This window comes from Gymnoscopelus braueri (genome assembly GCF_963280865.1).
Source record: "Gymnoscopelus braueri genome assembly, chromosome: 4".
In the NCBI taxonomy this organism is placed as follows: Eukaryota; Metazoa; Chordata; class Actinopteri; order Myctophiformes; family Myctophidae; genus Gymnoscopelus; species Gymnoscopelus braueri.
This window is the reverse complement of record NC_137605.1, coordinates 29,106,842-29,208,545: the sequence shown is the minus strand read 5'-3', so window position 1 is coordinate 29,208,545 and position 101,704 is coordinate 29,106,842. Positions and strand designations below refer to the sequence as shown.

Sequence of the window (101,704 nt, the reverse complement as noted above, 5' to 3'; positions counted from 1 at the left end):
TATCCTATACATTGCATACTGTGTGTGTGTGTGTGTGTGTGTGTGTGTGTGTGTGTGTGTGTGTGTGTGTGTGTGTGTGTGTGTGTGCTAGTTATCTAATCATTTGGTGCCCCTCTAAGCTTTCCACATCGCACTTTTTGAGCACATTTACAGTAGGCCTGTTTTGAACAAACATGAATTCCTATTATTAGGACTTCTCAATGGCAATCTGGGAACCCATTAAAAATATATACATTGTTTCTAATGTTAGCTGATTCTGTCTTGAGAGATTAGTCTACTCACTATTGGTGTAATGTTTAATTGACCCGTTGATTTGCTCAGGACTCTGGAGTCAGGACAGACCCTACATCCTGTGTTTTGTTTTAGAGCACGGGAGGTGAGGCGTGTGCCTCAACACCTCCACAAACCTTTGATTTCGTGATCAGTGCTGCCAAGCGTGTTGTGGGAAACAGTATAACAATAAAGTGTCGCCAATGATCTTTCTTCGGCTAAAACGGACAAACGGTCCAATTCAATGACATATGGGATCAAGTCCACCAACTCTTTCCCAAGGAAGAAGAGGGAAGTCGTTTGCACTTTATTACCTGTTAGAATTGATACATTGTTGCAAAGTCTGCCTGTCATGTTCCCACGCGCGCACGTGAACATCTGAGAGATGCAAATTAGTTATATGACCGCTGCCACAAAATACCCTATGTCGTTACGTCCGGGCCACCGGGCAGGCGGAAAGCAGCAACATCAGTTGTGTAAAGCTGACATGTCAATATATTTATATCAACATCAAATGAGCAAGATATACGTTTTTTATTAATTAATATACTGCACCAATAAGCTTACAAATTCATTTTTTCAACAATTCATTTTGGCAAATGTGTCAGTTAGCCGATTAACTTCTTCCAGATCAATATTCTCAATTTGCTGCCCTCTCGCTAAAAGGATATAATCCGTAGGGCTGCAGGTCTGCTTAAAGAGTGTTCAGTTATGAAAACGGTTTTGATAACCATTTGTAAATAGCCTGATAGCCTAAGTGATGGACATGGGTCAGGACAAAATTAACAGCAGTAACCTATAATCAAAATGAAACAGGATTGACTAATCATGGGTGCGTGCACCAGTTTTTTAAATGTTATTCATGTTAATTTGTTTTAAAGTGTGCCTTGTTGGATTATTCAGCAGCATAATTGCATATTCACAGGTATTTGTCACACAGCCACTATACTTACAAAATTCACATATTATATAGCCTACAATATGCAAAATGTATGCCTTTATAAGCTTAATACAACCGCGTAATATGCGCAAAGGGCTATTTTAAGCAGCTTCATGGTATATGCCTTGAAACAATGTATTGCTGAATAGTATAGGGCAAACTAATGTATATATTTCTGAACGACTTTGTATTTACACTCATGGAAATATCTATATTTATCATGCATCCACTTAAGAATGACAACAGTGGCACCTTTGCATCACACCTTGAGTGTGAAAGCACGAGCCCATGCGTCAGGCATGTCACTTAAAGGCATGCACGTGCCAGCAAACAGTCGACAAAATAGGGTGCAAATAGTCTATAATAATAATAAAAAAAATGCACACAATATTTATGATGAAGTTTTTATTTTTCAAAGGCAAGAATAAAATAAATTAATGTGCAAAATATATTACATAAATATTACAAGAGTAACACAAGCAGTAGGCTGTGGCAGCACGTGTTCAAATGACAATATTTACAGTATTTACACTTTACAATATTTGTTATTCTTCAGAATTGACAGAATGACGGGGATCAATGTTCACAACATAAAAACATCCTTGAAGGAAGTCTCAAGAATAAAGCATGTTGCATCCTCCACGCATTCACCAGCGGTACTGTCAGTAAATGTCCAGCTGGTTCTGTACTCAGGGCCATGGCCTCCACGGTGACCGGCTGTCTGGGAGGCTCTGAGATTGGCTCTCTTTGCTCGCTGTAATTCTCTGCACCCTGAGGACCTCAGGTTGATTTGGACTCTGAAGCTGTCGGGAGACTTTAGAATACCCACGTTGAAGTTGAACTCGTTTAGCCTGGTAAACCCTCCCTCCGGAAATCTCAATTCCATTTCACTCCTGAAATGAAATGGAATTGAGATTTCCGGAGGGAGGGTTTACCAGGCTAGAACTCGTTGGGAAAGAGCCAATGTTCTCATTTTGAGAGCAATCCGCTGTCCGTGCATGGAGGTCTGTGTGGAGATCTGCGAGTTAAAGGACGATGGCTTCATGTGTGTTAGAGAACTGGCTGCAGCATCCATGCGCACGGAGACAGAAAGGGCCAAACGAGGAGCGAAAGAGGCATCCAGTGCTTCTCCCAGCCTCTCCCCTTCCCCTTGAGGTCCCAGGAACTGGGTTGCTCTCTGCAGGCACTCCGAAAAGCCATCTTGGAAGGAATGTTGCCGTCCTCCTCCACCTTCAGGTTTACTTCTGTCCCAGTCAGTGGCATTTTGTAGGAAGAGGACCGTGTGTTCCAGAATCTCAGCTTTCTCCACTCTGCGCTGAGTCTCACCCTGTAAGAAAGCGGTGACAGCCAGGTTAATACGCAACCCCAACCCAATAACATCTTGGCATTGTGGGGAGCTTCCACTGTGCTGCAGTCATGTGGTGTGAGTGTTTTACCTGTTGTTGTGGATCTTGCAACAAAAGGGTCCGCAGACTTTCAATGCTGCGAGTCATTCTCTCCCTTCGACGTCTCTCTATCTGAGGCTTGAGGAGCTAGAAGAGTCAGGCGAAACGACAGAGTGGAAAGAGGTTAGTCTACATTAAGGTTTGACAAAATTGTACCAAATTAAACTTAGATACTTATAGGCCAACTAGGGAGATTTACGAGTAATAATTTACACTAAATCCTTTGTAGGGCTATATTTCACCACTATTTATATACAGAGTAGGCTAGCGACTAGCGAGATATCTCTATATTTAGAACAATATTGAATCGAATAGCTTACAATACACACCTTCCTATTGATTTTCGCTTCCTCTTCGTATAGTTTCATCGTAGAAATCCAGAAATCAAAAACGAAAAAATACAATGGTAGCTGTCAGATCAGATTTCCTTTTGCGTTCAGTCCTGTGGGTGAATGTTTCCAGTGTGATCACGAAGTAGGAGCACTGACGACTTTTAAGCCTTGGGTGGGCGGGCCAAGGCTCCTCCCACCATGCTGACCAGTAAACATGCTTGTTTACTGGTGGCCATACAGGTAACTTCAACTAAGTGCATGAAATGATTGACTATTACATTATTTGCTTTTTGAATGACAAATTAAAGACAGTGAAGTTATACTTTTTTGGTTAAATTTTTTTTGTTTCAAAGTAAAAGCTCTGATAGCTCTGATTACGATAGTGTTTGGTCGGGGTCTGTGTCCCTGTCTCTCCAGCTCTTCAGTAAAGAGAAAATACATTTTTGGGTGGGTTGCCAATTTCATCCAATCACGAGAGAGTGCCCAGCTTCAACGTTATAGTGTTCCAGTTCCAAATGTGTGTGTGCTCTCACCACAAAATGTGAAAAAGTAAAGAAAAAAAACGCTGTTTTACTTTTTGCCCAAAATGACTGGCTAGTCGGTAGTGGCTATCCACAGGTTTTGTAGCAATTCATAGCAATTGTCGAAATCTTAGGCTTAAATGTTCAAATCATGTATAGCCTTATTTCAGGCAATTTGAACAAACAATAACAAGGATATTTTAACAATAAATACTATGATAATAATAAAATAAAAAGCCACCACATATATATATATATATATATATATATATATATATATATATATATATATATATATATATATATATATATATATATATATATACATACATATTTTTTTTTTCCCTGCATTGCTCTCTGGTATATTCTGGGCTACTGATGTTATTACGATTCTGAAGAAGAAAATAGACTGATCCACCACGGGCACGTGCTGCCAGTGAGGTGTGAACGGCATGCTTAGCTAAACTCTCACACACTTGTAAGCGCGATGCTAATACTTATTTACAAGTGAAAGAGACTGTCTGCCAGAATGTCTAGCTAGCTGCGAAACTTTAATAAAGTTTGGGACAGTTCCCACGCTGTCAAGGCATAATAAATATAGACGACCATTAAACAAAGATCAGAATTTGATCCATGATAAGTGTGGAATTTCTTATATTATTCTAGCTAGAACATCAATGACAAAAAAAAAGAAAATGGTATAGCATATCTGACACAAAAAGTACCGCGCATTGACGTATTTATATGGATCTTTCCTGTTATTCTAATTCAAATAGCTTATCAATATTGTGAGCCTATATTTGTTCATATATTTTTCACATTTTCATCATATTTAGGCTAACTCTATTTCTAAATAACGAAATGTTTCTTTTTAAACTGAGTTTTAGTTTCTAAGTGGGATTATTTAAATTTGAGGTGTCAAAGCATGTCTAATAACACCTCTGCGCTCATTTGTGTGTGAAAGAATTAGCTCAGCAACAGTTCCCATGACTCTGTTCACAATGGCAGCAGGCGCCACATTGTCGGCGCAATTTTAATTAGGCTACTCGGGACAAATGTCCGAAATCTAATACAGGCAATACAGTTCATTTGGTCAGTATTTATTGATTGATTGATTGTTTGATTGATTTGATTGGATGATTCCTTGCTCCTGTCCGTCCGTCCGTCCGTCCCTCCTCCCTTCCTTCCTTCCTTCCTTCCTTCCTTCCTTCCTTCCTTCCTTCCTTCCTTCCTTCCTTCCTTCCTTCCTTCCTTCCTTCCTTCCTTCCTTCCTTCCTTCCTTCCTTCCTTCCTTCCTTCATTCAGTGAAAGCACTTGCCTATACGTTGGGCATGCAACTTGAGCCATTTAAAGACACGCGTGCCAGAAAACATTTGACACAATCTATTAAGCAAAAGTCAATATTTTTCAGCCATAGGCCAGTGTTTCCCTAGTGGGGCTTAAATGTTCAGCAAGGGGGTGCGAGGTGAGCTGAGTTGATTAAAAAAGAAAGAAAGAAAATGAGACAAAATGGAATATGTGGTCAGGAGTCAGGACACAAGCAAAAAATTAAAGTTGTAATTAAAGAACGATAAGGCTTATCAGAATGAACTCAGAATGACTCAGTAGATCTATTCAAACAGGCATACTTTCATTTACAGATATATCAAAGGCAATATGGTTTGTCTTTTGATTTGAGGTATTGGATGCAAGAACATTAAACTGATTTTTTTTTTACTGGACATAATATTCAGGCTGCTAAATAGCTGATATTTCAGTAAAGGCTATATTCGACGCATGATGTTTAATGTGTTGCTAATATTCAGAAAATATAAACATCTTTCATCCTTAGCAGAGCCACAGTTATAGAGCACGAGCCACTGCTCAAGAAGGGCCTCGTGTCAAGTTGACACCTCTGTTTCAAACGCGTGCCAACCAAGACAGTGCATACGCCGGCAACGGCAATATGTCGGCTACATTCGCAATCACAATTCACAGGAGACATGAGTGTTTAGGCTATTATTTATTTATTGACTTAAAAAAAAATCTACTGTATTGCGCGCACTGAAGCATTTACACTTTTTAAATTATGTTATTGAAGATATATTTTAACTCACAAGACATTCATTTAACATCCTGTCCCAATGTTGCAGCCTACGCAACGTTTCTTCTCTGACAAGTAAGTTATTTGAGAAAAAGTTCTAGCTGACAGAAAAGGAGCCCTGGTGGCATTTGATATGGAGGAAATAATAAGGCAAACAATAATTCAACTTACACTCAGGGAAATATCCAATTGTTTGTCCCATTTCTTTATCAGCATCCTTGGAGAAGAATGACAACGGTGGCACCGTTCATGCATCACAGCAGTGTGAAAGCACAAGCCCATGAGCTTGAGCATCTAACTTAAAAGACACGTGCCAGCAAACTGTTGACAAAATAGGCTATTATTATAACAAAAGTCTTCTTCAGCCCAGCCCACTGTTTCCCTAGTGGTGCGCAATGGTACTGCAAGAGGGGCGCGAGGTGAGCAGATCGGCCTTGCTGCAAAGCAGGATGTCGCCTCCTGTAGTTCCAAACATTGGAACTTCCTCTTGGTAGAGACGGGGGAAAAGAAACCGGAAATTAGAAACAAATTGAATATGTGACGTGGGCCTACATTATTCAGGTTGAGACGCTGACGTTTACAGTTAGGTGCGGAGCATAGAGTTATATTATATCAGTATATCGTTTCCCGTGACTCAGTCTATACATTTTTTGCTGCTACTATATTCATGGACTGCTTATGTAGCCTAAGTGTATTGTGATATTTTTTTCCTCTCCTCTTCAATTGTTTTCCTATCATACTATGTTGTTTCTGCATGCTGCAAAGTCCGTTGAGACGAACAAAACTAAAATGTTAGGCTACTCTAACTCTAGTCTATAGCCTATGTAAAAAAAAGAAAAAACTTGAATCTTGAACCCTCATCCTCGGAACTGCCAGAAGTACACACACACAGAGCACGAGCCATTGCTCAACGGGAGCTCGTGTCAAGTTGACACCTCTGAAACGTGTGCCAACCAAGACAGACAAGGTTTGGGTTTGAAGTGCATGGACTCCCACCGTGGGACTCCCACGTTCCTCACACTTACATTTGACATGCAAAATTAGTCCTGTCCTGTGGCTGAATATAGCGCACGGCGTGGTGTCGTTGTAAAATGCAGGTTTTATGTGCTGCCATGACTGGCACGTGTTGGACAGAGGTGTGAGCGTTCCCACACACTTCCCTCTTCCTCACACACTTCCCTTCAGTTATCTTTGTTCCACAGATTGTCAGCGGTATAAAAACCAGTGTCCTAAATCAACCGTGTAAAGTTTAATTTAAAATATAATAATAACTTAGTCACTAAATGAAAATAACTCAGGTAATGATTGTCTGTTGACTCGTTCATTGCAGCTTAATTCAATTGTCTCTGTGTAGATCAGGACAGACGTAGCATTATACCTGCATCATGCCTGTGTTGTTTTGTGTTAGAACACGCGCCGATATTGGTGCACAGGAGGTGAAGCTTGTGCCTTGACAAACCTTTTATTTTGTGATCAATCCGCTTTGGCGAGAGTTATACTAGGCCTATAACAATGAAGTGTAGCCTATAATGGTCTTTTTTCAGCTAAAATGGTCAAACGGTCCAATTTAATGACATGGGATCAAGTCCACCAACTCTTTCCCAAGGGAAAGGAGGGGAAGCCATTTGCACTTTATTACCTGTTAGAATTGATACATTGTTGCAAAGTCTGCCTGTCATGTTCCCACGCGCACACGTTGACATTTGAGAGATGCAAACAAGTTATATGACTGCTGCCAGAAAATATCCTGTCATTACGTCCGGGCCACCGGGCAGGAGGGAAGCAGCAACATCAGTTGTGTGAACTGTAAAGTCGAGATTTCGTCAAATTAATCAATAGCGCAATATAGTTTGACCAATATTTTGGTCAAACTAATTTATACTGCACCAAGCAACACATTGTTCCAACATTTCAGTATGCGTAATTTACAGACCAATAGGCATAGCCTATTTTCAACTCTCACTAAAAAGGAGAGACTGCTCCACGTCTGGGTGTGTGCTCAGCCTACGGTCTCAAAACCATTATATATAGTTAGTGATGGAATAATAATGTGTTATATATTTATAATAAAAGTAAACTCTACACATGATTATCTATAGATTATTCATCATGCGGGCCTGAAGTTACACGGCACTAATTGGAGCTCCACTTAGCCTATGATGCAAATATATTGTTCTGTACAATCATTGACCATGTTGTCAATTCTATTTTAGAATACAAATTCTAAAATATATCGTAAAAAATAACAATCACAAAATCAATGCAATATAAATGCATTTAAAAATGGATGCGTAAATTGCGTAAAGAGAAAACTCTGGGTAAATATTGAATCTCTGAGTGTAAACGACTTTGTCTTTACACTCATGGAAATATCTATATTTATCATGTATCCGCTTAAGAACAACAACAGTGGCACGTTTGCATCACACCTTGAGTGTGAAAGCACGAGCCCATGCGTCGGGCATGTCACTTTAAAGGCATACACTGCCAGCAAACAGTCGACAAAATAGTGTGCACAATTTTGATGAAGTTTTTATTTTTCTAAGGCAAGAATAAAATAAATTAATGTGCAAAATATATTACATAAATATTACAAGAGTAACACAAGCAGTAGGCTGTGGCAGCACGTGTTCAAATGACAATATTTACACTTTACAATATTTGTTATTCTTCAGAATTGACAGAATGACGGGGATCAATGTTCACAACATAAAAACATCCTTGAAGGAAGTCTCAAGAATAAAGCATGTTGCATCCTCCACGCGTTCACCAGCCGTACTGTCAGTAAATGTCCAGCTGGTTCTGTACTCAGGGCCAAGGCCTCCACGGTGACAGGCTGTCTGGGAGGCTCTGAGATTGGCTCTCTTTGCTCGCTGTAATTCTCTGCACCCTGAGGACCTCAGGTTGATTTGGACTCTGAAGCTGTCGGGCAACTTTAGAATACCCACGTTGAAGTTGAACTCGTCGGGAAAGAGCCAATGTTCTCATTTTGAGAGCAATCCGCTGTCCGTGCATGGAGGTCTGTGTGGATATCTGCGAGTTAAAGGACAATGGCTTCATGTGTGTTAGAGAGCTGGCTGCAGCATCCATGTGCACGGAGACAGAACGGGCCAAACGAGGAGCGAAAGAGGCATCCAGTGCTTCTCCCAGCCTCTCCCCTTCCCCTTGAGGTCCCAGGAACTGGGTTGCTCTCTGCAGGCACTCCGAAAAGCCATCTAGGAAGGAATGTTGCCGTCCTCCTCCACCTTCAGGTTTACTTCTGTCCCAGTCAGTGGCATTTTGTAGGAAGAGGACCGTGTGTTCCAGAATCTCAGCTTTCTCCTCTCTGCGCTGAGTCTCACCCTGTAAGAAAGCGGTGACAGCCAGGTTAATACGCAACCCCAACCCAATAACATCTTGGCATTGTGGGGAGCTTCCACTGTGCTGCAGTCATGTGGTGTGAGTGTTTTACCTGTTGTTGTGGATCTTGCAACAAAAGGGTCCGCAGAGTTTCAATGCTGCGAGTCATTCTCTCCCTTCGACGTCTCTCTATCTGAGGCTTGAGGAGCTATAAGAGTCAGGCGAAACGACAGAGTGGAAAGAGGTTAGTCTACAACATTAAGGTTTGACAAAATTGTACCAAATTAAACTTAGATACTTATAGGCCAACTAGGGAGATTTTCGAGTAATAATTTACACTAAATCCTTTGTAGGGCTATATTTCACCACTATTTATATGAGTAGGCTATATCTAGCGACTAGCGAGATATCTCTATATTTAGAACAATATTGAATCGAATAGCTTACAATACACACCTTCCTATTGATTTTCGCTTCCTCTTCGTATAGTTTCATCGTAGAAATCCAGAAATCAAAAACGAAAAAATACAATGGTAGCTGTCAGATCAGATTTCCTTTTGCTTTCAGTCTTGTGGGTGAATGTTTCCAGTGTGATCACGAAGTAGGAGCACTGACGACTTTTAAGCCTTGGGTGGGCGGGCCGGTCAGTGACTCCTCCCACCATGTGTGTTGACCAGTAAACATGCTTGTTTACTGGTGGCCATACAGGTAACTTCAACTAAGTGCATGAAATGATTGACTATTACATTATTTGCTTTTGAATGACAGATTAAAGACAGTGAAGTTATACTTTTTTGGTTAAAACAAAAAGATTTTTGTTTCAAAGTTAAAGCTCTGATAGCTCTGATTCCGATAGTGTTTGGTCGGGGTCTCCCTGTCTCTCCAGCTCTTCAGTAAAGAGAAAATACATTTTCGGGTGGGTTGCCAATTTCATCCAATCACGAGAGAGTGCCCAGCTTCAACTTTATAGTGTTCCAGTTCCAAATGTGTGTGTGCTCTCACCACAAAATGTGAAAAAGTTTTTTAAAAAAAACGCTTTTACAGTTGCCAATTTAACGTTGAGTTGCCCAGAATTCTCAGGTTCCCACTCTTCCAGTTACCGTGGCATCACAACCAATTTCACCTGTTCTCTCTCCTGATTAGACATAGGAATTCCGACCTGTAAACGCAATTTCTATTTACCAAAGAGCTGGGAAACCCCTGTTTTACTGAACAAACACTAACAAGGATATTTTAACAATAAATACTATGATAATAATAAAATAAAAAGCCACCACTGCACCTTTAATAGCTACATTTTGTTAGGCTTTCTCCTGCTAGACAAACGCCAAACGCTTATATATATATATATATATATATATATATATATATATATATATATATATATATATATATATATATATATATATATATATATATATATATATATATATATATATATATATATATATATATATATATATATATATGTACATATATATGTTTTTTTCCCTGCATTAATCTCTGGTATGGGCTACTGACATACTATGTTATTACGATTCTGAAGATTAAAGTAGACTGATCCACCACGGGCACGTGCTGCCAGTGAGGTGTGAACGGCATGCTTAGCTAAACTCTCACACACTTGTAAGGGCTTGTAAGCGCGATGCTAATACTTATTTACAAGTGAAAGAGACTGTCTGCCAGAATGTCTAGCTAGCTGCAAAACTTTAATAAAGTTTGGGACAGTTCCCACGCTGTCAAGGCATAATAAATATAGACGACCATTAAACAAAGATCAGAATTTGATCCATGATAAGTGTGGAATTTCTTATATTATTCTAGCTAGAACATCAATGACAAAAAGAAAAAGAAAATGGTATAGCATATCTGACACAAAGAGTACCGCGCATTGACGTATTTATATGGATCTTTCCTGTTGTTCTAATTCAAATAGCTTATCAATATTGTGAGCCTATATTTGTTCGTATATATTTTTCACATTTTCATCATATTTAGGCTACCTCTATTTCTAAATAATGAAATGTTTCTTTTTAAACTGGGTTTTAGTTTCTAAGTGGGATTATTTAAATTTGAGGTGTCAAAGCATGTCTAATAACACCTCTGCGCTCATTTGTGTGTGAAAGAATTAGCTCAGCAACAGTTCCCGTGACTCAGTTCACAATGGCAGCAGGCGCCACATTGTCGGCGCAATTTTAATTAGGCTACTCGGGACAAATGTTCGAAATCTAATACAGGCAATACAGTTCATTTGGTCAGTATTTATTGATTGTTTGATTGATTTGATTGGTTGATTCCTTCCTCCCGTCCGTCCGTCCGTCCGTCCGTCCGTCCGTCCGTCCGTCCGTCCGTCCGTCCGTCCTTCCTTCCTTCCTTCCTTCCTTCCTTCCTTCCTTCCTTCCTTCCTTCCTTCCTTCCTTCCTTCCTTCCTTCATTCAGTGAAAGCACTTGTCTATACGTTGGGCATGCAACTTGAGCCATTTAAAGACACGTGCCAGAAAACATTTGACACAATCTATTATAAGCAAAAGTCAATATTTTTCAGCCATAGGCCAGTGTTTCCCTAGTGGGGCTTAAATGTACAGCAATTGGGGTGCGAGGTGAGCTGAGTTGATTAAAAAGAAAGAAAGAAAATTTGACAAAATGGAATATGTGGTCAGGACACAAGCAAAACATTAAAGTTGTAATTAAAGAACGATAAGGCTCATCAGAATGAACTTCTTTGGAATGACTCAGTAGATCTATTCAAACAGGCATTACAGATATATCAAAGGAAATATGGTTTGTCTTTTGATTTGAGGTACTATTGGATGCAAGAACATTAAACAGATTATTTTTTTACTGGACATAATATTCAGACTGCTAAATAGCTGATATTTCAGTAAAGGCTATATTCAACGCATGATGTTTAATGTGTTGCTAATATTCAGAAAATATAAACATCTTTCATCCTTAGCAGAGCCACAGTTATAGAGCACGAGCCACTGCTCAAGAAGGGCCTCATGTCAAGTTGACACCTCTGTTGCAAACGCATGCCAACCAAGACAGTGCATACGCCGGCAACGGCAATATGTCGGCTACATTCGCAATCACAATTCACAGGAGACATGAGTGTTTAGGCTATTTATTTATTGACTTTAAAAAAAAAATCTACTGTATTGCGCGCACTGAAGCATTTACACTTTTTAAATTATGTTATTGAAGATATATTTTAACTCACAAGACATTAATTTAACATCCTGTCCCAATGTTGCAGCCTACGCAACGTTTCTTCTCTGACAAGTAAGTAATTTGAGAACGAATTCTAGCTGACAGAAAAGGAGCCCTGGTGGCATTTGATATGGAGGAAATAATAAGGCAAACAATAATTCAACTTACACTCAGGGATATATCCAATTGTTTGTCCCATTTCTTTATCAGCATCCTTGGAGAAGAATGACAACGGTGGCACCGTTCATGCATCACAGCAGTGTGAAAGCACAAGCCCATAGGTTGAGCTTGAGCATCTAACTTAAAAGACACGTGCCAGCAAACTGTTGACAAAATAGGCTATTATTATAACAAAAGTCTTCTTCAGCCCAGCCCACTGTTTCCCTAGTGGTGCGCAATGGTACTGCAAAAGGGGCGCGAGGTGAGCAGAGGCCTTGCTGCAAAGCGGGATGTCGCCTCCTGTAGTTCCAAACATTGGAACTTCCTCTTGGCAGAGACGGGGGAAAATAAACCGGAAATTAGAAACAAATTGAATATGTGACGTAGGCCTACATTATTCAGGTTGAGACGCTGACAATGTTTACAGTTAGGTGCGGAGCATAGAGTTATATAATATTATATCAGTTCAGTATATTGTTTCCCGTGAGTCTATATATTTTTTGCTGCTACTATATTCATGGACTGCTTATGTAGCCTAAGTGTATTGTGATATTTTTTTCCTCTCCTCTTCAATTTGTTTTCCTATCATACTATGTTGTTTCTGCATGCTGCAAAGTCCGTTGAGACGAACAAAAAAAAAAGTTAGGCTACTCTAACTCTAGTTATAGCCTATATGTATAAAAATAAAATAAAAAACTTGAATCTTGAACCCTCATCCTCGGAACTGCCAGAAGTACACACACACAGAGCACGAGCCATTGCTCAACGGGAGCTCGTGTCAAGTTGACACCTCTGAAACGTGTGCCAACCAAGACAAGGTTTGGGTTTGAAGTGCATGGTGGACTCCCACCGTGGGACTCCACGTTCCTCACACTTACATTTGACATGCAAAATGAGTCCTGTCCTGTGGCTGAATACAGTGCACGGCGTGGTGTCGTTGTAAAATGCAGGTTTTATGTGCTGCCATGACTGGCACGTGTTGGATAGAGCGAGGTGTGAGCGTTCCCACGCACTTCCCTCTTCCTCACACACTTCCCTTCAGTTATCTTTGTTCCACAGATTGTCAGCGGTATAAAAACCTGTGTCCTAAATCAACCGTGTAAAGTTTAATTTAAAATATAATAACTTGGTCACTAAAAATGAAATTAACTCAGGTAATGATTGTCTGTTGACTCGTTCATTGCAGCTGAATTCAATTGCCTCTGTGGAGATTAGGACAGACGTAGCATTATACCTGCATGCCTGCGTTGTTTTGTGTTTTAGAACACGCGCCGATATTGGTGCACAGGAGGTGAAGCTTGTGCCTTGACAAACCTTTTATTTTGTGATCAATCCGCTTTGGCGAGAGTTATACTAGGCCTATAACAATAAAGTGTAGCCTATAATGGTCTTTCTTCGGCTAAAATGGTCAAACGGTCCAATTTAATGACATGGGATCAAGTCCACCAACTCTTTCCCAAGGGAAAGGAGGGGATGCCATTTGCACTTTATTACCTGTTAGAATTGATACATTGTTGCAAAGCCTGTCATGTTCCCACGCGCACACGTTGACATTTGAGAGATGCTAACAAGTTATATGACTGCTGCCACAAAATACCCTGTCATTACGTCCGGGCCACCGGGCAGGAGGGAAGCAGCAACATCAGTTGTGTGAACTGTAAAGTCGAGATTGGTCACTAAATATAGTTAGTGATGGAATATATGTGTTATATATGTATAATAAAAGTAAATTCTACACATGATTATCTATTATCTATAGATTATTCATCATGGGGGCCTGAAGTTACACGGCACCAATTGGAGCTCCACTTAGCCTATATGTAAAAATAAATATATTGTTCTGTACAATCATTGACCATGTTGTCAATTCTATTTTAGAATACAAATTCTAAAATATATCATAAAAAATAACAATCACAAAATCAATGCAATATAAATGTATGCATTTAAAAATTGATGCGTAAATTGCGTAAAGAGAGAACTCTGGGTAAATAAATATTGAATCTCTGAGTGTAAACGACTGTTTACACTCATGGAAATATCTATATTTATCATCCGCTTAAGAACAACAACAGTGGCACCTTTGCATCACACCTTGAGTGTGAAAGCACGAGCCCATGCGTCGGGTATGTCATTTTTAAAGGCATGCACGTGCCAGCAAACAGTCGACAAAATAGTGTGCAACATTTTTATGATGAAGTTTTTATTTTTCAAAGGCAAGAATAAAATAAATTAATGTGCAAAATATATTACATAAATATTACAAGAGTAACACAAGCAGTAGGCTGTGGCAGCACGTGTTCAAATGACAATATTTACAGTATTTACACTTTACAATATTTGTTATTCTTCAGAATTGACAGAATGACGGGGATCAATGTTCACAACATAAAAACATCCTTGAAGGTAGTCTCAGGAATAAAGCATGTTGCATCCTCCACGCGTTCACCAGCCGTACTGTCAGTAAATGTCCTGGTTCTGTATTCAGGGCCATGGCCTCCACGGTGACCGGCTGTCTGGGAGGCTCTGAGATTGGCTCTCTTTGCTCGCTGTAATTCTCTGCACCCTGAGGACCTCAGGTTGATTTGGACTCTGAAGCTGTTGGGCGACTTTAGAATACCCACGTTGAAGTTGAACTCGTCGGGAAAGAGCCAATGTTCTCATTTTGAGAGCAATCCGCTGTCCGTGCATGGATGTCTGTGTGGAGATCTGCGAGTTAAAGGACGATGGAGGCTTCATGTGTGTTAGAGAGCTGGCTGCAGCATCCATGCGCACGGAGACAGAACGGGCCAAAACAGGAGCGAAAGAGGCATCCAGGGCTCCCCCCAGCCTCTCCCCTTCCCCTTGAGGTCCCAGGAACTGGATTGCTCTCTGCAGGCACTCCGAAAAGCCATCTTTGAAAGAATGTTGCCGTCCTCCTCCACCTTCAGCTTTATTTCTGTCCCAGTCAGTTGCATTTTGTAGGAAGAGGACCGTGTGTTCCAGAATCTCAGCTTTCTCCACTCTGCGCTGAGTCTCACCCTGTAATAAAGCGGTGACAGCCAGGTTAATATACGTAACGCAACCCCAACCCAACATCATGATCTTGGCATTGTGAGGAGTTTCCACTGTGCAGTCATGTGGTGTGAGTGTTTTACCTGTTGTTGTGGATCTTGCAACAAAAGGGTCCGCAGACTTTCAATGCTGCGAGTCATTCTCTCCCTTCGACGTCTCTCTATCTGAGGCTTGAGGAGCTAGAAGAGTCAGGCAAAACGACATGGAAAGAGGTCAGTATACAGGTTTGACGAAATCGTACCAAATTTACAAACCTATAGCCTATAAGCCAACTAGGGAGACATTTACACATTTCATTAATATTTATTTTAACATTTCAACACTATTTCTCTATATTTAGGCCAATATTGAATTGAATAGCTTACAATACACACCTTCCTATTGATTTTCGCTTCCTCTTCGTAAAGTTTCATCGTGAGATCCAGAAATCAAAAACGGATAATTAAGTATAGAAAAAATCCTACAATGGTAGCTGTCAGATTTCCTATTGAGTTTAGTCCTACTCCTGTGGGTGAATGTTTCCACTGTGACCACGAAGCAGAGCACTGACGACTTTTAAGCCTTGGGTGGGCCGGTGGGCGGGCCGGTCAGTGACTCCTCCCACCACGTGTGTTGACCAGTAAAAATGTTTGTTTCATGGTGGACATACAGGTAAGGTAACTTCAACTAAGTGCATGGAAATGATTGACTATTACATAATTTGCTTTTGAATGACAAATTACTTATTACTTACTTAAAATACATTTTCAGGTGGGTTGCCACTTTCATCCAATCAGGATGAGTGCCCATTTATTAGCTTCAGTTCCAAATGTGTGTCCTCTGCTCATTTCTTTTTGGCATTGGATGTAGGAAGAGTGGGCACCTGAGAAGTCTAGGCAGGCACCTCAATAGGAAATTGGCTATTTTTCCGCAAAATGTGAAAAAGTAAAGAATAAAAGTGCACTTTGTAAAATGGTCTGAAATAATGTAAAGTAGGCCTTTGCATGATTTGAACATGCATGGTACATTCTTATCAGACCTAAATTCACCCTTCAACAATTATGTTTATGCCCAAAATGACTGGCCAATCGGTATAGTGGCTATCCACAGTTTATTTTTTATTTTTTATCAATTCGTAGCAATTGTTGAAATATTTAGGCCTTAAATGTCAAGATGTTCAAGCATGTTCAAATCATGTAGCCTTATTTCAGACCATTTTCCAAAGCATACTTTATTCTTATTTTATTTTACATAATGGGAACAATTGCCAATTTAACATTGAGTTGCCCAGACTTCTCAGATCGGCTGCAGGTTCCCAGTTACCGTGGCATCACATCTAATCGAATTTCACCTGTTCTCTCTCCTGATTGGATAATATAGGAATTCCGACCTGAAAATGCATTTTCGGTTTACCAAAGAGCTGGAGAGACAGGGAAACCCCTGTTACTGAACAAATAACAAAGGCTATTTTAACAATAAATACAACAATAATAAAATAAAAAGCCAAAGCCACCACGATACTGCACCTTTAATAGCTACATTTTAGGTTTTCTCCTGCTATACAACGCCAAACTTAAACATAAAAAGCTATGGCTATTATGTTTTTTAATAAGTGTATTCATATTTTCTGCATTGCACTCTGGATAGTATATTCTGGGCTACTGACATAATTAAGATTCTGAATATCAAAGTATCCACCACGGGCACGTGCTGCGGCTGCGAGTGAGGTGTGAACGGCATGCTTAGCTGAACTCACACACACTTGTAAGCTTCTTATACTTATTTACAAGTGAAAGAGACTGTCTGCCAGAATGTCTAGCTGTAGCTGCGAAACTTGAATAAAGTTTGGGATAAGTTCCCATGCACCGCTGTCAAGGCATAATAAATGAGATATTTGTTATGGACAACCTTAACAAAGATCAGAATTTGATCCCCAAAAAATGCCAGGGACATCACTTATTTTACGCATGGATATGCATTCAGTTTTAATATAATTGGAAAGAAAATGGTATAGCCTATATGACATAAAAATAGCCGTGTGCAGACAGTAGCGCGCATTGAAGCATTTACACATATGGATCTTTGTTGTTCTAATTCAAATAGCTTTTCATATTTGTGTATATATTTTTTATAGCCTAAAGATTTGCATCATATTTAGGCTAACTCTATTTCTAAATAACGAAATGTTTCTTTTTAAACTGGGTTTTAGTTTCTAAGTGGGATTATTTAAATTTGAGGTGTCAATGCATGTCTAATAACACCTCTGTGCTAATTTGTGTGTGAAAGAAAATAGCTCAGCAACAGTTCCCCTGACTCTGTTCACAATGGCAGCAGCCGGCGCCACATTGTCTGCGCAAGTTACCCTACATTTTAATCAGGCTACGTGCCAGAAAGACACGTGCCAGATTGACCAAATAGGCTATTATAAAGAAAAGTCAATCTTTTGATTTGATTAAAAAAAGAGAGAATGAAACAAAGTGGCCGGGCAATTTGTTTGCATTCTCCAGATTGAAAAATCAGGGTCATTGATGACATAAAGGCTGCTAGCCGGCTACATTCATGAAAGAAAGCTTATACCTTTTAAAATGTACCCATATTGGCACGTGCACGCGTAATTACATGTTGGAAGGGTGCAGTGACAATTGTCCCGGACAAGCAGAACATGTATTCGCATGCGTCACAACCTGAATAATGAAGCCTATACGTCACATATTCAATTTGTTTCTCATTTCCGGTTTCTTTTCCCCTCCTCTGCTCACCTCGCGCCCCTCTTGCAGTACCTTTGCGCACCACTAGAGGGCTGAAGAAGACTTTTGCTATAATAACCTATTTTGTCAACAGTTTGCTGGCACGTGTCTTAGTTAGATGTTCAAGCTCGTGCTTTCACACTGCTGTGATGCATGAACGGTGCCACAGTTGTCATTCGATCTTCTCCAAGTCAAAGAGGATGCAGATAAAGAAATGGGACAGACAATTGGATATTTCCCTGAGTGTAAGTAGAATTATTGTTTGCCCTATTATTTCCTCCATGCAATCAAATGTCATCAGGCCTTCTTTTCTGTCAGCTAGAACTTTAAAAAAAATGCTTACTTGCCAGAGAAGAAACGTTGCGTAATCAATCAATCAATAAATAATAGCCTAAACACGCATAGTCTCCTGTGAATTGTGAATGTAGCCGAAATATTTCCGGCGTATGCACTGTCTTGGTTGGCACGCGTTTGAAACAGAGGTGTCAACTTAATTGACACGAGCCCCTTCTTGAGCAGTGGCTCGTGCTCTATAACTGCGGCTCTGCTGAGAATGAAAGATGTCTATATTTTCTGATTAGCAACAAACATCACGCGTCAAATAATAGCCCTAACTGAAATATCATCTAGCAGTCTGAAATAATTCTCTTGTTCAAATTTGCAGTATAATGTTCTTGCCAATCAAAATCAAAGGACAAACCATATTAGTTGCATTTGATATCTAGTATGCAAATGAAAGTATACGGTGCCTGTTTGAATAGATCTACTGAGTCATTCCAAAGAAGTTCATTCTGATGAGCCTTATCGTTCTTTAATTAGGCTACAACTTAAAATATGTTTACAGTTAGGTGCGGAGACACTTATCCCGTGAGTATATATTCTTTTCTGCTGCTAGACTATATTCATTTATTTTTTAACTCTCTTGGACTGCTTAATGTAGCCTAAATCTAATGACCTTTATTTCCTCTCTTCAATTTGTTTTCCTATCATGTTACTATGCTGTTGTTGTTGTTGTTGTTGTTGTTGTTGCTGCTGCTGCATGCTGCAAAGTCCGTTGAGCCAAACAAAAGTAAAATGTTAGGCTACTCTATATGTGTAGGCTACACAAGATGTAAAGAAAAAACATAACCTTCTATCTTGAACCCACATCCTCTGCCGGAACTGTCAGAACCACACACACACACACACACACACACACACACACACACACACACACACACACACACACACACACACACACACACACACACACGCACACGCACACGCACACGCGCGCGCGCGCACACACACACACACACACACACACACACACACACACACACACACACACACACGTGCACACACGCACGCGCAGAGCACAAGCCATTGCTCAACGGGGTTCGTGTCAAGTTGTCACCTCTGTTTCAAACGCATGCCAACCAAGACGGACAACTATTGTAATGCTGTCGACACCCGACCTGTCAAGCTGACCTGTCGGCTTGACAGGTCGGGTGTTGCCAGTGTGTCTCTATGGTGCGTGTCAGTGAAATAAGCGTGCCTTTGATGTGGCAACTCGACAGTTGGGAAAGATACCTTATGCTGTAAACTTTGTTCTTGTCTTATTTAGTTGCAGGATTAATTTATTCTGCTAAATCAAACTTCAACTGATCTAACATCTATCTATGAGAATCCAATGTTCCTTCTAATAGCCTAGGGCCCTGTAGGCCAAACCCACCGAAATACATTTGCGATGTTTGAAAGATATTCTCTGGGGCTTATAATCTTTTAGATTTTCTCAGACTAAAATTATGATTATTTTTTCTTTTTAAGGTCAAGGCCCGGTGGGGTAAAGTTATCAACGTCAGCTATATTATATGATTAGCCTACCTATTGGAATTGATACGAAATTGGAGGGGGGCTTGGGTTTGAAGTGCATGGTCTCCCACGTTACCAACTTACCAACACACTACATTTATGTCACACCTACATTTGACATGCAAAATGAGTCCTGTCCTGTGGCTGAATATAGCGCACGGCGTGGTGTCGTTGTAAAATGCAGGTTTTATGTGCTGCCATGACTGGCACGTGTTGGATAGAGGTGTGAGCGTTCCCACACACTTCCCTCTTCCCTTAAGTTAGCTTTGTTCCACAGATTGTCAGAGGTATTGAACATGTAAGCAACATAAAAAAGAGTGTCCTAAATCAACCGTGTAAAGTTTAATTTAAAATATAATAATAACTTGGTCACTAAATACATTTAGGCTACCTCAGGTAACGATTGCCTGTTGATTGTAGTTTAATTCATTTGTCTCTGAGTAGATTACGACAGATGTACTAGTAGCCTATGTGTTGTTTTGTGTTAGAACACGTATACGGGTCATTATTGGTAGGTGAAGCGTGTGCCTTGACAAACCTTTGTTTTTGTGATCAATCCGCTTTGGCGAGAGTTATAGGCCTGCTAGGCCTATAACACTTTATTGTTATAGGCCTACTTAGGCCTATAACAATAAAGTGTAGCCTAATGGTCTTTCTTCGGCTGAAACGGACAAACGGTCCAATTTAATGACATGGGATCAAGTCCACCAACTCTTTCCCAAGGGGAAAGAGGGAAGTAATTTGCACTTTATTACCTGTTAGAATTGATACATTGTTGCAAAAGTCTGCCTGTCATGTTCCCACGCGCACACGTTGACATCTGAGAGATGCAAATTGTTTATATGACTGCTGCCACAAAATACCCGGCCTGTCATTACGTCCGGGCCACCAGGCAGGCGGAAAGCAGCAATTCGTGTGAAGTTTTTTGCCGACATTTCGTTAAATTAATCAAATCAAAAAAGAAATATCTTTGTATTTTGCTAATTTATACTGCACCAAGCAACACATTGTTCCAACATTTCATTAGTATGCGTAATTTACAGACCAATAGCTTATTTTCAACTACTCTCTCACTAGAAGCATTAGGCTTGACTACGTCTGGTCTGAGTGTTCAGCCCACAGTCTGCACTGTCTCAAAACCATTAAACATATAGCCTAATTAGTGATGGAGTAATAATGTGTTATATATGTATTATAAAAGTAAATTCTACACAGGATTATCTATAGATTGTTCATCATGGATGCCTGAAGTTGCACGGCACCAATTGGAGCTCCACTCCAGCCTATGATACCTGCAAACGTATAGCCTACTGTACAATCAATTGACCATGTTGTCAATTAATTAATTAATTCTAACATCAACATTTTACCCGTTTTATGTTTAGCCTATATATAATCCCCTCATTTGTCATCTTTAATCACAATGTGTCATCTCTTTCATGTGTGCCTTGTTGTTGTATTATTCAGCGGCACAAAATGAATGCAATATGTCAAATGTATGCGTTTAAAAATGTATGCGTAAATTGCGTAATATGCGTAAGGAGATGACTATGGGTACATATTGAAACAATACTGCTGACAAAAAGGAGTGGTCTGGTGGCTTCCTATAGCGAGACATGCGACATATGGATTAAATAGGGCAAACACATGTATAATTCTCTAGGTAGGCCTATAAACAAATTCAATTTGATTTCTGTATTTCAATTCAGGGAAATGTCTAATTGTTTGTTCCATTTCTTTATCATGCCTCCTCTTTGGATGTCATTTTATGTGTTTATTTTGCACTCCAACGCTATGTCATAATGTTTTATGGAAAAGCACTTTGAATTCCCTTGTTGTTTAAATGCTTTATACATAAACGTGCCATGCCTTAATTGGAGAAAATGGCGGTGGACAACAGGACAAGTGTGAAAGCACGAGCTAACTTGAGCCATTGAAAGACACGTGCCTGCAAGCAACAGTCAACGAACAGGGTGCAAATAGCCTATTAAACTAAATAGATTAATAAATAACAAAATTTTGATTATGATTCTTTTATTTTTCATACAAAGGTAAAAATATAATAAATTAATAATGTGCAAACCTGATTACATAAGTGGGCTGTTGTATGTCGTGTTCAAATGGCGTCATCAATATTTACAGTATTTACAATAGAATTGTCAGAATGACGGGGATCAATGTTCACAACATTACATAAAAACATCCTTAAGTTAGTGTCAGGAATAAAGCATGTTGCATCCTCCACGCATTCATCAGCAGTACTGTCAGTAAATGTCCAGCTGGTTCTGTATTCAGGGCCATGGCCTCCACGGTGACAGGCTGTCTGGGAGGCTCTGAGGTTGGCTCTCTTTGCTCGCTGTAATTCTCTGCACCCTGAGGACCTCAGGTTGATTTGGACTCTGAAGCTGTCGGGAGACTTTAGAATACCCACGTTGAAGTTGAACTCGTCGGGAAAGAGCCAATGTTCTCATTTTGAGCGCAATCCGCTGTCCGTGTATGGAGGTCTGTGTGGAGATCTGCAAGTTAAAGGACGATGGCTTCATGTGTGTTAGAGAGCCGGCTGTAGCATCCATGCGCACGGAGACAGAACGGGCCAAACGAGGAGCGAAAGAGGCATCCAGTGCTTCTCCCAGCCTCTCCCCTTCCCCTTGAGGTCCCAGGAACTGGGTTGCTCTCTGCAGGCACTCCGAAAAACCATCTTGGAAGGAATGTTGCCGTCCTCCTCCACCTTCAGCTTCATTTCTGTCCCAGTCAGTGGCATTTTGTAGGAAGAGGACCGTGTGTTCCAGAATCTCAGCTTTCTCCTCTCTGCGCTGAGTCTCACCCTGTAAGAAAAACGGTGACAGCCAGGTTAATACAACATCCAAAGTGCTGCCTAACTCTATATGCCCAATCACTCACTGGGGGTCACAATATGGTCTGAGACTGAGTGAGATATTTACCTGTTGTGGTGGATCCTGCGACAAAAGGGTCCGCAGACTTTCAATGCTGCGGTTCATTCTCTCCCTGCGACGCCTCTCTGTTTGAATCTTGAGGAGCTGGAAGAGTCAAACGAAACGAGATGGTGTTAGGAGGTTAGTCTACAGTCTGTCAAAATACAATTTTAAGCATTGTTTAGCTTAGACCTACTAGGGAGGGAGGCTGGTTTCAAGAAATAATTCCCAATCAGGGTTGCATAGGTTTTCACTGACAGTCTATTTCTATATCTATTTATAATAGGCTATATTAAAATAGATTGCTCCACCTACCTTTCTGTTGATTTTTGGATCATCTTCGTAGAGTTTCATCTTAGAGATCCAGAAATCAAAAATGGAAAAAGATATACAATGGTATGATAGCAGATGTCCGATGTGATGTCCGTTTGCTTAGTTTCAATCCTGTGGGCGATGCTGTTGTGTCGTTGTGTCAGTGTCAGTGTGACCTACGAAGCAAGAGCACTGACGGCTTTTATGCCCTGGGTGGGCCGTGGGCGAGGCGCTCAGTGACTCAGCTGACTCCTCCTACCAGTGGTGTGAAGTAACGAAGTACATTTACTCAAGTAGTTACTGTACTTGTCAAATTTGAGGAATAATTTACTTTGCTGGAGAATTTTCAATACTTTTACTTCTACTCAACTATCTCAGAGGCGAATATTATACTTTTACTCCACTAATTATTTGAAAAACTTTTGTAGTTACTTTGAAAGATTTTGATCACCCACTTCAGCCCTATATATTTAGGCCATTTGAAAATAGCCGATCTACAAGCTCACAACAACACATTGTGAGTTTGTAGATCGGCTATTTTAAAAAGATTTGTATTCATTTTATACATTTGAAAACTTGTGAATTGGACATTCTTTATAATGAGTACTTTAAGTAGCCTATATTTTGATACCAATACGTTTGTACTTTTACTCTACAGGCTACATTTTTAATTCCGGACTTTTACTTGTAACAGAGTATTTCTACTAACAACACGCCTCAACACGCAGCTCGAAGATGAGCTCATTACTTGGATTCAACTTCAACTTTCACCTCACACACACAGGTTTACCGGTGTAAATAAGTGGGTGGAATTATTTTGCCTTCAAGCTCCCATCATTTGTCATTTTCAAGAGAGGGAAGAATCGAGATACAACGAAAGAAGGAAAACATGTTTTATTCCTGATAAGCTATGCGTAGAGTATAGGCCTAGGTGCGTTTCAATTATTTTTTACATTCATAAAAACACGTGTAGGCCTATGCTAGGCTGCCATAGGATTCACTGATTATCGAATCCTGCAACATTAGTGTGCGCAATTGTCGTGCCTAGATTTTCTTTTCGTGCCGAATTTACGCGCAAGAATATTTTCAAAGGCACACTTTGGTGTCATGCGGGATTGAGTTTCATATAGCACAACCCCCCCCCCCTCAGCACTCCCAGCCGCTGAGACTGGTGACACGCATCATGAATATTGCATTGATCCACGCGTGGTGCATGCCGCAGGTGTGAACTGCATGCTTAGCTTAATGTTAAAACCCTCACTTGTAAAGTGCGATCCTTAAGCGAAAGAGATGTCTGTCAGAATGGCCAGATGCGAAACATAGAGATATTTTTGGGACAAAGTTCCCACGCTGTCAAAGCATAAGTGTGACGAGCTTTAAAGGGGGTCTGTAAGTCATATTTTTGGCCATAGCTGAGTGGTTAGTGAGCCCGCCTAGGGAGCCAGAGGCCCTGGTTGCCCCAGGTACGATTCCAGGCCAGACCAGCAAATGTGTCGATGAAATGAAATATGTCCCTGAGCAAGACTCTTAACCCCTAATTGCTCAAAGGCCCTCATTGGAAACAAGACCGCAAGGACGGACCTGTTAAAGGAATTATCCTTATCCTTATCCTTAAACGTGTGTTTGGGTTTTTAAGTGGAAACTATAGGCTAAGTGGCTTCCACTTCATTGTGAAAAATCAATTAGCCTAGTTTTTCAGTTAGCTAGCTTTGAAATGCTATATAGTGACAACAAAATCCAAGGGGCATCTTCTTCAGTCAGCTATTTTACGCAGGGCAGTGTGCTAAATTAGCCTTGACCAAAATGCAAATGAGCCTTGGCAATTTGCATTTTATTGTCCAGTGCGCGTGGGAAGCAGTGTGCTTTTAAACGTATCAATTCTAACAGGTAACAAGTGAGAAAATTACGTCTGCAACACGTTGTTACCGTGAGAACGAGCTGTAAACCTTTCTCCCACACCTATTAGGCTATAACAGGGAGAGGAGACCTTAGGCCTAAATTAACCCAATAAAACAGCGCACATTTAAATTCCTGCATTGTTGTTTATTGAAACTTTTTCAGCAGCGGACAGTAGGCTGTGTTCTGTATCAACTCAATTGCACGCTTTTTCCCGTCGTAAGACAGTGGAACAAGCAAACCATTTGTGCTACGATGTTAAGTTACAGAAACGTTAGATTTGCAAGGCTCATTAATGAGTAAAGGCCCAATAGGCAAAGCTCAAAACACAAATTAGGCTATCTAATGAACTTTGTTCCTTCCTGTTGGAATTGGACTGTGTATCTATTCAAACAGGCTATTTCCGTGGCAAGAACATTAAACAGCTAATTTGAACTCGAAATGTAGTATAAAGCTAAAGATGATATTTCTGTTTGACTGAGTTATTATTCCATGTGTGATATTTATGTCTAATACATTCAGAAAACAGAAGACGACCTATTACAATAGTATAAGAAGTAGGACAATGGCCAAACGTTGAACAGCTAATATATTGCTCAAAACACCTTTCATCCTCTGCCCCATGTTGGCCATGCAGAACTAATGAACACACAGGTGTTAACACCAACACCCATAGGTGTTGGCGCACGAGCCACTGCTCGCCAGTGAAGAGGCTCGTGTCTTGTTGACACCTTTCAAACGCGTGCCAACCAGACAGTGCATATTGCCTTAATGCATTTACTACACATATACTATCCACTCAACCCGATCTCACACAACTTAGACCCACTACAGACCATTCATTTAAGATAAATGTACGATTCATTCATGTACGACTATGCTTATTTATTTATTTGTATTTTAAGAGAAAGCGCACACTGACACATTACACACCGAATTTACTATGCCCTAAAGCAAATAGGCACTGACTGGACTACCCTGTGCATGTATTGAAAATATTTCACACCATTAAGTCATAGTTAACGAAATATTTCTTAAACGTAATTTTTTGGTAGGTTTTCTATAAAGGGACCAGTTATATAACGCATGTCTCACACCTCTGTGCTAATGTATGTGTGAAAGAAAATGACTCAACAACAGAGTGTGAGCGCCACCGACAAATGTTTCCCTTGACAATTCACAATGCCTTCATTTGAGAGCAGGCGCCGCACGGCCGGTGGGAAAGTTCTCCTCCATTTTAATTAGGCTACTCAACAGCAAAGTTCGAAATCTATAACACACAATAAAGATAATTTGGCATGCTTTTTTTTCTTACCCAAGAACGTCACTCTCACCTCACCTCTGCTGCCCTAATATTGGTAACACTTGCTCATAAGGGGACAATTCATCCATGTAATTAACGCTTAATTAATGATTAACTCCTACAACAATTCATAATTAATTCATGTTAATAGTTAAGTCACTATGACTTAACCAACGTTACTATATAATCAGTTAATAAGCCACACATGGGTTTTATGGCCTTTTATGGTTTATGCCCTCATCCTGCCATGATCCTGGGCATAGGAGCCACTGAAAAAAGCTAAAATTAAAAAAGCCCAAATTAATGATGAATTCATGATTAATTAATTTATTAGTTAATCATTAATAAAGCGTTAATTACGTGTATGAATTGACCCCTTATGAGCAAGTGTTATGCTAATATCAACTTTTTTTAACGGTTAAGTGATATTTCTCCAAATTGGCACAGTAAAATGTTACCATAATGTTACCAGTGATAGAATATGAACTTCTCACATGGTTTGAAAAGAAAAAGTGAACTGGTCAACAGCAGAATTTTTTGGTGAAAGGTCAAAGTTCAGAGAAAATTAATGCATGTTGTTGAGTTGGCATATACCATATATGAAATGAAAGCACTTTGCAAAAAACTTTCGCAGTTCGAAGTCGGTTGGAGACAGACAGACAGACAGACAGACAGACAGACAGACAGACAGACAGACAGACAGACAGACAGACAGACAGACAGACAGACAGACAGACAGACAGACAGACAGACAGACAGACAGACAGACAGACAGACAGACAGACAGGTTCTGTGAATCTATAGATGTTTGTGTCATATCAAATTGAAATTCTCCAAGACCTGTTAGTAACTGAAAATCCTGACTGTTTAATTTGAGTCATACAATATTTTATTGTATTTATCAGTATGGTTCTTCCACAACAATGAACAATATTTCCTGTACAATGTGACCTGTAATATAAACTTTAAGAACCCATATTGGCACGTGCACGTTGGGAGGGTGCAGTGACAATTGTCCCGGACAAGCAGAACATTTATTCGCATGCGTCACAACCTGAATAATGAAGCCTATACGTCACATATTCAATTTGTTTCTCATTTCCGGTTTCTTTTCCCCTCCTCTGCTCACCTCGCGCCCCTCTTGCAGTACCTTTGCGCACCACTAGAGAAACAGTGGGCTGCATGGGCTGAAGAAGACTTTTGCTATAATAACCTATTTTGTCAACAGTTTGCTGGCACGAGTCTTAGTTAGATGCTCAAGCTCAACCTATGGGCTCGTGCTTTCACACTGCTGTGATGCATGAACGGTGCCACAGTAGTCAAAGAGGATGCAGATAAAGAAATGGGACAGACAATTGGATATTTCCCTGAGTGTAAGTTGAATTATTGTTTGCCCTATTATTTCCTCCATGCAATCAAATGTCATCAGGCCTTCTTTTCTGTCAGCTAGAACTTTAAAAAAAAATGCTTACTTGCCAGAGAAGAAACGTTGCATAATCAATAAATAAATAATAGCCTAAACACGCATAGTCTCCTGTGAATTGTGAATGTAGCCGACATATTGCCGGCCAATGCACTGTCTTGGTTGGCACGCATTTGAAACAGAGGTGTCAACTTAATTGACACGAGCCCCTTCTTGAGCAGTGGCTCGTGCTCTATAACTGCGGCTCTGCTGAGAATGAAAGATGTTTATATTTTCTGATTAGCAACAAACATCACGCGTCAAATAATAGCCCTAACTGAAATATCATCTAGCAGCCTGAAATAATTCTCTTGTTCAAATTAGGCTACAACTTAAAATATGTTTACAGTTAGGTGCGGAGACACTTATCCCGTGAGTAGTTATATATTATTTTCTGCTGCTAGGCTATATTCATTTATTTTTAACTCTATGATATTCTTGGACTGCTTAATGTAGCCTAAATGTAATGACCTTTATTTCCTCTCTTCAATGTTACTATGCTGTTGTTGTTGTTGTTGTTGCTGCTGCTGCATGCTGCAAAGTCCGTTGAGCCGAACAAAAGTCAAATGTTAGGCTACTCTATGTGTAGGCTACACAAGATGTAAAGAAAAAACATAACCTTCTATCTTGAACCCACATCCTCTGCCGGAACGGTCAGAACCACACACACACACACACACACACACACACACACACACACACACACACACACACACACACACACACACACACGCACACGCACACGCACGCGCAAGCGCACGTGCACACACGCACGCGCAGAGCACAAGCCATTGCTCAACGGGGTTCGTGTCAAGTTGTCACCTCTGTTTCAAACGCATGCCAACCAAGACGGACAACTATTGTAATGCTGTAGACACCTGACCTGTCAAGCTGACCTGTCGGGTTGCGGCTTGACAGGTCGGGTGTCGCCAGAGTGTCACAGCATGTCTCTATGGCGCGTGTCAGTGAAATAAGCGTGCCTTTGATGTGGCAACTCGACAGTTGGGAAAGATACCCCTTTTCTGCTTTGTTCTTGTCTTATTTAGTTGCAGGTATAATTTATTCTGCTAAAGCAAACTTCAACTGATCTAACATCTATGATCTATGATCTATGAGAATCCATAATGTTCCTTCTAATAGCCTATAGGGCCCTGTAGGCCAAACGCACCGAAATACATTTGCGATGTTTGAAATATATTCTCTTGTGGGCTTATATTCTTTTAGATTTTCTCAGACTAAAATTATGTTTTTTTTTTCTTTTTTAATTTTTAAGGTCAAGGCCCGGTGGGGTAAAGTTATCAACGTCAGCTATATTATATGATTAGCCTACCTATTGGAATTGATAAGAAATTGGAGGGGGGCTTGGGTTTGAACTTTGAAGTGCATGGACTCCCACGTTACCAACACACTACACTTAAGTTATGTCACACTTACATTTGACATGCAAAATGAGTCCTGTCCTGTGGCTGAATATAGCGCACGACGTGGTGTCGTTGTAAAATGCAGGTTTTGCCATGACTGGCACGTGTTGGACAGAGGTGTGAGCGTTCCCACACACTTCCCTCTTCCTCACACACTTCCCTTAAGTTAGCTTTGTTCCACAGATTGTCAGAGGTATTGAACATGTAAGCAACATAAAAAAGAGTGTCCTAAATCAACCGTGTAAAGTTTAATTTAAAATATAATAAAACTTGGTCACTAAATACATTTAGGCTACCTCAGGTAACGATTGCCTGTTGATTGTAGTTTAATTCAATTGTCTGTAGATTACGACAGATGTACTGGTGCATGTGTTGTTTTGTGTTAGAACACGTATACGGGTCATTATTGGTAGGTGAAGCGTGTGCCTTGACAAACCTTAGTTTTTGTGATCAATCCGCTTTGGCGAGAGTTATAGGCCTGCTAGGCCTATAACACTTTATTGTTATAGGCCTACTACTAGGCCTATAACAATAAAGTGTAGCCTAATGGTCTTTCTTCGGCTGAAACGGACAAACGGTCCAATTTAATGACATGGGATCAAGTCCACCAACTCTTTCCCAAGGGGAAAGAGGGAAGTAATTTGCACTTTATTACCTGTTAGAATTGATACATTGTTGCAAAGTCTGCCTCACGTTCCCACGCGCACACGTTAACATCTGAGAGATGCAAATTGGTTATATGACTGCTGCCACAAAATACCCGGCCTGTCATTACGTTCGGGCCACCAGGCAGGCGGAAAGCAGCAATTTGTGCCGACATTTCGTTAAATTTATCAAATCAAAAAAGAAATATCTTTGTATTTTGCTAATTTATACTGCACCAAGCAACACATTGTTCCAACATTTCATTAGTATGCGTAATTTACAGACCAATATAGCTTATTTTCTCTCACTAGAAGATAGGCCTGCTCCAGCATGGCTTGGCTACGTCTGGTCTGAGTGTTCAGCCCACAGCCTGCACTGTCTCAAAACCATTAAACATATAGCCTAATTAGTGATGGAGTAATAATGTGTTATATATGTATTATAAAAGTAAATTCTACACAGGATTATCTATAGATTGTTCATCATGGATGCCTGAAGTTGCACGGCACCAATTGGAGCTCCACTGCAGCCTATGATACCTGCAAACGTAGCCTACTGTACAATCATTGACCATGTTGTCAATTAATTAATTAATTCTAACATAAACATTTTACCCGTTTTATGTTTAGCCTATATATAATCCCCTCATTGGTCATCTTTGGATCATGTATTTTAATGTGTGCCTTGTTGTCGTATTATTCAGTGGCACAAAATGAATGCAATATGTCAAATGTATGCGTTTAAAAATGTATGCGTAAATTGCGTAATATGCGTAAGGAGATGACTATGGGTACATATTGAAACAATACTGCTGACATAAAGGAGTGGTCCGGTGGCTTCCTAGCGAGACATGCGACATATGGATTAAATAGGGCAAACAAATGTATAATTCTCTAGGTAGGCCTATAAACAAATTCAATTTGATTTCTGTATTTCAATTCAGGGAAATGTCTAATTGTTTGTTCCATTTCTTTATCATGCATCCTCTTTGGATGTCCCTTTATGTGTTTATTTTGCACTCCAACGCTATGTCATAATGTTTTATGGAAAAGCACTTTGAATTCCCTTGTTGTTTAAATGCTTTATACATAAACGTGCCATGCCTTAATTGGAGAAAATGGCGGTGGACAACAGGACAAGTGTGAAAGCACGAGCTAACTTGAGCCATTGAAAGACACGTGCCTGCAAGCAACAGTCAACAAACAGGGTGCAAATAGTCTATTAAACTAACTAAATAAATTAATAAATAACACAATTTTGATTATGATTCTTTCATTTTTCATACAAAGGTAAAAATATAATAAATTAATAATGTGCAAACCTGATTACATAAGTGGGCTGTTGTATGTCGTGTTCAAATGGCGTCATCAATATTTACAGTATTTACAATAGAATTGTCAGAATGACGGGGATCAATGTTCACAACATTACATAAAAACATCCTTAAGTTAGTGTCAGGAATAAAGCATGTTGCATCCACGCATTCATCAGCAGTACTGTCAGTAAATGTCCAGCTGGTTCTGTATTCATGGCCAAGGCCTCCACGGTGACCGGCTGTCTGGGAGGCTCTGAGATTGGCTCTCTTTGCTCGCTGTAATTCTCTGCACCCTGAGGACCTCAGGTTGATTTGGACTCTGAAGCTGTCGGGAGACTTTAGAATACCCACGTTGAAGTTGAACTCGTCGGGAAAGAGCCAATGTTCTCATTTTGAGCGCAATCCGCTGTCCGTGTATGGAGGTCTGTGTGGAGATCTGCAAGTTAAAGGACGATGGCTTCATGTGTGTTAGAGAGCCGGCTGTAGCATCCATGCGCACGGAGACAGAACGGGCCAAACGAGGAGCGAAAGAGGCATCCAGTGCTTCTCCCAGCCTCTCCCCTTCCCCTTGAGGTCCCAGGAACTGGGTTGCTCTCTGCAGGCACTCCGAAAAACCATCTTGGAAGGAATGTTGCCGTCCTCCTCCACCTTCAGCTTTATTTCTGTCCCAGTCAGTGGCATTTTGTAGGAAGAGGACCGTGTGTTCCAGAATCTCAGCTTTCTCCTCTCTGCGCTGAGTCTCACCCTGTAAGAAAAACGGTGACAGCCAGGTTAATACAACATCCAAAGTGCTGCCTAACTCTATATGCCCAATCACTCACTATAAGGGTCACAATATGGTCTGAGACTGAGTGAGATATTTACCTGTTGTGGTGGATCCTGCGACAAAAGGGTCCGCAGACTTTCAATGCTGCGGTTCATTCTCTCCCTGCGACGCCTCTCTGTTTGAATCTTGAGGAGCTGGAAGAGTCAAACGAAACGAGATGGTGTTAGGAGGTTAGTCTACAGTCTGTCAAAATACAATTTTAAGCATTGTTTAGCTTAGACCTACTAGGGAGGGAGGCTGGTTTCAAGAAATAATTCCCAATCAGGGTTGCATAGGTTTTCACTGACAGTCTATTTCTATATCTATTTATAATAGGCTATATTAAAATAGATTGCACCACCTACCTTTCTGTTGATTTTTGGATCATCTTCGTAGAGTTTCATCTTGGAGATCCAGAAATCAAAAATGGAAAAAGATATACAATGGTATGATAGCAGATGTCCGATGTGATGTCCGTTTGCTTAGTTTCAATCCTGTGGGCAATGCTGTTGTGTCAGTGTGACCTACGAAGCAAGAGCACTGACGGCTTTTATGCCCTGGGTGGGCCGTGGGCGAGGCGCTCAGTGACTCAGCTGACTCCTCCTACCAGTGGTGTGAAGTAACGAAGTACATTTACTCAAGTAGTTACTGTACTTGTCAAATTTGAGGAATAATTTACTTTACTGGAGAATTTTCAATACTTTTACTTCTACTCAACTATCTCATAGGTGAATATTATACTTTTACTCCACTAATTATTTGAAAAACTTTTGTAGTTACTTTGAAAGATCACCCACTTCAGCCCTATATATTTAGGCCATTTGAAAATAGCCGATCTACAAGCTCACAACAACACATTGTGAGTTTGTAGATCGGCTATTTAAAAAAGATTTGTATTCATTTTATACATTTGAAAACTTGTGAATGGGACATTCTGCATAAGTAGCCTATATTTTGATACCAATACGTTTGTACTTTTACTCAAGTAGGCTACATTTTTTATTCCGGACTTTTACTTGTAACAGAGTAGCCTACTTCTACTAACAACACGCGTCAACACGCATGCAGCTCGAAGATGAGCTCATCACTTTATTGTCACCTCACACACACAGGTTTACAGGTGTAAATAAGTGGGTGGAATTATTTTGCCTTCAAGCTCCCATCATTTGTCATTTTCAAGAGAGGGAAGAATCGAGATACAACGAAAGAAGGAAAACATTTTTATTCCTGATAAGCTATGAGTAGAGTAGAGGTGCGTTTCAATTATTTTTTACATTCGTAAAAACACGTGTAGGCCTATGCTATAGGCTGCCATAGGATTCACTGATTATCGAATCCTTTTTCGTGCCGAATTTACGCGCAAGAATATTTTCAAAGGCACACTTTGGTGTCACGCGCGATTGAGTTTCATATAGCACAAACCCCCTCTCAGCACTCCCAGCCTCTGAGACTGGTGACATGCATCATGAATATTGCATTGATCCACGCGTGGTGCATGCCGCAGGTGTGAACTGCATGCTTAGCTTAATGTTAAAACCCTCACTTGTAAAGTGCGATCCTTAAGCGAAAGAGATGTCTGCCAGAATGGCCAGATGCGAAACATAGAGATAATTTTGGGACAAAGGCTGTCAAAGCATAAGTGTGACGACCTTTAAAGGGGGTCTGTAAGTCATATTTTTGGAAACGTGTGTTTGGGTTTTTAAGTGGAAACTATAGGCTATTAGTGGCTTCCACTTCATTGTGAAAAATCAATTAGCCTAGTTTTTTAGTTCATTTAGTATATTTAACCAAAATATTCACTTACAGCACCGTTAAAAGATCAATGTGAAGCCGAATATGAACCATATTATACGTGGCAATAATTATCTTTGAAATGCTATATAGTGACAAGAAAATCCAAGGGGCATCTTCTTCAGTCAGTTATTTTACGCACGGCAGTGTGCTAAATTAGCCTTGACTAAAATGCAAATGAGCCTTGGTTTTGCATTTTATTGTCCAGTGCGCGTGGGAAGCAGTGTGCTTTTAAACGTATCAATTCTAACAGGTAACAAGTGAGAACAGAACGTCTGCAACACGTTGTTACCGTGAGAACGAGCTGTAAACCTTTCTCCCACCTATTAGGCTATAACAGTAACAGGGAGACCTTAGGCCTAAATTAACCCAATAAAACAGCGCACATTTAAATTCCTGCATTGTTGTTTATTGAAACGTTTTCAGCAGCGGACAGTAGGCTCTGTTCTGTATCAACTCAATTGCACGCTTTTTCCCGTCGTAAGACAGTGGAACAAGCAAACCATTTGGGCTACGATGTTAAGTTACAGAAACGATAGGCAAAGCTCAAAACACAAATTAGGCTATTTAATGAACTTTGTTCCTTCCTGTTGGAATTGGACTGTGTAGGCCTATATTCAAACAGGCTATTTCCGTGGCAAGAACATTAAACAGCAAATTTGAACTCGAAATGTAGGCCTAGTATTAAGCTAAAGGTGATATTTCTGTTTGACTGAGTTATTATTCCATGTGTGATATTTATGTCTAATACATTCAGAAAACAGAAGACGACCTATTACAATAGTATAAGAAGTAGGACAATGGCCAAACGTTGAACAGCTAATATATTGCTCAAAACACCTTTCATCCTCTGCCCCCATATGTTGGCCATGCAGAACTAATGAACACACAGGTGTTAACAACAACACTCATAGGTGTTGGCGCACGAGCCACTGCTCGCCAGTGAAGAGGCTCGTGTCTTGTTGACACCTTTCAAACGCGTGCCAACCAGACAGTGCATATATTGCCTTAATGCATTTACTACACACATACTATCCACTCAACCCGATCTCACTCAACTTAGACCCACTACTAGACCATTCATTTAAGATAAATGTACGATTCATTCATGTACGACTATGCTTATTTATTTATTTGTCTTTTAAGAGAAAGCGCACACTGACACATTACACACCGAATTTACTATGCCCTAAAGCAAATAGGCACTGACTGGACTACGCCTGTGCATGTATTGAAAATATTTCACACCATTAAGTCATAGTTAACGAAATATTTCTTAAACGAAATTTTTTGGTAGGTTTTCTATAAAGGGACCAGTTATATAACGCATGTCTCACACCTCTGTGCTAATGTATGTGTGAAAGAAAATGACTCAACAACAGAGTGTGAGCGCCACGACAAATGTTTGCCTTGACAATTCACAAATGCCTTCATTTGAGAGCAGGCGCCGCACGGCCGGTGGGAAAGTTCTCCTCCATTTTAATTAGGCTACTCAACAGCAAAGTTCGAAATCTAACACACAATGAGTAAAGATAATTTGGTATGCTTTTTTTCTTACCCAAGAACGTCTCACCTCACCTCTGCTGCCCTAATATTGGTAACACTTGCTCATAAGGGGCCAATTCATCCATGTAATTAACGCTTAATTAATGATTAACTCCTACAACAATTCATAATTAATTAATGTTAATAGTTAAGTCACTATGACTTAACCAACGTTACTATATAATCAGTTAATAAGCCACACATGGGTTTTATGGCCTTTTATGGTTTATGCCCTCATCCTGCCATGATCCTGGGCATAGGAGCCACTGAAAAAAGCTAAAATTAAAAAAGCCCAAATTAATGATGAATTCATGATTAATTAATGTATTAGTTAATCATTAATTAAGCGTTAATTACGTGTATGAATTGACCCCTTATGAGCAAGTGTTATGCTAATATCAACTTTTTTTGTGATATTTCTCCAAATTGGCACAGTAAAATGTTACCATAATGTTACCAGTGATAGAATATGAACTTCTCACATGGTTTGAAAAGAAAAAGTGAACTGATCAACAGCAGAATTTGTTTGGTGAAAGGTCAAAGTTCAGAGAAAATGTATGCATGTTGTTGAGTTGGCATATACCATATATGAAATGAAAGCACTTTGCAAAAAACTTTCGCAGTTCGAAGTCGGTTGGACGGTGGGCGAGTTATGTAAGGGAAAGTCTGTCAGTCAGTCAGTCAGTCAGTCAGACAGACAGACAGACAGACAGACAGACAGACAGACAGACAGTCAGTCAGTCAGTCAGTCAGTCAGTCAGTCAGTCAGTCAGTCAGTCAGTCAGTCAGTCAGTCAGTCAGTCAGTCAGACAGACAGACAGACAGACAGACAGACAGACAGACAGACAGACAGACAGACAGACAGACAGACAGACAGACAGACAGACAGACAGACAGACAGACAGACAGACAGGTTCTGTGAATCTATAGATGTTTGTGTCATATCAAATTGAAATTCTCCAAGACCTGTTAGTAACTGAAAATCCTGACTGTTTAATTTGAGTCATACAATATTTTATTGTATTTATCAGTATGGTTCTTCCACAACAATTAACAATATTTCCTGTACAATGTGACCTGTAATATAAACTTTAAGAAAGCATAATGTTATATACAGTATGCTGATCTATAATATACCTGTATGTACATTTGGTACCAAAAGATTCACACCATGCATGCTTTGGGCCCAACCAAAAGTAAATCACCCTGTGACATTATCACAAGGGAAATAAAATAGCTATTTTATTTAAGGTTATTTGATTTCCGTCTCCTATAGGGCTGTTTGTGTAGAGTCAGCGGTGATGTTGTTCAGTCTCTCAGATCTGGGTTTCTGCTCAGAATGAGCTGCCATTGGCTCAGTTCTGATGGGATTGTCACTATTATCTACATGTTGTTGACGCTCTGACTGAGTGGGAGCTTCTGGGGGAGGGTAAACAATAGCTCTTTCTATAGACTCATTAGCTGCTTTATCTGTCACAATAACGTAATTGGGCTCAGGCTGATAGCCACTGGAGCGACGCTGCAATGCATGTTGTGTACAAGAAAAGGAACGCTGGCGGGGAGCCGGCTGGGGTGATAGGAAGTGAGGTGTTGCTGCCCTGAGGACTTCCTGCGGCCTCTCTCGGTCCTCATCCTCTGAGGTCACTTCCTGTAAGGTGCTTATTGGTCTAGGTGAATGACCCATGACCCTTGGAGGGACCAACGCTGTTGCTGATTGGTTGAGCTGTGGACGCCAGTTCTGTGGGGAGGGGTACTGCCCCCTGCCCATTGACCAGTCACTGAAAAGACAAGAGGGAAATTCCAGCACAAATTTGGAATGTAATCCAAATATTTTGCATACGTTTTAGGTACATAATATTGGAAAATCGATGACTTTCTGGAATTCAAGAGTGCAAATGAAACCCTCTCACTTTCTCATCATAATTTGAATGTTAACACTTATCTGGATTCTGGACCCTATACTTTGAACAATAATTGGTGCATATCATCGCTGTCAGGCAAAGACCTTGTATATCCATATTTGAAAATGTCTATGTTTTTCTAGTAAATAGATGCCTTACTTCGTTGTACAAGAATGTCGCACAAAAGTAGGAAACATATATACAAGCTCACAACACATCGTGGCATGACTTGTTGTGAGCTTGTAGATTTGGCTATTTTTGTGGATTTTATAAATATTGAACCAATGAAAAGTATTAACAAGAGCTTGAGACTAAATAATAACTACATTGGATTTAAACACATGGTTCTTTGTTCTATTTCCTGAAAAAATAACCGTTTTGGACATACAAGGCTTTCCAGCCAACAGCGATGATATCCTGGATCTGGAAGGCTCACCTCTGTGGTGGTGGGGTCATGTCTCGGTGGCCTATGACCCCAGAGAAGGAGGCACTTCTCCCAGGCAGACCCGGTGATCCCACCCATGAAGAATACATCAGAGCACGCTCCTCCCACAGCATGTCATTGGCTGGCTCCACTGGAACAGGCCCTCGCTGAGCTCTGTGAGCTAACAGCAGCTCCATGACCTGGTGGTGCATGCTCTCACGGGCCACATCAAGGGGGCGACGCCCCCTCCGGTCATGAAGGTCTACATCGGCACCGTTGAGCAGGAGCAACCTAGCGGTATCGTAGCAGCCATGGAGGGCAGAGAGGAACAGAGGAGTCTCACCCTAAAAGAGCGGGATCATAACCATAAACAACCTTGTGACCATTTAGTGGAAGATCAAACTTAAAGGGACACTATCAAAATGCTCAATATTATCTCTATTTGTTGCAGGCCTGAAATGTCACCAAATGTCACCAAAGTTCTGATGAAAAGTTTACCCCAGTGATGTCACTGGCGTAAAATCAGGTGTGAAAATACAACCTACTGCGATCTTGACCTCAAAAAGCTGTGCTCACAAACTAGCCTGGTTCCAGACAAATCTGCCATTGCAAAAAATAATGATTTGCCCTTGGCAGATTAGGTCTGGCCCCTCTCAATAGAGATTTAATTTCTCTCCCTCCGAAGTTGTGAGGGACCAATCAGAGCCCAGTATGCAAATATGCGGCGGGTTTATCACCAGCGGCATTTTCTTTATTTGCCCCTCGGAAATGCAGGTTCCACACAGAGATTCCAGACTAATATCTACGCAGTGATATTAGTCTGGCCATGCCAGGCTACTTCACAAACTGCATCGTGGGAAATGTAGGAACACCGAAAAAGACCAAAACAGACAGAAAGGGGTATTTTGGGTCATGATTTGCATGATAGTGTCCCTCCAAAGCATCCTATGAGTGTTTGGAAATTGGAAATTGAACGCTCTACACACTGACTTACTGATGAAAATGAATTGCATTATGCCATAGAAATAAAAGCGGCTGCAACAATTGAGTCACATATCTCAAATTTCTTGTCCTGCCATAATCCTGTCATAGAAAAACCAACGTTAATATCCTACCTTGTTGTCTTGCAGGTCCACAACCGACCCATAGCGAATGAGGGTTCGTGTCAGGGAGAGGTGGTTTACTGAGCATGCCCAGTGCAGAGCGGACCTCCCTGGGACAGAGAGAGTGCATTCAGAGTGTGGGGGGTGAGGGGGGGAGGAAGGGAGGGAGGTAGTCAGCTAGTAAACAAACATTACATAACAGAGTCAAAGCCCAGGGGTGAGGAGAGGGAGAAAGGAGAGATTTGCTTCAGTCTGAGAGAGAGAGAAACAGAAAGAGATGAGAGGAAATGAAGGAGAGAATATGCAAAAAAAACAAATGAAGACAGAGATAGATAGATGATGTCAGGAAGAGAGAGGTAGCAAGAGGGAAATACATCATCAGTGAGAAAGATAGTAAGTCAGATAAATAAATAAATAAAATAAATAAATATGAAGATTGCAAGACCAAGAAAGAGAGAGAGAGAGAGAGAGAGAGAGAGAGAGAGAGAGAGAGAGAGAGAGAGAGAGAGAGAGAGAGAGAGAGAGAGAGAGAGAGAGAGAGAGAGAGAGAGAGAGAGAGAGAGAGAGAGAGAGAGCCTGAACAAAGAAGAGACAAACAACAAGGTTAATATGTCCATCCACCCATGCCTGGACACTAGAACACATTAACTTTGCTCTGAGTCAGAGGGGGGCAGCAGGGGGACTGGAGAGAGAGAGAGAGAGAGAGAGAGAGAGAGAGAGAGAGGAGAGAGAGAGAGAGAGAGAGAGAGAGAGAGAGAGAGAGAGAGAGAGAGAGAAAGAGGAGAGGGAGAGAAGGGAAATGATCAGAATAGGAGAGAAGGGACACAAAAAAAAGGACGTGAGAGACACGGGGTAAGTTACACCGGTTTACTCAACCCCTCTGTGTGCAGGTACATGTGTGGCAAAATGAATATATATAATATGATGCTAATAAAGCATTATACCATGACATTGGCTATATACCATAGTAAGTAGTACTAAGTAGAGTTTTAAAGCACCACTATTAAATTGGTCAGATCATGTGTTTGTCAGATCATGTGTTTGAAGATGTGTTTAACCTGTAGAACCAGACAATTCATATAAGCAGCTTAAAGCAGTTTAATCACACATAAAAATTATATACAAAAGCAAGGCAACCTAGAACTGTGCACAGTTGAGCTGCAGCACCCTCTGGTGGACAAATGTGTGGACAGAGTGACAGTGACTAACAGTCTGTCTGTCACTGTCACTCTGACCAACTGTCTGTCTAACTAACTGTCAACAGGCTCAAATATGGAAATGAGACCGAAATGAGACCTCATTACCATAGTTGAAACACTAGTTGAAACACATTTTAAGGACGGTACAGACTACAGACACAAAGGTTCTTCATTCCATTATTAATACAATAAATGTGTTTAATGTTTCTATCATTGATCATCTACAATGAATCATGTTTCTAGTCATTCAGTAGAATTACTCTAAGATCACTGACTCATTGAGACAGTGAGTTTGTACTGTACCAGTGTGGTCTGTGTTGTTGACAGGCACTCCTGCTCGTAACAGCTCCAGCACCACTCTGTCCAGCCCACTACGGACCGCTCGGATCAGAACCACCGAACCATCCGGACCGCACCACTGCACCGGGGCCGTCTGTCAACGAAGCACAGCGATGATTAATCCATGGTTACACTAAATGCATGCACGTCTATCAAAGTAACACTGTCTCGTCAGTCGTCATTTCAAATTAATTTCATTTGTAAGCACTTTTTTAACACTGGATTTGAGCTAAATGTAAAAGGGTACATAAAAAAAATTAAACTGTCGAGGTGTGGGGCTAGATCTTGTGTGTGTTTATTCGCGTGCTACTGAAAATGATATCAAAATGATATGTATTTGGCAGCGGGACCCCCATCTCAAAATATGTTGTTCCATGGACCCCCAGAAGCAAAGATTTGAGTTACAAATGTTCGCTATATTCAAAGGTTTGCACAAATCTTTCACAATTTTTCAAAAATAGCAGATCTACAAGCTCATAGCGTGGCACTCGTTGCCACGCTATGAGCTTGTAGATCTTTGGCTTTTGAATAGCCAAAGTATAAAAGGTTAAAGTGGTTAAAATTATTGTGATGCTTTATTAACACATCTTGCTCCCCTGGAACCCCCCCCAAGGGCCCCTGGGGGTCCCCCGGACCACTTTGAGAACCAATAGTCTACACCCTCCCTAAGACCAAATATTTGGGGTTGGCAGGGACTATATATACATGGGGGGGGGGGAATTGGCAATGACTAAATAGAGGAGAAAAAAATTAAAAACAAGTTGATTAAAGTTTTAGTCTCCTTCACTACAGAGAAGGAGACGAGAGGAAAATAAGTTCTGGTTCCTGTGCAAGAAGAGGATGATACGTACCTGCTGTGGAGGACTGAGAAGAGGAGGAGGGACGGCGCTCCTCTCCCATCCTCTTGGTGGAGCTGAGGAAGAACAACAGTCAGTTATGTCTTAAGGTACATTTATAATTGAGTAATTTCAAGACGGATCTGAAGAGGCAAAGGCAGGTTATAGACATTATTACCAAATATCCAGGCTTCATTTATAAAAGGACTGAGGGGGAGAGAGCGAGACCTGATTGGACAGCTGCTTTATCTTCCCCTAGGGACAATACGGCAGCTGGCCGATCAATATAAGCACGCCACTGTGTGCTGAACATGTGTATCACCACCATGTCAAATAGTGACAAAACTCTGGGGAGTCTGGGTGTATATATAGGTAAACTACTTACCCACCACCACATAATTGTTTCCCAGCAGCGGTTGAAAGTTGCGATATATTGATTATTGCTTAAATCTAAAATATTGGATGTGGAATAAACTGAATGTTGAGATATTCGCTGTACAGACTAGTGTCTATGGTGTTTTCCACTTTTCTTTTGCACTGGTCCTGCTACTGTCTCAAATGATATACAGTATATTAGCATACAGTACTGTAAGGACAGTCAGTTGTCAATGTTTCTGCACAGATTTCTGTACATTTATTGAACTGAAGCCAGAGAGTACCCAGGTACTTTCCTTATGATGTATATCACGGAGACTATACAGTGACAGTATGTGGCCTTTCAGCTGCTTTCCCTCATTTGTATATATGGGCACAGTCAAGGAATAACACAGAAAAACCAGGACGTTTCCTTACGTTGCATCGACCTATGGGGCTGCGAGTGGCCAGATCGGAAGTGTTTCTGCTCCTGGATCCTGTGGTCACGGATGGACGCATCCTCTTGACGTCTTATGTCCTCCATTGAACTCTGTGTGAAGTCTGTGTCACTTCCTATATCCAGGTCCCTTTTCAGAGGTCTAAAATTGGTGCAAGGTCATATCAAAATAGAAGCCTGGTTGGGAATGGTTGTTAATTTGTCAATGGTTAGGGCAGTGGTAACTGAACCACATTAACGCTGGCGTCCCTATTTTTGGCATGACATTATGGGCCATAATGGTCAAAAATAGGCAGCACTTTTCAAAAATAGCACATGTTACGATGCTACAGTACGTGTTGTGAGCTTGCTATTCATTGTACGACAAAGTATAAGTGATTAAAAGTTAAAGAAGAGGGCCACAAATGTGTTGATTTGAATCGCTAGACTGTCTCCTTGAAAAGCTAGGCAATAGGCATGGGAAAAAAAAGCTAGGCCAAACGTTCTCCTTTCTCAAGGACTATTGTCTGAGTGTCTCAATGTTCTCACTGCTTCACACATGTCTGCCTGAGGGAGGCACCGATGTGTGATACTACTTGTATTCAGCTGCAGCTACTACTGTAGGTGTGAATATCTGAAACTGTATGAATATGAAACTCTGCTGAAAACGTTTCCCCGTTTAAAAAAAGTTTAAAAGTCCATGTACAATAAAAAATAGTAACATTCAGTGGGAGCTTTTATAAAGGGAAGAACTACACAGCCCAATAGTTGAAACCATTATAGGCCTATGACTGAGGCATATATCCGTCCTTAATGACATCATTGTTTTAATAGACTAAACATCCTCTCAAGTCCTCCCAAACAATGGAGGGCTGTCATAATATTCAGACATTGGGTACTAATGGAGAAGTGAAGCATACACCACCTCATCATGGTGGACACATTGAGAGCAGAAGGACACAAAGTTACTGAACCTTCCTCTCTGACAAAACAAACAAACAATCCACTAGGAAGTTAAAATAAATGGTCAAATGTGAAAATGCCGATTAGCAGACGCTCATATCCAGAGCAACACACAACTATGAGATTAAAGGAGAAGACCACTCATTTTCAACTTTAAAGACATAGTTCAATAACTATGTCTTTAATACACCTTAGAGCTGTTGTGTGGAAATAAGAAAAAAGTCCCCCCCCTTCTGTGTTGCCTAGAAAAGGATAATTGATTGAGGTCATGTGATCAGTGACATACGCAGGGTGTACTTTTGGCTCCGCCCCCTCAGCCAAAAGTACACCCTGCGTATGTCACTGATCACATGACCTCAATCAATTATCCAGTTCTAGGCAACATAGGGGGGGGGGACTTTTTTCTTCTTCTTCTCCACACAACAGCTCTAAGGTGTATTAAAGACATAGTTCAATGTTGAAAATGAGTGGTCTTCACCTTTAAGTAAACAGAATGGTAATCTCTCAAGAACAGATCCATAGCTGCACTTAGATCTGTCGGGAGCCGTTTTGACAACCCATGCACATTGGCTACAAGTGGGTGTGCCTTCAGATCAGGAAGCAGGCCGCGCTTTACCCAATCAAATGTAGTGGGCGGGATTTACATGTGTGCGGCTCGCTTCCCACTGGAAACAAACCGAAACTCATTTAACAATAGCGTCCTCGGAGCCGACAAAACCACGGAAAGTTAGTAACATTTTAACTTGCTCTTTCATCATAGAAACAAGTGGGCTTATAACCAAAATGATCCATGTTCTTTGGGAGAAATGGTGTTAGTGGGAATGAAAACATATAGGTGCACCACCGGAAGTGGAGGGCTGAGGGCAGACCAAAACCCCGGTTTCCCGTGAGCATGGGTCCTCCGTACAGCTCCGCCCAGAGTCAAATGGAAAAGTGAAAAACAGCAGAGGGCGCTGTTTTACCTTTTTATTTGACGATGGGTTCCCAGATTGGCAGAATGGTGACATATCCATGCAAACCACTCATCAAACTAAGAGACTAGAGCTACACAATTGCCTAAAATGATAATCCTGACTACTTTGCTTAATGTTGTAATGACAATTATTAATCACACTTATTGGTAGTGATGATTTCTTTCTTTCTTTCTGTCTGTCTGTCTTTCTTTCATTCTTTCTTTCTTTCTTTCTTTTAAACGCTTTTTTAAATGTATTTGTTGCTAATTCTGCTTATCAGTATCAATGACAATATATCAAACGGAATGTAATGGCCTCTGTGATTTTATTGTACCTGTGTGACCCTGGATGGGTGGGGAGGAGGGTTCTATAATGTCCTGGTTACATTAAACTTCATGTAATGGCAAAGAGACGAGGGCAAAGTGCAACAGCCGACCAATTGTTTTGGAATTAATTGCCAAGTTTCACAACTACATAAGTGTGAAACCTAAAGCTTATACCCACCGCATTCGCATGGCGTCCTCCCCCAGCGGCTCCCTGCGTCTCTTCTTCTCGGCTTCCTTGGCTTTCTTCTTTTTCCTCAAACCGCTCCTGTCTTTCTCCCTCCCGCTCCGGACCCGGTGGTCTCGATGGGGCACGTGTTGTGCCCAGGCCTTGGTGCCGCCGTCGTTGTCGGTCACAGTGGACCTGTGTCTCACCCTTTCTCCTCCCCCCTCCCGCTCTGCTCGCCGCCGCCTCACCCTCCTCGTCACCAGGAACACCACGAGGGCCAGGACCAGCGCCAGACCAATCGCCACAGCGATCACAGCCCACAGCCACGCAGGAGTTGCCTGCTCTGTGAGAAGAGGGTTACAAATGTACTATCATCAACATTCATAGAATGCTGAATGTACATTGGTATCTAAGTGACATTATGCATAGTGCACTTTCACATCGTCTCATTACACTATATGACAGATCATATTAAGCTGTGAGTCAGTATGTAAATGTCTGCACATTAAAAAATTAAGCTCTGAAAGTCTGAAAAAACCTGATCACCAAGAACTGAACAAAACCTTAACACTGAGGGCTTTAGTGCATTGAGTAATATTTGGGTTGGACGGAATTCAACAATTGTGCGTGTGACTGTGCAAGAGTATGGGCATGTTAACCCACCTATGTGTGCACAAGTGCACACTCTCTCTCTCTCACACACACACACACACACACACACACACACACACACACACACACACACACACACACACACACACACACACACACACACACACACACACACACACACACACACACACACACACACGCACACGCACGCGCGCAGGACACACTTTGTAATGACAGGACATGTCGGCCTACCTTTGGTTTCCTGTTCCACGTTTTCCTCTTCTCTCCCTCCTATTTCCTCCCTCATACCTCTCACAGCAACGATGGCCTTAAGCTCTGTGAAGGAGGGGAACGACGCAGGCTTCAGTGACATCACAGCTCGCAGGAAGCTGGCCGCCTCGTTAGCGTGGGGGAAACACGTAGAGGGAAGACGGGAGCAAGGCCTGTTGTCCACTTGAAGAAAAAGGAGGGAACTAAAAAAAACAGAGTAAAGGTATAGAGTTAGCATTCGTATTGATGGATGGGTGGTATGTAGAAACATCCAGTGGTGGAAAAAGTACTCAAATGTTTTACTTAAGTAAAAGTATCAATATTGCAATACAGACATACTCTGTTAAGTAAAAGTCCGGAATTCAAAATGTACTTGAGTAAAAGTGCAAACGTATTGCATCAATTGGCATCAATATGTACTTAAGGTACCAAAAGTAGAAAGTACTCATTATGCAGAATGTCCCATTTCAAGTTTTCAAAATGTATAAAAATCTTTAGAAAATAGCAGATCTACAAGCTCACAATGCGTAGCATCACGACGCATTGTGAGCTTGTAGATCGGCTATTTTCAAATGGCCGTAATGTATATAGGGCTGAAGTGGTTAATGTATGTTTTGTTATAATAATCAAAATCTACAAAGTAACTAGTAACTAAAGTTTTCAAATAAATATAGTGGAGTAAAAGTACAATATTTGGATCCGAGATGTAGTGGAGTAGAAGTAAAAGTATTGGAAATTGGAAATACTCCAGTAAAATACAAATACCTCAAAATTGTACTTAAGTAAATGTACTTAGTTACTTTACACCACTGCAAATATCACGTATACTGTAGCACATGAGTCAGTTATATCAGCCCTATAAAGGTCCTTGTCTTGACTGTGTCTTCGAAGCCTGATTCATACTTTGTCGTATGACATGTCGCACGCCGAAAACAGCGATCTACAAGGTCACAATGTGTCGCGGATGCGATGCACTTTGAGCTAGTAGATCAAATTTCAAAATAGCGGTAGATCTGCTATTTTCTATGTGTGACACCATCGTACGATGGAACATAAATTAGCCATGAGTCTGTTTATTCATCATGTTTTTGTTAGTTGAATCATCTATTTTGTTGATCTATGTAGTATATCAGTAAACCTTTTTTTATGTAAAGTAAATCTTATTATATGCCTGCTGAAATGATCGTTTTGACAGTCCCGGTGACCACACGGTATGAACTATAAGCTGAATACTCACCCGTTTGAGTCAGTCGAGGACGCCATGAGGTCGGTGAGCTGCTGGGAATTAAAGGTGAACACGTCCCTGTTGACAGCGAGGGGGGCGGTGCCTCGTAGTTTGAGAGGAGTCCGGAGGAGGACACTGACAGCCCACAGCAGGGAACTATTGGTAAAGGTGCCACGTTGCAGGGGTACGGTGGTGTGAAGGACCAGGGTGCCTTTAGCCCACAGAGTATTCTGGTGCCTGAAGCAGTCACTGCCGTCCCAGCCACAGGGAGCACTGTCACAGCCCTGTTCACAGTGGGAGTTGGCGTAGTGATCACGACAGTACTGAATATGGCCTGGACTGAAGACGGGAGCCGGGGGAGAGAGAGGGGGGGATACAGAGATGTAGAGTAAGAGATATAGAACGTGTGTACGAGCATGTAAGGGCTAGCGATTGATATCATTTGACCTGGCTGAGTGTTAGATCAGCGGTTCTCAAATGTTTTAATTTCAAGGACCCCCATAACTCTCAAGAGTTACAGACCTCACAGGGTCCGTTTGGACAGCCAGGACTACACTTTGAGAACCACTGTATTAGATAATAACTGAATAATAAAGGTGGGGAGCTTTACTTGCAGTGGCCTCTGTCCTTCAGGCAGTCAAAACCATCTCTGAGACACTCGGGTTCCATGCAGTCCCTGTCGCAGGACCCGTCGCCGAACTTGCCCTTGCATTGTCTGTTGGTTGGACACTGGCCCCACGGGTCATTTGGTGCAGCTGTGGAATCAATTACATAAAAAGGAAGTATACTTGAACTGGCAATAAAGCAGAAGTTACAAATAAAATGCAAATAGTCTTTGGATGAATATGTATGTCACAATATATTTGGGATGCTACGATACCCAGTCTTTTACAATGCACCTGTCATCAGCATATGCTAGGTGTTTGTGTGGACAAAATCCAAGCATTACATATGGGTGGGCAAACGACACAGAACCGCAGATCACTGTAGTGATAACTTGACCAATGACATGCAATGCTTTAACCACTTCAACACAATTTTCTAAATTCTTCATTTTTTGGGAATTTTTACTTTTTCAAAAATAGCTGATCATGAAGATCACAATGCATAACAACGTGATGCATTGTGACCTCGTAGATCTGCTGTTTGTTTTTTGGGGGGGGGGGGCTTTACATACGCCAGGGTTAAAGCGATTAATAAGGAAGTTGACTTTAAATCTGACCCACATTTTCAAACTGCATATTGTTTGAAAGCGTTAGCCAGCATCCATAACAATGAAAGCCAAGCCATTTAAAGGTGGGTGCTAACATGAGCCGTTATGGGAACAGGAAATGGGCCTGACACAAACAGGAAGTTTCCAGATGAGGCGAATAGCAACAGGAAATGGAGTGGGCCGGGTTGATAAAGGTTGAAGGTCATCACTGTGGCGATGTGGAATGTGATGGAATAAGACAATGGGGCTTGGCAGGTGTGTACGAGACCATTAAATCATAACGGAGCCTATGAACAATAGAGCTGAAATTAGATGCGTTAAATAGTCTTTCTTATCTCCAAAAGAAAAGCTTACTTTGCTGCAGGCCATGTAGGGGGATCATCGACAGTGATCAAATAACAGAGCCAAGAACAAACAGGCCTGATGGATTTTCCCAAATCAATGTCAGCTTTTAGAAATGCAGCCTATCTTTTCACCGTTATAATTTGTTTAACCCGAGTTTAACCTGATGAGTATGATTAACGAAACAAGGTCCAACTTGTATTGCACACAATAATTCAAATAGCAGGCCTGCTACACTTTTAACAACTAACATGTACTGTGGGTGTGTAGATAGCTCACCTTGATACAGCCTGCTCAAGCCAAGCAGAACAAGTGTCCTTAGAACCAACATCTTTACTCCCCTGGTCACCTGGAGCTCTCTTCTCTCCTCCAAGCAGTACGTGGTCCAGTACAGGTCTTCGGTTCAACTAGAAACCTGGCTCCACTATCCAGAACGTTGTTGTGACTTTAAGGTGTAATCACTCTGGATTCCCTGTGGTTCTGTGAACTGGCAGGACTTGTTGCTGTTCACAATGGAACTGTGTGAACAGTCTTTTCTGACTGTACCCCCATCCCACCTTCTAATACAACCACCCCGCCCACTGTTCACTCATTCTTTTTCAGAAGCCCCTGCGGATATCTGGACAACTTCCTGCCACTGTGTACAGAAGAATAGCAGTGGGCTACTTGCCTATGTGTGCGTGTGTGTGTATGTGTGTGTGTGTGTGTGTGTGTGTGTGTGTGTGTGTGTGTGTGTGTGTGTGTGTGTGTGTGTGTGTGTGTGTGTGTGGCTGTGCCTTGTCACAGAAAAGTGTGCGTTTGGTTAGATCAAACACACTATTATTACAACGCAGAATGTCATCATAGTTAAGAGAACAGAGTGTGGCTTGAATTTGACCAAATGACCTTTATTAAGATTCTCTTAAATGTCAAATCAAGATAAACATATTTTGGTATGATTTAACAAAGAATCATGTTATTCATTTTCTCATAAACTGAAAAAGGCTGAGGAACAATTACACTATCTCAAAGAAGTTAAATTATAAAGAACAATCTGACAAATAATTGCACTTAATTCAATCCACAAACTAAAACAGCCTTTTGATTACTTATAAGATTAGATTGTTTCAAATATTGTTGACTTGTTCCTGGCAGCAATGTATTTTGGTTAACCACAACCAATGCTTAACAAACCTATTAATGACAATCCAATTTAAGATGGTTGATTTGGCAAAACATTTGACCCCAAACAGAACATTACATCAATTCACATATAGTAGGTTCTACCATGCATTTCACAACAATTAACACATTAATATTACAAATGATGCATTCTTGGCACACAACACAATGTTTAACTCAATGTATAACCATGAAATGTCTGCTCTTGACCATCCCTATGGGACAGTGGCGTCATGCCCTTGAAACTGAGGGTCCACGTTTTCTTTATTTAGGGGGGGAGGAGTTGACAGTACTATTATTTTTGAAATAATATGTAATTATGTCATTGCTACCTACTATAGTAGTTAGCTATCCCTCAATCCAGTAGCTTACAGTAGAAGGCTAGTCATGACTTGTGACTGCAAAGCATCCCACTTAATATTAGTAAAAGAGAGATTATATCTTCTTACCAACATCAAAGGTTATAGTTAGCAAACCAGTGAATTCCATTTCATATTTCCAGGTCAAGATGCAAGGAAAATATCTGTATCTATACTAAAAATACTGTGGTGTCAGCTGTCTCATCTGTACACGTTCTGATTCCTATGCATTGTTTGAAAATAGAACTATTACCATGATGGCTGGTTCCTTGTGTCTGTGGTTTTCTGTTCTCTAAATTAACTTGCATTGTGAATATAGTGTTTGTATGTGAATTTATGCCCCTTAAAATGTTTGGTTGAAGCGGACAAGACTTAGCTTTTTTACATGATACATGGCTGCAGAAGCTAGTGAATAATAATAGTTATAATAACAATAACAGCACAAATAATTGACATTAAAATCTCTAAATATATACAGTATTTTACCCTAATGTAAAGTTGGAGATTACTGAGCTATTTAGTGAAGTTTTAAAATAATCCGCCGAAAGCCTTTGAATATAATGTCAAACGTCACATGCAGATATGAGCAGAAAATTGTGTCATTTTCTTTTCTTTCTTTTTTTTTTCTGGGGAAAGACCTACATGCCCCCCGCTCCAATTGTGCCCACTCAGAATTGAGGCGTGCGTGATGCCCCTGCTATTGGACTACAGCTTTCTGTGGATGTGGCCCCCCTGCGGCTTCACTTTCCATGCAGTATTCTTCCCAAAGCTCATTGAACAAGTTCCCCGCTGAGTTATAAGTAGAACAACTTTGATCCTTCTTGGGATCACACAAGCCCAAATCCATTCTTTTAAACACAACGCAAAACACCTGTCGGGAGAGAGGTTTGGTTTGTTTCTCTAAACAGTGGTTTTGGTAGTGTCGGTACACATCGGCCATGTTGGAGAACACTGGCTCCAGATACAGCTTACTGACAGAAGTGCTGCCAGGGTATGAGGGCACCTTTGGTAGACTCTCGAGGAACTCCCTCAGGACTGAGTGCTCCGAAGCTTTTGGAGATTTCCTTGGCAACAGTTTCTTCTCCTTTGCCAAGGTTTCAGCTGAATCTGTCTGCTGGTTTGTTGGGCTTTGAGCCCAGTTGAGCACAGACCACTCCCCAACCCCAAAAGTAGAGAGGAACATCTTTTTGCAAACTTGTTTTCTGTCACCCGCAACTATCAAGTGATAGCGCAGTGACACTGTCCTTCTTGACTGTGTCCACGGTGCTCGTGTTCTCTCCACTATATCACGGTCAACGAGTCCCGCGATATGAACTTTTCTTTCTGTCCAATTCATGCCATTCCAGAATTTGTCAAAGATTTCCTTCCTTGTGTCTTCGTTGATGTCAGTACAGAAGCGGCTTGATGCTCTCTTGCATGCATTGGAGGCGCACCCTGCTCCCATTTTCCTCTGCTCCTTAGTCACGGAGGAGCCATCTCTTTTTCTTTTAGTGATATACGATTTACCCTGCATTCTAAGTTGCTTCTGTTTATTTTGCTTCCATTGCAGTGGTTTGGCAACTCTGGATTTCTTTTTGGAAGGCCCTTCCTGCTCCTGCTCCACTGGCTCCAATGGTAAGCTTTCGTCGTGGTCCGAGGAATTGTCGTGTTCTACAATAAGAGGTCAAAGTCATCAATACTGTGAAAAACTACCATTTATTAATATTTACTATAATATATAAAAAAGTATTGTTGAAAATGGTTGATAGTGTGGCCAATAACAAATATTCATATTCTTATATCACCATGAGTGACTATGTAAAACAGTTTTATTCATATCATGATGGAAAAATAATTTTCCATACTGTTTTTTCATCAGCTAAATAAGTATACACAGTGTATATGCTAATTATTAACTTACCTTCCTGGTTTACTTGGCTAGTAGTTGTGGCTACAACTGGACCAGTCTCTTTTTGTGTGGTCTGGGGAGTCTCCTGCTTCTTTTTTATCTTCTTTTTCTGTGTCTCAGTCTTTTTGTTAAAATACTTCTTTTGGGCCCAGCTTTGCACAGACCACTCTCCAACTCCCAAAGTAGCCAGGAACATGTGCTTACAAACTTGTTTTCTTTTGCCATTGAGTCTCAAATGATAGCGCATTGAGACTGATCTCCGCGAATTTTCTTTTGCTGCCCGTGTCCTCTCCACCGAGACCCGGTCCACTAATCCTGCGATAAATATCTTTCTCTGAGACCAATTCATACCCTGCCAGAAGCCATCGAACATCTTCTGTCTGATTTCTTCCTTAAAGTCATGGCAAAATCGATTGGAGGCTTTCTTGCATGCTTTTGAGGTGCATGATGATCCTATTGTCCTTGGTTGTTTTTTCACAGCTTCACCATCTTTTTTTCGTTTGCTTACATAGGCTTTGCCCTCCATCCTCAGCTGTTTCTGCTGGTTTTGCTTCCACTTAGATGGTTCAGCCACTCTGGGTTTGGAGGATTTAGATTTGGATTTGGATTTGGCTTTCTTCCTGGCAGGTCCTGCTTTCTCCGAAGCAGTGCTCCCACTGTTGGCCGGCATATTAAGGCGTGCTGTAAGTAGAATAATTGTTTAGCAGCAAGTCATAGCAGCAAGTCATTTAGGACAATCAATTAACCACTTTCAGACTATTTTAGTCATCTAGTTAATAAATGTCAAGAAATTTCAAAAGTTTTCACATTTTTAACATTTTCAAAAATAAGGAAGACGGCTATTTTTTCTATTTGTCATATGACTTATATAGGGCTTAACTGGTTACAACTTAAGTGATACCTATGGGCATATCTCTTGACATTCAGCTAATGTTCTAATCTACAATATCAATAGGTCAACTTTGTGCTTGCTTGAGGACAAGAGGGTCTGCCTCGGAGGTAGACTGACGGGCCATACGTGCTTGCATTGAATTATTCTCGTACCTTCCTTATTTTAGCATAAACAGTCTGAGATCCATGCCATTCCCATGTGGATCCCGAGATCCATATAATTAGATGTCTATGTAATACAAATTCTTAATGAACTACAAAAAGTATATTTCAAATAATGTGTGGACTCAATCATAAACATTAAAACCTGTAGACCAAGAAGGTCCATGGAAAAGTAATGTTCAGTGAGGACAAGACCTCCGACAACTCTTATCACTTACCATTATCAAGGACGAAAGGAGCAGAGTTCTGTGGTGGGCAGACTGGGCAGTGGGCCATCATCATTTGGTCTGTAATTACGGAGTGACAATGTATTCTGGAAGCGACATCTTTCTCCAAATGATAATTCCTGCTTCCATCAGTGATGTGTAAGTGCCCTGGAAAAACAACACATGTCACCTGGTTATGATTTGTAAATTGCTGATATTGCTGTCATTGAAAAGCATTACAAAACACATAATGAATACTGACCCTGTTGGATGTGGTGGTGCATTCCAGCTGTATCTGTGATTGTAGGTCTATGCATATGAGGGACATTGGTGTTTTTTGGAAGGAGACCAATATCCTCCATTGAAGAAAAGGCTATAAAAAGAGAACAGTTTCTTTAAGCAACTGCACAAGACAATGTATTCGATGCAGGCTTACAGATCTTAATTCATATTATCAAACACCACTGCACTGTATCCTAATCCAGATGTGATTATGCGTAACGTTAGTGGTACCATTATCCGTTCTGGGCCTGAAGCTTAAATTCAAAAAAAGAAAGTGGCATCATAATAACTCTAGTTGGGCTTATATGCTTACACAATGTCATACAGTTGAAAAAGTCTCGTCGACCCTCGGTTCCATCCAGATTGAGGCTTCTCACAAAACAAATTTCCTGTCACTTCACTCCACTGTCACACTGACAGTTGCTCAAGTGTTCAACCAAAATGTATGAGTTTGTTCTCTATTTAACAAACAACTACAACCAGCGTTATGAAGTGTTACTTCCCACTGGCAGCTGCCATGTATGAGCATGTGCTTCCTTATTTCCCCATCAGTATTTTATTTTCATGTAATACAAATCCTTAATGAACTAACACAGTTATATTTCAAATAATATGTGGACTCAATAATGAACATTTTGAACCAGAAGACCAAGCAGGTTCATACAGTAAATGGTAAATGGTGCATTTATATAGCGCTTTTTATCCAAAGCGCTTTACATAGATTGTGCATTACATTACAGTAGCAAAGTGATGTGAAGACCTGCAACAATTCTATCACTTACCATTATCAAGGACTAAAGGAAGAGAGTTCTGTGGTGGGCACTGGGCAAGCATCAGTGCCTGTGGGTCTGTAATTACAGAGTGACCCTGTATTCTGGAAGTGCCATCTTTCTCCAAATGAAAATGCCTACTTGCATCAGTGATGTGTAAGTGCCCTGGAAAGACAACGCATGGCACCTGGTTATGATTTGTAAATCGCTGATGTGTGTCATTGAAAAACATTACAAAACACATATGAATACTACTGACCCTGTTGGATGTGGTGCATTCCAGCTGCCTCTGTGACTGTAGGTCTATGTATAGGGGGGCCATGGTTGGTGTTTTTTGGATGGAGACCAATATCCCCAAGTGCAGCAAAGGCTATAAAAGAGAAGTAACAGCTTCTATCAGCCTACTGCTTCATGATGTAGTAGGCCTACAAATTTTAATACTTTAATTCATATTTTACACACACCACTGAATCCGAATCCAGATGTGATTATGCGTAATGTTAGTGGTGCAGTGGCATTATCCATTCTCGGACCATTCTAAGCTTTGAGAATCACATAGAAAAAGGGAAAATGATTATAATAAATGTGTCCCCATTGATTCCGGTAGGAGACACAAATGCATTTGTGTCTCCTACCGGAATCAATGGGGCTAAATTTATTATAATCAAATAATAAAGGAAGGAATGCGACAAAAACAAAAAAATATCCATGAATTCAAGGCTCCATGGGGTGAGTAATCAATAGAAAAAAAGTTATTTGGGGGGTGAACTACCCCTTTAAGATGTATTAATGTAAAAATGTTTTGAGTAAATGTAAATTAGTAAATTAACTGATTAATTCACGCAATGATGTGCCTGTAGAGCGTACTAGGCAGGTCAAATGTCAGTTTCTTGACCTTTTGTTCGTATTAAATAATTTTCTATTACACATTTTTGCAATAACATTTTCTTAAATTAGAGATTTTTCTGTTATAATTTTTTGTATTACATTTTATATATTTTTGTACATTTGTTGGTCGTTTTCTTATTCATTTGTTTGTTTATTATCCATTAGGTGTTCTTAGCATTTAGTTGACATCCCTCCTTTATTTTTGACAGTGCTATTATTTATACTTGTCTTTGAACGTGTTATATAGAGATGTGTTCTTAACCACATCCACCCTTGATTCCCTCTTTGGTATTTATGGAGAAATGTTCTCTTCTTATCTTTATTATTTGGCATTTTTTGCCACTTGTCATTTTGCCAGATCTGTATGCTCACAGTGTGCCATTTGTGGGTGCAGCTTGGGCCTATAGATCTGTTGGGTTGTGTTTAATTACTATAGGAGCTGCTCTGCTTTTGGATTGAGTGTGGCTCTCCCCACTGGTTGAGTATTTAAACACACCTATTGAATAGGGATGGGCATTTTTGACCTTTTTTGGTAAATGTTTAACCTTTCGACTGTGGGCGGTTAACCGTTTATGACGTCATCTCAATAAATAAAGTTGAAGTCCTATGTGTGGGCAGTTCAAATACGGCCTACACCATGTATTGTAACATACATTAGGTCTATATATCATTCTGCAAGGCTGTTTTCTTCTGTTCAAATGTTTTCTCTTTATAAAGGTATTGTAAAATATTGTATGAGGAACAATTATAGATTATATTTAAGTTATTTATCCCTTTTATATTCTGTTAATATTTGATGTATTTTTATTTGATTTAATTTATGTTATTAAGTCCTAAACGGTTAGTGACACTCATTCCGATTAAACGGTTAACCTTTTAACTGTCCCATCCCTAATAGGTGACCTGTATAGGTTGAAACATTGTCCTCAATAAAAGTTTATTTTGTGAGCTACTTTACAGTGCACGGCCATACCTTCTTCTTTTCTACAAATGTCAATTTTACCACTGTCTACATGGAGCAACATGCACTTAGCGGGTCTGCAAAACGTTGTTCCTCGCCAGAGCTGGCGAAAACTTCTGGGAACTCAGATTAGCAAAACGTTAACTCAAAACAGAAAAAGCTAAAGCTGCCACTGCAGTACATATTTCATAATTGTTCACCAAAACATGTGTGGAAGGTTTTCACAAATGCCGATGATTCAAAATGAACTAAGGATGAGGATGACACCTGAACATGTCACTCATGGCCATTGCATCAGAACTTGTCTGGGAGTTGGACTTTGATGACTTGATCAAAGCAGGGGGTTTAGGAACGAGTTTTACCTTTCTGCCCTGCTGTATCTATCTGCCTATTATTCATTATTCAGATATGAAAACGTGTTATGAAGCGTTGTTCCCACTTTCAGCTGCCATATCCGAGGCTGAGCATGTTATCCCTTTTCCCATAATTTTATTTTTTATGTTAAACAAATACTTGATGAATGTTATAAGTTATATTTAAAAAAGATGTGTGGACTCAGTCATAAACATTTGAGCCAGTAGACCAAGTAGGTTCTTAAAAAAGTGATGTTCAGTGAGGACAAGACCTCCAACAACTCTATCGCTTACCATTATCAATAACAGAGTTATGTGGTGGGCACTGGGAAATCATCAGTGCCTGCGGGTCAGAAATGACAGAGTGATGACACTGTTTTCTGGAAATGGCATCTTTCTCCAAATGAAAATTCCTGCTTCCATCAGTGATGTGTAAGTGCCCTGGGAAAAACAACAAATGACACCTGGTTATGATTTGTAAAATTCCTGACATGTGTCATTGAAAAGCATTGCAAAACACATAATGAATACTGACCATGTTGGATGTGGTGGTGCATTCCAGCTGCATCGGTGATTGGAGGCATTCTATGCATATGAGGGGGATGATGGGGAACATTGTTGTTTGGATGTTTTGGATGACCGAAATCGTCCATTGCAGCAAAGGCTATAAAAGAGAAATAACAGCTTCTTTAAGCCTACTTGTTTCTAGCGCCTACTTGTTTCTATAAGGGTCCAAATGGACCCTTATAGATAGTTAACTTTTGAGAGTGTAAAATGAAACCAAGGTTTCATTTTAAGCTCTCAAGAGTTAAATCATTGCATTACTTAATTTAAAAAGTCTACACAATTAGAGAATGTAGAAGAATTGTTATTTTTGATCAACATTTGCCTGTTATCTCTCCTATGGTACCACATCAACACAGCATGGAATTGTGGACACAATCTTATCCAACAACAACAAAATCAGTCTTGGGTCTGAGAGGCTAAATCTCATCAAATGGTGAATCCGTAGCTCAAATGCCGAATACATAATGGACCTTGATATGAAAAAAAGGTTGAAAACCACTGTTCTAGCAGAGCAATCCAAGACTCACGATCTACACATTTAAATGTATACACAATTCATATTTTCCAACACCACTGCATCCGAATCCAGATGTGATTATGTGGAACGTCACGCGCGTACAGTAACTATGTAAAAAACCAGGCCTACATGATCCGTTCTGCATGGGCCTGAAGAAGCTTTCGAGAACCACACAAAAAAAAGAAGGAATAAAACAACAATGTAACAACAGCGTTGTTACGTTAGACACCTAGTTGTGTGCGAAGGAGGTGAATTATTCTCGTTAACTGTCGATTCAGGCTGACGTGCCAACATAGCGATTACTCTCGTTGGGCGTATTATGCTATTGCTTACACAATGTTATACAGTTGAAAACGTCTCGTAGACCCGTCGGTTCCATCCAGATCGAGGCTTCTCACAAAACACTGTCACTTCACTCCATTGTCACGCCGACTAGTCACAGTGCTTCAATCCTAAATGCCCGTCGACGAATGATTGTCGTCTTATTTAATCAAATAAAAAATACCTGAAACTAACGGTATGAATTGTTGCTTCCCAAAAAAGGCAGCTGCCATGTCTGAGCCAGCGTTGCCAGGTTTTGCGAGAGAAACAAGCAACCAGGTCTAGGAAAACAAGCCCAACAGAAGCAACAACTAGGCCACAATGAGCACTCTAAACCTGCGACGCGTTGTGAGCTTGTAGATCTGCTATTTTCAAAAAGTCTTGCAATAAAATGTGGAACGTTTGGAATATTTTTTGGGGAACATTTTCTAACAACAAATGCTCCCTGGGCACAAAACATTTTCATGAAAATATTTGAGAGCCACTGGTTTAAATAATAATTAAATGTAGGAAGCAAGCCTTAATAAGCAAGTACACTTTAGAAACGAGCCCAAAAAACCGCAACCACCAATTTGTACAAGCAACTTCACAGAAAAAGAAGCCCAAAGTCGCTTATAATAAGCCGACATGGCAACACTGGTCTGAGCGTGCGCACTCGCTGTTGAGGCAGATAAGTGAGGCTGGGACCGAGGCTACTGTTGAGGTGGAAAATAACAATGTGTCCACGTATTAATAAAAGCCTGATAGTGAAGCTACATTAAGTTTTTTTTTACACTGGTATAGCTTTTTAAACCAGTGGGTTTCAAACTTTTTCATATCAAGGTCCATTATTTATTCGGCATTTGAGCAACGGACCACCATTTGATGAGATTTAGCCTCTCAGACCCAAAACTTAAAGAGTATTTTGTTGTCGTTGGATAAGATTTTTTCCACAAATCCATGCTGTAGACCAAATGGACCCTTACGGGCCGTAAGGGTCCAAATGGTTTCATTTTACACTCTCTAGAGTTAAATAACTATAAGGGTCCATTTGGTCAACTCTCCATCATTTAGCTGGGGACCACCTGGAACCCCCCCCAAGGACCAGTGGTGGTCCCCGCACCACTGGTTGAGAACCACTGGGGGACGTCAGACATCGCTGCATTATGTCAGCTGTCTTACATTAAATCCTTGATGGCAAAACGATCATTTTAACATAAGGCCTAATGAAGGAAACCAATCAGGTCTAAATGTTTCCAGGCTTTGTACAAAATGTCTTCTGCAACATTACATACAAAGATACGCACGACAAACCAAGTCTGGAATGAGCGAATTGGAAAGGAGTGCTTTGTTTGATGTGGATAAGTATGCACAGTGTAATGTTGCCATGTCCGCTTATTACAAGCGACGCTGGCCTTCTTTTTCTTGTGGTGGTTGCGGTTTTTGGGGCTTGTTTCGAAAGTGTAGTTGCTGCAGATTTGGGCTTGTTTCCTGATGTCGTTTAAATCAGTGTTTCAGAAACACTGACTGAAAATGGTTGAGAAACACTGTTTCTCAACCATTTTCATGTCACGGACCCCCAATTTAATATGTATTTGTCCCTAACCCCCATCTAAAAATGTGTTGTGCCAGCCTGTGAGCCCCATACAAGATTTGTGTTGTTGAAATGTTTCAAAAATATTCCAAATATTCCACATTTTATTGCAAGATTTGTGTTGTTGAAATGTTTCAAAAATATTCCAAATATTCCACATTTTATTGCAAGAGTTTTTTTTTTAATAGCCGGTGCATTTAGATTTAAAGTGCTCATTATACCGTATAGTTGCTTCTTTTGGTCTTGTTTTCCTAGACCTGGTTGCTCATTTCTCTCACAAAACATGGCACAGTGTGCAGCATGGTGCACGGCCACGCGGTGGCAGCATCGCACACGAAATATGCATTTCAACCTGAAGTTTGTTGTTTAAATGATCCTTTTTAACCATTATTATTTGTGGCGACAAATAATAATGTAACCGTAAAAACCTATAGTTTAGGGTCTGGGTTGTTAACAGGGGAAACACTGGCGCAGCAGTCCAACCGAGGCCAACAGAATGTGGTTAGATTAGGAGCCACCATGTCCCCGCTTGACAGACCATGCATGGGATCCGAGGGGATTTCCATTGCAGGCTTGATCTTATTTTATACTTTCACTTTCAATTGTTCCACAGTCGTAGCAAAAGCGCGCACTGACTGAACGATCGCCGAATGGTTAAATGAGCAGGGAAATAATCTAGATACTATTTTAATTAGTCTGGACTCTGGAGTAAAACAACAACAACAACAATAACAACAACAACAGTTGAGAGTTAGAATACCTCTCGATCCTGGACGATCCATCCTCCACGCAAACGCTGGATGTGAAAAAGAACTCGGTATGTTACCGTTTCGTATTGAGGAATCTTTAAACTTAGCTTTTTTGCAACTTAATTTAGCGTCTCTACATTGTGTTGTTACTCTTATTCTTTACAAGAAAGCCTTTTGGCGACCATGGTCGCCTGTGCTCGTGTAGAGCTGTTCCGTATCTAGACATGATATGAGCGCCTGACCCAAATATTGGGTCGTTTTCGGCTAACACAAAAACATTGTTTCAATAATGTTGCAGCTAGAAAGTTGGGTTTACGATTTCAGTTGTACTGAAAACTTACAAATGCCAGCTATTAAATGTACATAGACGCAGAATATGCTGTATTTACGACTACACTTACCAGAACCCCTTCGTTGTGGACGCTGAGCATGCGCATTACGCGGAGAGTCAAATCTTAGTTCTTGTTTGGCTATGGAGTTGAAGCTTATTTTTAACTCTATGAGTTGAAGCCATAGAGTTATAATATGGTTGTAGTTGTAGCATATGCAGTGGTGGAAAAAGTACTCACATGTTTTACTTAAGTAAAAGTATCAATACTGCAATGTGGAGAAATACTCAAAATGTACTTGAGTAAAAGTACAAAAGTATTGTTATCAAAATGTACTTAAAGTACCAAAAGTAGAAAGTACTCATTATGCAGAATGTCCCATTTTTACAAGTTTTCAGATGTATAAATTGCATTAAAAATAGCAGATCTACAAGCTCACAATGTGCATCACGAGTCACGACACATTGTGAGCTTGTAGATCGGCTATTTTCAAATGGCCGATTATTTGTAATATTTATCGAAATCTACAAAGTAACTATAAAGTTTTCAAATAATTGTAGTGGAGTAAAAATATAATATTTGGTTCTGAGTAGAGTAGAAGAGTAAAAGTACTGAAACTGGAAATACTAAAGTAAAAAATACCTCAAAATTGTACTTAAGTACAGTACTTGAGTAAATATACTTAGTTACTTTACACCACTGAGCATATGCCATGTCTGCTGAGAAAAACCTATATGCCAGGTAACAGTCATTATTCAGCTACAGCTTCACAATTGTGAGGTATACAATAAAATAAACGAAACCGAAAATGATTTTCAATAACTGACCTGAATCCAAAAATACCAATTGCCTAGCACAAAACAAAAGTGAAAGTTACATTTACCCCCCTTAAACCTGTGTGTTTTGAGATAAGAGCCTTACAACTATGTATTCCAAAGCCCTGCTGTATCAATTTAGAACAGGGATTGTTTTGTGGATGCATGAATTAAAATTCACACCTTGTTCTTACAGAACCTGTGTGGCATGGTGGGGAAAATGAGCTGTTTGTTTTATCCACTTTTGCTGTGCCTGGATGTGTGTGTGGTGCACACAATCGGCGCAGCCCAGTTTTCCCCTCTCCTCATCCATCATCCCTTCATCACTTTGTGGGGTGGAGGTCTGGCCAGGGCCGGCCTTTTGCTCTTCCTCATCTTCACCTACCCTGGAAGCCCACCATGGATAAATGGCTTCGCGGGGCTCCAGAGCATTGGGGTCCTGTGTTTCCTCTGTCCAGTCTACATCAGCCTTCTCTGGGTGCTGGGTCAGTCCACCTCGGACCATTTGTGGGGGTGGTACTCCTGGGAAAGGGTGTGTAGTTGCTGTGTAATTTTATATATGTATAAATAATATCAAATAATATCATCATAAATATAATGATATTAATATTATATGATTATATGATTATAATTATTATATACGCACGCACGCACGCACGCACGCACGCACGCACGCACGCACGCACGCACGCACACACACACACACACACGCACGCACGCACGCACGCACGCACGCACGCACGCACGCACGCACATGCACACACACAAATAAATACATACATAGTATACAGTACATACATACATACATACATACATACGTAAATTTAGTAATATAAGGTATATAGAGAAAGGTTACAATTACAATTAATTTAGACATGTAGCAGACACTCTTCGTATCGAGTCACTGACGCCTACATTAGTTTCAACAGCACACTGATGCATATTTCTTGAACTTGTAAATGATGTACTGTAAGTTGTAATGCTATAAAATAAACAAAGCCAAGTCAATTATTTTCAATAACTGAATTGAATCAAATATATCAAAATATCAATTGCTCACAAAACTAAAGTGAAAGTAACATTTACCCCCCTTAAACCAGCATGTATGAAATGAATTTTAAAGTGAAACCCCTCATTTGTTTTACAGCTATTACCGAACTATGTCATAACAGTAGTGGCTTGGGCCTACTGGAGTGGTTACATCTCGCCTCTTTTAACGAAGATGACCCGTGAGAAACCAAAGGAGACCAGTGGCAGTGGGGCCTCCCTGAAGAGACTGATGGCATACATGCTGCCCTACACTAATCGCTTTGTTGTTGTGCTTATTCTGGTTGCTCTCTCCTCCTGGGGTACGTGGGTCTTCACCTTGGCCTATTCAAAAGTTAATCATTAATTATTGTTGCTGTGTTAATAGCAATGCATAATTATTTGCAAAGTGCCAAGTTTTAGTTGGTTAAACTACTAGATTTATGATTCATCAGTCCGTTCACTAGGGCTGCGTAGACTTATTATCCACTTCTACTTGCAAAGGTTTAGCTAGCAGAACCATCTGTGCTTGCCTGATCAACCCTGAATGTAAGGAAATGTGCAGACAGTTTTCTTTGCTAGAGATAATGCAAAAAAAAAAGAAGGAATTTAAGCATCAGGTTTTCATAACTAGAAATGTGTTACTTTACATTTTGTTCACACATCCTGTGGCATAATGTATAACACTTACATGTTTGCTTGTCACATGATGAGAGGTCAGCGGACAGGGGCAGTAACACCTGGAGCAGGATGAGGTTCAGGGTTAGATACATCATCCTGTAACAGGATGATGTGATGGTACTGTAGGGATCAAACCTGTGCCTTCTAATTATTCTAAATTCTAAATATTCTGTTGCTCCAAATGTACAGTATGTCGACTTAAAATGTCTGCACTGTGTCCTCAGGCGAGATGGCTATCCCTCAGTATACTGGCCGCATGGCTGACTGGATCATGAATGAAGAGACTCCTGATGCTTTCACTTCAGCCATTGCAGTTATGACACTGATGACTGTTGCAAGGTAAGCGTTGTGTATTTGTTGAGCCACAAAGACAGCAAAAGGCATTGCTCACATGTAACAATATGTTCAAACTTGCTTGTATTGTTTGAGTGGTTTTAGATTATGATTTGGTAGACAAGACGTCTTCATCATAAGGTTGCTCATTTCATAACTATTGAAAATGTATTATTATGATTTACTATTTATCTATATTTCTTATTATTAATAGACTACTAGTTGTAATTAGTCATATTTTGTGCTCTTTAACCACTAGCCATATTTTATACATAGGATTTTCAAAATTAGCTGATCTACAAGCTCACAACGCATTTGCGTTGTGAGTTTGCAGATCTGCTATTTTCCAAACATTTTGAAAATATTTGAATAATTTTGAAAAATATTGAAGGATTTTGGGATGCCAGGTTGAAAGTGGTTACAATTTGCAGTCTCCACTCACTCACTATTTTTGCTATCTCCTCCAGTGCTGTGTTTGAGTTTGCGTGCGACCTCATGTATAACATTACCATGAGTCGCATCCATACTTCAGTCCAGGGTATAGTCTTCCAGTCTGTGCTGAAACAGGAGATTGCTTTCTTTGATGCCAGTAATTCAGGCAAGTCAACTTCCCAATACTTTGCACACATAGGGCTAGCCTGGAAACCAGACGAATCTGCCAGAGTAAAAAAAGATAATTGCATTGATATTAGTCTTGCTATGCCAGGCTTACATAGGGCTGGCTTCATGGACAGGGTTCGTCATTGACAAAAAAAAAAGACTTGGAAAGGCCATAAATGTTTATTTGATATATCCCATATAATTCATTGTGCATGTATTCTGAAATATTTATATAAATTATGTATTTGTATTAACATTTAAAAAACGTTAAATCTAAACTCTATGGTGCTAATACTGTATGTGCTTCCTGTTCTAGGTGAAATTGTGTCACGTATTACCAACGACACCAACAAAATGAGTGAATCCTTGAGTGAGGACCTGAGTCTTTTGATGTGGTATTTTGCTCGTGTCAGCTTTGTCTTTTTTTACATGGTCTGCCAGTCCTGGAAGCTATCTCTTTTGACTTGCATGGGACTTCCCCTCATCTGGGTTATACCAAAGTTCTCTGGAAAATTCCACCAGGTGAAGTTGTCTTCCCAGTACTCCTCATTCTAACTATTCCTGTTGATTGTGTTTGAGCCTCATACATTTTCAGTTGTTTTCACAGTATGTCTGAAGGCTGTGTAGGGCGGCTTCACCTCTGAACACTGAATTGTGATTTGTGTGGCTTTGTTCACAAACTGCACACATAGTAACTTGCTACCGATAGCTAAAGATGGGACAGTGAGGCCATGAACATAATTAGACTCTATTTCTTGTTCATGTACGACCCTTTTTATTTTCAAGTATAATCGTCCATATTTGAAAATACGATAATGCCAAATAAATTAAGTTAGTCAATCAATACTTTTTGTCCATGCTTCAGAAACTTTCTGCAGAGGTTCAAGAATCACTAGCTAAAGCCAACCAAGTGGCCACTGAAGTCTTTTCCAGCATTAAGACGGTGAGGAGCTTTGCCAACGAGGATGGTGAGACAGAGAGGTACCGCCAGCGGCTAGACGATACTTTTGACCTCAATAAAAAGGAAGCAGCAGCCTATGCATTCTCCACCATGGCCAATAGTGTGAGTATTCAGCTGATATATATTTTTAAGCTTGTTTAGAGTGACAGGTGGATGGTTCAGATTGTCATGTAAGACAGAGGGGAAAAAAACGAAATTGACTCAAATATGTGGCAAATCCCACCCAGGTTATATGCAAAGCAGATTAAAACAAGCATTTAAAGCTATGTGAGACTTGTGCCAAAGAACATTATTTATGTCCTCCTAGTTTTCCGGTTTGATCCTGAAGGTCTGTATTCTGTATTATGGAGGTGTGTTGGTGACCAGAGGGACTGTGAGCAGTGGTGCCCTGGTGTCCTTCATCCTTTATGAGCTACAATTTGCCTCTGCTGTGGAGGTGAGACCATTGCCAAAAATAATGTGCACATCCCAGTCTGGATATCAAGGACAAGAGTTGCAAGATGTCTTTATTATTTGTAAAAGATAACTTATCATTTACCATGAATCTGCCTATGTGAGCTCCCTAATCTGCATCCTCTCTTCTAGTCTGTCATGCGTTGTTATCCAGAGGTGAAAAAGGCAATCGGTGCATCTGAGAAGATCTTTGAGTATTTGGATCGAAAGCCCCAAGTGCCCCCGGAAGGTACTTTGGAGCCTGAACATCTGAATGGACATGTTCAGTTCAAAAATGTCACATTTGCCTATGCTGGCAAAAAAGAAGCAACACTAAAGGTATACACGTCTACAGAAATTAGTATAGTGAATGTTATCATATCCGGTCCTATCATACACCCTCGTACCATAGCTTATTGATATTTGTACAGTGACATGACTTTGTGTTGCCATTTAAGTTTGAACTAATGTCACCAAGACAAACTCTTATATGCTTATTGCAAGTGATCACTTACGATGAAAAAAAATGCATCTACATTCTTCTCATTCATCTAACTTCCACTGCAGGATGTTTGCTTGGAGATGAAACCAGGCCAGGTCACTGCTCTTGTTGGGCTTAATAGTTCAGGGAAGACCACATGTTTGAGGCTGCTGGAACGGTTCTATCAGCCCCAAACTGGAGAGATCCTACTGGATGGAAAGCCATTGCAGTGCTACAAGGACCAGTACCTACGCGATAAGGTGGCCAATCGCAGCAATACTCTAATTGCATTTACATTTCAGAAACCTGATTCCAAAATTACATATCCACCATTTCACCAAACACTTAACTCTTGAGAAAATGATTGCAAGCATTCAAATATTTTATAATATTTTCTAATTATTTACCAATACAAATAATCTGTAAAATGTAAGAAGCTCTTTTGGATGTTAATTAAATTAAACCTTTGAGATTCACCATATTGCGGACATGTAACCAATTTGGAAGATGTGCAGGAAAATATTCTGCATGTAGCAAGATGTCGGTATGAGAACATGTCATTAACTGCCCTTGAACACTAAATAGGGATCAAGAATTTGACAGGCAGGCAGCCATTACATTTTCCTTGTTTTGTTCCTGTTTTGTTTTTAGATCGCTGTGGTAAGCCAGGAATGTGTGCTGTTTGCACGTTCCGTGAAAGAGAACATCGTATATGGTCACGTGGATGCCTCTGATGAGAAGATGCGCTTGGCCGCTGAGTTGGCTAGTGCTCATAAGTTCATCTCTGACCTTCCAGATGGATATGAAACAGGTTTGGCCTGGCAACTCTGGTTCGGAGAAAGAAAAAAAAACCTTTTCCTATTGCAATACTTGTTCAGTGACATGCATGCACGTACGTCCCTACAGTATTTGCGGTGCATAAGTCACGAGGCTGTATGTTAACATTATATCATTTTGACCTATAGATGCGGGACAAAAGGGAGGCCAGGTCTCAGGAGGCCAGAAGCAGCGTATTGCCATTGCCAGAGCTTTAATCAGACAGCCTAAGATCCTGATACTGGACAATGCCACCAGTGACCTGGACACAGAGACTGAACATAACGTAAGAAAAACCTTCTGTTATTTATTACCACTAGCCATTGGCCAAATGCTGAAATTTGGACTTTTTACAGTTGGCGTGGTGTGTGACTTGAAAGGTTTATTACTTACTCTATATTATTTATTGTTTTGTATTATTCTTCAGTATTTAACGTTAATTCCCTATTTTCCTGAACAGGTTCATGAAGCCTTGTTGAAAAAGACCGACCAGTGGTCTGTGCTGTTGATATCTCACAAAATGAGTGTGGTAGAGAAGGCCAATCATATAATTGTCCTGGATAATGGCACGGTAGTGGAGGAGGGGAGTCACGACGAGCTTCTGAAGAAAGATGGTTTCTATGCTGATATGGTGAGGAAGCAAAATATAAGCTCTCATTTTAAAGAGGAAGAGGGGGCAAATGAAGCACATTGACACTACCATGATGCCCTTAACGAATGTGGTACTTGGATTTTAAAGAACCAGGTTTGTGCCCAGAAGGTCATCGGTTGGTTTACCAGGGTTCATGCCGCTTACGCTGATCTTGCACTTTGTAAGCCACTCTGGATAAGAATGTTAAATGTATGTTTTTTAATTGTAGTTCATAATCAAGAAGAAACACTCATTTCACTGTTATCAACGGGCCTATTTCTGACCCATTCTACTTTCTCTGGATAAATAAACATTTAAATTGCCTGTGAAAAAGAATCATACTCTCAAACTTCCAAGCTTAACTAACTGGTGACTTAAAATGTTCAATTAGGTCTATATAAGGTTTTGTAAAGATATGCCATTGAGTCATAGTTTTATGCACTGAAATTACTAATTCATGCTTTCACCATTTACTCTGTTTTAGTTGTTTTTTTTACCCATTTATGTAAATAAATTACTGATCCAGTAGTTTGCTCTTGACCAAAGATTATTCATGACAATAAAGACAGAACATTAAGACAAGAAGAGTGTTACTTTATTCCCTGCAATCACAATTTAATATTGACAAGGGTGTGTTGTAGCACAATTTGTGCACTTTTGCTTTAGTTCAAAACTGAATCGTGGTAGGGATACAGGAAGAGAGGGCACCTGAGAATTTTCCACTCTGTTTTGGTGCCCGGATTTCCCAGGTTTTGTTTTGGTGCCCACTCTTCTGAGCTGCCCAGATTTAGCTAGTGCCCACAATGTTTTGGTGCCCACTCTTCTGATTACCCATAGTAGCAGGCATTAGACTTCGCTGTAAATGTTATTTGGAAATGTCAAGTTCAATAAACAATTTCGTTGTTAGGTTCACACTATTCACAATCTGGGAATCCATTCGGTACAGGAAAAAAAAATAATCCTCCTTTGTTTTTGCCTCTGGGGGCACCGCCCCCTTTTTGGAGTAAAAACAGGAGCTCGGTTTGCCCCCCCCCCCTTTCTTTGTACACTTCCTGGGTGCTTCTGCGTTTATCCTACAACACTACATGTTTAGGGCAGTGGTGCTGCTGTCTGAGAGATTATTCAAAACGGTATAGGCTCTTGCTAGCATTCAATGCAGATTCTGGTCTGAGCAAGCTTGCAGTCTTTGCTACTACAATCTCAACCTAAGGCGGGCTGCTTAGTCCATAATGGTCAATGGCTACAGTGGTTTGTTTTCAAAGTGGGGTCCAGGGACTCTCAGGGTTCCCTGGGGGGGTTCCAAATGTACCTTTACAGATCTGTAACTCTGAGACTGTACAAATTATGGAGGTCTTTGACATTAGAAAGTTGGAGAACCACTGCTGTAGATGCTCTGTATGTTGTAGGCACCTCGAACTCACTAACGCTCTCTGGACCAGGGCTACTCATCTCCCAGCCCCCTGGACCCGGGACGGCTCGGTATGTAAACAAGAGTACAACTTAGCTCTAGCGTTAGTCCAGGGCTATGTACGACAGTATGTATGTCACAGTGAAAGCTCCAGGCAATGCTATCGACATCTTGTGGTAAGGCAATGAGAGACACGAACAACAGTTAATCATTTAAAGTTAGACGCAAAAAAACATAGCCACTGTGGTCCTGACGACAGACCACCTTTGTTTCGTGTGGGTGGGACTGTCACTGAAAAAAGTACAGGATGTTCCGACGAAGCTACTTTGGGGCGTGACGGACGTGTGCTTCCGGCCAATGGCATTGACGAACGGCCACGCACGTGACAGGAAACACGGTCCTGCCACGTGGTAGGTTTATAAAGCGTCAGGCGGAAGCGTTTAGGCGCCATTTCATTGCAGAGTCGCTCTGCTCAGTTCTGCTCGTCAGTGACACTAAACAACAGTAGGACGTTAAAAAAACACAATAACAACCCGGACCCGGTCGGTCACCCGCCCCGATGGAAGCGGCCATTAACCCGCATCGTGACAGGTACCAACCGGATAAATAATGTGTCTGAAGAGCCCTCTGTGAATCCGTAGCGGTTGGAACAGGGCTTTTTCTGCAATGAATATGAATAGTGTCTAAAAAGCACTCTGACAAACGGCTCACTGCAAGCTAGCGTTAACAGTCTAACCCTAGCTTGCAGTGAGCCGTTAGTCTTCATGACAGACACGACTTGAAGGCTGCCGCAGTCAAACGTCACATATGCGTCAATATTGGGTTAATATTGCTTGGTTTTGTGTTTAGCATGACATGTTGGCAGCAGCTTGCTGCTACCCGGCAACAAGGCATATAAGGACAGCTGTAACTTCGTCCCCCCGGGGCTCTGCTCTGCCAACCCGGTTCATTCATTGCATGGATGCTGTGGTAATGCTGCTTGGATCTCTGCTGTGCATTTTAACAGCAAATATTAGTGCTGCCTGGCAGATGTTTACAGATGCTAAGGTTACTTTAGCTAATGTGCAGGATAGCAACTTGCAATAGACGAACGTTTTGTAGCCTAAAATCTTGCAGCGGTTTTTTATTGGGTTAGCTTTCGGATGTGATTTACATTTTTAGCTTAGATCTTCATGTTGTCTTGGGTTGCGATCAAAACAAGTCATGCTTGTGTGATGAATGTGATCAAGGGATTGCATTGTCTTGTCTATAACTAACTGAAGGTAGGCTTTTTGTTAAGCATTTTCCTACAATCTCGCTACTGCCGTTACCCTCCGTCAGTGTTTACAAACACGACGAAGAGAAGGCGGGGCGTTGAAACCACGCGATGGCCAGCTGATGAGATTTTATTGCGAGGTGTCTAATGAGCTTGCGTGGACAGTCTGCAGGAGTCTCTGGACAGATGTGGTCTCTCTTCATCATGATATTTAGGCTTTGTAACGAGGACGAGTTTATAAGGCAGGCAGGCATTGCTCTAATGTGATTGTTTGTGTATAACACATCATTTGTTCAGTTGAGCTCATCAGTAGTTAGTGTAGTATTCATTCAGGGGTTGGCATACAGCAAAGCTCTCTAACCTAGCCTTGGATCAAGACAATCATAGATGTATTTAATCGAGTCTGACTTTTACTTTCGTATCTATGATATGTAAAAACAGATAAAAAAAATACATCTATGATAGTCTTTATCTAGGCTACCATGGACCCAAATGAACCATGGACCTTAATGAACCAAAAATGGTGATAGAATATGATGATGATAAAGGTTAGACTATTTATTTTGTCTCCAAGCACCGACAATGTCCATGTTTACCAATTAATAGATATATTCAATATATTGTACACACACTGTGTGCCCTGTGGGTGCTAAATCTGGCTGATGCAGAAATCAGCTCTGGAGTTTTGTCTCCAATTGTGTGTCAGTGGGACAGGTTTGTGTCCTGAGGCTCGGGGTGAGATGTAGCTAAATTCTTCTAAGTCTGGACCGTGTGCAGTAATTGGCGGGGAGCGAGTGAAGGGAAGACAGGATGGTGGGCTTGGAACAAAATGGTAATTCTTTCCCAGACATAGCCTGAGAAAACTAGCAGTGGTTGTCAACCGAGGGTCTGCAGTGTTTTTTTTTACATCGTTTATTTGTGATGGCGTTTTCATGTAGAACAGTGAAAATGAAACAACACAGTCAGGCACATGCATACACACAACAAAAAATAAGGAATCTACCAGCTGACAAGGTTGAGAACCGCTGAACATTAGGAGTACTGCAGTATACACTCCCACTTGAATATCTGTACAAAGTTGGACAGCCCTGCAGTGTAGAATAGTAATACTGATGGTTATCAGTGCCATGTGTCCATCTACAATTTAATGAGCAAACATAGGTGCGTGCATTATCAGTGGAAGAAATAAAAGAACCCCATTATTACTCATTACTCTTTTCAGTTTCAGTTCTTTCTCTAATCTTTACGTGGCATTAATCTATTTTTAGGAGCAGAACGACATGTAACATGCAATAACACTCAGTTATCTATTCTACATACTTAACAATTGATCTGCACAAGATATAGTCCATCAATATCCGCTGCTGTATTGGTACGTTTTCTTTAACCATGAACATGAAGCTCTGATCTCATAGTACCTGCTGCTATTTGTTGTTTTTATACTGTATACTCTGTCTTTCATTTCTTTAACAATGTCTCTTTAACCATGCACATGATACTGCTGCTTTTGTTTGTTTTCCACCTGCACAAAGAAGCATTTCTGCCTTCCATAGTGCCTTCTCTATCCATTGCTTTTTTTAAACTTTGTATATTGATTTGACTGTCTTGTCTTCCAGTCATTTTAGTTCTATTTCTTTCGCCTCTAATCTCTGTCCTTATTCTCAACGTTTCCTGTAACTGCAATGTTGAGAGGTTGCACAAAATAATAATAATAATAACTTTTACACCAATCGCGTGATGTGACAATAAGGTTGCTGATGAATGATGATAATGATGATTCAATACAGAGCTCAGTCCAAAGAGTGTTACTACAGTACATTCAAGTTTAGCATTTGACTAACAAGGAACCATGGAGGCTGCCGTGACTGTGCCAAAAGTAGCAGCCAATTGATAGAATCCTGGTTGCCTAGGCGACGGAGAAGGCAGAGGCATATTTTCATTGAACATACAGTATCGTCGCTTAGTGCTGCACGATTCTTGCTCAAATGTGAATCACGATTTTCCTCCATTAGAATTGAGATCACGATTCTCACACGATTCTCACACAATTCTCTTGTAAATATAAAAATATTAAGCAAAAAAATAATTTAAAAAATCTTTTTTTTTCTTTTTTTTATTGAAAAATAAATCGTCATAATTTAAAATCGAGATCGCATAGGTGTCTGAATCGAGATCACAATCTTTTTTCGATTAATCGTGCAGCACTATCGTCGCTGTCGGGCAGAAACCTTGTATATTCAAAACTGTTGCTTTTCAGAAAATGGGGAAAAAATAACCTTTGTGCAAATGGCTCAAATGTAGTTATTTAGTCACACGCTCTTAATGCTTTTCATTGGTTGCTTCAATATAAAAAAAACACACACACACACACACACACACACACACACACACACTTAACCACTTGCACTTTCTTAAAAAACAGTGAAGACACTTGATGAAGATCCAGAGAAACGTCAGTGTTTGAATAAACTTGATGCTGCTGAGCAAGAGCATTGTGCGGGATTTTTCTTCATTTATGGTCATTTGATACTATCCAACGCACCTACATCTGAGCTAAGTGGATGTGCGAATATTTCCTTTGCATAAAAAGAAAGCAAAAATGGCAGATCTACAAGCTGAGAACACATACGCCTTGTGAGCTTGTGTACATCGGCTATTTTTACTACTTTTGCGTGACACACTTGTACGACGAAGTAGGGCATTCATTTAACAAAAAACATAAAAGTTGAAATATGCATATACAAAGTTTCTGCCCAACTGTGACGATTTGTTGAAGTTACCTGAATCCTGAGCGAATTGTGTGCAGCTCACCTTTGATGTCAGCAGCATATCTCTCCCCCATTAAATGCGTGTATACTTTATACAGAATACTGTATTTCTTAACAAGTTTATTTTATGTAGCCTAACACACAAAATGGCATTGGTCTCGCCGGTCATTCTAATACTTTGTAACCGTAGGGATGAACTGATCCATGAATGGCATTAATGTAATGATGAATGAAAAGGTTGTCATGTTACAAAAGTTTTAAACTTTAAAGCAGTGCCAAAAGGCTACTTTGTAATAGCTGGAGTGTACAGTACAGGCACATACTAATGTTTTTATTATGGCATGTGAAATGTGTTGAAATGTTTAGATGTAGGGTTGTCATGTCACTGAAACATGAAACATTTGATGCAGTACCAGCAAAGCTTCTCCATCGTTATGAGGGGTTTCAGTCAATGCATTCTGGAGAGGGTGTTTTGGATTGGACAAAATTGTAGATTTGCAGAGGGGAAGCAGGGGCATGGGTCTGCACTCTGCACAGAGGATGTATGTGTGAGCATGCTGGTGTCGCTTGTTGACTGATCTACAATCATACCTCTGCTTCTGTTCCAGCTGAAATGTTTTACAGTACCTCATCCTAAAATCCTGTATGTGTGCTCTCCTTCTCCACCCTTCCAGCTCACTGGTGGGGCTGTCCATGATGGAGCATCATGGTGGCTCGGGGCCGGGGAAGCGCATCCGCAAGCCCTCCCTGCTGTATGAGGACTTTGAGAGCCCTTCACTGCCCCACACAACACCTCAGGGACCCCCGGCCGCCCAACATCCACCAGTGAGGGATCCCAGCCGGCAGACCCGCATGACTAACCAGCTGCAATACCTTCAGAAGGCCCTGATGAAGTCCCTGTGGAGGCACCACTTTGCCTGGCCCTTTCACGAGCCAGTAGATGCCTACAGGCTAAGCCTGCCTGTAAGTATTATTGTATTTAAAAGCCCATCACTTACTTATAAGCCCGCCTGTCCACCTACTCCTCCCATCTCTCTTTCCATCGTAGATTTTGTAGTAACATTTGAAATGGCTGAGTGAAAGGCATGACCTTTTAAAGGGCAAGAACACTTTGGTAGAGGTTTGGATTGTGTAGTTACCTGGCCAAGATGTAACTTAAAGGTGGGCAAGAAATCAAAAATAATTGCTCCATTAGCAATTACTAGAATTAGCTAAATATGCTCCTCATTGACCTATATTGTACGATGAAACGGCTCTTAAAGTCACACTTTTAGCCCGTAACTGAACGCAAACACAACTGATTCTGACAGTATAGCACATCAAAGAACCCAGTGCTGTTTGTTTTTTAAATAAAAATGTCAGCTTCCTGTTGATTTTGCTATTTTTATTAGGAAGAAAATCCAGACTGGATAGTAAAATCTATAGGAATTTGACATTTGTATGAAAAAATATTTGGTGATGTTCTATGTTGTCAGAATCAGCTTTGTTTGCGTTCGTTTACGGGCTAAAAGAGCCTCTCCTGGGCCAGTCAATGAGGAGCATATTTTGATTGTTAATTCTAGTCAATGGAGCTGTTATGTTTGATTTCTTGCACACCTTTGGAGTTAAAGGGTTAGTTCAGATTTTTTGAGTATTTTCCGTAGGAAATACTTGCCATTAATGTAGTGGTTGCAAAGGTATTAACACATTCCATGCCAGAGTTTAATCTCATAATGTACTCACCAGTGCCAGCGTTTTATTGTTGTTTTTTTGTTTTTTTCATGTCGCCACAGACCTCGCTAAATAAGTTAAAAGTGCGCGTTCATTTGGTTCTAAACACACAGCGGATCTGTGAGAAACGGCCAGCGAAAACAGTTTCCAAATGCGAGCCGCCATCTTGAAGATACAGCCGATCAACGCTAAACAGTGATCAGCGAGGAGAAAAACAACAACCGAGAAAATCGAGTTTTAAACAGGATCCCAGACAGGAAGCGGATACGATCGAAAAAAACGGAACCCGAATAATTCTGTTTCCGACCGGAAACCGGAAACGGAAATGGATAAAAAAAAATCGGAAAGTGCACCTGGGGCAATTTCAATGGGAATCGGCGGTTCGCGTAGATCTACGCGACTGGCACGCTGCGGCTTTAAATAGGTTCGCGTAGATCTACGCGACTGGCATGCAATGTGTTAATTGATTGCCCGAGTCCCGTGGTCAGAGTTATGGTCCGGTTCTGATGAATATGAAGTAGTTCCGGTAGATTAGTAGATTTGGTGGGGGCTGCTCATTAAAAATAAATTAATTAAAAAAACTAGCATCATTTGTATTGTTGACCTATTTCTACCATATAGTGCAGGTTTCTTTCAATTTCGACCCCTCTGTCACATGGTACTAATGTTTGTGTCCAGAATCACTATGCCGCGGCAGCCTACTCACGCACAAAATATATGACACAAAAAATAGTACCATGTGACAGAGGGGTCGAAATTGAACGAAAATTAATTTATTTTTAATGAGCGGCCCCCACCAAATCTACTAATCTACCTGAACTACTTCATATTCATCAGAACCGGACCATAACTCTGACCACGGGACTCGGGCAATCAATTAATACCTTTGCAACCACTACATTAATGGTAAGTATTTCCTACAGAAAATACTCAAAAAATCTGAACTAACCCTTTAAATCATGGCAAGGTAACTACACAATCCAAACCTCTACCAAGTGTTCTTGCCCTTTAACAAAGAGAGACTTATAAGACCACGATGATGATCATCGTTTTGATTGTCAATACCTTTTGTGATCAAAATGTCATGTTATGTTAATGTAAACGGTATTGACAATGTTATTGCATTTATGATATGTTTGCCTAAACTTTGACAGATATACAACCATGATTTTGGAGAAATTGTTATAAATCTTTTGGAGATTACTGTTTCTGGTTAATCTTGGAATTCTTCAGTGGCCTGTATTCTTTAAACGCAAGTTAGCTTAGCTTTCTGTCCTGGCTGGATGTGTAATCTTGCTGACAAAACATTTGGGTGTGTGGTTGTGGATTTTAATTTAGTTGCCTTGTTTAGAACATTTCTATATTATGCCCCTCATCTTCTCGCCCATGTCTTTGCCTCCTCCCTCCCATTGTCTCCTCAGGATTATCATAAGATCATCAAACAGCCCATGGACATGGGGACCATCAAGAAGCGTTTGGAGAACAACTACTACCGCAGCGCCAGTGAGTGCATGCAGGACTTCAACACCATGTTCACCAACTGCTACATCTACAACAAGGTAGGCATAACCATTCAATCCGGGAACGCATCTGTGTCATTTTAGATTTCTTTGGCTATTCAAAAATAGCTATATACAAGCTCATTGCGCTACATAGCTTGTAGATCTGCTATTTTAGAAAAATCGTGAAAGTCTTTGCTTTAAAAAAATATATATATACAAGTAAGACGCGGGAACGCGGGAAGCGAAGGCAGCTCAAAAATAACAATAAGAAGAATAGAAAGGAATGAGCAATTGTAGAGAAGTGGGTGGAAGAAATCTAAAACTGTCCTCAAACTAAGGCGTTTTCAACTTGCCATCCGGCCTGATATATGCACAAATGACATGGAATTCTTAGATATCCCAATAGATGAACTTGTGTAGATGCTTTTAGATGTGCTATTTTTGACTGTAGCTGCTATATTTCTCTCAGAGGAGTGTAATTAGTCACCCAGGGGCAGGCGGATTTCAGCCACGCTGTAGTGTCTGTCAGCAGCCAATGAGAGCGTGAGTCACATGGGGGCGCGGCTGCACACAGGCAGTGCACACAATACTGCACACAGACAGACACACAACCCGAGCACGGTTTCATAGTAAGCTCCACTTCGGCGCGCCTCCTTCCGCTGCGTTCGCAATTACATTTTCACGAACATAGCCAAAGAAATCTTAAAATTTACACAGATGCTTTCCCGGTCTTAATGGATTAAGGCAGACAGTGGATTCCAACCTTTCCTGGAGCAGGGCCCACTTGAAAATCTCAAAAGCGTTCAGATGGGTGGGCATCTCCAGAGCATGTTTATTCTTTATGATCAATCGGTTGATTGTGTTTCGGCTTGGTGGCTTGGATTCAATAAAAACACACAAAGAGGCTATTCTGAGCTTTTTATGAAACAGCTTGAGGACACTTGGAGGAATATTTGTTTTTGTCTTATTGCCATTGCACTGATATGCATTTATGGCTCATCAAGCCTACAGATGATATTGTGCTGATGGCCCAGTCTCTTGAGAAGATCTTCCTCCAGAAGGTAGCTCAGATGCCCCAGGAAGAGATAGAGCTACCTCCTCCGGCCTCGCGGAACAAAGCTGGCCGGGGCAAAGGTCGCAAGTCTAATGGTGAGCCTGTGAAAAAAATGTTATGCTAATTTTAGCAAAGAGATGGACATTAAATGTATCTTTTTGCACTATTTGAAGAACTATTGCTTTTGGTTGAGAATACAAGTCTGCAGTGATGATGGTACATTGTATCTGTTTACAGTTTAGGTAATTGCGCATAGTCTTTTTTAGCCTAATTGTATTTCTCCAATGAATCCTTTTCTCTCAGCATCGAGGGCTCATCAGGTCCCAGCAGTGTCCCAGTCGGCATACTCCCCTTCCTCCTCGGACACAGGAGAATCCATGCTGACCAACTCACCCCAAACTGTACTGCCCAAAAGCCTGCCCCCTGCCAACATCATGTCCATGCCCCCCACACAGCCAACTACCAAGGTATCAACCACAAACCCAGCTGTGTTGGTTTAGAACTTTATGTAAATCCAAATATGTTTCCTGAAATTACAACCTGCTACGCATCAGTAAATTGAAAAACAAAACAAAACCAAAAAACACTGGTTTCTTCACTTTTGTTCTCTTTGGCATTAAAGTTATTAAAATGTAATAGCCTTAATGCCAGAGAGAACAAAAGTGAAGAAACCATTTAATGTTAAAGGAGTCATATTGTATACATTTCCCTAGTGTGTATCAAACATTCTAAGAAAATTCGATTTCGGTTTTAATTGTTTCACACCCACTCTCTCCCCATGGAGGAAACAGTTTGGTGCGTTGCTGTAGAAATCATATTTGTAGGTAGCACATTGTTAACATAATGATCTATATAATAGTTTATATGTTACAAAACAGGAGGTTAAATGTTTAGTAAAAGTTCAGATTTTTCACAACTGGGAACAAACCAATGCAATGTTTTTTTTTTTAAACTACTGTATTGATAGCTAAATATGACAGTTTCATGGTGTCAGATTTTAGAGATATCTGTGTTTCACGGTCGAAATGTTGCCTTGTGACTGCATTTTGGGAGCTGCAATACAGTGTGCAGATATTTTAAGTTCTTTATGATCTCGACCTTGACCTTGTTGTCCAGCACCTGGCCTAAAACGGATACAAGATGTGCACACAATCTCCACATTGATGGTGTCAGAGATTTACCCATCTTGTGCTACTGCACTTACTTATGGAGGGGCTGGAAAAATCAGTTTTTTACTGTATGACACCTTTAACATCTAAAGACCTTTTGACCTTTTGCCTATCCAGTGTTTATATTACAATTTTTAATATCCAACCTTTCAATTCTCTGCAGAAGAAAGGCGTAAAGCGGAAGGCAGACACCACCACTCCTTCTACCATGGGCATGTCTGTGGGCATGTCCGTGGGCATGTCCGTTGGCATGTCCGGTGGGGCCCGCATGGTAGGCTTGGGGAAGGGAGGCCACGGGGGCCAGGTCCATGACTCCTCACCACTCACCCTCTCCTCCTTGGGTGGTATGAGCATGGAACCCCCCCCTGGTATGGGAATGGTCAGGGGCCCTGCGGGTCCTGTCCTGCTCCAGCCCATGATGGCTGGCGCCGGACGTAGAGTGGGCAGTGGACGGCCAATCAAACCCCCTAAAAAGGACTTGCCAGATTCTGTTCAGATGCAGCCGTCACGGAGGGGCAAACTGAGCCCACCGTTGAGGTACTGCAGTGGGCTGCTGAAGGACATGTTGTCAAAAAAGCATGCTGCATACGGCTGGCCTTTCTATAAGCCTGTGGATGCGACTGCACTGGGACTTCATGACTACCACGATATCATCAAGTACCCTATGGACATCAGCACCATCAAGGTAACATCTGGTGGAAACGTGAATCATAGAAAACCCTGTATGTAATACTGGCTCATAGTCATGTTAATTCAGAGCCCCAGCAAACCGGTAATCCACTATTAAGAAAGTGTGTGTGTGTGTGTGTGTGTGTGTGTGTGTGTGTGTGTGTGTGTGTGTGTGTGTGTGTGTGTGTGTGTGTGTGTGTGTGTGTGTGTGTGTGTGTGTGTGTGTGTGTGTGTGTGTGTGTGTGTGTGTGTGTGTGTGTGTGTGTGTGTGTGTGTGTGTGTGTGTGTGTGTGTGTGTTTGTTTCTAGGTGTGGACAGCCCTTTAACCACTTAAAAAACCCTCACCAAATCTCTTAGCTGAAAATAGTCAACTTAAAAGCTCACAACGTCACGTTTTGAGCTTGTAGACCTGCTAGTTTTGCCAAATGTTTGCCCCAGAATAGGGATGCTAGGATTCATGTGGTTTATCTGTCTAAAGTGTGCTGCTGTTGAGTTCTAACTGTTGTTCCTCTCTCTGCTGTAATCAGAGGAAGATGGACTGTCGAGAATACAGGGACGCACAGCAGTTCGCCGGTGACATTAGACTCATGTTTTCCAACTGTTACAAATACAACCCACCTGACCATGATGTTGTGGGCATGGCACGGAAGCTGCAGGTTAGATCAGCCATCATAGCCATACATCAGCTTTAGTTCTTTTATTTATTTCTTCCTAATGTGCCATCGTTTTTGTACTTCATTGTTACAGTGATAACTTGAGTTAAACTGATATTTGTACGTTCAAGAATTTCAGAGAACACTATTGGGCTTTTGCACGTCATCCACCTTTTGTTTACCAAACCTCTGTAATATATATGATGTATAAAAGAAGAATGACAGACATTTGTCAGGAATGTATTTATCCTCTCTTTGTCCTTTGTCACCTCATTACCTCCACCTCCTTCCCTTGGTCCTCCAGGACGTATTCGAATTCCGTTTCGCGAAAATGCCAGACGAGCCCCACATGGATCATCCAGCCATGTCTATGGCTCACCCCTCATCCTCCTCCTCTTCTTCCTCCTCCTCATCTTCCTCCTCGTCCTCCTCCTCTGAGAGTGAGCCCAGCAGTGAGAGTGAGGGGAGCGAGAGCAGCCCCAGCTCAGATAGCGAGGAGGAGCGAGCCCATCGCCTAGCTGAATTGCAGGACCAGGTCTGCACACAGGTAAGTCCTCCTGTACACGTTGTACCCTGTTGTTGGAGTACCCAGTGGGGTACCCACGGGCACCGGGCCGGCCTACTCTGGAACGGAGCCGCTTATGCAATACCTGTTTAACTTGTAGTACTCGTTCTCAGAGGACCCAGTGTGGTACCTACTAGAATATGGCAGAGCGGCAAAATATGGAAATGCGAATGGAGTTCCATTGTACACGCTACCACTTATATCGTTGCAGCAGCACAAAATAATGGGATGAAAAGCCAATGAGTCGGGTTGGCCAATCAGGGAAGTCGACGCCTACAGCCCCAAACACACAGAGATTCGGTGCGTCCTCCACAGACCCGCTGACAGACAGATCCAGATATTCGTGTTTTTTCGGCTCTCGAAAACGGTTTATACGACCGAACTGCAACTCGGCACTGAACACCCTCGGGTCATCTGTGGCAGCGGCACACACGCCAATTTTGTAGTCAATCGGTCAGACACAGTGCCCTAGTTATGCCCAGGACAGTCGCAGAGAGATTTTGTGCATTTATAGATATGGATAGATAACATTGAAAAAGGCACTTATGTATATGTATATGTTTCTTTATTGAGGTTCTGATACTTTTAACATTGTTGTAGCATACAATTTGTGTGGAACCACCCTTTTTTCTTTCTTTTTTTTACACAACGAAAATAGCAGGCACCACAATACAGACATTACAATAGACATCAAAAAAGTACACCACTGGTTTGACATGATTGCATATTCCAGGTTACCAGAGACTTTTTTCCCCCATTTTTACATATACTGTTCAATAGGAAAAAAAGGGCACTGTTGATTGCAAAAGCCTTCTGGTTTAGTTGAGGCATTTGCTTTTAAAAATTAATATTATTGGACAGCATTTATTTTGTATTTTGTTATTATTTTGTATTTTATTTTTTGGAATGGCTGTATTGTTGTTTTATGCTGTATGCTGATTTGTACCACTGGAGTTACATTTTGTATCATATTAAAAAACAAATAAACATTTGAATTACAAAAAAAAAATTAATATTATTATTTCCCCTTAATTTCCATCCTCACAGCTCAGAGCCGTGCACGAGCAGCTGGCTGCACTCTCTCAGCCCATCGTCAAGCCCAAGAAGAAGAAGGAGAAGAAAGACAAGAAGGAGAAGAAAAAGAAGAAGAAGCCGGACAAGCGCAGTGGCAGCAGCAGCCGAGCGGGCCGAGGTAGAGCCGACTCAGAGGAGTGGAAGTTACCAACAGGCAAGCCGATGAAGAGCAAGTCGGGCCGAGGAGGAGGAGGAGGAGGAGGAGGAGGAGGAGGAGGCAGCAGCAGCACACAAGGCAAGAAAGGCCCCGGCAAGAAGAGTAACAAGAATAGCAAGTGAGTAGCTATGTAGTTACACACAGCTATCGTAAATTAGCTATTAGACCGGGAAAGAATCTGTGTCATTTTTAGATTTATTTGGGCTATTAAAAAATAGCAGATATACAAGCTCGTAGATCTGCTATTTTTGAAACATCGGGAGCATTTTTGCAACTCTTTCAATATGTTCTTTTTTTAAAGCAAACATTTGCAACTCAAATCTTTGATCTGGGGATTCTACAAATGTCTTCATAGAAGCAAAGGAACCCAAAGTTCTGCTTGTGGTTAGGCAGACTGTAAGGAAAAACAATACTGAGGCACTCCATCTGCAGGTGAAAAAAATATACAGATTTATTTTACAGATGAGCAAGGCAACAGCTGACCGACGCGTTTCGACACTTGGGTCTTCAACAGAGTTTTTTTTCTCCCTACAGCCTGCCTCACCACAAGCGGAACATTTGGTTCCTTTGCTTATAAAAAATATTAATAGCATTAGAAAATATGGTTTTGTTTTTAATATAATGTTCATAATATTACAATATTGACACAGTATAATAATGGTATTCGCTATTCGCACTCGTATGTTATATTATGACCATCAACTCCTAAACTCAAGTCACTTTTTCAATATAGACTGATACACTTTTTACGGACTAATTTTGTAGAATAGACCCAACACTCCCGGAGATTCTCTCTCGTCCTGACCACACGTTTTATTTTCTCTGAGCCAGGAACACAAAGAAGGCGTTCTTTGCCCCGCCGCCCCCAACCATGCTGCCCCATTATGACTCTGAGGAAGAGGAGGAGATTGTGCCCATGTCGTATGATGAGAAGCGCCAACTGAGCCTGGACATAAACAAGCTGCCTGGAGAGAAACTCGGCCGTGTAGTTCATATCATCCAGGCCAGGGAGCCCTCACTGAGGGACACCAACCCTGAGGAAATCGAGATCGACTTTGAGACGCTCAAGCCCTCAACTCTGAAGGAGCTGGAGCGCTATGTCATGACCTGTCTGAGGAAGAAGCCCCGCAAGCCTTATGGTGAGCCAGAGAGCTGAGCCCATTATGTATTTTGTAAGCTTAACCACTTAAACCTGATATACTTCATTGACCGGGGTCCCCCAGAGGTCTATACTTGGCCCCCTCCTTTTCCCCCCTCTATACCGAATGTCTTCTCCGGAAATGGATGATCTACAAGTTCACAACGTATCTCATAATTTTAGCAAATGTCCACCACTTTTCACAGAATGTTCACCTATTATGACTTGCCCAGAATAGCTACTCTAGGGTTCATGACTGTGTGTGTATATACATATACATATATATATTCACCCACACACACACGTACAGAGCTCTGCTGTGGAAAACCCCCAAGTTTCCTGAGAACCTTGTGCTTTATTCTTACGCTCCGCAGCAAAAAGAGCAGGCGGTGGCAAGTCAAAAGAGGAGCTGACACTTGAGAAGAGGAGGGAGCTGGAGAAGAGGCTGCAGGATGTCAGTGGACAGCTAAACTCTGCCAAGAAACCCCCTAAACCCAAAGGTGAGCTCACGCAACACATCATATGAGGAGATCATTATCGATACTTGGCATCAATGTATCGGGATAGTATGCTGTATTTTAATCTAAAATGGCACGGATGCTTTATCGGTTTTAACCCATTGACTGCCAATCGATCTTTTTTTTTTTTTTTATATATTATTTTTTTAAATTTGACCCAAAGACCAAGGAGATATGATTTTTTGAAGATCTAGACTCCTATCCACTTCCTTGTTAACTTAAAACTTTAAAATTCTGTATCTCGGCTCCTGAGTACTTTTTTTTTTCAATGAAAAATCTCTGGCAGTGGGCAAACGCGGCCAGAAATAATTCAGGCAGTGAATGAGTTAACACATTGGGTGCCAGAGGTTTATTAAAATATTATACTTTGAGTGCCAGGACTTTTTAAACATTTTGAACCTTTTTCAAGTAGTCACAAAAAAATTTCAGTGATCACCGTCCTCACGGTGATCCCCTCATTACACACATACAGGTCTCGTACAATCGGGGGGAAAAAATTTAAAACATTCGGAAATCCATTCCATAGTTGCAGCCAGTTCAAAAAAGTTAAATTAACATTGTAAAAAAAAAAAGTGCACAGGAGCCGAGATACAGGTTTTTGAAGTCATAAGTTAACCAGGAGGTGGATTGGAGTCTAAATCTTGTAGGAGTGATATTTCCTGTTGCTGTGAAGGAAAAAAAAAAAAAAAATTTTTTTTTCAAAAACCGTATATATACGGTTTTGGCACTCAACGTTAGTATGCGCAAAACCGTATATATACGGTTTTGGCACCCAATGTGTTAATGGGTTAAGAAAAATCTTCTCACTTTGTCAATGTTACAATGTTTGTGCATGTTACAAATCATACATAAGTAATCATTTATGAATAGTTTAGAGTGTATTTTTGATTATTGACTAAGTTTATTTGAAAGTGTCAGTTACAAACTTTTTTTTTACGAGAGGCCAACAGATAATTTTAAACGCCGAACAGGTAATGTTGTTTACAATGAATGACTAAGCACTCTGTGGTATCCGGGCCATCATCAATTTCACCTTCCAAGTATTCAAATTCCTCTTCAGGTAATATGTCAGTGTCAGCTCTTACCTGCTTGAAACATTACCACTAGCATTAGCCATTTCAGCAAACTATGTCTGTGCAGCTCACCCGAGCAAACTCGCCCAAGCTCAGTAAAAACAAATACAAGAACACATATCATGAATATACTTTAGTTTAGATTAGACTTACCATAGCATTGCAATTATAACTGTATAAGTAAGTACAGTATGAACAACTAGCAACTTCCTCCACATGTGATGTCATAATTCTTCTCTTCCATTCTGCTACCCTCTACAGCTTTTCAGTGGTTATGACAAGCATTTATAAATTAAAGTCATTTCAATAAATATAAAAAAGATTCCCCGAAGGAACTGATATAGTTTTTTTCCCCCCATATCTCAAGGTGTCCATTATTAATGTTGGCAATGTTTTGTAAACATGTCAAACCCTCGCTTCCCGCTTCCTCACACACATGTGATCAATAAACGATGCATACTCTGCATTTATCCTCAACCCCACCCCATGTGTTCGTTATGCTCTTAGTTCTCTCCACCTTGTGAATTCTGCTCCGATGTTTATTCTAGTTTACATTGAGATCTATGCAACTCTTTTATCTTCTTCTATAGCATTAGGCTCCACCACGCCGTTTGTTGATTGCTTCATGACATGAATTGGTTTATTTCTTTGATTGGATCACAAATGAATCCCTGGTTTTAAAATGCAGACAATGAGGATATAAACAGTGCATAGTTCTGGATTTATCTCATGGAAGATCTTTCTATGATCGCTACCAATTAAGCATGACTGCTCCATGTAAGGGTCAGATGATTCATTGTGGTTGACATCATTAAAGGAGCACTTCAGTTTTAAAGGAGCACTTTATGTTTTTGACCTTCTCTTCATGTAATTGGTCCTCAGTAATGCTCAGTGTAAAGCCTAATTTATGCTCTGTCGTATGCCGGTGTCATTCGCCTAAAATAGCTGACCTACAAGCTCGCAACTCGTCACAGATGCATCGCATTGTGATGTTGTAGGTCTGCTGTTTTCGGAGCACGATACGTCAGACGTCATACAATGGAGTATAAATCACCCCTAACTCATTCAGTGCCCAGTTTATTTATGGAATTTTGGCTCTGAGTGCCACAGCCAAAATTCATTGTTAAAAAAAAGTGCTTAGGAGCCGAGATACAGCCTTTTTCAGTAAGAAGTTAAACAAAGAGTGAATGGAGCAGCAAATCTTCAAATCATCATATCTTGGGTTCTGAACATGATTTTGAAATTACCACACCTGACTACTGATGATGAGACACAGGGCGAGTAGACAGAAATGGTGCCATCTTATTTACTGGGCATTAGTGAGGACCGATTATATGAAGCTAGGTTGAAAATGGCTGAAGTGGTCCTTTTTAATATGACTATTATGTGGTGTATTTAAATTCCAACCACCCTTTTCCCCTCAGTGGAGAAGCCTAGCGGCGTGGAGCCTCATGTCCAACCCTCACGACTCAGTGGAAGCAGCTCCAGCTCGGACTCTTCCTCCTCGTCCTCCTCCTCTTCCTCCACCAGTGACTCAGACTCAGGTTGAGAACCTTGCCACTGGCAACGAGTGGAAACACTTGCAGGCCCTCTGTAGAACTCAGGGACATGGGCTGGCCCAGGACACATAGTGCACCCTGAAATAGTAGTGAGGGCATGTGAGCACCCCTGTCGGATACCACAGCGTGAACACTCCGAGAGCAACTAAGAAGACAGTAAGGTTTATTTTGGGGAAGTGAATAAAATCACAGAAGGTTACTATGGATAATCATAGAATCCAAAACACTAAATGCCTTGGTTTTCCCCCTCTCCCCTTGTGTAAATATTTGTACACATTTATCTATATTTCTTTTATAAAGAATTTGAGGTATCTCTTTACGTTTCAGTGGCCCCATTTCAGTGTATTAACCTATGGAAAAATATCGTAGGTACATGGTAATGCTGTGCAAATCCTTAACAACACGATGTCACTATAAACCGTTATTTTTGTACTCTTTGTAGTTACATTGCTTTGTTACACAACTAAAATAATATAATTTGCACAGTATTGTGTACTTTAAAGTTTTCTTTTTCTTTTTTTTACAATCAATGCACATCGCGAAATAGGGCCATTGTATAGTAAAGTGTTAACTTAATTTCATGGTGGTTCCCTAAAAAGGGAGACAAAGTTTTGAAAAAAAGACCAATGCCCGAGCTTCAGTCTTAAAGATGTAGATAGTTAACAATTTCAACTATATTGTGGAAGAATGTTGTAAGCAATTTGGTATTACCCTCTCTGGTGACCAAAGGTTCCCAATTGCTTATGTCCATCTGATTTACATTTGCAAAATAGCTATCAATCAGCAAAGAAAAGCAAGGCTTAAGGGTGCATTTGGTGTTTGACACGTCAGTCAAAATCTGTAATTTAATTGGAGCTAGAGTTGTTTTGCTCCGTCTCATTTGCATCCATTATTCTAACTGTTAATTATGAGACCTGCTTGACATAGAACTACAGTATATGCTGCAATTTGGTATAAAGCTTGCAAAACCTTTGATTTCCCATTATTCATGTGTTTGTTTGTTTTGTTGAAGAAAAGCACTTATAAGCCTACACAGCTTAGGCTACCATGAACAATTGTTAGTTTGATGATTGGGATATTAAAAGACCCATCTCTGGTGTTTTACAAAGTTTTCAATGAACAGATGGTATTTGTTTATCGTTTAATCCTGCTTGGCTAAAGTATGTTGCCAGTTATTGGAATTGTAAACATGTTTCATTTGTGAAGAATGGATCTATTCAATTAAAAATTGTACAAATTGGGTAGATGGACCTTAACAACCGGAGTCGGTGTAATTCACAACGTATTTTTCAAATACATTTTTGGGGGACATGTGGCCCTTAAACGTCCACCAGCCATATTGAGAGTGCATGGTCTTAAAATACACTAAACTAAGCACTACGTTAAGTATTTTGGTCATTACTTGAAGTTCCTTTGTTGCATTGTTATTAAACTTTGTTGTAAATCTCATACCAAACAGTATCTTAGATGTCTGGCAATGTCTCTGTGAATTGAACATTAAGAATCTGAATGTGTCAAGTAGGTTAACTTAAGCTATTTATACAGACTGGGTGTTTAAAATAGTCTACTGTTTCTTGGGAATTTGAACTTTTTGTTTTCACTTCCTTGAAACAAGCTACAATGTTCACACAGAAATATAGGAGTTGAAGCGGCACAGACTTGTTGTGTATTTCAGTTGCACAGGCTGTTTCTGTATTTCACAGTTGCACAGGCTGTTTCTGCCTGTCTTCATTTTCCTGTTTGTTTACCTTTTTTGATACTATGTTGTATCATTTCCTGTTTTGAGACCCATACTAATGCTGTCAGTTGAGAACATTTCATGAACATTGCTAGCCTCTGGTCAACGGGTTTGCAGCCTTACAGAAGCATATTGTACCTTTCATTTGACTGTATATATTAAAACTGTCTCTCCTATTCAAACACTTGTTTATATATCTGTGATGTTGCAAACATTTTATATTATCATGTGTAATGGCAATATGTTACTGTTTGCTTTTATACTGAATTTGAATGGGGATTTGTAGTAGCTAGATGGTTTCTGAATCATTTCAGATTAGGAATCGGTACTATTTTTTTTTTTGAAAGGAAAATTGGCATCAAAAATATATATTGGACTATGACTTGAGATGCAAGCTTTTAGTTAAGGGTAGTGGAAAACAAAGCAAACTTTAACTTGTCAAATTTCCAGGCCATCAAGTTGACAGTCCAAACATGCTGCAGTCCTGACAGTTGTACAGTAGGTGGCAGCAGGTTGTCATGTAGGAACTGGTGAGATATTGTTGAGGGTAGTGATTCCTCTTGTTCTGATTTATTTTTATTCTTGTCAGATCGACAGTTCATGTCCGTGATTGTATGGGGAAAGAAGCTTCAAGTCATTTCAGTTCTGGTATGCATCTTGTTTGGAAGGCAAGACTATCTCAGAAAAGAGGTAGGCTACTGTTAACAACATACCATAATATAGTGGACAGTATCTCCTTGAATCAGTGACAGTAGGGAAGAATATACTTGCACACAGCATGAGCTTTTCACATGATTGTCATTTAAAATTGAGATCACTAGAATAAGTATAATTTCATATTGCGACCAAAAATAATTCTAAAATAAAAAGTGAAATCTTCCTAAATATACGCTTCTCCCTCCACCTGCGTTGTCTTCACTAGCTTCTGGTTGCTGACCCCTTCCTGCACACTTACATCAGCCAACACAGGACATCTGTCCCTCCCTTCCCTACAACACACCATGGCCAATGATCCAAGTGTCCTAGACTCTTCTCCTCTGGAATGACCTCCCCCCTGGTCAGGCCTGAAAATTAGCACTCCTCACTTCCTTGTATCACTTCTTGTTGATAATGTTTTGATACTTGTTAAGCTGTGCTGAAAGAATTTCCAGATGTAAATTGGATAAATACATTACATGTTATTTAGATAAAGTAGACAGCGTTTGCTCAACTACAAATGCTAATGTTATTTAGATAGCATGTGGTTTAGACAGATCCTCAGTTAGATTTCATTTTAGATACTAGATTTGACCTAGTATCCTTATTTTGTAGCACTTTATTGATTTATTTGCACTCTATTTACTTGACCATTTACCCTGATCCCTGTCATTTGTTGGTTCATGCCATTTTCTTTGATCTTTATAAGTGACTCTGGATAAGCCTACATTTTAAATTGTAATACAGGGTCAACGTGAAATGAGAAGCACTGTTGTTGGTACCTTTAAATTATAATGGTGAAGGTGATGCAAAGGTGATGCATTTATTGAAGATGAAGTTGCTACCTGTTTTTAAATGGATGATCCAGTGTGGGATAGCAGAGGTTGGTCACTTAGTCAACCAAGACTTCCATTTTGATCTGTTTTGTTGCAACACTGTTCCAGTCTCTATCCATAATGAGATCAAAGGACTGTGTGTAGATCAACAAGATACTTAACTGCTGGGCCCCTATAGGCGGGGGGGTGGGGGTAATTCAATGTATTCCTCTATTTCTGTAATCCACAGGCAAACACTTGCTGCACTTGTTGACCTGCCAAAAGATCGTGACTGGAGATGGTGAATACAATGTGGAAATTGATCAGAATCAGCTCTTCTATGTTCACACAAAAGGCTGCTGGTGTTTGCTTGGCAGTGGACCCCATGCCCCATACTTCCTCTTGAGACGTACGTATTATCCCTTGGCACCTGTGTGTATAATGTCCTCTGCGTTATTATAGGAGAGACAAGCCCCCAAGAATCTTTTGGTATATAGATATATGACTTAAAAACTGCACTTGACAGATTTTTTTCAAGGTGCTTTACATAATATTACCTAGTGAAATAGGTTTTCAACAAGTGCATTGATAGACAGAATAGGATGAAAAGAAAGGTCAAGAAAGGCCTTTTTTTAATTACATTTTTTTAATTGTTGGAATAATTGGATTTTCAATGGATAATTACTTTCTTCTATATTATGTTTATTAAGTAATCACTACATGAAATGGATTCTGATTGGTACTGTTTCAGGAGGGTATCATTATCAGATAAGTGATTGTGAATATGAGGACAACAACACCAATATGTTCTACTTTGTCATAAATGTGTTCAACCACAAGCTGAACAAATATAGACACCAGGATTGGGAAGTTTGTCGGTTTTTGGGGAAATAGCATAAGAAATGCTGCCCACTACAATAGCCAGGCATTAAAAAATGGCTGCAAGGAAAGCTGGAGTGGAGAGTCTTTGCCGATACAGTGCACGGTTCTACAGTAGGAGTATGCATGGTGGTTCGGATTCGGCAAGGTACATTTACCCTCTTTTGCTTTGCTGAGCAGATGTGAATCAAGATATTGGGCGAGCGATTGTTTCTTGGCTAAATGCGTTTCTTTGCCTCCTCTTTATCTTCAATAGTCACAACTGTATTTTTTGTGTGTGTGTGTGTGTGTGTGCGTGCGTGTGTGTGTGTGTGTGTGTGTTGGAAATGCTTTTGTGTTCTGCTCGTCGTGAATTACACTAACTCCGGTTGTCAAGGTCCATCTACCCAAGCCTACTGCATATGGGGACTGGTCCATCATGCAATGCAGTATTATGGGCTTCTATCCACAGCAGCTGAATGTCAGTTGGCTGAGGAGTGGGGTGGATTCCTCCACCTATGTCTCCTCCAGACTCGTGACTGGAGCTACCAGCTCCACTCCTACTAGGAAATAGTGCCCAGGAGAGGAGAGAGAACTAGCTGCAGGGTGGAACGCAGCAGCAGCAGCAGCAGCAGTAATTCACACTTATGTTGTATGGTGTTGCGCCATGAATATAACAGATTTTTAAGTTAAAAATGTGCCAAAATTTGAAGTATAAATTAGGCTTTTTAGGAGGATAGGAAGGAGAAGGCCTTCTCTACACTTGTTTGCTCTACTCCGAAATTTCACACAATACTTAAAAAAAAAACATGTGAATTAATAAAATGGTATGGGTCACACTGTGACTGAAATGTGAAGATAGTTCTGAAGGCTGGTGTCGTCTCAAGGCATATGAACTAATATTCATTCTAAAAGTGCTTAAAAATAGCAGAAGAACCTCCTAAACAGTGTTGGGACGACTTTCTCACATTTAAACCCAACCAGGATTCACTTATCTCTAAACTATACGACAAACTTTGACGATCACCCTATAGTCAAGGCCCGGACAGCTTGGGAAGAGGGAGCACACCTAATAGACTTTGGAGACCAGTGGTGGGACAAAGCAATATACAAAATTAGATCAAGCACACCGTGCGCAAGGCTAGAACTTATACAGTTTAAGGTATTACACAGAGTTCACTTTTCCTAATAGCCATTTTTGGGGTCACAAGTTGTTTTCTTTTCTCTTTTTTCTCTTTCTCTTTTTTTTTTTTTTTCTTTGGTTGTTTGTTTTATATACAGAGACGATGCCGGGTAAAAATGCAAAAATAAAATAAATAATATAAAATATAAATATAACTGTACATGCATATATTATGCACCTGTCTGTGAAACCTAAACTGAATTCCCTAATAAAAAAAATATATACAAAAATTAAAAAAAATAGCAGAAGAGGCTGTGCCATCTTGTTGTTCAGATACCTCAGGACTGGATGCCAAGTTCCTGAATAGAGAAACAGCTCCCTTGTAATTGGCTTGACTGGTGCTGTTGCTGGGGCAACTTACTATTGTTGGAAACAAAGGTATTTTGACAGTATTTCAACCATGTGAAATATTCAATTTTATATTCTGTAATACTTTAGTTGATGTTGTGTTGTGAGACTGAGACAGAGAGCAGTGATTTTATCTGTGGTCAATTAAGTTTGTTATGCATGAGGAAATTGAATAGCTCATTGTGTTTGGAATCCAACATTTTTTTTTCATGTTTCAGGCATGGCTTTAGTCCACTGAACAATTCAAGCTACAATATTTTGTTGCAGTGTCTCTGTATGTATTTTACATGCACCCAATCTGCTTTTCCCCAATGGAATCACTTTAAAAACAGATGCTAGAAATATCCATGACGCACAATGCAATGAAACAAGCTTGGCATATAGTGGCCACTTTAATAGGTACAACCATTCATGCAAACAATCTACTCCTCCAAACAGAGAGTGATGTGGCTGCATCTCAGTATATAAAGTATTGTATGCAGAAAGTACCAAGAGTTTCAGTTACACCACCAACATAAGAATGAGCAGATGACATGATCTGAGGGACTTTGAACGTGGTATGATTGTTAGTGCTAGACGGGGTGGTTCCTGCATCTCGGAAAGAGCTACACTCCTGAACAGCAGCTGGTTCTCATCGTGGGGTCCGGGGACCCCCAGGTGTCCCCCGCTAAATGATTGATTGTTGTGAACCAAGTTGACCCTTAAGGGTCTGTCTGTACACGCACATTACATAGTTCAATTTACACTGTGGATTTTAGTAGGGGTCCCAAAGATAAAACAAAGTATCAAATGGAGGTCTGTGGTCTAATCCATGACCGTCCTTGAAATTAAAAAGGTTCAGTCTTCCCTCTTCATGAGAGAGGTGACTGGATAGGGACACCTGCCTGCTACTCAATAGGTGTGTACCTAATAAAATGGCCAAAGATGATGCAACCAGCAGGGACTCAACTTTCCCTAGAAAGAGATCTTTTTGCAATAAACCTCCAGCCACCAAAACAAAAGCACTCCACTGGCTACTTCTCACTCTGTCAAAGCCCATACAGTATTTATCCCACAGCATTTGTCAATTATTTGACAACTGACAAGAGGGGCAGTAATGAGGAGGAAGTTTTACAATTTCCACTTTGTTACCACCAGCCTTTTACTTACCCAGTATGTACATTTGAACATAGTGTGTAAGTGAAAGCTATAGTACTCACAAACACTTAAACATGTTTGTGAGTAGCAGGAGTGAATAACAGGAATCTTGGCAATATGTGCTGGTATTCATGTCATGAACATTGGGACAAAGACATACTAATAGCTAATGGGTTTTTTAAAATGCTGTGAGGTGAAGATCTTACATGCAGAGTGAAAGGAGAACTCAAGACATTATGAGCAGTGGCCCATATGTGTCACTTTAAATTCAACATTCTATTGTGGTGGAAACAGATTTTCTTTCTCTCTACTTTGTTTAATTCGAAAAGATTGTCCAATGACATATTAATTGTATGTAACAATAGCAGAACAACTATAGTATATAATAATTTCTCATTAAATTAAATCACTAAATAAATAAATATATACATTGACTGCTGCAGTGCATATTATTCATTTGTTGACAAATGTAGGTCAAGGTGTTTTTTCACTGAGCCTGACTTACAGTTGAGGAGACATAAATAGCAGTGTGGTAAAAGCAGCATAGTGTGTGTTTCATTTTGTTATCCATGCAGCCACTGCCCTAGCCTGGTACGGTATGAACCACTGGAAAGTAGAGAACATGAACATCGCTAGCGTCTGGTCAAATGGATTGCAACCTCACAGAACCCTACCTTTCGTTTGACTGTAAACAGTCTCTCCTAAAGTGATGAAGATGAGGCAAACGCTTTTATATAGAAACTATGACAGGATGGCATGTATGAGGTATACATCAATTAGAAAACAGCCAATACAGCAAGAAATACTGTATATGTGTTCACTTCTGTAATGCTAACTGCAGCATAAGTTGTGTGGGTGGTTTGTTAATATCCTGTTTGTCCAACTGTGCTCTAACTGTATGGTTAACCAAGAAACCTTTTTAGGAATGTTTCAGGGCATAGATTGGTCAGTGCAGTGACTGAATAAGTTCTCAAGAAGATTGAAAACCTTTGTGCCACTGTTTTGTGATCATCTCCTTTATGGAAGTGTTTTGAATTTTGATGTTCAACAAGTTTTAGCATTCATATGTAGGCCTATTCATGTTTTGTCACTTTCTGTCACAGACAGATGCAGAATTGATTTAGCAGAAGAACATTGAATATATTCTTGAATATTGAATAAATATATTTTGACCTGACAACAAGGTCTACACAAAATCTGCATTGACACAATCTTGTGATCAGTATGAATTTAAGTGGAGCTTACTATGAAACCGTGCTCGGGTTGTGTGTGTCCTTCTGTAACTCCATACATGCTACCAAATGAGGTGGTCACCCTATCACCTTTTAGGTGATAGAGAGAGCGCTCTCTAACAGATCTCAGAGTGGAGCTTACTATGAAACCAACCCGATCGCCCCCCAAACACGGTGAAATAGCACGGATTGACAAACGGCAATTCCGTGCATAGATGACTAATTCCGTGCATAGATGACTAGGAACTCCGTGCATAGGAGAACCATATCCCCCCCCCCCATCTCACAACACAAATGGAGAGGTGTCCCTTTTGGAACCTCAACCTCTTAGGTACTACTCACGGCCAAAGCACTGCTCCACTTCTCTCCCAACTTGCTACAAAAATCGCTCATGCAAAAGTATAGAAGTACTTCTATTTTATTTTCCACCTTCACACGTGTCTCCTTTTATAATAATCATAAAGTGCTCTATATTTCATCTCGCAATTTACTTCCGGGTGTTCCGTTTTGAACAGCCAATCATCTGCGAGATAGTGAGCACGGAGAGGGAGAGAGAGAGAGAGAGAGAGAGAGAGAGAGAGAGGGGTGAGAGAGAGAGCGCGAGAGAAAGAGGGACGTGCAAGACAGCGACACAGACAGAGAGGGAGAGAGAGGGAGAGAGAGAGAGAGAGGGGTGAGAGAGAGCTCGAGAGAGAGAGGGAGGGAGGGAGGGAGGGAGGGAGGGGGAGAGAGAGAGACAAGGAGAGCATGTGTGTGTGTGTGTGTGTGTGTGTGTGTGTGTGTGTGTGTGTGTGTGTGTGTGTGTGTGTGTGTGTGTGTGTGTGTGTGTGTGTGTGTGTGTGTGTGTGTGTGTGCAGTGGTGTACAATTTTGAGGTACTTTTACTTTTCTGGAGTATTTCCAATTGTCTATACTTTTACTTCTACTCCACTACATATCAGAGGCAAATATTGTACTTTTACTCCACTACAATTATTTGAAAACTTTAGTTACTAATTACTTTCCAGATATAAATTATTATTATTATTATTTATTATTATTATTATAAAACATAGATTAACCACGTTAGCCCTATTTTATACCTAGACTATTTGAAAATAGCCGATCTACAAGCTCACAACGCGTCGCGATGCCACGCGTTATGAGCTTGTAGATCTGCTATTTTCAAATATTTTAGTACTTTTACTTTTGGTACTTTAAGTACATTTTGATGCCAATACTTTTGTACTTTTACTCAAGTAAATTTTGAATTCTGGACTTTTACTTGTAACAAAGTATTTATATAATGCAGTATTGATACTTTTACTTAAGTAAAACATTTGAGTACTTTTTCCACCACTGTGTGTGTGTGTGAGAGAGAGAGCGCGAGAGAAAGAGGGAGAGAGAGAGGGAGGGAGGGAGAGAGGGAGGGAGGGGGAGAGAGAGATGATGAAGGAACGACACACAGCTGTGCGCAATGACTGCACAGACAGACAGACAGACAGGAGAAGCACAGGCTGCACAGCTGATTTTCAGCGTTCGCTGTTGTGATAACTATTAAAGTTTCTAAAACGTAACTTTCAAGTGACGTTTATAGGGGGAAACATGATTAAAGCATTTGTTTTCGCATTGGTAGGTCAGGAAAAAAATTATAATACTATAATAAAATTAAAATTACATTAAAAAATATATATCTTTTTTTTTAAACTACATTCAAATGGCAATTTTAGCATTCGATTTACAAAAGACAGAGACACAGACACGGAGAGAAAAAAATACTCGGGGGGTGGGGGGGGGGCACAACACGGCCGATCGATCTACACCAGACTTTTCATAGCGAGCGTATGCGTGGTGCGCACAGCGCGTTTGTTTAGATCCAAGTGATTATCAATGATACCGGCTACACCAGGCGCGCGGATACGCTGTTATATTATCTTATTAATTCATTCGAACTCTGTAGAACTTCTCCGTGTTGTGTGTGTGTGTGTGTGTGTGTGTGTGTGTGTGTGTGAGAGAGAGACACACACACTGCAGGCAAAGGGGCGGGGGGCCGGGTGAAGTCAAGGCACAGACGGGTCGCCTATGTTGTTTACGGACAAAGGATGTTATGAGACAACAAAAATTAAACCTGCCTTAACAGTTGCGTGCATTAGCACACAATGAGGCTAAAGGAAACATTCTGTCTAAATCACTAAATCTCCAGTTTGCTAATTCACTACTTCTACTACTACTTCCCTATTTGAAACTTTCCATTTCTCTAAATATTATACACTTTCACACCAGCCTACCCAGCCAGCACGCCCATTGCGTCCCATATGGTTTCAAGGTGGGCTAAACCATATGGGCCCCATGTTGGCAATGTCAGCGGGATCCACTTGGGTCCCAACTGGGATGCCCATGTGGGATATAAGTGGGTTCTATCTGGGCCTTAGGTGGGTCCCACCTAGGCAATTCTATGTGGGACCAAGGTGGGTCCTAACTGGGTTGCCCATGTGGGCTATAGGTGGGTCCTACCTGGGCACTAGGTGGGCCCCAACTAGGCAACTCTATGTGGGACTGAGGTGGGTCCTAACTGGGTTTGCCCATGTGGGCTTTAAGTGGGTACTACCTGGGCCCTAGGTGGGCCCCAATTTGGCAATTTATGTGGGGCTGACATGGGACCCATATGGTTTCAAGGTGGGCTGAACTATATGGGCCCACTTGGGCTTTCCCGTGTGGGCTATACGTGGGTTCTACCTGGGCCTTAGGTGGGCCCCACCTAGGAAATTATATGTGGGACCGAGGTGGGTCCCAACTGGGTTGCCGATGTGGGCTTTAGGTGGGTTCTACCTGGGCCCTAGGTGGAACCCAACTAGGCAATTTTATGTGGGACCGAACCTTATTGGACAGACAGGGGGACAAACACACAGGGACAGAGACAGAGGGGAGCACAGGACACTCAGTGTTGCCATGTCCTCTGATTATAAGCGAATTTGCCTTACTTTTCACCACAGTGTTGCCATGTCCCACAATTCTAAACGACTTTGCCCTACTTTCACGCAATACTCTCGCTCACACTGTGAGGTGGCTGTAAGGTGGATCTGCGATGCGAAGTGTACGACGCGTCACGCTAGATGTGAGGGCCGCGCAGCGGCCCGAACTTCTAGTTAACTTCAATACGAGGCGGAGGCAGTCATGTCACTTTCTCTCTACGCTCTCCCCATCACGGTGAAATAACACGGATTACAAGTCCGAGCTGCGTTCACGTCCCGCGTTCGCGCGTCTTACTTGTACTAAACTACTACAGTATTTGACTATGGGAAATGTAGTGCATGTGTGCTGCTGATGTGTGTGAGTGGGTGTAATCTAGCCTCTTAATGCTCTGCTGGGTGGTAACACAGTACCTGTATCTCTTCTGGTTTCTGAAATGGCCCAATGGGTCGACATTCAAGAGACATGGGTGTACATAGATTAGCAAGAGACAGAGACAAGCCACCATGTTATTGTGTCCACCCCCCATTGAGCACCCATACTTAGATTTCCACCCTAATAAAGTAGATTAAGTCTCAGCAGTGACAATGGCAGTTTCACAGTAAAAGCCCTACCACGGGGTGCCAGAGGGTACTATTTTGAAGTATTTATTTAGATCATTTCCTTCTGCTCACGCTGCCCTGTGAATAGGGACTTCAATTTTGATATTATGCTTTTGAGAATGGAGAATGTTATCATTCATGCCCCACGGTAAATGGTCTGCAATTCTGTAGCGCATTTTCTCTAAAGCGCTTTACATGGGCCTCATGCAGCAACATTCTATAAAATTCATTGTATATTTTCTTTGAATTTTCTGTTAAGAGAAAAAAATAAGATAAGTCAACACCGAATCACATCCCCATCTGCTCTTACTTAACCACATGTGCTGAATGATTTATCCCATGTAATCCTAAATTGGAAGGGCATGGCGTTATTAGCATATAGGTAACGCCCCTAAACACTATACAAGGGCAGTTTATTGTGCTGTGTGCAAAAAGACACATGCCCAAGAAATGGACATTTACCCCAAATTTGAATCACGCATTGGGCCTCCAAAAACACTAAAAGCAATTGCACTTAAACCTATGCAGGGTGCCACAAATGTCACCGTTGCAGAAACGTTTTTCTTTTCACCAAATGATCTACAAGTCTCGTGAGTCATGTGACAATGACATGGTTTTGATAGTTCATACTGTTTGCCTGTAATTGCCTACAAAAATGTGAAGGCCGTACAAAAACGCCATATATCATGAATGCAACATCGATCCAACCATGCCCAAATTGGAATGTTGAGGAGCCTCTATGGAGCACACCTCCAAAAGCGAAGTGGAAGTGGAATTCAACATTTTCGAAGTGGAATGCTTCCTTGTTTCATGACACTTTTCCTTGTGCCTTAAGTGTTATTATGGGAGAGAGAGAGAGAGAGAGAGAGAGAGAGAGAGAGAGAGAGAGAGAGAGAGAGAGAGAGAGAGAGAGAGAGAGAGAGAGAGAGAGAGAGAGAGAGAGAGAGAGAGAGAGAGAGAGACGATACTAGCATGATACTAACATGATACTAACATGATACTAAAATGATACTAAAATGATACGAACATGATACTAAAATGATACTAACATGATACGAACATGATACGAACATGATACGAACATGATACGAACATGATGCTAACATGATGTAACCTGACTCTGCCAGATGGAAGAAGCTTGCTTCACACACACATTCACAGCTTACTTCTGGCTGTCTTGGGAACCGGGTTACTCAATACCGCCCCCATCTGGCGTAGTCAGGTTAAACATGATACGAACATGATACGAACATGATATGAACACGATGTTAACATGATACTGACATGGTACTAACATGATACTAAAATGATACGAACATGATATGAACATGATGCTAACATGATACTGACATGATACTAACATGATACTAAAATGATACGAACATGATATGAACATGATGCTAACATGATACGAACATGATACGAACATGATATGAACACGATGTTAACATGATACTGACATGGTACTAACATGATACTAAAATGATACGAACATGATATGAACATGATGCTAACATGATACTGACATGATACTAACATGATACTAAAATGATACGAACATGATATGAACATGATGCTAACATGATACTGACATGATACTAACATGATACTAAAATGATACGAGCATGATATGAACATGATGCTAACATGATACTGACATGATACTAACATGATACTAAAATGATACGAACATGATATGAACATGATGCTAACATGATACTGACATGATACTAACATGATACTAAAATGATACGAACATGATATGAACATGATGCTAACATGATACTGACATGATACTAACATGATACTAACATGATACTGCATGATAGGAACATGATACTAACATGCTGGTGTTGTCCTAGTCAGTATGATGTCAGTAGATAGATGTAGCCAGCATAAGAGATGTGGAAATAGTAATATGGTCAGAGTCTTCTTTCACCATATTCTTCACAAGTGGGTAAGTGTATGTGTGCTGTACACCAAGAGAGAACGGTACAGGCAGGGCAGGATTAACACTTTGTGGTACCTGGGGCTACGACCACGTTTTGTGCTCCCGAGTATTAGGCCAAAACGTGAATCTGCCTGTTATAGCGCCACCATTAGGCCGATTTGAAAAAATGGCGGAGACAATATTTACATGACTGTGCTGCAGTGCATATTACAACGTTTCTAAGGTGAGCCTGATTTACAGTTGAGAAGACATAAATAGCAACGTGGGAAGGCAGCATACTGTTTGTTTCTTTATCTCCACCAGGCCAAGTATGCAGGAGGGGCCTATCACATACTCATATATTGAGGGGCCTCTAAACAACGGCAAAACCTATTTCACTAGACCCACAGGGGGTGCCACAAATGCGAGTATGCGACAAATGTAATGTTGCAGACACACGATTCTTCCACCAAATTGGTACACAGGATTTTGGAAGTGATGTGACAATGAGCGTCAATTAACATTTTGATATTCCATACTGTTTGCCAGTCATGGCTTCCAGAATTAGTGGGAGGGGCCTATTTAATAAAAAAAAACAATCCAATCAACCGTAAATTGAAATTGTACCTTGAGGGGCCTCTAGAGCGACCTCCAGAAGCGCTTTGACTTCTGCCCATAGGGGGTGCCACAAATGCAATATGTTGAATCGTATGTCGTAGAAACTCTTATATCCCCAAGAAGCTTCCTGTTTGATGTTTGAGCTATTTGTGAAATACCTTGAGACCTTAATTTCAATTCGACACATCATATTTGTCTATTGTCAACTTGGCACTGTGGCCCTTGAACATATACAGATTGCTGGCTCTTCATCTGGTGCCATCCCGGGCACTTCCGCACTCCAGGAATGCGGAAGTGCCGTTCTCAAACCCAAGACGTAAAAGGGTGACGGAACATGCTTCAGACCCACCTTTCCACTGTAGAGGACTCCTACTGTATGCGAACTTGGTGACGCCCCCTTGGCCTCGGAGCCCGCTTCCGTGACGCACGCGGAACTGCCCCTCGCCTTAGATAAGTCCCGAAACCCAGACAGAACTAGTAATTCTGTGGCATGCAAAGATAAGCATTAGACTTCCAATTTCAATATTATGAGATCGAATCCCACTTGCGATGTAATTTTTTTTAGCTTATCTAAAATGAGTCGCAAAATGATTATTTTGTTACGATTAAGGTTAGTTTTCGGCATAGTTTTTGTCGCCCCAAGCGAGACAGACAACTCGGCCCACTTGGTGAGCCCCTAATATTAAGTTAGGAAGTTTATTAGTTAGTTCAATTTATTGGTGTGCCAATAAAAAAAGTGGAAATGTGAGTAATTTGTCCTCCATTTAATTGAATTTTTTTGGATGTGCTACCTTTTTGGAATTTTTCTAATTCCTTTTTTTATAAGTTAGGAAGTATTTAGGCAAACATCAGTTACATCGACGGAGGCGCGCCGTCTGAAGCGGACTTGAGCAACGAGAGGCACCGGCGAGCACGCTGTAGGCGAGTGAGTCGCCATGCTGAACGGTGCAAAGTCCAATTTAACCGACTCAGCGCTGTTCGAGTTACGTATAGGGACAGAATCGTAAATTATCGCCCCCCAGGTAGCGCCAGCGCCTGGGCAGTGCTATCCTCCTGGAATGTGACGCAGTGACTAGGGGGCGTCACCAAGTTACAGCTCGGTCGCCTCCTAGGTTCACTTTGTGTTTTGTGGGTTGTGTGTGTGTTGCAATGCATTTGTATTTCAGAGATAAATTCCTCTCCTCAGCCAAGCAACACCTGTTTTTCTTCCCATGCCAGTCATGGACTCTGTAAATGATTAATGCAGATGCACACTGAGACCTCATCAGAGAATTTCGAAAAGCTATAAGAACCCTCTCTGAGTCCCACTTTACCTCTCTGAAGTGCTTTCAAGGGTGAGACTCACTGCTGTCAATATGGCCATCCTGCTCCACGTCGCTCTGGTCCTGCTGGCTGTATCTCCTGCGATATGTGACAAGTCCTATTTGCAGCGTGCCGGTACAGCATTCAGTGGCAGAGCCTATTCCTCTCTCCTAACTGTGACCAATGGAGAGCAATTTGGAAACTGGACCTGGCCAGAGATGTGTCCTGACAAGTTCTTCGCTGTTGGCTTCAGTATTAGGGTAAAGATCTTGAAATTGTGATTTATTAAAAAAAAAGTTCAGCCATCTTATAGGACCACTTCAACCATTTTCATCGTATCTTATATTTCCTCACTAAGGCTCGTTATAAGATGGCACCATTTCTAGTGTCTACTCGGTCTGTGTCTCAGTGGAGCGCTGTCTACAGTTCAGAAACCTGCCTACCAGTGACATAATCGGTAGGCAGGGTTGTTTTTTTCAAACAAGATTTATTTTTAAATTAATGCAAGAACAATGGTTTCTATTTCAGCATACTAACTTTCCAGGAAGTGAAAGGTCCCTTCACCCCATCAATGAGATGTAGAGTAGGTAGATGGAAATTGTGCTGTCTTATAATGAGCATTATCAACACAAGCTCAATTGTGCATGATTAGGACTTGTTCACCTGTGGTTTCCTACAGTAAGTTGAGTCATTTATGTTTATGACACAAGAAAAGAGTTGCAGCTATCACTCTAAATGGGCCCTACTTGGGACACTTTTTACACTGAGAGTTAAGTTGATTACTGTGTGTGTGTGTGTGTGTGTGTGTGTGTGTGTGTGTGTGTGTGTGTGTGTGTGTGTGTGTGTGTGTGTGTGTGTGTGTGTGTGTGTGTGTGCGTGTGCGTGTGTGTGCGTGTGCTTGTGTGTGCATGCGGTTGTGTGTGTGCGCAAACATGTGGTGTTTCAGGTTGAAACTGACCAGTATGGTCTGGATGACACTGCTCTGAATGGAATCCGCCTCATCTGTGCTAAAGAATCAGACAGGAGTTTCCTCTACAGCATTGAGTCTCACACTGGATAGTAAGTAAGGGAGACCTTTGTTAGTCCTGTGGGGAAAATTCTGTTTCAGCTTCACCCAGCTGATGGCTGCTTGGATGATTAATTATGATGTGCGCTCGGGGAGGAGCAGTTAGGGTAAGTGTCTTGCTCAGGGACAATTTGACACATAGACCGGGGCTGGGAGGCAAACAGGTGACCTTCTGATTACCAG

General features: G+C 40.8%; 7 protein-coding genes across 8 annotated transcripts in view; 3 read left to right on the top strand and 4 right to left on the bottom strand.

The window, feature by feature from the left end:
- Positions 1-8,287: 8,287 nt before the first annotated feature.
- On the bottom strand, positions 8,288-9,451 carry LOC308084150 (enhancer of split m3 protein-like). The gene is made up of 3 exons (XM_080426670.1): positions 9,387-9,451; positions 9,043-9,138; positions 8,288-8,933 (listed from the first exon to the last, which is right to left on the bottom strand). The coding sequence occupies exons 1-3, from the start codon at positions 9,423-9,425 to the stop codon at positions 8,400-8,402; spliced, it is 669 nt and encodes a 222-aa protein (XP_080282796.1). The 5' UTR covers positions 9,426-9,451; the 3' UTR covers positions 8,288-8,399.
- A 21,774-nt stretch (positions 9,452-31,225) lies between these two features.
- Positions 31,226-32,522, bottom strand: LOC308083857 (uncharacterized protein). The gene is made up of 3 exons (XM_080426265.1): positions 32,391-32,522; positions 32,085-32,180; positions 31,226-31,965 (listed from the first exon to the last, which is right to left on the bottom strand). The coding sequence occupies exons 1-3, from the start codon at positions 32,427-32,429 to the stop codon at positions 31,432-31,434; spliced, it is 669 nt and encodes a 222-aa protein (XP_080282391.1). The 5' UTR covers positions 32,430-32,522; the 3' UTR covers positions 31,226-31,431.
- Positions 32,523-36,234: 3,712 nt separating this feature from the next.
- Positions 36,235-48,529, bottom strand: notchl (notch receptor, like). Its single transcript, XM_080426808.1, has 11 exons — positions 48,303-48,529; positions 47,079-47,223; positions 46,481-46,807; positions 45,226-45,446; positions 44,374-44,704; positions 41,956-42,116; positions 41,179-41,240; positions 40,292-40,421; positions 38,802-38,899; positions 37,699-38,030; positions 36,235-37,139 (listed from the first exon to the last, which is right to left on the bottom strand). Exons 1-11 carry the CDS (start codon positions 48,352-48,354, stop codon positions 36,632-36,634), a joined length of 2,367 nt encoding a protein of 788 aa, XP_080282934.1. The 5' UTR covers positions 48,355-48,529; the 3' UTR covers positions 36,235-36,631.
- A 365-nt stretch (positions 48,530-48,894) lies between these two features.
- LOC308083249 (uncharacterized protein) lies at positions 48,895-60,101 on the bottom strand. The gene is made up of 9 exons (XM_080425509.1): positions 60,073-60,101; positions 56,480-56,608; positions 56,239-56,385; positions 54,002-54,112; positions 53,755-53,907; positions 52,953-53,063; positions 52,703-52,858; positions 51,444-52,112; positions 48,895-51,193 (listed from the first exon to the last, which is right to left on the bottom strand). Exons 2-9 carry the CDS (start codon positions 56,595-56,597, stop codon positions 50,241-50,243), a joined length of 2,418 nt encoding a protein of 805 aa, XP_080281635.1. The 5' UTR covers positions 56,598-56,608; positions 60,073-60,101; the 3' UTR covers positions 48,895-50,240.
- Positions 59,387-67,352, top strand: tap1 (transporter 1, ATP-binding cassette, sub-family B (MDR/TAP)). Its single transcript, XM_080425510.1, has 13 exons — positions 59,387-59,739; positions 61,012-61,347; positions 61,963-62,164; positions 62,747-62,861; positions 63,323-63,453; positions 63,772-63,977; positions 64,321-64,518; positions 64,724-64,852; positions 65,002-65,187; positions 65,416-65,589; positions 65,981-66,140; positions 66,295-66,431; positions 66,606-67,352. Exons 2-13 carry the CDS (start codon positions 61,024-61,026, stop codon positions 66,837-66,839), a joined length of 2,196 nt encoding a protein of 731 aa, XP_080281636.1. The 5' UTR covers positions 59,387-59,739; positions 61,012-61,023; the 3' UTR covers positions 66,840-67,352.
- A 1,292-nt stretch (positions 67,353-68,644) lies between these two features.
- Positions 68,645-86,968, top strand: brd2b (bromodomain containing 2b). Of its 2 annotated transcripts, XM_080426955.1 has the most exons (12): positions 68,645-68,775; positions 72,882-73,170; positions 75,339-75,476; positions 76,424-76,568; positions 76,777-76,940; positions 77,806-78,327; positions 78,839-78,967; positions 79,269-79,511; positions 80,577-80,878; positions 81,592-81,899; positions 82,273-82,398; positions 84,914-86,968. In XM_080426955.1, the coding sequence occupies exons 1-12, from the start codon at positions 68,744-68,746 to the stop codon at positions 85,036-85,038; spliced, it is 2,523 nt and encodes an 840-aa protein (XP_080283081.1). In that variant the 5' UTR covers positions 68,645-68,743; the 3' UTR covers positions 85,039-86,968. The 2 variants fall into 2 exon arrangements, with proteins under 2 accessions (XP_080283081.1, XP_080283082.1); XM_080426956.1 differs by lacking the exon at positions 78,839-78,967.
- Positions 86,969-100,508: 13,540 nt separating this feature from the next.
- The window catches only part of LOC308083548 (vitelline membrane outer layer protein 1 homolog), a gene marked incomplete at both ends in the record, with an annotated part of 2,320 nt that continues 1,124 nt past the window's right edge, over positions 100,509-101,704 (top strand). The window contains 2 exons of the mRNA XM_080425862.1: positions 100,509-100,715; positions 101,402-101,514. Of these exons, the coding sequence (XP_080281988.1) occupies positions 100,509-100,715; positions 101,402-101,514 (320 nt within the window). The remainder of the gene's footprint in view (positions 100,716-101,401; positions 101,515-101,704) is intronic.

What these genes read in the sequence shown, in the direction of transcription:
- LOC308083249 (XM_080425509.1), bottom strand. Translation starts at nt 56,597, where the DNA reads ATGGACGATTTCGGTCATCCAAAACATCCAAACAACAATGTTCCCCAT. An exon ending in GCACCACCACATCCAACATG is followed by an intron (nt 56,386 to 56,479) that starts GTCAGTATTCAT and finishes TGTTTTTCCCAG; the next exon opens with GGCACTTACACATCACTGAT. An exon ending in TCCTTTAGTCCTTGATAATG is followed by an intron (nt 53,064 to 53,754) that starts GTAAGTGATAGA and finishes CTCTTTTTATAG; the next exon opens with CCTTTTCTTCAATGGAGGAT.
- tap1 (XM_080425510.1), top strand. Translation starts at nt 61,024, where the DNA reads ATGGTGGGGAAAATGAGCTGTTTGTTTTATCCACTTTTGCTGTGCCTG. An exon ending in GGTTGCTCTCTCCTCCTGGG is followed by an intron (nt 62,165 to 62,746) that starts GTACGTGGGTCT and finishes CTGTGTCCTCAG; the next exon opens with GCGAGATGGCTATCCCTCAG. An exon ending in TCCAGATGGATATGAAACAG is followed by an intron (nt 66,141 to 66,294) that starts GTTTGGCCTGGC and finishes TTTGACCTATAG; the next exon opens with ATGCGGGACAAAAGGGAGGC.
- brd2b (XM_080426955.1), top strand. Translation starts at nt 68,744, where the DNA reads ATGGAAGCGGCCATTAACCCGCATCGTGACAG. An exon ending in CCTACAGGCTAAGCCTGCCT is followed by an intron (nt 73,171 to 75,338) that starts GTAAGTATTATT and finishes TTGTCTCCTCAG; the next exon opens with GATTATCATAAGATCATCAA. An exon ending in GCATGGCACGGAAGCTGCAG is followed by an intron (nt 78,968 to 79,268) that starts GTTAGATCAGCC and finishes TTGGTCCTCCAG; the next exon opens with GACGTATTCGAATTCCGTTT.
- LOC308084150 (XM_080426670.1), bottom strand. Translation starts at nt 9,425, where the DNA reads ATGAAACTATACGAAGAGGAAGCGAAAATCAATAGGAAG. An exon ending in AAGCGAAAATCAATAGGAAG is followed by an intron (nt 9,139 to 9,386) that starts GTGTGTATTGTA and finishes TGACTCTTATAG; the next exon opens with CTCCTCAAGCCTCAGATAGA. An exon ending in TGCAAGATCCACAACAACAG is followed by an intron (nt 8,934 to 9,042) that starts GTAAAACACTCA and finishes GCTTTCTTACAG; the next exon opens with GGTGAGACTCAGCGCAGAGA.
- LOC308083857 (XM_080426265.1), bottom strand. Translation starts at nt 32,429, where the DNA reads ATGAAACTCTACGAAGATGATCCAAAAATCAACAGAAAG. An exon ending in ATCCAAAAATCAACAGAAAG is followed by an intron (nt 32,181 to 32,390) that starts GTAGGTGGTGCA and finishes TGACTCTTCCAG; the next exon opens with CTCCTCAAGATTCAAACAGA. An exon ending in CGCAGGATCCACCACAACAG is followed by an intron (nt 31,966 to 32,084) that starts GTAAATATCTCA and finishes TTTTTCTTACAG; the next exon opens with GGTGAGACTCAGCGCAGAGA.
- notchl (XM_080426808.1), bottom strand. Translation starts at nt 48,354, where the DNA reads ATGTTGGTTCTAAGGACACTTGTTCTGCTTGGCTTGAGCAGGCTGTAT. An exon ending in CTTGAGCAGGCTGTATCAAG is followed by an intron (nt 47,224 to 48,302) that starts GTGAGCTATCTA and finishes TTGATTCCACAG; the next exon opens with CTGCACCAAATGACCCGTGG. An exon ending in GAGGACGCCATGCGAATGCG is followed by an intron (nt 42,117 to 44,373) that starts GTGGGTATAAGC and finishes CACCAATTTTAG; the next exon opens with ACCTCTGAAAAGGGACCTGG.